This window comes from Megascapheus bottae, chromosome 1 (genome assembly GCF_031878675.1).
Source record: "Megascapheus bottae isolate mThoBot1 chromosome 1, mThoBot2.hap1, whole genome shotgun sequence".
NCBI classification, from domain to species: Eukaryota; Metazoa; Chordata; class Mammalia; order Rodentia; family Geomyidae; genus Megascapheus; species Megascapheus bottae.
In genome coordinates, this window is record NC_143509.1 from 54804619 (window position 1) to 54948056 (window position 143438).

Below are 143438 nucleotides of genomic sequence, written 5' to 3' on the forward strand. Positions count from 1 at the left end.
ATTGGTTCATGCTTCTCCCTCACCATTTAGGTATCTTTCATCATTTTTTGTTGTTTAGGGCCTAGGTGCTGTCCCTGAGCTCTTTTGCCCAAGCCTAGCAGTCTACCACTTTTGGACCACAGCTCCACTTCGGGTTTCCTTGTGGGTGATTGGAGATAAGAGTGTCTTGAACTTTCTTGACTGGGCTGGCTTTGAATTGCATTCCTCAGATCTCAGCCTCATAAGTAGCCAGGATTAAGGCATGAGTTACCAGGAACCGGCTTTTTGGTCACTTTTGCTGTATTATACTATACAGATGCCAATCTGCCATTGCTCACTGTGAAATCTATCTAGCACCCATGACTCTACTAGGCATCTCATTTCTCTGGCTGTAATTAGCTCACTGTAAGTAAGAAACAGGTATTTCACCCAAGCTAGGAATTGGGATTTGTGAATTAGACAGCTGTCACCCTGAACTGGCTGGAAACACACCATGGCGCCCTGAGGAGACTTCAACAACCATCAGTCTGTCAGATTAGGATGGGGAAGGTGAGGAGCAGCAGCAGGTTTGCAGGGAAATGTCCCCAGTAGTTTTAAAGCTTCCTGTTGTAGGCCCTGCAGACAGCTGTATTGTATTCCTGCCTTTAGATTCATGAGATAGCCTTCTATATATCCTTATTTTTTTAATCTTCATTTTCCATTTCAGCCAACTTTAATTGAATTCTATTATGTCAGCTAAACAAGTTCAGCCAATTTAAAAGCAAAGATCTTTGGGGAATGCAGGTTCCAGAATTAGTCTTGGAGAAAAGCCATTTAGTATGCTGCTGGGCAGTCTCAGCTCTTCTTGCTGAGCAGAAGCCTGGAAACTTGGATGACCAAGTCCTCCACCATTGGATGGTGCCCAGGAGGGAGCCTAAGGAAAACTATGCATCAACACAGACTTCTCTGAAGTTATCTTTCTTTTTTTTTTTTTTTTTTTGCCAGTCCTGGTCTTGAGCTCAGGGCCTGAGCACTGTCCTTGGACTTTCTCAAGGCTAGAGCTCTACCACTTGAGCCTCAGCACCACTTCCGGCTTTTTTCTATGTATGTGGTACCGAAGAATCGAACCCGGGTCTTCATGCATGCTAGGCAAGCACTTTAACCACTAAGCCAGACTCCCGGCCCTGAAGTTATCTTTTAAAAAAGATAGAGAGAGAGAGAGAGAGAGAGAGAGAGAGAGAGAGAGAGAGAGAGAGAGAGAGAGAGAGAGAGAAGAAGAAGAAGAAGAAGAAGAAGAAGAAGAAGAAGAAGGAGGAGGAGGAGGAGGAGGAGGAGGAGGAGGAGGAGGAGGAGGAGGAGGAGGAGGAGGAGGAGGAGGAAGAGGAAGAGGAAGAGGAAGAGGAAGAGGAGGAGGAGGAGGAGGCTGAGGACCGAGAATGTGGCTTAGTGGTAGAGTGTTTGCCTAGCACACAAAGCCCAGGGTTCAATTCTTCAGTACCACATAAACAGGAAAAGCTGGAAGTGGGCCTGTGCCTCAAGTAAGTGGTAGAGTGCTAGCCTTGAACAAAACCAGCCCAGGGACAGTGCCCAGGCCCTGAGTTCAAGCCCCAGGATGGGCAAAAAAAGAATTTGCTGCCAGATTCAGATTCTGCCTTCTGATGCTTAATCTTGTCATTGTCCTAGGGACTTAAATGTCCAACATACTTTTAATTGATAAGCATTGATCACATGCACTGCTCAACTTTACTTCCCCTTGGCATTTTTTTTAACTTAGTTGTATCTTTTACCTTGTGAAAAAACAATTTACTACTGGACTCCCTACCAGTTTCTGCTCTTGCTTCTTGTCTGTTTAATTTAGGGTCCAAATTATGACAAATCACTTGGAAAATACCTTGAAATCTCTTGACCATGTTTGGTTTGTCCTTGCTAGTACATGTAGCTATGCATATAAAATACATATACAATATACATGTACTTAAACGAGACCTGCACCATTTTCATGATAATGAGCAGCTATGTGACTCATGAAACCATCAGACAGCTCACAGGACATAGTCCCCAGACTTAATCAGAGGCTCCACTCAGCCAGCATGAGTTCTCCATTCATCCTTTAGCTCCTCTAAGTGCCTGTTCCAACACACCTTTGATCACTCAACTGTCCACATGCAAGTCTTCCAGGGGCAGTAATGGGCCAGGACAGGATGCCAGAGGCCCATGTGTGTGAGTACTCCAGGACCTGGTGGTGTGAGGTCTAGACACGTGCACACATGACTACTGGAGGCCATGGGCAGGGTAGCAGAATCTCTGTGGGAAGGGTCCTTTTTCTCTGTCTAGCCAGGTTCTTTTCTGCTCACTTTCCCCCCTATTGTTTCTTAGTCAAAATGCTGGAGATTGGTAGGGCTAGAAATGCAGAGAATCCAGATTCTGGTCCTGCTTCCCAGAACAAGCTGTCCTCCTAGCTCCCTTCTTGGCACAATCTTGTCTCTCATTGCCTATCCAGCCAAGTAGGGAGTAAGGGAGAGCTGTGTCTCTTGATGCCAGAACTGGAACACCAAGTACCCCCAAACCTCTTGTGTAGCAGATGGGCAGCTTATCTTTTAGATAGATATTCGTGGACTCCCCTGAGAACTGGATGACCGGAGGTAACCTTGTTTCTGTAGAAACTGTCATTAGGAGTTTAAATGACTGGCTTTGTCAATAAGCTTCACAATCCACAGGCTATGCCAACAGTGGAGAGTGCTTGGCAGGAGCTAAAAAGAACTGCTGTCACTTTGGCATACATTGCAGAAAAGAATACAGACCCAGTCTGGCACTGGTGGCTCACACCTGCAATCCTAGCTACTCATGAGGCCGAGATCTGAGGATCACCATTCAAAGCCAGCCCAGGCAGGAAAGGGCATAAGACTCATATCTCCAATTAACCACCAGAAAAGTGGAGCTCTGACTGAAAGTAGTAGACTGCCGGCCTTGAGCAAAAAAGCCCAGGGACAGCGTCCAGGACCTGAGTTCAAACACCATGACCGATAATCATCATCATTATAACTACTACTAATAATAATAAATACAAAGCCAGGGGAGAGAAGTCTTTTCTTTCAAAAAAATTTATTCTGTAAAATTCCCCTGCCCCCCAAGAAAGAAATAGTTACAGTATATTTGCCAAAATAATTTTATATAAAGAAATCAAATGCTTGTATAAAACCAAAGGGAAAGCTGGGCACGATGGTTCACACCTGTAATCCTAGCTACTCAGAAGATCTGATTGTGGTTTACAGCCAGCCTGGGCATTAAAAATAGTCTGTGAGACCCTTATCTCCAGTTAACCACCAGAAAACAAGAAATGGCTCAAGAGCTCAAGGGGTAGTGTGGTAGCCTTGAGCTAAAGAGTTCAGGGACAATACCCAGACCAAGGCGCAGGCCAGTAGCTCTGAGCTGAAGAGATCAGGCCCAGGGTTCAAGTCCCACGATCAACAGACAAAACAAAAACAAACCAAGAGGAATTAACCAATGATTCCAAATATTCCAAACCAAGTACATTAAATTATTAGTAAAATAAAAATGTAGACAGTATAATTCTTAACTACATATCAGTTGACATTTATCAAGTTCTAATTATATAGCAACAAGAAGAAGGAGGAGGAGGAGGAGGGGGAGGGAGAGGGAGATGGAAGGAGGAGAGGAAGAGGAGGAGGAGGAGGAGGGGGGAGGTGGGTAGTAGGAGTAAAAACAACAACGTTCAATATCTCAGTCCTCAAACCACAAAGCTGGGAGTTTGGGGATGTAACTCACTCCCAGAGAGTCCTAGCCTATCATGTGTAAGGCCCTGGGCTCTGTCCACTAGCACAAAATCAAAACCAAAACACAGCAACCTCAAAGCCCCAAATCAACCAACGAAAACAACAAAAAAAAAAATTCACCATGAGGGCACAAATGTAAAGTCTCCCAGTCCTACAGTAGAATTAGTCCAGCATGTCCGAAGACCTTAAGTCCAAAAGAAAAACGTTTTACAGGGCACGGGGTTAAGGTCTGCAGTCCCAGTGTGGCTAAGGAGGCCCATTAGCTGGAGTGCGAAGGGGTCCAACCCCACGAGCACTGCGAAGCCTCACCATACTTGGCAGCCTAGCTGTAGAAGTGGAGGGAAGGCTCCTGTGGGCTTCTCCATGATGGGGAGAAGGGGACATTTAGCAGTGTCAGCACAGTGGAAAAAAAACCAGCACAGCATGAAGGACCACTGGCCAAAGCCTTTTGTGCTGTTCAGAATGCTGTGGGCACAGCCCATCCTCTAGGGCTGAGACTGTAGCTCAGTCATGGAGGGGCTTGCTCGGTGCTCAGGAAGTCCTGGGTTCCATGCAAAATAGGGCCAATTCCGAGGCTTCTCAAGTCTGATGTGTCCTCTCCTCACGGTCAGCATCTCATGGACAATGTCTTGGGATACGGGTGGGTGTTGAGTCAGAGAGCAGGACTCCCCAAAGGGGTAGAGGGCTGAGAGAAGCTTGGGGTAGTGAGCGAATTACACCCTGTGAAGAGAGATCGCTGACGTGCAGCCGTGGAGGTCAGGGGACGGCTGTGGCCGTGGCTGAGAACCGGGCGGTGGTGGAGAGCTCTGGATGTGGTTCGAGTGAGACCTTCAGCTGCTGCTGCCACTCCAGCGGTAGTTGGCATTGGGCCTTGAGCTTGGGCAAGGCCCTCTGTGGCTGCTGCTGGGATTCCAGCACCGGGAGGCATTGGGCCTCCAACTGGGGAAAGGACTGCACTGGCTGCATTAGGGTTGGGCCTCTAGCTGCCACTCTGAGTGGCACCGGGCTTCTCAGTGCAGCCTTGACCCCAGCTCTGGTTGTGGTTCGGCCTCCTGCTCTGGATGGCACTGGGTTTTCACTTGTGGCAGGGACCGCGGCTGAGTGTGGAACCCCAGGAGAAGCTGTGAATGGGGCTCTGACTGAGCCCTTCTGAAAGTTGTACTCAAGCAAGGCCAATGCCCGACCCGGTCTGGAGCAGAGGGACTCCGTAATTTGTAAGAAAGTTCAAGTCCTGGATACAGAGGAATAGAAGTAAGCTGGGTGTGCCCACGATGCAGGATCCACGTCTGCCGAGGCTGGGATAGGGCAACCGGCTCAGGTTGGCTTTGGGGCTCGGGCTGTGGTTGGGCTCTGGGCTCTGGGCGGCATCGGGCGTCCAGGAGAGGTCGGGGTTGGGCCTCTAGTTGAGGCCGCAGGTCTGGTCGGCAATGGAGCTCCAGCTGTGGTTGGGCCTCTGGCTGCGGCTGGGTCTGGAGCAGGAGGGTCGTCTGAGGCTGCGGCAGTTGGGACGCCTTCCTGCGGTTGGGTTTGGAGCTCCCGAGCCTCCCAGGGCCACACGCTTCTGGAGATGAGCCTGACTTCTGGGAGCAGAGCCAAAGGCCTGGTTTCAGAGGAGTGATGGAAACCCCGGTGCTGCGGGTGTGAGGGACGGGCTCCAGCTGAGCTCGGCCCGGCCCTGGGGGATGAGGGAGCAGCGTGGTCCAATTCCACTTCCGATAACTGGCCTGTCTTCCTAGCCCGACGGTTCTTGAACCACATCTGCACTCTCAACCTGGTCAAGTTCAGCTTTTCCGCCAGTTGCACTATCTGACGGTACGTGGGGTACTTCGTGCTCCTAAAAGTAGCTTCCAGCACTTTCTTCTGGCCTTCACTGAGAGCTGAGCAGGGCTGCTCTGAGGGGCCTGGGATAGGGAGGGAGCCTGAGTCTGAAGACACTGGGGTATCTAGAGCATCTGAGGGACATATTAGGACGACTTGAGTACGTTGGGATCCTGAGGGAGCTAAAGGATCGACAATGCTCGGTGGGTCTCGGGCAGCTGAGAGATGGGGGGGTGGTAGGGAGGCCAGAGAAAATTGGTGTTCTGAGGGAGCTGGAAATGCAGACACCACAGAACCTGTGGTAACTGAAGGATGTGAGGGTGGTTGGAGGATCAGAGACAATTGGTGTTCTGGCGGAGCTGCAGATGCAGACATTGGGGTATCTGGGGCAACTGAGAGACGTCGAGGTGGTAGGAGGATCAGAGACAATTGGTGTTCTGGGGGAGCTGCAAATGCAGACATTGGGGTATCTGGGGCAACTGAGAGATGGCCGGGTGGTAGGGGGACCAGAGGAAATTGGTGTTCTGGGGGAGCTACAAATGCAGACATTGGGGTATCTGGGGCAACTGAGAGACGTCGGGGTGGTAGGGGGACCAGAGGAAATTGGTGTTCTGGGGGAGCTGCAAATGCAGACATTGGGGTATCTGGGGCAACTGAGAGACGTCGAGGTGGTTGGGGGACCAGAGGAAATTGGTGTTCTGGGGGAGCTGCAAATGCAGACATAGGGGTACCTGGGGTAACTGGTGGTAGGGGAAGCAGAGACAATTGGCGTCCTGAGGGAAGGAGAGAATTTGCAGGCACTGGAGGATCTATGGGCACTTGGGCACTTGGAATGTGTGAGGGCACTTGGGAGCCTGAAGTAAATTGAGAGTCCATGTGAACTGGGGGCCTTGCCTGGAGTGGGTCTTCCTGAAGTCCTGCAAGTCCTTGTATTCTTGTATCTTGTCCAGTGCCTTGTGTCCCCTGCTCAGCTCAGTGGCCTGCTGCTCTCCTTAGCTCCCCACGTCCCCTCAGCTGGACAACTTAGCCCCACTTCTCTTTAATTTGATTCCTCCTCAACTCAGCACTGCTCATGTGCAACAGATTCTGCCGGTTTTCCTCTTACTGAGTGGGGTAAAGTCTCAATTATATATGGGTTAGTTCTAAGATGAACCCAAGTGGGGAAAATGAAAGTGACGCTTGGTGAATATGTAGAATATGTGAATATGTGCACAGCTATGACCTCAGGCACTTGAGAAGCTAAGGCAGGAGAATTACTAGTTCAAGGCCAAGTGAGGATACATGGTGAGACCATGCCTAAATAAAATAAAACAGAGGAGTTAAGTGACAGACAATACTCCACAGTACCATGTGTCGCTCTGGGAACAAATACCAATGTAAAGCCACCAAAGAAAGACACATGTAAAAGTACTAAGGAGGAAGTTTCACATGGAACAGGAAGTAAAAAGAAAAGCCAACCCAGAAGACAGGTGGGAATCCTCTGTAAATTTAGCTTTAAACAACTTTCTAGGATGCCACTGGGAAGAGGGCTCAAATGAATTCTATCTACAAAGATTAAGTCCACCTTTCTTTCTTTACCTGAAATAGTGGGAGAAGATGATGAACATCATATGATACTTCACGTTCCTCTCTCTGACTCCAGCAGGTTTTAGGATTTCCTGTCCCTCCATTGTATGTGAGGAAGATACATTTTAAAGTATATTATTTTGTTGTACCTATACACAATGGAATTTTATTTATTATTATTATTATTGCCAGTTCTGGGCTTGAGCTCAGGGCCTGAGCACTGTCCTTGGGTTTTCTCAAGGCTAGAGCTCTACCACTTGAGCCATAACAACACTTTTGGCTTTTTTTTCTGTGTATGTGGTACCAAGGAATCAAACCCCAGTCTTTGTGCATGCTAGGCAAGCACTCTACCACTAGGCCAAACTCCCAGCCCCCACAATGGAATTTTAAACAGGCATTAGAAAGAATAAAATTATGCCATTTGTAGGGAAATGGATGGGATTATAATAAAAATCTGTTAATTGAGGTAAGCAATGCTCAGAGAGACAAAAGGCATGTTTTCTCTGATATGCAGAAATTAGATCTAAAATACACTGGGATATGATAAATTTTACAGGATTCTAGACAAACACAGTGAGACCAAAGAGAAACACAGAGGTGTAATTTGTATGTTTATGCCTACACTTGGGTTCTTTTTTTTTTTTTTTTGATTGTGAGACTTGAACTCTGGGCCTGGGCCCTGTCCCTGAGCTCTTCAGCTCATGGCTACCGCCCTACCCCTTGAGCCACCGCCCTACTTCCAGTTTTCTGGTGATTAATTAGAGATAAGAGCCTCATGGACTTTTTAGTGTCAGCCTTTGAACCGAGATCCTTAGATCTCAGCCTCCTGAGTAGGTAGGATTGCGGGCATGAGCCACCACACTCAGCTTTACACTTGCATTCTTGCTTGGCTTATTTCCATTCAAGTTTGGTGCTCTACCACTTGAGCCACACGTCCATTTCCAGCTCTTTCTTGTATTATTGGAGTTAAGAGTTTCAGATTTCTTTGCACAGGCTTGCTTTGAACCAGGATCATCAGATCTCAGTCTCCTGAGAAGCTAGAATTGCAGATGAGCCCCTGTCACCTGCTTATAATACAATTTTAAGAGCTAAGTTTACTGCCTATAAGGTAATAAGTGATATAATTTTAAGCTCCATGGAGGATTCAGAGGAAAGGCACAAAGGACAAAGAAACAATGGGTGCAAGAAATTTATTTTATCCAAATGCAAGCACAGCTCTTTTCTATCCTGTACCTAAATTGCATTTTTTTCACTTCCTCTACAAGCTTTGAGCTTAGCAGCCAGTACCTCCAGTGAAATGCTGCTGTTTTGGAGCCCTATAGCTGAATCATCCTGCTGGGCTGGGGAGGGAGGGCTAGGGGTATGTGAGGCTCCTAATTGAGACTTTGCATTCCTTTAGGAATATGAACATCTTCCTTCCTTCCCTCTTTCCTTCCTTCCTTCTTTCTTCCTTTCTTTCCTCTCCCTCCTTTCTTTCTTTCCTTGCCTCCCTCCCTATCTCCATGTCTCAGATTCCTAGAGAAAGCAGGCCTCTTGTGCGTTAGGGAAGAAAACCACATTTTCCTTTCCTTCTCTGCATTGAGTTAAAAGAGTACATAAAAAAGTGAAAATGAGGCTTAAAAAAGAAAAGTGAGAATGAGACTTAGTGATAGGGTGCTTGCCTAGCATGCCTGAAGCTACCTCAGTACCACATAAACAGAAAAAGTGGGAAATGGCACCATGGCTCAAGTAAAAACAACAACAAAAACAAAAAACTCAGAGACAGTGCCCAGGCCCTGAGTTCAAGCCCCAGGACTGGCAATAAAGTGACCAGCTTAGCCATGTGCTAGTTGCTCATGTCTATAATCCTTGCTACTCAGGAGTCTGAGATCCAAGGATAATTCCTTGAAGCCAGCCCTGACAAACAGTTTATCAGATTCTTCTCTCCAATAACTACCAAAAAACCTGGAAGTGGAGCTGTGTTTTTAGTGGTAGAGCTCTAGCCTTGAACAAAAGAAGTTCAGGCCCTAAATTCAAGCTCCAGGACCAGGAAAAAATAAAAATAAAGGCTGGGAGTTGGGCACAGCGGCTCACACCTGTAATCCTAGCCATTCAGGAGGCTGAGATATGAGGATCAACGTTCAAAGCCAGGCCGGGCACAAAAGGACCTGAGACTCTTATCTCCAATTAACCTCTAGAAAACAGGAAGTGGGGCTTGGCTCAAGGGTAGGACAGTAGCCTTAAGCTGAAGAGCTCAAGAACAATGTCCAGGCTCAGGGGTAGGTTGGTAGCCTTGAGCTGAAGAACTCAGGGACAGCTCCCAAGTCGAGTCCAAGCCCCATGACCCACAAAAAAAAAAAAGGCTGGAAGTATAGTCTGTAGAGTGCTTGCCTAGCATGCATGAAGCCCTGAATTCAATTCATTGGTACTACATACATAGAAAAAGTTAGAAGTTGTGGCTCAACTGGTAGAGCTCTATAGTTTTGAGAAAGCCCAAGGACAGTGCTCAGGCTCTGAGTTCAAGCCCCAGGACTGGCAAAAAAAAAAGCAGTTTAAAAAACAAAAATAAAAACAGTCAGCTGACCAGTTTTCAGTGCTAACTAGAGGCCAGAATTTAACATTTTCTATGTGTCTTTTTGTTTCATTCTGTTTGTGTTTTGCAAAGGAAAACTGAGGCTCATCAACAGTAGCCTGCTCAAATATCACACACACACTCTCACAATGTGACGCTGCCAGGATTTTGTTGCCAAAGTATATTCTTTCCCTGTCCCTACCCTCAGTGTTAGGGGTTGAACCTGGAGCCTCACATACATGAGGCAAATGCTCTACCACTGAGTTACTACTCCAGTTCTCCAAAATGTATATTTCCTAATCTACTATAGCATAGCCATTCACTCACCCAACACATGTGTCAAGCAATACCCAAGTTCCAAAGATAGAAGAGTGGAAGGAACTTGTTGCTGGTGGAGCTTCCATTTCAGTAATTCACAACAGGCACATTGTGTATTCAGAAAATGTCCAACAAAACATCTAATGTCAGATGATCGAGTGGTAAGCCTAGGAAGTTTGAGGGCCTGGGTCCAGTCTCTAGTACTGAAAAAAAAAGAAAAAAGAAAAGGTCTCAGAGGGGCTGGAAGCATAACCTAGTTGTAGAGTACTCACCTAGCATGCATGAAGCCCTGGGTTCAATTTCTTCCTACTACATACACAGAAAAAGCTGGAAGGGTCAATGTGGATCAGGTGGTAGAGCGTTAACTTTGAGCAAAAAGTGTCCAAGAACAGTGCTCAGGCCCTGAGTTCAAGCCCCAGGACTGGCAAAAAAAAAAAAGTCAGCTACTAGTAAAATCTAAAGCAGAGTTGAGGGATGGAGGGACTACTGCCCATACAGCGGCCAGGAAAGGCTTTATGGAGATGACCCTGAAGCTGATACCTGCATATTCTGACATCTACAATCTGGTGATTTCCAGTGATATCAATTAATATAGACATCTACAGATGCCAGTCCTGGGCTTGAGCTCAGGGCCTGAGCACTATCCTTGGGCTTTCTTAAGGCTAGAGCTCTACCTCTTGGGCCTCAGCACCATTTCTGGCTTTTTTCTATGTATATGGTACCAAGGAATCGAACCCAGGTCTTCGTGCATACTCGGCAAGCACTCTACCACTAGGCCACACTCCCGGCCCTTCAGAAATATGTTGAGTGGTATGTCTGCAGAGCTATCTAGCAGATGACCGCACACCCTCACCAAATACAACCATTCTTGTGTGTTCATGTATGTATGTGCCAGTACCATGGCTTAAACATGCTCTTATTTGGCTAGTTGTTTGCTTGCTCATGCCTGGTGTTCTACTAGTTGAGCAAAGCCTCCAGCCTGTCCTTTTGAGCCTGTATTTTTTTTTTATGTTTCCAGTAGCTACATCAGTTATGATTCCCATAGCCAGTCCCCAAATCTCCCCAACCACTAGAAGCAATGACAAAATAGTTTCAGCATCCTTAAAGCTTTTTTTTTTTTTTCTGGAAGTCCTGGGGTTTGAACTCAGGGCCTACGCACTGTCCTTGGACCCTTTCTTTTCTTTTTCTTTTCTTTTTTTTGCTCAAGGGTAGCAAAAAACAGCTGCCACTTGAGCCACAGGGCCACTTCTGGCTTTTTCTGTGTATGTGGTTTCCAGGAATTGAACCCAGGGATTCATGCTAAGGTGAGAATGCTACCCCTAAAAATTTTGAGTCCTTGTCCTTGAGTTGGCATGTTCCTTATCACACTTTTTATTACTGCTAAGACTGGGGTGGATCATTCTTTTCTTTTCCTTTTTTTTTTTGTGGGTCATGGGGCTTGAACTTGGCCTGAGTGCTGTCCCTGAGCCCTTCAGTTCAAGGCTACCATCCTACCCTTGAGCCAAGTCCCACTTTGCATTTTCTAGAGATTAATTGGAGATTAGAGGCTCAGGTACTTTTGTGCTGGGGATGGCTTTGAACCTTGATCTTCAGGTCTCAGCCTCCTGAGTAGCCAGGATTACAGGTGTGAGCCACCGCGCCCCCCATTTCTTTCTTTCTTTCTTTTTTTTTTTGTTCATCCTGGCACTTGAACTCTGGGCCTGAGCGTTGTCTCTGAACTCTTCCATTGAGCCACAGTGCCATTTCCTGTGTTTTGGTAATTAATTGTCGATAATAATCTCACTGACTTTTTAGTGCTGGTATTGAGCCTTGATCCTCAGATCTCAGCCTCCTGAGTTGTTAGGATTACAGGTGTGAGCCACCACGCCCGGCCTAGATAGGGTGGGTTATTTCTATGGTCCCACTAATTAGATCTTCACTTCAGTGTTGGACTGTGAAGACTAACTATAAATCCTAAATCACAATCATCTGTCGCAACAGCATTCATAAATACGAATGGCTAATGGTGTCTGGGAGTTTCAGAGGCGCATGGTCCGAGCTGGGATCCGTGACAGTGCTGGACCAGAAGTGGAGGGCTGCGCAAGAACTGTTGCAAATTCAATTCATCTGCAGTAAGTAGCCTCATCTGAGATACAGTGTGCATGCACTGCTCCTTCTAGCCCAAACCACTACCATTTCTCCCTTCGCTTGTATAACAGCTAAGTAGTCTCTCTCCTTCCCCGTTTCCTCATTAAAACGAATTCTCTATGTGCAGCTAGAATAGCCTAGTTTAATTGTTTAATGGATATTTATCGTGTCTAGCAGTAGCACCCTGCTTGCTACCCCTTGAGTATGTGAATCCTTGCTTTCCAAGAATGCGTGGAATGATTCCTCCAGTGGAAGGCCAGGACTTGGCTGCCAAGGCCGAGGTCAAAGTCCTCCGTCTTCCCTGCTCCACCGCTCTTCCTGTTTGCCGGCTCGGCGGGCTGGAGCCCAGGTCAGCGCGCGCCCCGCCCACTCCCAGAGACCCCGCCTCCTCCAGGGCCCGGTGCCCTCGCCAAAGATGGCGTCCGGCGCTTCGGCTCTGAGGGAAGTGAGCTCACGCTACTCCGGAAGGCGAGGCGGGGGAGCGAGAGCGAGCGAGTGACCCGCCGTGGGGCTGTGGGTGGGGCGGTGGCGGCGGCCCTAGCGTTTACGTTTGGAGCGGGAGCGAGCGGCGGCGCTGGGGGTTCGGCCGCTCCCGGGGACCCCGCGAGGACCAGGCCTGGAGGAGCTGCTGGAGGTGTCTCCGGACGCCGACGGCCGGAGGACAGGTGGCCCTGCGAGCCGGCGGCCCGCCCCCGCCGCCCCAGTCCGGCCCGGCCCGGCCCAGCCCGGCCCAGCCCGGCCCCGGGCTCCGCGCACCGGCTCAGGCCCCGGCCCTGCCCCGGGCTCCGCGCGCCGCCGGCCCCGGCCAGGCCTCGGGGCTGCGGCGGGAACCGCCGAGCGGGCTGGACGGGGCCTCCGCTGAGGGACCGTCGGGGAGCAGCGAGCCCCGGGGTCAGACCGCGGCCGCGTCCCTCGCCGCCTCCTCCTCGGCGCCGGCGGGGCCTCCTCCGGGTACGCCGCCCCGTCCTGCAGCTGGGTGATAGTTTTCTTTTCGCTCCCCTCGCTTTGGCCGAGAGGGCGGTCGCTCCGGGCTGCCCTCGCCCGCCGGAAAGTTTGGATGCCGGTGGGCATGCAGAGCCTCCCTTCGTGGACCGCTGGCGCGTCCCGCTGCCGCCGCGGACTCCACTAGAGGCATCGGTCGCCGTCGGAGTGCCGAGAAGGAGAAGAAAAGGGAGGGAACCCCCGGTCCCCTCTCCCGGGACGTCCCCGCCGAGGCCCTCTCCCCCGCGCCCCGCGGCGCGGCCACCTGGGAGTTAGGATGCAAGGGAGTGAGCCGGTGTCCAGCATGAAAGTGTCGGAGAGCGAAGGGAAGCTGGAGAGCCTGGCCGCGGCCGTCACTCCGAGCAAGCACGGCGGCGGCGGCGGCGGTGCGGGCGGAATCAGCAGCAGCAGCAGCAGCAGCCGCGGCGGCGGCGCTAAAGGCTGGCAGTACAGGTAAGGGTCCTGCTCGCCGGTGTGGTCTTGGGCTGCAGACTGCTGCCTGGTTATTTTGCAGAGGTTGGAAGGTCAAAGCTGTCCACCGGCTTCCACCGGCAGCTTGATCATGGTTCATCTGAACTTAGGACTTCACCTTTTTTCTTAGCAAGATTCGCTTCATAAATCCATTCAACAGGTACTCATGGAGCTGTATTGAGGAATTATAAAAATGGATCTTAAGAGCGGATTCTTGCTCTGGTTTTATTCTGTACCCACTTTTCTGTCTGACTTGCTTGCTTGCCTTTTTGCCATCTATCTAATCCAGACTGGGACTCGGAACTTTCTCTTTGGTTAGTCATCAGTCAACTGAGGACCGCCTCCAACCCCAAAGGTTGGGGTTCTTTTCTTTCTGTTTCCCCTCCCCCCCACACTTCTGCTTTTGCCTGTGTTGTAATTCGTTCACTACCCTGACTGTAAGGTGAGGAACTGTCTAACTCAGCTCTTTTTTTTTTTTTTTTTTTTTTGCCAGTCCTGGGCTTGAGCTCAGGGCCTGAGCACTGAGCACTGTTGGGCTTTTCTCAAGGCTAGCACTCTGCCACTTGAGCCACAGCACCACTTCCAGCCTTTTTCCATGTATGTGGTACTGAGGAATCGAACCTGGGTCTTTGTGCATGCTAGGCAAGCACTCTAGGCCAAACTTCCGGCCCCTAACTCAGCTCTTTCTTGAGCCTAGCAAATATAAGGTGCTCAAAACTTCATTTGCCCTGATGTTGCCATTGCCCAGAAAAGATGCTTACCCTCCCGGTGTTTGTGAGTTAGACTGATGGCCATAACAAACTAAAATGCATGGGCAAAGCAGGATAGACTACCTGCCTCTGCTACTCTAAACCTTATTCTGAACAGCTTTCAGTTTAAGTTGCTGGCCTCTGAAATACTGCCTGGACAAAGTCTACATTTCTTATTCTTTTTCTCCTTTTTTTCCCTCCTATTCTGGGGCTTGAACTCAGGGCCTGAGCACTGTCCTCGGGCTTTCTCAAAACTAGATCTCTACCACTTGAGCCAGAGCTTCTAACTTTTTCTGTGTATGTGGTACCAATGAATTGAACTCAGGGCTTCAAGCATGCTAGACTAGCACTCTACCACTAGGCCAAACTCCCAGCCCCAAGTCTACATTTTTAATTTTCATTAATGTGAATGAAAATTTAAAGGAACTACAGGAGTGCTAGAGTAATAAGCTTCATCTCTTCATTTTTTCCTCTTTTTGATTTTTGTTATGGGGGTAGATTTTGGTTCAAAAAAAATTTTTTTTTCTTTTTAATTTTGTGGATCATGGGGCTTAGACTCTGGGCCTGGGCACTGTCCCTGAGCTCTTCAACTCAAGGCTACCACCCTACCCCTGAGCCACAGTCCCACTTCCTGTTTTCTAGTGACTAATTGGAGATAAGAGTCTCACCTTCTTGGGGCCTGGAATGTAGCCTAGTGGCCGAGGTAGAGTGCATGAAGCCCTGGGTTTGATTCCTCTGTACCACATACTCAGAAAAAGCCAGAAGTGGAGCTGTGGCTCAAGTGGTAGAGTGCTAGCCTTCAGCAAAAAGTGTCCCAGGACAGTGCCCAGATACTGAGTTCAAGCCCCATGTCTGACCCCCCCCCCAAAAAAAAGAAAAAAAGAAAAAAAAAGGTCTCCGGTTCTTTAGTGATAAGGCTCTTGATCCACAGACCTCAGCCTCCTGAGTAGCTAGGATTACAGGCGTGAGCCACCATGCACGGCTTTTGGTTCATAATTTTAAGAATGAAATTAGGAATCCCAGGGTTATTGTAACCAAAGGGATGAATTATTTTGGTTAGCTTCCTGTGGTAAAATGAGTCCATCTTAGCCATTATGCCACTTATACTATGAATTGTGTTTGAAACTTGAATGATGATTTTATGAATATGTATCATAGATGGTATGCATACATATGAAATATGCATGGCTCTATTAACAGGACAAAATAAAGCAGAGAAGATAGCTAATTGGTGAATGACAGTATTCAGAAATGTATTTAGTTACTGTGAGTTAATGGAGACTCATGTTTTTTGCTGGTGGTGGTACTGTGTATTGAACTCATGATGTCACTGAGCCCAGTGAGAGGAAGTCCCTCTCTACACAAGACTCATCATAACATCAGTACATTTTGTAGGGTAGTTTGACATGGTTTAAGTAAGGTAAGTTCAGTCTCCTGATTTCTTTTTCTTTTTAGTGTGTGACAGTGCTGGGGTTTGAATTTAGGGCACTGTCCTTTTAGCTTTTTCACTCAAGGCTGGCACTTTACTTCCTGAGCAATAGCTCAGGTTTTGTTTTTGTTTTTGTGTTTTTTTTTTGCTGATTAATTGGTGAGAGTTTCACAGACTTTCCTATTCCTGTTGGCTTCAAACAGGATTCTCAGATCTCAGCCTCAGCTAGGATTACAAGGCATGAACCACCAGTGTCTGATAATTTGATATATGCGGGTTTGTTTGTTTGTTTGTTTTTTTGGTTAAGGGGCTTGAACTCTGGGCCTGGGCTCTGCCCCTGAGCTTTACAGCTCAAGGCTACTGCCCTACCCCTGGAGCCACAGCTCCACTTCCCCTTTTCTAGTGATTAATTGGAGATAAGAGTCTCATGTTCTTTTTTTTTTTTGGCCCCTTTCTCTTTCTGGCCCCGCTCGCTCCGGCCCTGCTCGCTCCGGCCCGGCTAGGCCCCCTTTCTAGCTCAGGCCCCGCTCGCTCCGGCCCCGCTCGCTCCGGCCCGGCTAGGCCCCCTTTCTAGCTCAGGCCCCGCTCGCTCCGGCCCTGCTCGCTCCGGCCCGGCTAGGCCCCCCTTTCTAGCTCAGGGCCCGCTCGCTCCGGCCCCGCTCGCTCCGGCCCTGCTCGCTCCGGCCCCGCTTGCTTCCGCCCGGCTCGCTCCAGCTTGCTCTTGGCCCCGCTCGCTCCGGCCCGGCCCTGCTCCTGGCCCCGCTCGCTCCGGCCCGGCCAGCTCTCGCTTGCTCCTGGCTCTGCTCGCTCTGGCCCCTTCTCGCTCCGGCCCCGCTCGCTCCGGCCTCGCTGGCTCTGGCTCGGCTCGCTCCCGCACGCTCCTGGCCCCGCTCGCTCCGGCCTGGCCAGCTCTCGCTTGCTCCTGGCTCTGCTCGCTCTGGCCCCGCTCGCTCCGGCCTCGCTGGCTCTGGCTCGGCTCGCTCCCGCACGCTCCGGTCCCGCTCGCTCCGGCCACCACTCGGTTGGGCTTTTGTTCACTTCAGCTCAGCTCGCTTCTTTCGCTCTCTGTCGCCGTCGCAGTCTCGTCTCTGCCACTTCCGGCTTGGTTGTGTATGTGGGATACCGAGGAATCGAACCCGGGTCTTTGTGCATGCTAGTCAAGCACTTTAACCGCTAGGCCAAACTCCCGGGCCCATGTTCTTTTTTTTTTAATGCTGGACTTAGGACCAGGCTTGAACTCGGGGCCTAGGTTCTGTCCCTGAGCCACTGTGCTCAAGGTTAGAGCGCTAGCACTTGAGCCACAGCACCATTTCCAGCCTTTTCTGTTTATGTGGTACTGGGGAATTGAACTGAGGGCTTCATGAATGCTAGACAAGTACTCTACCACCAAGCTACATTCCTAGCCCCAAGTCTTACATTCCACCAAGCCATGCTAATCTTCTGATATTCTTAATTATAAAATCCAGCCTGAGGATGATCTGCTGGCTCACGTCTGTAATCCTAGCTACTTAGAAGGCTGAGTTCTGAGGATAGAGGTTCAAAGTCAGCCAAGGCACTAAGGAAAAAGTCCTTGAGATTCTTATCTCCAATTAATTACCAGAAAACAGGAAGTGGCCTTGTGGCTCAAGGGATATGGTGGTAGCCTTGAGCTGAAGAGCTCAGAGCCAGCACCCAGGCCCATAATTCAAGCCTCACTACTGACTAAATAAATAAATGAATGAATAAATGAATTTCAGCCCAAATTAAAGTATAGAATAGAACAAATTTCTTAGCACTGAGCGTAGTTGTCATAAAGCCTGTGCACTTTACTTTTCTAATTTAATGCTATGATAAGGAATTAATCCTTTTATAATTTTCAAACCGTAATTGTCAGAATCATAAATGCAAGTTATCAGGTGAAATGTAACAGGACATGGCAACTAGCATTGTAAGACATTGAAAAATATGAAAAAATGAACAGGCAGACTCAGCTGCATTACTTCCTTATACAGAAATCAGAGTCCCATGACCTTATGTCTTTCAGGAACACCCACAGAGTTAAGGAGGGTAGGGGTATGATACAGTGGTGAACAATCTCAGAGATAGCAGCTAAAATTAAAAGAAAAGAAAAGAAAACAAAGCTATGTGTCTGGAAAATTCAGTCTTGAAGAATGTCCCAAGGATGACATGAATATGGTTTTACTGCATTTACTTTTGATGTGCATGTTGATTTTAATATGGTTTGCCCAGGACTAAAGCTTTTTTCTTTTTGCCTAGCTATGAAATTATTTTTATCCCTTTGTCTTTAGGCTATTAAGCTGTTTACCTCATTGTTCTGAATTGGCCCCTTCCCCAGTTTAGCTTTGATAATGTCAAAACAAAAGAAAACAAAACAACATACAATAGTTAGCAAACCCACGAAATCCCTTCCTCTTGAAAGCAGTCACACTTATTGCCTTGCACATACAGTTCCTGGCAGCTTGCTCTTTGGTTTTCTTCCAGCTTGCTTCTCTGTCAGCATATGCTGTTAGAATTCTTTCCTTGACTTTGCTTGCTTGCCTATAGTGCTATACATGGAACCCATGCCTCACAAATGCTAGGCAAAGCTGGCCGCCGAGGCTCACGTCTGTAATCCTAGCTGCTCAGGAGGCTGAGATCTGAGGATCAAGGTTCAAAGCCAGCCCCAGCACAAAAGGACCTGAGACTCCAGTTAACCTCTAGAATATGCAAAATGAGGCTTGGTTCAGGGTAGCGTGGTAGCCTGGAGCTGAAGAGCTCAGGGACAAGACCCCGGCCTAGGGGTAGGGTGGTAGCTTTGTGCTGAAGAACTCAGAGACATTGCCCACAAAAACAAAAACAAAAATGCTAGGCAAATATTGTATACAGTTTTTTTTTTGTTTTTTTTTTTGGTGGGTCATGAGGCTTGAACTCTGGGCCTGGTCACTGTCCCTGAGCTCTTCAGCTCCAGGCTACCACCCTACCCCTGGAACCACAGCCCCATTTCTCCTTTTCTAGTGATTAATTGTAGCTAAGAATTTCACAGTCTTTTGTGTTCAGGCTGGCTTTGAACTGCCATCCTCAGATCTCTGTCTCCTGAGTAGCTAGGATTACTGGCATAAGTCACCACACCCAGTTTACATAGTTATTTTTTAAACTTTTAATTTTTTATGGTCCTGGGTTTGAACTCAGGGCCCTCTCTCTGAACTTTATTTTTCAGCCCAAGACCGGTGTTCCACACTTGAATTATAGTTCTACTTTTTGGCTTTTTGGAAGTTAATTGGAAATAAGAGTCTCACATTGCTGGGCAGGATGGCTCACGCCTGTAATCCTAGCTACTCCGTAGGCTGAGATCTGAGGATTGAGATTCAAAGCCAACCTGGGCACTAAAGAACCAAAGAACCAAAGAACGGACTCTAAAAAACTAGAGACTTCTAGAAAAAGGGAAGTGGGGTTGGGGCTCAAGGGATAGGGCCGTAGCCTTGAGCTGAAGAGCCCTGGGACAACACCCAGACCCAGGGGTAGGGTAGTAGCCTTGAGTTTTAGAGCTCAGGGACAAGGCCCTGAGATCAATGCCCAGAGATCAAGCACCATGACTCACCGAAAAGAGAGAGAGAGACAGACAGACAGACAGACAGACAGACAGACAGAGACTCACAGACTTTCCTACTCAGGTGGGCTTTGAATTGCCATCCTCAAATGGTTGCCTCCTGAGTACTTAGGATTATAGGTGTGAGCCACCAGCACCCTTCTATTAGTTTTTCTTAGATAAAGTATACTATTTTTCAAGAATGTTTATGTAGCACACAGCCCCAGAAAATATAGTGACTCCCTGCTGAACATAGGTTAGGTGTATTTGCAACTTGGGAAATAATTCCTTTATCATAGGTAGGCTTACTGCTTGTTAGAAGATTTGGGCTCTGAGGCTGAACTTAAGGTGCCTCTTCTGTAACAGAGTCCACCACATGCACAGGTATCACACAGTTGTCTCCTTTGTGTGGCCCTGTGCAGGGATCTACAGCTACTATGCTGAGTTCTGAAAACTGAGGATTCTCACTTCTGACTCAGGAATCTCCTATGTTCTATCACTATCAAATTATGGCAGGCTTGCAAATAGGGTAAATCTCAGATAATTTCTGATATAAATAATAATATAATTATTATAGGTTATTGAATCCAGGGCTTTGACTTTAGTAAGCCCACACTGTATTGCTGAGCTATACCATAACTAATAACTACTTATTCTCTATACTTTTGTTTTCTTTTTTTTTTTTTTGCCAGTCCTAGGCTTGGGCTCAGGGCTTGAGCGCTGTCCTTGGACTTTCTCAAGGCTAGCACTCTACCACTTGAGCCTGAGCACCACTTCCTGCTTTTTGCTATGTATGTGGTACCAAGGAATCGAACCCCGGTCTTCATGCATGCTAGGCAAGCACTCTACCACTAGGCCAAACTCCCGGCCCCATGTTTTGATTTCTTTTGTGGTGCTGGAGATTGCAGTCAGGACTTCATGAATGCAAGGCAACCACTGTACCATTGAGCTGTAAACCCAACCCCATACAGTAATTGATTTTTAAAATAGAAGAAGTAGAACATCTGAACCTTTTGAATCCCATTGTTTTCATTAGAAAGTGTCAGGCTTGCAAGATAAGGGACTTAGAAAACTGATGTAGAAAATCTCTTGACTACAAATGAGTTGATTTTTCAGGAGTGGGAAAGAACCAATATTTGTAAAGCACTTACCATGTTGAAATATTCTCCAACATGTAGATGTTGAAATCTTCTCTCTGATTATTTCTTCATTACATATCTGCAGAATAGATGCTTTGATCTCAGTCTGCAATTGAAACCTTAGGGTTAGACTGTCATCTGCCCACGGTCACCAGGAATTCACGTCTTTCCTGTGTGGTAAGCTGAGGCCCTTTCCCTCACTGTCAGTAGCCTCCTGTTTTGTTATGTAAAGGTGTCTTCAGTTCCACCCTCATTCAGGCTGTGTGGTTAGGTAACTAGTCGCCTGTGAGAATTGGATGATAGATACACTCCTTCCCCTCACCCCCCTTTCCTTTTTGGCCTTCTCTTGCCAGATCTGCTTTTCCAACTCGGGAACTGTCTCCAATAATGCAATACCCTTGGGAGTCCATCTTGGGGTTTAAAGGAGTCCCTGATAAACCTGTTTGGGAGAGTTTTCTCAATTATCTTCAAACTCCAAGGATTACAACTTATTCTGTAATACATCTGGCTTTTGAGATTTCAGCACCAACTGAGATAGAAGTCATAAAACATAATACAGGTCACAAATTGTTACTGTTTTTTTTTTTTTTCTTTATTTTATTTTGCCTGTCCTGGAGTTTGAACTCTTGGCCTGGGTGCTGTCCTTTAGCTTCTTTTGCTCAAGGAGAGCATGCTATCACTTGAGCCACAGCAACACTTCAGGCTTTTTTGAGTTTATTGGAGATAACAGTCTCATGGAATTTCCTGTCTTGGCTTGCTTTGAACTGTGATCCTCAGATCTCAGCCTCCTGAGTACCTAGGATTTATCGGTGTGAGCCACCAGTACCCTGCTATTACAGTGTGATTAAATATACATAATATGATATTTACTACTTTACCTATTTTTGTGTGTGTGTGTCAGTATTATGACATAAATTCAGGGCCTTATACTTTTGTTTAACTTGCTTGCTTGGCTGGTGCTCTACACTTGAGCTATACCTAGAGGTGATTAATTAGAGATTTAGTCTTGCAGACTTCTGCCAGAGCTGGCTTCAAACCATGATCCTTCAGTTCTCAGCTGCCTGAGTAGCTAGGACTGCAGACATAAAGTATTGATACCTAGCTTCATTTTATCCATATGTAAATGTGCAGTCTAATGGCATTAAGTGTATTAATGGTACTGTACAATGGTTACTGCTGTTCATCTCAGAACTTTTCATCCCAAGTGAAACTTTTTATCCATTCAACAGTGTCTTCCTTTATTACCTCTCTCCCTCCCCTGACAACTAGTATTCTATCTCTATGAATTAGACTGTCCTCCATACTTCATATGCATGGATTCATATGACAATTTTTATTTTGTATCTGACTTATTTTACTTAGGACAGTGTTTTGTGTGTGTGTGTGTGTGTGTGTGTGTGTGTGTGTGTGTGTGTGTGTGTGTGTGTGGTTTTTTTGCCAGTCCTGGGCTTGAGCTCAGCGTATGAGCACTATCCTTGGATTTTGTCAAGGCTAGAACTCTACCACTTGATCCTCAGCACCACTTCCAGCTTTTTTCTATATATATGGTACCGAGGAATTGAGCCTGGGTTTTCATGCATGCTAGGCAAGCACTCTACCACTAAGCCAAACTCCCGGCCTACGTCATCTTTTTTTTTTTTTAAGAATTTATTAACATTGATTTTTACATCGTATTTCAAATGACATGTTTAACAAACAAGTATTCAAGAAGGGAATCTCGATCTACAATCCCAGATCAGTTTTTAAGGCTACCATCAATCAGTTTTCTAGTGCTCTTGCAAAATACTTGAGACAAAAGGTTTGAGAGAGAGGGAAGGAGTGACATTGTACAAAAATAAATATACTTGTTACCTGCTTTATGTAACTGTTACTTTTGTACATCACCTTTATAATAACAATAAAAGAATTCATTTTTTCTTTTTTTGCTGGTCATGGGACTTGAATTCGGGGCTTGGGCTCTGACTCTGAGCTCTACCACTTGAGCCATAGCACCACTTCCAGCTTTTTCTGTGTATGTGATACTGAGGCATTGAACCCAGGGCTTCATGCATGCTAGGCAAGCACTCTAATATTAAGCCATATTTCCAACCCAGAATTATTTTTTTTAAGAAAAAAGGTTTATTTTGATGCACAGTTTTAGAGATTCCATTCCAAGATGAAGGTGGGGGTAGTCATGGGTCTCTGATGAGGTGGTTATTTTGGTAAGAGTGGGCAACAGAGCAAAAAGAAAGAAAGAAAGAAAGAAAGAAAGAAAGAAAGAAAGAAAGAAACGAAAGGAAAAGAGGAAGAGACTAGAGTTCTGCAGTCCCTTTCAAGAGCATGCGTTTGGTGACCTAAGACCTTGCACCAACCTTGAGGATCAAGCCCTAGGTACAGGTCCACCTTGGAGGAACACTCAACATCCAAATTATAGAACCATGTTGTAGAATTACCAGCTGTGGCTAGGAGTTTGGCCTAGTAGTAGAGTGCTTGCCTAGCATACATGAAGACCCAGGACTGATTCCTCAGTACCACATTCATAGAAAAGCCAGAAGTGGTGTTGTGGCTCAAGTGGTAGGAGTCTAGCCTTGAGAAAACCCAAGGACAGTGTTCAGACCCTGAGCTCAAGGCCAGGACTGGCAAGAAAAAAAAAAATTATGTAGAAAGCATATGTCTTTAGAAGGATACAGAATATGCTACACAGACTTTTTTTTATTAAAGAATTTATTAGCATTGGTTTTTACATCATATTTTAAATGATGTATTTAACAAACAAGTATTCAAGAAGGGAATCTGTATATACCATCACTGGCACTTAAATTTTAGAACATAATTAAAATTAGGCTGACGGTTTGTATGTCATAGATACCTATTAATCTATGTAATGAAACATTATAGAGTCATAAATTTTTATGTCTATGGAGTGTTTATATTTCTAATACCATGTCCATAGCATTCAGTATGCAAATATTGAGTCCTTGCTCTTGTACTGTTTGGATTTAATAGTCACACATTAAGAATATCATGCGCCTTTTGTCTCTTTGGTCTTGACTTGTCTCAGTCAACATGATTCGTTCTAGATTCATCCACTTCCCTGTGAATGCCATTATTTTATCTCGACTGTTGGCTATGTAGAATTCTATTGTGTGTGTGTGTGTGTGTGTGTGTGTGTGTGTGTGTGTGTGTGTATACATACACACATCACACTTTTTGTATCCATTCATCTGCAGTAGGGCATCTGGATTGTTTCCATCGCCTGGCTATTGTGAATAGTGCAGAGATAAACATAGCTGAGCAGGTGTCCTTATCATATCCTGGGTTATGATGTTCAGGATAGATGCCCAGGAGTGTTATGGTGGGATTGTAGGGAAGATCTATTTTCAGTTCTTTGAGAAACCTCTACACGGCTTTCCAGAGTGGCTAAACTTGCTTACAGTCCCACCAGCAGTGCAGTAGGGTTCCTTTTTCTCCACAACCCCGCCAGCATCCACTACACAGACTTTTAGGGGTGTTTCCACCTTTAAGTGTTATAATGTTCCATACAGTTAATGTTCATATACTTTTTTGTGTTGGATATTGTTATTTTGATGTTTTTTGGTTTTGTGTTGGCTTGGCCTCAGGACTTAGTTTTTTAGTTCAAGTTTGGTGTTCTTTTCCTCTTGTTTTTTTAGTCAGTCCTGGGGCTTGATCTCTTGAGTCTGGATGCTGTCCCTGAGCTCTTCAGCTCATGGCTACCATCTTATCCCTGGGCCTGGGCATTATCCCTGAGCTCTTCAGCTCAAGGCTACCGCCCTATTCCTTGAGCCACAGCATCTCTTCCAGTTTTGTAGTAGATAATTGGAGATAAAGAGTCTCATGGACTTTTTAGTGCCCAGGCTGGCTTTGAATAGTAATCCTCAGATCTCAGCCTCCTGAGTAGCTAGGATTACAGACTGAACTACCATTTTGGGGAGGAGGGGTCTTAATTGGAAGAATCTCAAGACTTTCTCTTTCTAGGCTGGATTCGAACTCAATCCTTAGATCTCAGCCTCCTGAGTAGCTAGGATTACAGGTATAATTCACTCATGCCTGGCTTCCTCAGATTTTTTTTTTTTAATTACCATTCTCTTTGAGCTTTTTGAGTACTTGGAATTACAGGCATGTATCACCATACCTGGCTTAATTCTATTAATCAGTATAAATATCTCTGTACTTGGACTGTGTTCTACCTATTCAGTTAATTGGATAGTTTTTAAATGTCTAGGTTGGTTATAAAAACAGTATAGTACTTAAAGTGGAAATTGTGAAACATTAAAGGGAATAAGATAAAACCACTCATAAATCTTCCATCCAGAGATAAATATGGTTACTATCTTATGTACTTTTAGTTTTATATACTATGTAAAAATTTGCACTAGGGAGTTGTGTGTGTGTGTGTGTGTGTGTGTGTGTGTGTGTATGTGTATGTGTATGTGTATGTGTGTGTTTTACCAGTCCTGAGGCTTGAACTCAGGGCCTGAGCACTGTCCTTGAGCTTTCTCAAGGCTAGAGCTCTACTACTTTAGCCAGAGCACTCTTTCTGGCTTTTTCTGTTTATATGGTACCGAGAAATCAAACTGGAGTCTTTGTGAATACTAGACAAGCACTCTACCACTAAGCCAAACTCCCGGCCCTGCACTAGGGAGTCTTAATGATCTCATGTTGTTAAAAACTCATAAACATTTTAATTGATAAAGGTTGTTTCATTTAGTTTGTTTCTTCTCCTTTCTTCCCCCTCCCTTCACCGCAAGTAGTGCTGCAGTGTATGTAGTTGTTACCTTTGTCTATATTTCTCATTACTCACTTGGACTGGATATTTAGAATTGAAGTTATTGAGTCAAAGAGTTTTAATATTTTTTGTGTTTTATGGTATTTGAACTTGGACTGTGTTTGCTCAGCAGGAGCTCTACCATTCGAACCACACTTTAAGCTGGAAAAAATATATATATGCATATATACATACATACATATGTATTTACAGTAGAATGAGGATGTATATGTGTGTAGTCATTCCTATCTCTTGGAACTCAGGGCCTGGGCACTGTCCCTAAGCCTCTCTGTGCTCAAGGCTAACAGTCTACCACTTGAGTCAAAAGCACCAGTTCTGGCTTTTTCTGTTTATGTGGTACTGAGGAATCTAACCCAGGGCTTCATGTATGCTAGGCATTTTATTTATTAATTAATTTATTTTTGTGGGGCATGGGGCTTGAACTTGGCCTGGGTGTTGTCCCTGAGCTCTTCAACTCTAGGCTACCACCCTACCCTTGAGCTAAGCCCACTTCCTGTTTTCTAGAGGTTAGTTAGAGATAAGAGTCTCAGGTACTTTTATGCCAGGCTGGCTTTGAACCTCAGCCTCCCAAGTAGGTAGGATTACAGGCAGGAGCCACCAGTCCTGGCTATTCCTTTATTTTATTTTATTTTTATTTTTTATTGTAATTAATAAAAGGGTTACATGATATTTGCCAGATAGAAGGTGCATTAATTCACATACATTGATACCCTTTCCTGGCTATTCCTTTTTAAACAGAGGATCTCGTGTTTGACTTGCTTGTTCTTGGTTGGTACTCTGCCACTTGAGCTTTTCCTTCACTTTGGCTTTTTGCAGGTTATTTGTGGAGACGGAGCTGGTAGACTTGTCTTTTTTTTGCCAGTCCTGGGGCTTGAACTCAGAGCCTGAGGTCTGTCCTTGGGCTTTCTCAAGGTTAGCGCCCTACCACTTGAGCCACAGCACCACGTCTGGCCTTTTCTATGCATGTGGTACAAAGAAATTAAACCCAAATTAAACCTGGGTCTTCATGCATGCTAGGCAAGCACTCTGCCACTAAGGCCAAACTCCTGGCCCCTGGTGGACTTTTCTGTTAGGGTTCCTTCGAATTTTGATCCTTTGGACCTCATCTTTCTGAGTATTTCAGATTATTGGCATGAGTCACAGGCCAGGTCACTCTTTGATATGTTGGTTTTTGCTTAAGCAGATTCTCCCTCTATCATGCTATTTGTAATCCAGAAAGTGAATCAATGCTAAGCCTTTCCTAAAGGTCACATTTTGATGTGTGGCTTGGCTAGTACCTCATATTCAGTGACTACAGCTTGCATAAATTCCTATCTGTAAATTTAAATTTATTAGTGATGGTAGCTTTTTGCAGGCTTACATCCATGTGTTTCTAATGGCTAAAAAAGATAGCTTTTTGTTACCGAAATAATACTGCCAATCATGGTTATTGTCCTTTAATGGATGCAGTGGAAACAGGTAGACTATAAATTTTTTATCAAAATGAAACTACATCTCTGCCAAGTATTTTTGTCATTCACAATTTGGGTTGGTCTTGGGAGCATTTTCAGACATCAGTGGAAAATTATTCTAGGAAATTCTTATTTGTCAAATATAGTAGGGTTGTTTTGTTTTGTTTTGACCTCTCTGCCTATAGATAAATACCTTAAGGCATCTGTATGAGTCAGGGTTCTTTAGAGGACTAGAGCCCCTGGATCTTTCTGTCTCTATTTAAATTGCAGTTATGAGGAGTTGGGTCTTGTGATTTTGCAGGTTGAGAAATCTTACAGCTCTGTTATCTATAAGCTAGAAACAGCAAAGCTTGATGATACATTTCTGTCAGTTTGACCTAGGACCCAGGGGAGATTCGGGTTTAAATTCCAGTTGTAGGCCAGGAGTCCAGTGCTCCAGTGTCAGCCAGCAGGAAAGGGATGAATCTTTCCTTTCTTTGCTTTTGTCCACTGGTTCAAATGCTATTCCTATCCTGGACAATACATTCACAGAAATGGTGTTTGACACACAAAATTAGCCATCTTAGTTTCTAATTTTACCTGGGTTGTCAAGTCCACTGTTTTTCTTCTGAGTCTTTTTTTTTTTTTTCCAGTCCAGGAGCTTGACTCAGGGCCTGGGCACTGTCCTTGGACACTTTTTGCTAAAGACTAATACTCTGCTGCTTGAGCTACAGTTCCACTTCCAGGTTTTCCTGTGTATGTGGTACTGAGGAATCAAACCCTGCTCTTCAAGCATGCTAGGCCACCATTCTACCTCTAGGCTACTCTCCCAGCCCCTATTCTGAATCTTTTTTTTTTTTTTTGCTAGTCCTGGGCTTGAGTTCAGGGCCTGAGCACTGTCCTTGGACTTTCTCAAGGCTAGAGCTCTACCACTTGAGCCTCAGCACCACTTCTGGCTTTTTTTCTATGTTTATGGTATGGAGGAATCAAACCCAGGTCTTCCTGCATCCTAGGTAAGCACTCTACCCCTAGGCCAAACTCCCTGCTAAAACCTTTTTTTTTTTTTGCCAGTCCCGAGCTTGAACTCAGGGCCTGAGCACTGTCCTTGGGCTTTCTCAAGGCTAGAGCTCTACCACTTGAGCCACAGCATCACTTCTGGCTTTTTTTTTTCCTATGTATGTGGTTCCAAGGAATTGAACCTGGGTCTTTGTGCATGCTAGGCAAGTATTCTATCACTAGGCCAAACTCCCAGCCCCCTTCTTAATCTTAAGCCTTTTCTTCCCCCTCTGTTTCTGTCTGCCTTTCTCCTTTTTCCTTCCCGTTGGGTAATTGGATATCCTTATCCCTGCTCCTTCCAGCCTTTCTTCACTCACTGCTGCCTGACTCTCATTCACTTGACTCAGTTGTTAGCTCCTGGTTATAAAATCTAAAGTTCAGTATTGATCTTATTTATCTAAGTACAGCAAACGTTTCTGGCCAGAGAGGCCACAAGCTGAAACATTCTGGTATCTCTTCCTATATTGTCCTAAATTAATTTCTTTTATTTCTCTACCTCTGACCTTTTCTCTTTTTGCCCTTAAAACTTTTCCTTAGGATCTCTCTTAGACCATGTTCCAGCTCTGTACTCTTGGCCTTCTTGGCCCATCTTATTTCTACCATGTATGCTGGTAAAAAATGTATTTTTTTGTGAATCTGTGTTGATAACTGAAATCTGCACCTCCAGCCTAATTCATACAGCCTTAGAGCATATCTCTCTAAAATTCATGTTAGAACAAATGCAAAGCTTCCTTTCTGACTGTCTTTCAAGAGAGGCATAAGCTGCTGCCCTGCTCGTGCCCCTTCTCCTATCTTCCATTCTTACTCCAGTCTCTGAAGCACCAAGTCTGGTCTTCTGTGCCCCACATCACTACTGAGTCCTGTGTTTAATGAAACACCTTTTTGTATGACAACTAAAATATAATTCTGTTGTGCCTCTTTTATGGAAAATAGCAAGGGACCCTGGTTAACTGTCTTTTACATTTCTTCCTTCCTTTCTTTTTCTTGTGGGTCATGCAGCTTGAACTGAGACTGGGCACTGTCCCTGAGCTCTTCAGCTCAAGGCTACCACCCTACCCTTGAGCCAAGTCCCACTTCCTGTTTTTCTAGAGATTAATTGGAGATAAGAGTCTCACCTCCTTTTGTGTCCAGGCTGGCTTTGAAGCTTGATCATCAAATCCTAAGTAACTAGGATTACAGGCATGAGCCACCATGCTGCCTGCGATGCATTTCTTAGTAAAATTATAGATTTCTAATGGAGAGAAGCTACCTCACCCCTCCCTCCCCCACCTCTGGTATTTTTTAGTGGATTTTCAGAGTGCTTTGTATTAGTAGGTATAGTTAGGCTTAAGTGAAAGAATTTGAAGCTATTTAAAAAGGAGCTTAAATTTAAAAACTTACGTTTCTCTTAAGTCTCATAAAGTTAAGAAATAATGTGATTGCCAGTTGTGGGAGGCTGAAGTAGGAGGATCACTAGTTTGAGGCCAACCTGGGCTTCAGAGAGAGAGAGAGAGAGAGATTTGTCTCAAAAGGAATAAAAAGAAGTATTGTTATAATGAAGATTTGGTAGTTGAAACAGTTATTAAGATAAGTGGGAGTAAATTAGTGTCAGACTAAACAAAGTAACAATATAACTTGGCCTAGTTCAGTTAGTATTATATTTACTGTCAGGTTTCCAGGGAAGATCCCAAGTCAATATTAACAAGTTTTAAAGATCTGAAATAAACCCAAGGACTGGAGGAGTGTCTATCCCCCTGTCCCTAACTGTTCTCCCTCCCTAGCGAGCACCAGGCTCTTCAGTTTAAGCCCCAGTTCCAGCAAAAAATACCACCATTGTGGAACTATTGAAGAAAAAAACTTTTTCATAGTTAGTTTTTCAGTGTCTTAGTTTTTTTTGAATCCTCACTTCTAATTCATAGAAAACAAAATAGTATAATGTAATTAGAGAAGAAGTAGGGTTTTTGTTCTTGCCTTGTTGTGGTGTAGAGCCTTATACATGGCAGGCAAGCACTCTACCACCGAGCCACAACATGGTGTGATATGCAGTGTACAAAGAGATATGTGGTGTTTCTTGTCTTAACAAGCATACTTTAAAAAAAGTAATAAGTACATTAAAGATCTATAAAAATGCTGGGTACCAATGGCTCACAAATGTAATTCTAGCTACCCAGGAGGCTGTGATCTGATTGTGGTTCAAAGCCAGCCTGGGCACCAAAGTCTTTGAGACTGTTTGCTCCAATTAACTATGAAAGTGGCACTGTGTCTCAAAGTGGTAGAGCACTAGCCTTGAGCTGAAGAGCTCAGGGATAGTGCCCAGGCCCAGAGTTCAAGTCCTACAGCCTATCAAAAAAAAAAAAAATCTATGAAAATTGTCACATTCTAAATGGGAATCACTCATGAGGGTTTGGAGCTACTAATATGGCAAATTCATTACTGGTTGAATCTTTCTTAGCTGGTTCTGTTTTCAGATTTTAGAGTATTTATGTAAACTTCACTAATTAAGCATTCCTTTACTTGAAAATCCAAACTTTCTAAATGCTTAACCTATAAAAGACAGTTCATTCATGCAGCACTTTATGCTGACCACCAGATGGCACTGTCATTCCACACCATTTGGTTGCACAGATTGGTAGATAATTTTTTTTTTTTTTTTTGGTGGGACTTGAGCTCTGGGCCTGGGCATTGTCCTTGAGCTTTTCGGCTCAAGGCTACAGCCCTACTCCATGAGCCACAGCCCTACTTCTGGTTTTCTGATGGTTAATTGAAGAGTCTCACAGACTTTAGTGCCTGGGCTGGCTTTGAACCGCAATCCTCAGATCTCAGCCTCCTGAGTAGCTCAGATGACAGCCGTTAGCCACCATGTCCGATGATAATTCTTAAAATATGTGAAAGGATAAAGGAGGGACACATTCCAAAAAATAGGATGTTCTTTTTTCTTAGTTTTTAGCAACACTGTTAATTTGAAGTTGGCCTTGTACTTGCTAGACTGGCACAATACCATGGAGCCACTCCTCTAGCTGTTTTTTCACTGGTTATTTTTAGGATAGGGTCTTATTTCTGTGACTGCTTTTAATATTTTCCGTGTGTGTGTGTGATTCTCTGGGCTTGAACTCAGGGCCTGGGCACTGTCTCTGTGCTTTTTGCTCAAGGCTGGCTTTTTTTTTTTTTTTTTTTTTTGCCAGTCCTGGGGCCTGAGCACTGTCCTTGGACTTTCTTAAGGCTAGAGCTCTACCACTTTTTGAGCCACTGCACCATTTCTGGCTTTTTCTATATATGTGGTACCGATGAATCAAACCCAGGTCTCCATGCATGCTAGGCAAGCACTCTACCACTAGGCCAAACTCCCTACCCTCAGAGATGGCACTTTTATTACTTGAGCCACACCTCCACTTCCTGCTTTTCCTGCCTGGGCTGGCTTTGAGCCATAATCCTCAGATCTCAGCTTCCTGAATAGCTAGGATTATAGATGGAGCTACCATTTTTAGACTTTGATGAAAAACATATAACAACCTTATTTATGTAACTATGTATTTATGTAACTTTAACTGCTTGTTGCCTTTTTGATAAAAATACATTAAAAATATAGCACTGCATCTAGTTTTCCTTCCATAAAGGTGGAGTCTCACTGACTTTTCTGCCTGGGTTGCCTTGGCACTATGACTTCCCAATCTCAGCTTTCCATATAGCTTAGGATGACAGATACATGCTGCTGTATCCATTTGTCGATTGAGAAGGACCCAAACTTCTACCCTAGCTGGCCTTGAACCTTGATCCTCCTGTTTCAACCTTCTAGAGTGCCTGTCCTAGCAAGTGTAGGACCTGAGTTTAGTCCCCATTGTTTCCAAGAAAAAAATAAAAGTTTAAACTACTAGTATACAGTTAGGTCTGCCTCGTGTTCAGAATTATGTAGTAAGCTTCCTGGGATTTTTCCCCGTTTGAACTGACTGGGTCTTTCTGTTCTTTTTGAAACAGTGATCACATGGAAAATGTCTATGGCTACTTAATGAAGTACACCAACCTTGTCACAGGGTGGCAGTACAGGTAAGAGATTAATGTCATATCAGTCTCTTCCAAGAGATCAGGAAAACACAAGTGGTAAATTTATATCCTGGTATTTCCTTAGTACTGACATATGTAGGAACCTTTTAAAGAGGATTTACCACATTGTACAAAAGTATGATGACTTTCTTCCTAGAGGGTAGAGGAGATGAATTCTGTTCATATTGAAGCTCTAAATGCCTCATAAGTATTATTGGGATTAGAATCTCATGTTTTCCTGCCAAATATATATATTTTTTTGGGGGTGGGTGGGTGGGAGGTAGTCCTGGGCTTGAGCTCAGGGCCTGAGCACTGCCGTTGAACTTTCTCAAGGGTAGAGCTCTACTACTTGATCCTCAGCACCATTTCTGGCTTTTTCTATGTATGTGGTAACGAAGAATCGAACCCGGGTCTTTGTGCATGCTAGGCAAACACTCTTCCTCTAGGCTAAATTCCCTGCCTGCCATATATTTTTATGGTTTCAGAGATTGGGCAAGAAATTTTAGGGGAGAGAATAAGAGATTTTGAAACTTCTGAAACTTCCCTAGAAAATTGGAGAGGTTAAAAAGCCAGCCCAGCCAGATGCTGTGGCTCATGCCTGTAATCCTAACTACTCAGGAGGCTGAGATCTGAGGATCAAGGTTCAAAGCCAGCCCAAGCACAAAAGGACCTGAGATTCTTATCTCCAGTTAACCTCTAGAAAATGGAAAGTGGTACTTATCTCAAAGGTAGAGCTGTAGCCTTGAGCTAAAGAGCTCAGGGACAGTGCCCAGGCTGAGTTCAAGCCCCAGGACCCACCCTCCAAAATAAATAAAAAATAAAAAATCCAGCCCAAAGAAGCACATTAGTAAGTAGGGAAGCCAGCCTTCCCAGTATTTTATAGACTTGGTAACTGTGGGGCATAGGGTGTCCCCCCCAGCTCCTGGCAACTGATTTTTGACTACTCCTGGCATAATAATATGCAAGGGAATCACACAATATTTGTTCTTTTGTGATTTATTTAATCCACTTAGACTAATATCTTCAAGATTCATCTATATTGGGGCTGGGAGCATGGCCTAGTGGTAGAGTGCTCAGACCCTAAGTTCAAGCCCCAGAATTGGGGGTGGGGGAGAAGACTAGAAGCACTGAGGGGAAAAATAAAAAAATTGACCTAACATTCAAAGAGGTAGAACATGTAGAACATGTAGAATTAGGGGTTATACGAGAGAGGTTGAAGCCGGAGATGTGAAGTTCAAAAGGGGAAAATTTCTATTGCAGTGAGCAGTTCTCCAGGGTTCCTTTGTTTGGGCAGCACTAGCATCTGACTTGGCAGTGGTTCTTGTAAGGCAGGGTGATCTACCTCTTTGATTCTTGACCTCCTTATCCCTTTTACTTTAGTTATTTTTTCTCTTTCTTTTTTCCTCCCACCTCCCCCTTTCTGTCTCTTTTGTCCTGGGGCTTGAACTTAGGGCCTGGGCACTGTCCTTGAGCTTTTTCAACGCTAGTGCTCTGCCATTTCAGCCACAGCACCACTTTATCTGTGTTTGTAGCAACAAGGAATCAAATACAGGGCTTTGTGCATGCTAAGGCAAGCACTCTACCACTAGGCCACACTCCTGGCCTTTTTAATTTTTAGATAGGATCTCTTTACAATTTGTTTATATCATATTATTGTTGTTTAGGAAAGCTGGCAAATGGGACAGAATAGGAAAGTCCCCAACAGATGTAAGCATATGAGGTTTAGTATATGTTATAGATAGTATTTCAGGTTTTTGACAGCCTGAGAGACTGAGAAGGAGAGGCAGGCATTTGTATAATTGTACAAAGGGAATTACTAAAAGATCCATTAATCTTCTTTATGCTTGATGAGTTAGCCAGCAGACCCAAGCCAACACTTTAAGATGAGCTTGCTATGTAGGAGGCCAGTTTTAGCAATTTCAGGAAGTGTCAGGTGAAAGGCACCTATCCCTGTTTGTAACTGAGAAGAGTCCTTTACTAATTTGCCTCCTCATAGAAGTCTCAGCCTGTCAGTGTCACTACTACTGTTAGCCTACCTCAAAAGCAAAAAACAAAAAAATTAAAACTCCGTGTGTGTGTGTGTGTGTGTGTGTGTGTGTGTGTGTGTGTGTGTGTGTGTGTGTGTGTGCGGGTGTGTGCGTGCGCGCATGCATGCTGATACCAGGACTTGAACTCAGGGTCTCCTGTTCTCATTTGACTTTTCCCGCTCTTGGCTGATACTACAGCTGAAGCCACATCATATCTTCAGCTTGGCATTTTGCTAATTAATTGAAAGAGTCTTCTGCCCAGTTGACTTCAAACCCTGATTCTGCAGGTCTTAGCTTCCAAGCATGGTGGCCTGAACTACAGCACTGGGTTTGTCTTCTGGATGGAGGTCTTGAGGCACAGTATAGGTACACTGAGTCCTTAGCATGAAACAGCTAGACTGAATGATGAGAAAGGTACTAGGTTTCATAGCTTAGTCTCTTAAGTACCATCGAGGAAGCTTAACCAACGTGCAAGCAAGCCAGTTTCCCTGTAACCCATTTCTGTTTTGACTAAAGGTAATTTAGAGTAGCTTGAAGAAATCCAGAGTGGGCATACTCTATAAAGCATTGCTTGCACTACAACATAATGCTATACAAGAATACAAACCTGCCAGACTCATCCGAGTCTACCTCTTTCCATTTGGAACTCTTAGTAACTGAAGGTGAAAGATAAAATTGCACAACTTATATTGGAATTTTGTTTCTTAAGCTAGTTGATGTAGAACCAAATCAGGACATCAAATTCTTTTCTAAAGTTTATCAGTATTTCATCAAATTCTTTTCCTGAGTGTATCAGTATTTCATCATTCAGTTTCAAGTTCCTTATGTTTCTGCATCTCCAGTTGCAGCCTTTTCATTTTTAAACAGGATAAGTAATCTTCAGCTGTGACCTATTTAATGATATGTTCACAAAATCTTTCTACCTTAATATCATTCTCATTGTGTGTTTTTCACTGAATCTTAGATCATATTCATTTCTTACCTAACATTAGCTTGTCTCTGAGCTTGTATTTTGCCTTTTTTTTGTGTGTGAATTTTATTTTATTTTTTTGTCAGTCATGGGGCTTGAACTCAGATCCTGGGCATTGTCCCTGCGTTGTTTTGCTCAAGGTTAGTGCTATACTACTTTCAGCTACCGTGCCAGTTCCTTCAGTGAATTTTAAATAAAAATTCTTATTACCATTTGTGTTTCGTAGTTTAAGTACATGAGTTCCAGAGAGAAAACTCCCAAATCCCCTCCTCCTTTTGCTTTTGTGTTAGTTGACATTCCTCTTCCCTGCTAAGTGCTTTTCCCTAGGCTTGGGTACGTAGCTCTGGAACAAGACGTATCTACACTGCACAAAGTTCTGGGTTTAATTCCCAGCAGCACAAAAATTAATTAAAATGAGTGGCTCATGCCTATAATCCTATCTACTCAGAAGTCTGAGGTCTGAGAATTACAGTTTGAAGCCAGCTTGGGCAAAAAAGTGTGACACTCTTACCTGCAATTAACCACCAAAAAGTTGGAGTAGAGCTGTGTCTCAAAAAGATCACTAGCCTTGAACACACAAGCTTATGGATAGAACTGAACCCCAAGAGTGCAAACTTGTTCAAGCACTATAGAAAACAATATGGCAGTTCCTCAGAAGACTAAACATAGAGTTCCCCTATGACCCAGCAATTCCACTACTTGGCATTTACCCAACCATCCAGAAACGAGGGCATTCTATGCTACTGTCAGAAAGAAGGACATCGCCCCATTTGTAAGGAAATGGAAAGACTTAGAAAAAATCATATTAAGTGAAGTAAGCCAGACTCAAAGGAACATAGGCCCAATAGTCTCCCTCATTTGTCATAATCAGTAGAAACCTTGGGCTCTACTAGCAGAGATTTACAATAGAACAAAATCTAGAGACATTAGGCCAAATAGTATGACACTAAATGTAAGGACCTCCAGAACAAGGAAACAAAAGCCATATAATGAGTGACTGTTGTCCTTAATGTACTGTTTTCTCTCATCTCTTTTGCCATCCCTTGATTGTCTCATATTGCTACAATATTACACCTTGTTATCTGATAAAAAAAAAAAAGAGAACTGAACCCCCGAGTTCACGCCCCAGACGGACAGACACATACACACTCACATACATGCCCCTCAACTTTTCAGTAATTTAAGCATACATTAGATGGTACAATGGGGGCTCATTGTGACAGTTACACCTACGGACATAATGTATACACAACCACCTTGTCCCCTGTTCCTTTCCCTTTATCCCACTCCATCTTCTTAAAACAATGTCAGCAGATTGCACTGTTGTAATTTCATACATAAGACTAAACTAAGTTGATCATACTCTTCCTCATTTACCTCTTTTTTTTTTTTTTTTTTTTTTGCCAGTCCTGGGCTTGAGCTCAGGGCCTGAGCACTGTCCTTGGACTTTCTCAAGGCTAGAGCTCTACCACTTGAGCCTTATCATGACTTCTGGCTTTTTTCTATGTATGTGGTACTGAGGAAGCAAATCCGGGTCTTCATGCATGCTAGGCAAGCACTCTACCACTAGGCCAAACTCCCAGCCCTCATTCACCTCTTTTTTAGCCCTTCCCCCAATTCAGTAGTGCCAATCCCCATCAAAGCCTATTTTACTTTACTGTCATTAATTTTTTTTCAGTATATCTTAATTGCACAAAGGATTTTCACTACGGTATTTCAAATTTACACGTATGTTGCTCAGAATCGTATTGTATGTCGCTCAGAATAACAATGCAGGCATTGATTTTCAGCTGTCTGTCGTTTCATATATAGTTGTGTCTCAAAATTATTTACCCTCAGGGCCTGAGCACTGTCGTTGGGCTTTCTCAAGGCTAGAGCTCTACCACTTGAGCCATAGCATCACTTGAGGCATTTTCAGTGTATGTGGTACGGAGAAATGGAACCCGGGTCTTTGTGCTTGCTAGGCAAGCACTGTTACTACTAGGCCAAACTCCCGGCTCTCCATCCTTTTTCCTTTTCTCCTTCCCCTCATCCTCCATAGTTTCATAATGAGAATCATGTTTTATGTATAAAAGAACATATTTATATGGAAAGATATCCATGCATAGGTATGTCTTGTAGGTCTAGCTTCCATTCCATCTATTTTCCTTCAAATAACTTTTTAGTTTTCTTTATGTCTGTGTAATATTCCATGATGTATATATTTGTGTATATATCAATTTCAATTTCTGTATCGCATCTTTATCCATTTATCTGTTGTTGGGCACTTTGACTAATTTTTACCATTTGGCTGTTTTGCACAGCACTGTAATAAAGACAAGTGTACAAGCATATTCTTTTTTTTTTTTTTTTTGGTGGGTCATGGGTTGAACTCTGGGTTTGAGCACTGTCCCTGAGCTTTTCAGCTCAAGGTTACCATCCTGTCCCTGGTCCTGGACTCTGTCCTGGAGCTCTTTGGCTTAAGGCTATAGCCCTACCCTGAGCCTAGCCCCACTTCCTGTTTTCTGGAGGTTAATTGGAGATAAGAGTCCTTGATCCTTGAGCCTCAGATTTCAGCCTCCTGAGTAGCTAGGATTACAAATGTGAGCCACTGTGCCTGGCAGCATTTGTTATATTCTTGATGAAGCCCATTCTAATTTAGTAATTTTTATTGCTAAGATATTTAATTTTCCAAGTATTATGTTTTTGAATTTTACTTTGTTTTGTCGGTTGAACTCTGGGTCTGGGTCTGGGTGCTGTCCTTGAACTCTTCAGTGCTGTACCATTTGGAGCTACAGTGCCCCTTACAGTTTTCTCGTGGTTAATTGGAGGTAAGAATCTCATGGACTTTTCTGCCCAGGCTATCTTGAACTGTAATTCTCACATCTCAGCGTCCTTAGTAACTAGGATAACTGGCATGAGCTATGGACAGCTGGCTTGAATTTTACTTTTAGTAAGTGCTCCTAATTTGTTAGTGATTGATGTTTGCTTTGCTTTCCTTTGGCTGGGGAAAACGTTTAGAAAATTACAGCTTTCTTTCCATTATAGGTTTTTTGTTTTGAATAATGAGGCTGGGCTATTGGAGTACTTTGTGAATGAACAGTCTAGAAATCAGAAACCCAGAGGCACCTTGCAGCTTGCAGGCGCTGTGATATCACCCAGTGATGAAGACTCACACACCTTCACTGTGAATGCCGCTAGTGGGGAGCAGTATAAACTCAGAGGTATGACAGGGAAATGGTAATCCATATTGTGATTTTCTTCTTTCTTTTAGAAGTTGGGCCTGCTTTATTTGGGTTTTGGGAAAATAAACTCCTATGCTTGGGGATGTAGACACAAAATTATAAATCTCAAAACTGCTCTGAGAATTTATGGAGTCGATTTTAATAAATAACCTTTTTTGAATAGGACTAGGAACAATTTAGTTTAAGACTGCATCTCGGGGGAGGGAAATGGGGACCAAGACATGAGAAAGGGTATCAATGTATATGAAGTAATGCACCTTCTATCTGGCAAATGTAATGGAACCCTTCTATTAATTACAGTAAAAAAATATATGAAAAAAAAGGAAGAAAAAAAAAAAAGACTGCATCTTCCCCCTTCCATCCCCCCACTCTTGCCTTTGCTTTGCTTGCTTGCTCTTATGATGCTCTACCACTTGAGACATAACGTCCAGTCCTTGTGTTTTCCTGTTATTTTGGAGATGGAATTATTTGCAGAGTCTGGTATTTTGATGTGTGTTTGTGCTCAACCCTAAAATACAGACTTTTTCTTTTTGCCAGTCCTGGTGCTTGAACTCAGGGCATGGACACTGTCCCAGAGCTTCCATTGCTGAAGGCTAGTGCTCTAACTCTCAAGTCATAACAGCACTTCTGGCTCTTTCTGTTGATGTGATACTAAGGAATAGAATCCAGGGCTTCGTGCATGCTAGGCAAGCACTCTATCACTAAGTCATATTCCCAGTCCAAATATAGACTTCTTTAATACTTTTGGTATCTTCCATACAAATTACTTTTGTATCTTTACTTTATTTCTTTTGTATGTACACTATAGTTTTGAATGACTAATATATAACTTTCATTTAAATAAATTGTATTTGTGTAGAAATTTGTACTTTTTACTTAATAAATGCATATAAAGTATAATGTTTATCTCAGTGGGCCCTGCTGTCAGGTTCTCAAAGTGTGAATGATACATCATGCTCTTAATAAAAATAAAGGGACTGGGCACCAGTGGCTTACACCTGTAATCCTAACTACTCGGAAGCTAAGGTCTGAGGATCATAGTTTTAAGCCAGCTTGGGCATGACAGTCTATGAAACACTTATCCAGCTAATCTCAGTAAAAGCCAGAAGTGGAGCTATAGCTTAAGTGGTAGAGCCCTAGCCTTGACCACAAATGCTCAGGAACAGTACCCAGGCCCAGAGCTTAATTTCTAATAACAGCAATAAATACATAAATAAATAATACAGTTGTTTCTTTATGCAAGAACATATTGTTAGGAGAAAATGTGAGACGTGTGACCCTTAACTTCACCTGGCTACATGTAATACATCTTTTTAAACGTCCCTTCACACAGCACATTTGCCGTAGGAAGTGAGACCATTCTTTTCAGTCATCTGTTCCTCATTCTGTGGTCAGTTAATTTTATTCCTGAAATAGAGATAAATGTAAATAAGTCATGTTCTTTTTATCAGCCACAGATGCTAAAGAGCGACAACATTGGGTTAGCAGACTTCAGATATGTACACAACATCATACTGAAGCTATCGGAAAGGTATGTGGGTTCAAATGGGGAGAGAATGTTGTTTTTTATATTTTTAAGTGAGAAAATATTTACATAGCAGAAAATACATCTTTTTCAAATTTAGTATTCCATGGTTTTAGTGTATTAGCACAGTTATGCAGCCGTCTCAACCATATAATTCTAGAACATTTCATTATTTATAAAAGCTTGTACCCAAATGCAATCATTAATCTTTATTCTCTCCTGTCCAAGCTTTGACAAATAACCAATCTATGTTGCTAATCTACTGTCTTCATAGATTTTTCTATATCAATGGAATTATCCTAGAATATGATTTATGTGTCTGGGTTTTTTCACATGTTTTCAAGGGTCATTCACATTGTTGTCCATAACATTACTTTTTTTGCGTGTGGGGGGGCGATTTTTGTTGTTTTTTTTGAATTCAGGGCCTGGGCACTGTCCTTGAGCTTTCTCCCACTTGAGCCTCAGCGCCACTTCCAGCTTTTCTGTATATGTGGTTCCAAGGACTCAGATCCAGGACTTTGTGCATACTGGGTAAGCATTCTACCACTGAGCTACACTCCAGGTCCTACTTTTTTTTTCTTTTTTTTTTTTTTTGCCTGTCTTGGGGCTTGAACTCAGGGACCTCAGTGCTGTCCTTGGGCTTTCTCAAGGCTAGTGCTCTACCACTTGAGCCACGGCAACACTTCCAGCTTTTTCTATGTATGTGGTACCCAAGAATTGAACCTTGCATACTAGGCAAGCACTGTACCACTAGGCCAAGCTCCCATTTCCTCCAGGTCCTATTTTTTACGATTTAAGATGTACTATGTAGCCTAGTCTGGCCTCACATTTGTAGTTTTCCTGTAGCCTCCTGAAAGCTGGTATTGGACATGTATACTACCATAATCTGCGTGCGTGCGTGCGTGTGTGTTGTGTGTGTGTCTGTCTGTCTGTGTGCGCGCGTGCGCGTGTGCGTGTGCTTGCATGCACAAGTGTATGTGCACGTGTCAGTCCTGGAGCTTGAAGTAATAGCCTGAGCTCTGTCTCTAAGTACTTTTTTTTCCCTCAAGGCTAGCACTCTGCTACTTGAGCCACAGCTCCATTTCCAGCTTTTTGGTAGTTAATAGGAGGTAAGAGCCTCATGAACTTTCCAACCCAGATTGGCTTCAAATTGAGATCCTTAAATCTCACCCTCCTGAGTAGCTAGGCTTATAGGTAGGAGCTACTAGCAAGAGCTCCATTTCATAGATATTTTGAAGAAGGCTAATATGAACCTTCCTGTTCAGTATTTTGGGTGAACCTGTGTGTTTAGTTTTGTTTTTTGTTTTTTTTGCCAGTCCTGGACTTGAGCTCAGGGCTTGAGCACTGTCCTTGGACTTTGTCAAGGCTAGACCTCTACCACTTGAGCCTCAACACCACTTCTGGCTTTTTGCTATGTATATGGGGTACCGAGGAATCGAACCTGGGTCTTCATGAATGCTAGGCAAGCACTCTACCACTAGGCCAAACTCCCAGCCCCTGTTTTTAGTTTTTGAGACTGTATTTATGAGACTGTATTATGAGACTATATTATGCTGGATCATATGATAATTCTATTCAACAGCTTAAAGAAATGCTAAAAATGACTACATTATTGTACTTTATTTACTTATTTATTTATTTGGTTGGTTGTAGGGAGATAAAAATCTTAAGCTAGCTGGGCACTGGTGACTCATGCTTGTAATCCTAGCTACTCAGAGGCAGAAATCTGAGGATCACAGTTTAAAGTTAGCCTGTGCAGAGAAATCCCTATAAGACTTTTATCTCCAATAAACTACTCTAAAAAGCCAGAAGTGGTGCTGTGGCTCAAATGGTAGAGCGCTAGTCTTGAGCACAAAGAAGCTCAGGGATAACGTTCAGGCAGAAGATTTTTTTAAAAGTCTTAAAGACTTTAATGTTTGGGCTAGCTTCAAACTGTGGCCCTCAGATCACATCCTTCTGAGTAGCTAGGATTCAGAGATGAGCCATTATTGGTCAGCACTATTGTACATTTCTACCAAAAGTTTATTAGCATTCTAATTTCTTCACATCTTGCTAATATTTACTGATATCATTCATATATAAATATACTTTATAAATAATATGAATGTAGCTGAGTGCTGTGGCTCATGCCTGTAAACCTAGCTACTCAGGAGGCTGAGATCTGATGATCCAGGTTCAAAGCCAGCCTGGGCACAGAAGGACCTGAGACTTACCTCCAATTAACCTCTATAAATGGGAAGTGGGGCTTGGATCAAGGTTAGGGTGATAACCTTGAGCTGAAGAGCTCAGGGACAATGCCCAGACCCAGAGATAGTGTGGTAGCCTTGAACTGAAGAGCTCAAGGACAGCGGCCAGGCCAAGTTCAAGCCCCAGGACCTACCAAAAAAAATATGAATGCATTTGTATGTACACACACATCCATTAAAATACTCTTACTATGGGTTTGGTCTCATTTCCTTAATGACTAATCATAACATATTTTCATGTGCTCTTGGTCAAAGTGTACATATACTCTTTTTTGAGTGTGTATATGTACTTTAAAGTGAGAAAAAGTCTTAGCACTTGCAAAGTTGGAGATTTACAAAAAAAATGATAACACATGGGTATTTACATAGATTCCATATGTAAGTTATACTTTTTTTTGTTTCATTTTTTTTTGCCATGTTTTGCTCCACCTAGTCATTTTTAAAAGTTACACTATAGGCTGGGAGTTTGGCCTAGTGTAGAGTGCTTGCCAAGCATGCATGAAGACCTGGGTTTGATTCCTTGGTACCACATACATAGAAAAAAAACCAGAAGTGGTTCTGAGGCTCAAGTGGTAGATCTCTAGCCTTGAGAAAGTCCAAGGACAGTGCAAAAAAAAAAAAAAAAAAGTTACACTATAGATGTGATTGTACGCAACTGTAATAGCACTTGATAGACCAAGGCACGGGTTCAGGGTCAACCTGAGCTACATAGTTGGGTTTGTAGGGGAGTTTTTAGGAAAGTGGACAAAGAATATTTCTGTATTTCATTGGTAGATAAATCATATTGTATATTGCTAAATTCGGTTATTATGTTTAAAAATCTGAAATTAGAGGGGTTGGGAGTGTGGCCTAGTGGTAGAGTGCTTTTGTAACATGCACAAAGCCCTAAGTTTGATTCCTCAGTACCACATATGTAGAAAAAGCCAGAAGTGGCACTATGGCTCAAGTGACAGACCTCTAACCTTGAGCAAAGTTCTCCAGGACTGAGTTTAAGCCTAGGACTGGCAAAAAAAAAAAAATCTGAAGTTAGAAATATTGGGGCTGGGAGTTTGGCCTAGTGGTAGAGTATTTTCCTAGCATGTGGGAAGACATGGGTTTGATTCCTTGGTACCACATACATAGAAAAAGCCGGAAATGGTACTGTGGCTCAGGCCCAAGTACTAGAGCACTGGTCTTGAGAAAGCCCAAGGATAGCATTTAGGCCCTGAGTTCAATCCCCATGACTGGCAAGAAAAAAAAAAAAGAAATAGGGGGCCAGGAGTTTGGCCAAGTGGTAGAGTGCTTGCCTAGCATGCACGGAGGACCTGGGTTCGATTCCTCGGTACCACATACATAGAAAAAGCCAGAAGTGGTGCTGAGGCTCAAGTGGTAGAGTTCTAGGCTTGAGAAAGTCCAAGGACAAGGCTCAGGCCCTGAGCCCAAGCCCAGGACTGGCAAAAAAAAAAAAAAAAAAAAAAAAAAAGAAAGTATTTAGTTATTCTGGTATACTTGGTAAAATGTAAACATTTCCTTTGAGAAAGCTGGAACTTAATTTCTAAATAAAATTTTAGTTTATTATGGGGTAGGTGAAAAATTTAAGCTTCAAATCTTCAGGAATAGTGCATTTTGAGATTATTTCTCAAAATTGTACATATTTAAACCTCAACTATGTGGTAGTTTTGAGAAAAAGTTAATATTTTAAAAACAGAATGGAATGATTTTCTTTGTCTGACAGAATAATCCTCCTCTGAAGTCCCGGAGTTTCTCACTTGCATCGAGTGGTAATTCACCTATATCCCAGAGAAGACCAAGTCAAAATGCTATTTCTCTTTTTAATGTTGGACATTCCAAACTACAGTCAGTGAGTAAAAGAGCTCACATACCTCCAGACCATCTTGTGGAAGTCAGAGAAGTAAGTATGAAGTCAAGTTAAAATGCAAAAAATAATATCTTTCCCAGTTTTGTCACAAAAACGTTTTAAATGTATTTGTTTTCCCTGTTCTTCTTTATCTAGTCTGTTGGTGAGACTTTTTTTTTTTCTGGTTCCAGTGCTTGAGCTCTGGGCCTAGGCGCTGCTCCTGAGTTCTGTTTGCTCAAGGCTAGTGCTTTACAATGTGAGCCAAAGCTTTTCTGTGACTTTTTCTGAGATTAATTAGAGATAATTACTACTACTGATTTTTTCTGTGATTCATTAGAGATAAGAGTCTCCTGGACTTTCTTGCCTGGATTGGCTTTCTCAGATCTTAGCCTACTGAATAGCCTACAGATAGGAGCCACTGGTGTCTAGCTGTTGGAGAGGCTTTGTTTTCTTTTTTCTTTTTTTTTTTTTAATTTTTGCCAGTCCTGGTACTTGAACTCAGGGTCTGGGCACTGTCGTTGGGCCTTTTCAATGCTAGTGCTCTACCACAAGAGCCATAGCACTACTTCCAGCTTTTTCTGTGTATGTGGCACTGAGGAGTCAAACTTAGGGCTTCATGAATGCAAGTACTCTACCACTAGATCATGCTTCTGGCTCCATTTTTTTCCCCCATATATTTTTTTTTATTGTAATTAATAGAAGGGTTACATTATATTCACCAGATAAAAGGTGTATTACTTCACAAATATTGATACCCTTTCTCCTGTCTTGGTCCCCATTTCCCTTCCCCCACCCCCATCCATTTTTTTTTTTTTCTTTTATGGTTTGTGAGGCTTGAAATCAGGGCCTTGATGCTGTCCTTGAGCTTTTTCACTCAAGGCTAGCACTCCACAGCTTTGAAGCGCAGCACCAGTTCAGTTTTCTGTGCTTCATTGGAGATAAGAGTCTTAAGGATTTTCCTTCTCCAGGCTGGCTTTGAATTGCTGTCCTTAGTTCTCAGCCTCCTGAATAGTAGGATTACAGGCATGAGTTTCCAGCACCTGGTTGATAAATATTGTTTCGTATGATCAGATGTACATAGCTATTGAGCCTTTATGTTTCTTTCCTAAGAATATCCTCCTTTGCTCTATGTGTGAATGCCTACATTCCTGTATAGTTAGTTCATCATGTCCCAGTGTATTTTAGATCTAGCTTCCACATATGAAAGAAAACTAGGCCATTTTGTGTCTTTGATCTTGGCTTATCTCACTTAACATGATTTGGTCTTGGTCTATGCATTTTCTTGCAAGTAATATATTATTCTTCCTAATGACTGTGTAAAATTTCATTGTGTATAGATACTCTTTCTTTTGGATCCATTTATCTATTGGAAGGCACCTGGGCTGTTTCCTAGCTTGGCTATTGTGAATAGTGCAGCAGTGAACATGGAAATGCAAGTATCTTTACTTTGCATTTGGGTAGGTAGATGTCCAGGCAAATGCAATGGCTAGGAGCCTACAGATTTGCTGTCCAGAGTAGTTGTACTAGTTTTGTTTTGTTTTGTTTTGTTTTGCTAGTCCTGGCTTGAACTCAGGGCCTGAGCAGTGACACTGTCCTTGGCTTTCTCAAGGCTAGACCTCTACCACGTAAGCCACAGAACCCCTACAGCTTTTTTCTATGTATGTGGTACCAAGGAATCGAACCTGGGTCTTCGTGCTTGTTAGGCAAGCACTCTACCACTAGGCCAAACTCCCGGCCCAAGAGTAGTTGTACTAGCTTATATTCCTGTTAATGAGTTATCTTTCTTAATTCATTTTGCTGTTTATTTGTGTCCACATGGAATTCCTTGATTTTTTTTTCTTATTAAAAAAAAATCACTTGAAGCCAGGTGTGGTGGCTCACACCTGTAATCCTAGCTACTCAGGAGGCTGAGATCTGAGGATCCCGGTTCAAAGCCAGCCCAGGCACTAAAGTCCATAAGACTCTTATCTCCAATTAGCCACTAGAAAACCAGAAGTGGCACTGTGGCTGAAGGGGTATGGCAGTACCCCTGAGCTAAAGATCTTAGGGACAGCTCCCAGGGCCAGACTTCAAGCCCATGACTGACACCCCCCCCTTGAAAAAAAAAATTCACAAGTTCTTTTGCATTTTATCTACTGTGTTACCTTCAGAATCAGTTATAGAGGGTTCCTAACACGTCTACTAACTCCTGCTTTCCATATTTCTCCTGTGTCTGTTGAGATTGCATCTCTTGGGATGAGTATCTCCTCTACTTTCATGAAGGCTTTTTTGTGAGCTGCCTTCTCTTGACAGTATGCTCTGGGATATTGATTTGTTGTATAGTAATATAGTGTGCGCGCAACTAAGAGTATTATTTCTCTCTGTTACTGGAGTAAATACATAGGAGTGTGATTTCAGGCACCCCTACTTACACTTCCTTGTACCAGATCATTGGCTTGGGGCGTTTAACCTGTCCTGCTTTTTTTTCTTTTCTTTTAAAATACTTATTTTTGTATAAGTAGTTGTACTGAGGGGTTTCAAATTCCAGAAGTCATGTTATAAATGCATCTTGGTCAGTGTGTCACTCCTTCCTTCAGTCTCCCCTACTTTTTTTTTTTTGGCCAGTCCTGGGGCTTGAACTCAGGGCCTGAGCATTGTCCTCGGGCATTCCTTAAGGCTAATACTCTACCATTTGAGCCATGGCACCACTTTTGACTTTTTCTGTGTATATGGTATAAGAAGTCAAACCCAGGTCTTTATGCGTGTTAGGCAAGCACTCTACCACTAGGCCATGCTCCTGGTTCCCTACTTTTTGAGTCAACATATGCTTCAGAGTTCAAATGGAACTAGCTGGATCATGGCCAGAATAAAGCACAGTTTCTTTCAGTTGAACTGGAACTGTATCTCACTGGCCAAACACTTACATATAAGCTTGTATTACTAAGTATAGTCCCTGCCATTACAGAGAAAGAAGAAAATGACAACATAAAAATAAGCTATTGCCGGTGGCTCACACTTGTAATCCTAGCTACTCGGGAGGATGAGATCTGAGGATCAAGCTTCAAAGCCAGACAGGGGATGAAAATTCCACGAGAGTCTTATCTCCAATTACCCACCAGAAAACCAGCACTGTGGCTCAGGTAGTAGAGTGCTTGCCTTGAGCTGAAGAGCTCAGGGTCAATGTCCAGGCCCAGAGTTCAAGCCCCATGACTGACCGCCTCCCCTCCCCCAAAAAAGCCATTGTACCAAAAAGAGTAAAAAGTAATATGGAAAGCCAGGGCGGTGGCTCACACCTGTGATCCTAGTTACTCAGGAGGCTGAGATATGAGAATCAAGGTTCAAAGCTAGCCCAGGCACAAAAGGACCTGACACTCTTACCTCTAATTAATACCTAGAAAAGGGGAAATGGGGCTTGGCTCAAGGGTAGGTTGGTAGCCTGGAGCTGAAGAGATCTGAGCTCAAGCGCAAGCACTGTCCTTCGACTTTCTCAAGGCTAGAGCTCTACCACTTGAGCCTCAGCACCACTTCTAGCTTTTTTGCTATGTATGTGGTACCAAGGAATCAAACCCAGGCCTTCGTGCATGGTATAAGGCAAGCACTCTACTGCCAGGCCAAACTGCCAGCCCCTTATATTAATTTTTAAAATTTTTTTTGGATGTTGGATGTAGCAGTTCCTTTCTTTTTATTGCTACATAATAAATGCTGCATGAATATACAACATTTTTGTCTTTTTATAATGTTGGGCTTTGAGTATATGTGTATTGGTTAACATAGTTGAGAATAATTTTTGAATTGTGAGTTATATTTAGCTCTAATATATTTTCTAAACTATATTCCAGAGTGATTGTACCTATTTATATTATTAGAAATTAGTCCCACAATTTTTATTTATTTGTTTATTATGGTACAATACAGTGTTCAAACTTGGGCTTTCTGTGTGTGAGATAAGTTTTGTACCACCAATCCCTACCAGTCCCGAATTTGTATTCTAAATACACATACACATGCATGTATAAATGTGTTTATGTAAACATCTTTATACCTACATTTCCCTCTCTCCCTTTCTGTACTGTGGTTCAAACTCAGGGTTCCATGCTGGTGGTGGTTATTATTATTATTTTGCCAGTCTTGGGGCTTGAACTCAGTACCTGAGCACCTCTGTGGGCTTTCTCAAGGCCAGCGCCTACCACTTGAGCCAGAGCACCACTTCTCGCTTTTTCTGTGTGTGGTACTGAGGAATTGAACCCAGTGCTTTGTGCATGCTACCACTAGGGCACACTCTCCCGGCCCTCTGCTGGTTATTTTTTATATAGTGTCTTATTTTTCTGCCTGGCCAGCTTGGACCCTGATCTTCCTAGTTGTTTGTTGCCATAGCTGGGATAACAGAAGTACTCACCTCTGTTATCTGTGCCCAGCAGTGGGTTGGGATGGGATCTTGTGTATTCCTTTTTACGCTGGCTTCAAGCTGGCCACCTCCTGATTTTAGCCTCCCAATGAGTTAGGATTACAAGCATGAGCTGACCTGCTCATACTTTTCAAAAAAAATTTTTTTCCAGCTGGGCGTGTGGCTCATGTCTATAATCCTAGCTACTCAGGAAGCTGAGAGCTGAGGGTCAAGGTTCAAAGCCAGCCCAGGCACAAATGGACCTGAGACTCTTATCTCCAATAACCTCTAGAAAAGGGAAATGGGGCTTGGTTCTAGACTAGGGTGGTAGCCCTGAGCTAAAGAGCTCAGTGACAATGCCCAGGCCCAGGGGTAAGGTGGTAGCCTTGAGCTGAAGAGCTCAAGGACAATGCTCAGGCCAAGTTCAAGCTCCATGACCCCCCTCCCCCCCAAAAAAAGTCAGCCTTTCTGTACGCCAACAATACAGTCAGAAGGAGAAATCAAGAAAATGATCCCATTTTCAATAGCCCCCAAAAGAATAAAATATTTAGGAATTAACCTAACCAAGTATATAGAGAAATTACTTAATGAAAACTACAAAAGCCTAAAGAAAGAAATCAAAGAGGATACTAGGAAATGGAAAGACCTCCCATGCTCATGGATAGGGAGAATCAACATTGTGAAAATGGCCATACTGCCAAAATTGATAAACAGTTTCAATGCAATCCCCATCAAAATCCCAAGGACATTCTTTAATTCTTTACTGAAATAGAGGATGTAATCCAAAAGTTTATATGGAACAACAAAAAACCTAGAGTAGCCAAAGCAATTCTAGGCAAAAAGAGCAATGCAGGTGATATTACAATACTAGACTTCAAACTCTACTATAAAACCATAATAACAAAAACAACATGGTATTAACATAAAAATAGACCAGATGATCAGTGGAACAGAATAGAAGATCCAGAAATGAAACCACATACTTACAGTCAACTTATATTCGACAAAAGTGGAATAAACACAGCCTCTTTAATTATCGGTGCTGGAAAAACTGGGCAGCCACATGTAGAAAACTAAAAATTGATCCCAGCCTGTTGCCATACACAAATACTAACTCAAAATGGATCAAAGACCTCAATATCAGACCTGACACTCTGAAACTTCTATACAACAGAGTAGGAGAGACATTGGAACTCATAGGCACAGGCAAAATCTTCTTGAACAGAGTTCTAGGATTATAACAGATTGGAGAATGACTCGACAAATGGAACTACCTAAAAATAAAAGGTGCTGCACAGCCAAAGACATAGCTACTAAAATAGAAAAAATATTTACCAACAACACATCAGACAAAAGCTTAATATCCAGTATCTACAGGGAACTTAAGAAACTAATCCCCCCCACCCCAAACCCAGCAAACCAATCACTAAATGGACAAGGGAACTAAAGAGAGACTTATCAGAGGAAGAGGTTAAAAAATGGTAAAGAAACATGAGAAAATGCTCATCATCCATGGTCATAAAGGAAACGGAAATAAAAACAACCCTAAGATACCATCTTACCCCAATCAGAATGGCCAGTATTCTGAATTCAGACAAAATGGTAATAAAATGAAAAGAAAAAAAAAAAGGAAAGGAAAAGTAGATAAGAGTTCCTAACTAGAGCTGACTTTTGACCTGAAGGGCTTAGATCCATCTGGTCAAGCTAATAAGACGAGAAGCTAGATTAGGAAAGAAGACATCATGTTCTCAGTGTTGGTTCACATTAAGTCTGACAAAAGGATGAGGAGAAATTGCTTGAGAGCTGTAATTGGAAATTCTTCTGGGGAGTGAATTATTGCTATTAAAGATATCCTGGAACATTCTTTTTGATAACTTGTACACATTTTTGTTTAGTGAAAATTAGCAAGCTTTTTTGAGCTTTTTTGTTTCCAAAGGAAAAAAATATTACACTTTTTTGTTCAGTTGATAGGCATCATTAAATACTTAGTGAAAATAGTCTAAAAAAAGTTAAAATAAAATTACAAGCCAAATAAGTCTTTCTTACAATGGCTCTTAAAGTGACTGTGGTGATTATAGCAACTGAATATATATAAATATTATACAGGAATTGTGTGAGATCCATTGAATTCTTTTCCTTAGATGATGTCTCATGCTGAAGGACAACAGAGAGACTTAATTAGGCGGATTGAATGCCTTCCTGCTTCTGGCCTTCTAAGTTCCCTGGACCAGGATCTCTTAATGCTCAAAGCAACTTCAATGGCAACTATGAATTGCTTAAATGACTGCTTTCATATTCTCCAGCTGCAGCATGCATCACATCAGAAGGGCTCCTTGCCTTCAGGTAAGTTTTAGAGGAAAGGTAGGACTTAACATTGAGTGTGAAAACCTGAAACAGATTGCATGTGTTAAAATTAAGCTGAGGGTTTGTATGTCTTAGATACATATTAATAATGTAATAAAACATTGTGTCTATAGAGTACATAGTCCATCATAGATTTTTATGACTTTGTAGTTATGTTTATATCTCTATGACCATGTCCATAACCTTGGGTACCCCAAATTTTGAGTCATCGCTGTTTTACTGTTTGGGTCTAATATCCACATATTAAGGATACCATGTGCCTTTTGTTCCTTTTGTCTTGACTTCTCTCACTCAACATGATTCGCTCTAAAACCCACTTTCCAGCAAATGCCATTTTTCATTGTACACACACACACACACACACACACACACACACACACACACACACACACACACATATATATCACATTTTTTGTTTCCATTCATCTGCAGTAGGGCACCTGGATTGTTTCCATGACTTGGCAGTTGTGAATAGTGCAGCGATAAACATGGCTGAGCAGGTGTCCTTATCATATCCTGGGTTATGATGCTCAGGATGGATGTCCAGGAGTGGTATGGCGGGATTGTAGGGAAGGTCTATTTTCAAGGTTTTTTTGTTGTTATTGTTTTGTTTTGTTTTTGCCAGTCCTGGGCTTGAGCTCAGGGCCTGAGCACTGTCCTTGGACTTTCTCAAGGCCAGAGCTCAATCACTTGAGCCTCAGCACTACTTCTGGCTTTTTTTTTTTTTCTATGTATGTGGTACTGAGGAATCAGACCTGGGTCTTCGTGCATGCTAAGCAAACACTTAACACTAGGCCAAACTCCCGGCCCTATTTTCAGTTCTTTAAGAAATCTCCAAACTGGGCCAGGAGTTTGGCCTAGTGGTTAAAGTGCTTGCCTAGCATGCACGAAGACCCGGGTTCGATTCCTTGGTACCACATACATAGAAAAAAGCCGGAAGTGGTGCTGAGGCTCAAGTGGTAGAGTGCTAGCCTTGAGAATGTCCAAGGACAGTGCTCAGGCCCTGAGCTCAAGCCCAGGACTGGCAAAAAAAAGAAAAAAGAAAAAAAAAAAAAAAGAAATCTCCAAACTGCCTTCCAGAATGGCTGAACTAGTTGACATTCCCAACAACAGTGCAGCAGGGTTCCTCTTTCTCCATAGTCCCGCCAGCATTTGTCATTGTCTGAGTTCAGAATATTGGCTATTCTAATTAGGCTAAGGTGGTATCTTAGGGTTGTTTTTATTTGCATTTCCTTTATATCCATGGATGATGAACATTTTCTCATATGTTTTTCTGCCATTTTAACCTCTTCTTTTGATAAGTCTCTCTGTAATTCTTTGGCCATTTAGTGATTGGTTTGTTGGGTTTGGGGAATTAGTTTCTTGAGTTCCCTTAGATACTGGATATTAAGCATTTGTCTTGATATATTATTGGTAAATATCTTTTCCCATGTAGTTGGGTGTCTTTCTACTTTAGTAGCTGTGCTTTTATCTGTGCAGAACCTTTTATTTTTAGGTAGTCCCATTTGTCAAGTCTCTCCAATCTCCAACAAATTATTTTTAATTGCACTTATAAATGTAAGGACATAAACTGGCAAGTGAATTGTGCATAAACCCTTCAAGAACTCATAGTCCGATTAGTAAAGAAGGGCCGAGAGTTTAGCCTAGTGGTAGAGTGCTTGCCTAGCATGCACGAAGACCTGGGTTCAATTCCTTGGTACCACATACATAGAAAAAGCCAGAAATAGTGCTGAGGCTCAAGTGGTAGAGCTCTAGCCTTGAGAAAGTCCAAGGACAGTGCTCAGGCCCTGAGCTCAAGCCCTGGACCGGCAAAAAAAACAAACAAACAAAAAAAAACAATTAGTAAAGAAATTTGCAATTACTACTATAAAGATTAGGTAAAGTGGGGGCTGTGATAGTGGCTTAGTGGTAGGGTCCTTGCCTTGTATGCATGAAGCCCTGGGTTTGGTTCCTCAGTACCACATACCACATACACAGAAGAAAAAGAAAAAGTCAGAGTTAGGTGCAGTGACTCACTCATGTAATCCTAGCTACTCAGGAGGCCAAGATCTGAGGATCAAGGTTCAAAGCCAGCCCAGGCATAAAAAATCCTGAGACTCTTATCTCCAGTTAACCTCTAGAAAATGTGAAGTGGTTCTTGTCTCAAGGGTATGGCTGTAGCCTGGAGCTGAAGAGCTCAGGGACAGTGCCCAGGCCAAGTTTTAGCCCCATGACCCACCAAAAAAAAAAAGAAAGAAAAAGAAAAAGCCAGAAGTGGTGCTGTGGCTCAAGTGGTAGAGTGCTAGCCTTAAGAAAACCCAAGGACAGGCAGGGTTCAGTGGCTGAACCAGCCCTGCCACAAAAGGACCTGAGACTCATGTGAGCTGAAGACCTCAAGGACAGTGCCCAGGACGATTTTAAACCCCATGACCCCCCCCAAAAAAAAAGCCCAAGGACAGTACCCAGGGCCTGAATTCAAGCCCCAGGACTGGGGAGGGAAGGAAGGAGGGAGGGAGGGAGGGAAAGAGAAAGGAAGGCAGGCAGGCAGGCAGGCAGGCAGGCAGGCTGGCTGGAAGACTAGTACTAACTATAGGAGCAGAGCAGTATTGGATGGATGGATGATGGTTTTGCAGATTTTTCTGATGGGAAAAAGCCTGGTGGAAAACTATGTAGAAACTGAAGAAAAGAGAAAAAAGTTGGCAAGAAGTTGTTTGAAAGAGTTATAAGAGCCTACATTTGATTTGTGAACATGATTTGTACCTTGTAGGAAATGTTAAGTAGTTCCGTAAATTTTCTTTTGTTATAAAGTGTTACACGGGGGCCAGGAGTTTGGTCTAGTGATAGAGTGCTTTGCCTAGCATGTACGAAGACCCAGATTTGATTTCTCGGTACCACATACATAGAAAAAAATGGAAAGTGCTGCTGTAGCTCAAATGGTAGAGCTCTAGCCTTGAGGAAAGCCCAAGGACAGTGTTCAGGCTCTGAGTTCAAGCCCCAGAACTTGAAAAAATAAAATAAATAAAAACATAAAGTGATAAACTTGTTCTAGAAACCACCAAAACTACTATATAGTTGAAAGAAGCAAAAAACATCCATTGCCTATTAAGGAGAAATTACCACTATTAATATATTAGTGTTCTCCCTCTCCCTAAATTTTCCTTTGTATTTATCTTATTTTTAGAAAATAACATGTAAATTGGGGCTGAGAGTTTGGCCTAGTGGTAGAGTGCTTGCCTAGCATGCGCGAGGACCTGGGTTCAATTCCTTGGTACCGCATACATAAAAAAAGCTAGAAGTGATGCTGTAGCTCAAGTGGTAGAATGTTAGCCTTGAGAAAGCCCAAAGACAATGCTCAGACCCTGAGTTCAAGCCCCAGAACTGGCAAGGAAGAAAAAAGGAAATACATGTAAATGTATTTTTTCCAGTTCTCAAGTTTGAACTCAGGACTTTATACTTAGTAGGCAGGTGCTCTACTACTGAATCATACCTCCTTTTTTTCTTCCACTTTTTTAGTGAACACAGTTCATTATACAAGGGGCTTTCATTTTTTATTTGTCCATATATGCATAAAAGGTACCTTGATCAGACATCTCTTTCATCATTCTCTCATCCCCCCCCCCCCTCTGATCATTTTGCCACAGATTCTTGCATTATTTTTTTTTGCCTGGCCTGGCTGGCCTATGATCCTTTGGTAATATAATATCAAGAATATTTCCAGGTTATATACTTTTTAACAATACGCTTTTCATATAATTTCTATTGTCTGTGTTAAATTCCCTAGAGGACATCTACTTTGTCTTACTTAACTTTTTTATTAAATGTTAGATGTTAAGAAATTTGGGGAGTGTGGCCTAGTGGTAGAGTGCTTGCCTAGCTAGGTTTAATTCCTTGGTACCACATACACAGAAGATGCTGGAAGTAGTGCTGTAGCTCAAGTGGTAGAGCACTATCGTTGAGCAATAAGTGTCCAAAGACAGTGCCCAGGACCTAAGTTCAAGTCCCTGGATTAGCAGAAAGAAAGAAAGAAAGAAAGAAAGAAAGAAAGGGAGGGAGGGAGTGAGGGAAGGACAGAAGGAATACATTTGGGTTAATTCAAGTTAATAGTAATTTTGTGAAGGAAGTAAAGCAATTTATTTATCTGTGCTACTGTTTTGTCGGTTGTGGGATTTGAACTCTGGGCCTGTGTGCTGTCCCTGAGCTCTTCTGCTAAAGGCCACCACCCTACCCCTTGAGCCACAGTGCCCCTTCCAGTTTTCTGGTGGTTAATTGGAGACAAGAGTCTCACAGACTTTTTTAATGCTGGAGCTGGCTTTGAACCATGATACTCAGATCTCAGCTTCCTGAGTAGCTAGGATAACAGGCATGAGCCACCATGGCCAGTGGGGTCTTCATTTTTGTCATGTCTGATCTGGATTGTGGTCCTCCTATTTGTGCTTCCTTTTGTTGCTGGAATAACAGATGCTTTTTTACCACTCCCAATCCACTGATGGTGATGGAGTCTCATGGACTTTTTTTTTGCTGTGATGGCGTCAGACCTCTTTCCCCTGACCTCCATCTGCTAAGTAGCTAAGATTTACAGGCTTGACCATCATGCTTAGCCTACGTCTTTTTTTTTTTTTATGGCCAGTCCTGGGGCTTGAACCTAGGGCCTGAGCACTGTCTTTGAGCTTTCTCAAGGCTAGAGCTCTACAACTAAAGCCACAGCACCACTTCTGGCTTTTTCTATGTACTTGGTACCCAGGAATCAAATCAGGATCTTTGCGCATGCTAGACAAGCATTCCACCACTAGGGCCAAACTCCTGGCCCTTCCTAAGCTCTTTTGCTTAAGGCTAGCACTCTACCACTTTCACCACAGTACCACTTACCGGCATTTTCTTTTTATGTGGTACTGAGGAATTGAACCCAGGGCTTCCTGTGTGCTAGGCAAGCACTCCCAGCCCACATTCCCAGCCCTACCAATGTCATTTTTTAAATATGTAGAAATTTCATTTGTGTGGCTTAAATTAATAATATCTTATTTCTCTTCATAATAAAGGAAGTATGTTGAATACAAATTTACTTTTTTTAAGAATTTATTAATGTTGATTTTTACATCATATTTTAAATGACAAGTTTAACAAACAAGTGTTCAAGGAGGGAATCTCTATTTACAGTCACTGGGACTTAGTATTTAGAACTTAATCTAAATTAGGCTAATAGAAACATTAATTTAAGAAATAAAACATTATGTCTATAGAGTCATAGGTTTTCATGTCTATATAGTTATGTTTATATTTCCATTACCATGTCCATAGCTTTGGGTATACAGTTATTGAGTCCTCGCTCTTGTACAAATTTACTTTTAAGTAGTTGAAAGTTCTTCCAACATCACTATTTTTTGGATCATAGGCTTATGATATCTTGGAGAATTAATTACTATCTTTTCCAGGTTAAGCTTGTAGAGATACTTTTTTTTTTTTTTTTTTGCCTATCCTGGGCTTGAACTCAGGACCTGGGCACTGTCCTTGGACACTTTTTGCTCAGGTCTCTTGCTCTACCACTTCAGCCACAGTGCCACTTCTGGCTTTTGCTGTGTATGTGGTTCCAGGGAATTGAACTCAGGGCTTCATGCATGCTAGGCGAGCACTCTACCACAAGGCCACGCCCCCAGCCCCATGTGGAGATACTTTTTGTGTGTATGCTGTCCCTGGGCTTTTGTGTTCAAGGCTAGCACATTCTACCACTTGAGCCAAAGCACCACTTCCAGATAGAGGAGTGTCATGGACTCTCTTGCCCAGGCTGGCTTTGATCCGTGATCCTCAGATCTTAGCCTCCTGAGTAGCTATGGTTACAGGTGTGAGCCACTGGTACCCCACTGGGCCTCAGAATCTTCATCCTCAGTGCCTGGGCCTCCACTATAATACCTAACAAAAATTAGTCTTTTAATTAGTATTACATGCATTTTATTTTTGAAGAAATCTGAATACAGATATTTAAAAAACACATTTTAGGGTAGAAGCAGTGTGTTTCATTTCTTTGGAATTTATAAACAGCCAGGGCATTTCTATTCTCTCATCTTCCTAAGTGCCAAGTATAGCACGGTATGAAGAGTAAGGCCAGGTGGTTTGGTACCCTGGTTGGCACTTCGTAATTGAGTCTTCATTTGAAATCTAGAGTTTTATTGTAGACTGAGTAAATTCCTTTTATAAATTTCTACTTGTCAGAGCCCAGCATTCCTTATACTAGTACTGAATACCTAGCTTCTCTGAAACCTAGATCAGCCTCTGAAATCAAATGGAACATTTTCCATTATTGATTAGGCATAGATACACTTTGTTAAACTAGTTGAGGTAACAGGAGACTTTGAGTCATTAACTGAGAAGATGACAGGTCTCTAAATGTGACCACTGTCTTTCACTAGGTCAGCTATTATTTATTCAGTAGAAACGTTTTTCAGTTTATAAAATTGTGCTGTTTTTATGTTTGAAATAAGGAAAGACATTTAGAGCAATTTTTATTAAATAATTTATTAACACTGATTTTTACAGCATATTTCAAATGACATGTTCAACAAACAAGTGTTCAAGAAGGGAATCTGTATATGATCACTGGCATTTAGTTTTTAGAACATAATCAAAATTAGGCTAAGGGTTTATATATCATAGATACATATTAATTTATGAAATAAAACATTATATCTATAGAGTCATAGGTTTTTATGTCTATGTAGTTATGTTTATATTTCCAATACCACGTCCATAGTATGGAAATATTAAGTCCTCATTTAGAGCAATTTTTAAATTAGATCCTAGAAGTTACTTTGACTGTTGATAGAATTATAATCCCAATTTGGCACAAATTACAGCCTCATAGCCTGAGACACCTCTTGTAGTTGTGACCTTTAAAGCCTAATGCATACCTTTTGGTTGTTAAAAGGCATAGTTTATTCAGAGAGCACAGCAAATCAAATGAGTGAAAACACATTTCATGATTCAAACATACCCAAGAAGTGAGTTCAGGCCTATTCAGAGTTGATTTCTCTTAAATAGTGTCTCATTTCAAGTTGCCAGTTGCTCTGCTATAAAATACCCAATCACAGATCTTATGCTAATGAGATTCAGTGGCTGTCTTTCAGGTACATGTTGAGTTGCTTTTAGTGTTTTAGGCTCAAAACAAAATTGTTTAATAAAATCTGCATCTGCTGAACTTTCCAGATTATGAGCAAGTTTCAGCGCAAGTTTTCTCTTACTTCATCAGGAACGACAATCGAATGGTTAGAACCAAAGATACCTTTATCAAACCATTATAAAAATGGAGCCGAGCAGCCCTTCACAACTGAGCAGAGTAAGCCCGTGGCAGTCCCAGAAGAGCAGTCTGTTTCAGAATCTGGACTATTAGCAAGGGTAAGGTAATAAGAAAATGTTTTTGAAGTAAGTGAAAAATGCTAATTTTTTCATTGTAAGGATGTTGTGTGACACTAGAGCAACAGTTGTAGATTATAAGCATTTTTGGTCTACTTTCAACTTGATTGCTTTGAAGCGGTATCTTGTGTTAAACTCAAAATTTATTTCCTAGGTTGAATCATGTACCCTTTTTAGCTTTGGTTTAATTGTTCTGAATCTATTTTAATATGTGAAATGTGTAATTTTTTCTGGAAAATAATTTCTCTATTGGGTAGTAGGGCTGTGCCTCCAGGCGTAGGACAGTAGCCTTGAGCTGAAAAGCTAAGGGACAGTGCCCAGGCCCAGAGGTCTAGCCCCATGACTCACCCCCCAAAAAAGGAAATAACTTCTCTATTAAGATTATAGAAGTATATGCTTTTTTTTTTTGTCAATTTTAAGGCTAGAACTCTAGGCTTGGGCGCTGTTTTTAAGGTTTTTTTTTTTTGCTTAAGGCTAGTGCTCTACATTTTGAGCCATAGTACCACTTCCAGTTGGGGTTTTTTTGTTTGTTTGTTTTTGTTTTTGTGGGTCATGGGACTTGAACTCAGCCTGGGCACTGTCTCTGAGCTCTTCAGCTCAGGGCTACCACCCTACCCTTGAGCCAACCACAACTTCCTGTTTTCTAGAGGTTAATTGGAGATAAGAATCCCAGGTCCTTCTGTTCCTGGGCTGGCTTTGAACTTTGATCCTTAGATCTCAGTCTCCTGAGTAGTTAGTGCCTGGCTTGCAAATATTTATACCTAACCTCCCACTTTTTTTTTTTTTCCTTCTTTTTGGTGTCACTATGTAATCCGAGCTCACCTTGAACTCAGGATCTTTCTACTTTACCTCAAGTGCTAAAAGTATTTTATTCTGTTCATAGATCTACCGCTATTATAAATCATGTTTTTTTTTTTTTTTTTGGTTTTGTTTTTGCCTTTTTATGTTCATGTCTACCATTTTTATAGCCTCAGTAATTACATAGATAATTTTATTTTAAAACCCTTGGTACTCTGAGAAACATGTTTTGGCCTGTGTAATTCAAATTTAAAATTTTGAGGCAGGCTGTTAAGTTGATATCCTATTATTACTTTGTTTATTCTTTATTATTATAAATAGAATTGCATTATCTTATTTGCTGCTTTTTTCCTCCCTTTTCTTTGGATTGTTTCTTTAGTTTGTATCCCAACTAGAAATACTAAGTCAAAAGAAATACACAGTTTGTAATTATTTATGTGTTAGTAAATTACATCTTAAAAGATAAGACACAGGAGCTGGGAGCATAGTCTAGTGGTAGAGTACTTGCCTAGCATGCACCAAGCATGGGTTTGACTCCTCAGTACCATATACACAGAAAAACCCTGAAGTAGTACTGTGGCTCAAGTGGCAGAGCACTGGCCTTGAGCAAAAAGTGTCTAAGGACAGTGCTCAGGCCCTGAGTTCAAGCCCCATGACTGGCCACATGAAAACAAAAGAACGAAAGAAAAGAAAAATTATGGCACAGCAGCCAGGCACGCCAACCTCGCTACTCAGAAGACTGAGATCCGAGGATGTGATACAAAGCCAGCCGGGCACTAAAGTCCATGAGACTCTTACCTCCAATTAACTACCAGAAAAAAAGATGTGACCCATGGATTTTCAAAGCTGGCAGGTGGGTAATGGGGATAAGAGGCAGGAAGGTAGGGAAGGGCAGAGGAAAAGAAGTAATGTGTGACATAAATGAGATCCTTTTTTGTCTGTATATTTTTTTTTTTACTAGATTATAGAATCTAGCAATTAACAAGTTAAGAGAAGTCCAGCACTGAGAACTGAAGGAAAAAAAGTAATCTTTTACTACAGAGACTTAACAATCAGCTTGGAGTAATATACACCTGGAAATACTGAAATGTCATGATCATACAAAGCAATGTTTTTCCTTAGCTGATGTAGTTGAGACTCTTAGGAAATGAGCATTCAGAGAAAGAAGGGAGATACTGAGGACAGTGGATGAGAAATGCTTTAGAGACAAAGTGGAGCTAGAATTGGGCATCCACAGGAGATTTGCGAAGTAGACAAATGACAAAGGCAAGAATACTGTAACAACATACGTAAGAATACTACAACACATGATTATCGCCTAATCGTTTGAACTCTGGATGTGCCATTTCCTAACATATAGCCCACTTAATTCACTCTTAGTTTCAGTTTCCTCATTTGGAAAACAGTGACAACACATGAGATTATGATGAGGCATAGCATTTAGCTTACGAGAATAAAGATCCTAAGGTTGTTGAACAGTATTCATGTTGCACTTTATGTGGAATAATAATCCTTAAACATCGCTCCATGGACTACAAGTGTAAACTGCTTTCCCAAAAACCATAGTCCAATGAGACAAATTATTATTAGGATCATAAATGTAAAGAAGGACAGCAAATGTTTGTAGTATGACTTGGGATTAAAATGTGATCAAAGATTATTCAGCAAGAATAAAGTAGGCAAGCCAGGCATGGTGGCTCATGCCTGTAATCCTAGCTACTCATGAGGCTGAGATCTGAGAATCAAGGTTCAAAGCCAGCCCAGGACAAAAGGACTTGAGACTCTTAATTAACCTCTAGAAAATGAAATGGGGCTTGCTCAAGGGTAGGGCTGTAGCCTTGAGCTGAAGAACTTTGGGACAACGCCCAGGCCCAGTGGTAGGGCCATAGCCTTGAGCTAAAGAGCTCAGGGACAGCTTCAGGATCTGAGTTCAAGCCCCATCTCTCTCTCCCTCTCTCCCTCCCTCCCTCTCTCTCTCTCTCCTCTCTCTCTCTCTCTCTCTCTCTCTCTCTCTCTCTCTCTCTCGCACACACGCACACACGCACACACACACACACTAATAATAATCATCATCATCATCATAAATAAATAAAGTAGGCAGGGAACATTTCAAATGGAAAAAAAATCATGGGACTCTGTGAATGTAAGGTTGTTTTGAAGATGACTTCAAGTTTTGTTTTAGTTGGGGTGGAGGGTAGGGGCATGGTGGGAACTTAGGATTTCCAGACTTGCTAGGCAGGCACTTAATTACTAGCCACATCTTGGTCTCTTTTCAGTTTATTTTTTAGGCAGAGTCCTTTTGCTTGGGACCAGCCTCAGAACATAGCCCTTTTCCCTATAGCTTTATGTCTTCCTGATCGCAGGCATTCATCACCAAACCTTGTTCCATGGTTGAAATAGGGTCTCATTATCTTTTTGCCTGGACTGGCCCCAGACAGGCATCCTTCTGACCTCAATCTCCCAAGTAGCTGGATTTAGAGGAGTGAGCCACTGCACTCAGCTGAACTCAATTTTTTGAGCCTAAATGACAAGATAGAATTGTGTCACCATTTACAAAGCTGGGAGAATTAGGAAGAAAGAGCCTTTTGTGAGGAAAGACATGGTATAATTATCACTATGTTGAATTTACAGGAGGAAAAATGTGACCATGGGGCCGGGAGTTTGGCCTAGTGGTTAAAGTGCTTGCCTAGCATGCATGAAGACCCGGGTTCGATTCCTCGGTACCACATACATAGAAAAAAGCCAGAAGTGGTGCTGAGGCTCAAGGGGTAGAGCTCTAGCCTTGAGAAAGTCCAAGGACAGTGCTCAGGCCCTGAGCTCAAGCCCAGGACTGGCAAAAAAAAAAAAAAAAAAAAATGTGACCATGAGGTTTCTGAAAAGCAATTAAGATAGTTGAACCAAAATTTTAGTCAGAGATCAGATCTAGAGATAAAATTTATAAGTAAAGACAATAGACTCATATTAGAGATGAACCATAGAGGTCTTGCAAAGTAAGTACACTAGTACTTTATCTTGTATAAACACAAAACATGTAAATATATAGTTGGGTATTGTTTTTTTTTTATTTAAACTTCAAAAGCCATTAGACCTTACTTAAGCTCACAAGAATAACCTTTATTATCCATAAGGTTTACAGATACCTTCTCTGGAATGCAAGTTTAATGCAGACTAGAGACCTGTAGTATAATATCTTGCTGTCAGGTGAGGAAGAAAGTAAACCCCAGTGAGACTAGAAATGAAGCCCATAGCTCCTTCCTGCCCCAGGCTGAAATCAGCACAAAATGGGGTTAGGATGAGTTTTCCCTTTGCCATTCAATATTCATGATAGAATTAACTAAAAACTGAATAGGACATGCCATTGTATTTGCTAACCAGTTTATTTAATCACACCAAAAATTTGAATTTAGTGGGGCCAGGAGCATAGCCTACTGGTAAAGTGCTTGCCTAGCATACACAAAGCCCTGGGTTTAATTCCTTGGCACCACATACTGAGAAAAAGCTGAAAATAGTGCTGTGGCTCAAGTGGCAGAGTACTAGCCTTGAGCAGAAAGTGTCCAAGGACAGTGCCTACGCCCTGAGTTCAAGCCCTAGGACTGGCAGAAAAAGAAAGAATTTAAATTTAGTTAACATCATTGGGGCCGGGAGTTTGGCCTAGAGGTTAAAGTGCTTGCCTAGCATGCATGAAGACCCGGGTTCTATTCCTTGGCACCACATACATAGAAAAAAGCCGGAAGTGGTGCTGAGGCTCAAGTGGTAGAGCTCTAGCCTTGAGAAAGTCCAAGGACAGTGCCCAGGCCCTGAGCTCAAGCCCAGGACTGGCAAAAAAAAAAAAAAAATATTTAGTTAACATCATTTTTATTTTGTTCTTTTCAGTGTGAGGACATTCTCTAGATTGAACTCAGGAAGGCCCTCTACCGCTTGAGCCATACCTCTACCCCCTTGTGCATTATTATTATTTTTTTTTTTTTCTCAATCATGAGGCTTGAACTCTGGGCCTGGGCATTGTTCCAGCTGAGCTCTTCAGCTCAGGACTACCACCCTACTCCTTGAGCCACAGCATCACTTCCAATTTTCTAGTGTTTAATTGGAAATAAGAGTCTCATGAACTTTAGTGCCTGGACTAGCTTTGAAACGCAATCCTCAGATCTCAGCCTTCTGAGTAGCTAGGATTACAGGCATGAGCCACCATGTCCGGCTCTTTTGGATTATTTTAAAGTATTTTCTTGCTTTGTTGTTGGGCTGGCTTGGGCTATGATCCTCCTCCTTGTGCGTCTTTGTGTTGCTGAGGATGACAGGCATGTACCATTGCACCCAGCCATCACACTTTGCCTGTAGCTAGCAAACAGGCATGCACCACTATGCCCAGCCATTGAGAGGAATGTTGCAAACTTTTACATTGGGGCTGTCCTCTGAATCCACTAACGTCTGCCTTACAAAGAGCTAGAATTACAGGCTTGTCTCATTGTACCTAGCTCTTTTTATCCTGTTTGTTTGTACCAATCCTGGGGCTTGAACTCAGGATCTGGGCCACAGTCCCTGAACATTTTTGCTCAAGGCTAGCACTGTACTGCTTAAGCCACAGCTCCACTTCTGATTCTTTTTGGTGCTTCATTGGAAAGAAGTCTCAATGACTTTTCTGACTTGGCTGGATTTGAACCCCAATCTCAACCTCTTGAGTAGGCATGAGCCACTGGTGCCTGGTTTATCTTTTTGTCTTATCATGGTTTTTGTTGTTGTTAATGTTGTTGTTTTCAGTGATGGGGTTTGTAATCAGGGTCTCCAGTTACGGCACCTTGCTTCCAATACTTTTTCCCCTATTCTGAACAGTACTTTGCTTAGTCCTTTTTTTTTTTTTTTTTTGGTCAGTTGTGAGGCTTGTCCTTGAGCTCTTGATCACAAGGCTAGTACTGTACCACTTGAGACACAGCACCACTTCCTGTTTTCTGATGGCTGGTTGCAGCTAAGAGTCACCAACTTTAGGGAATGGGCTGGTTTTGAATTTTGACTCTCAGATCTCAGCGTTCTGAGTAGCTAAGATTTATAGGCGTTGGCCACTGTACCAGACTTGCCTTTTCTTTTTTTTTTTTTTTGCCTATCCTGGGCTTGACCTCAGGGCCTGAGCACTGTCCTTGGATTTTTCTCAAGGCTAGAGCTCTACCACCTGAGCCTCAGCACCACTTCCAGCTTTTGTCTATGTGTGTGATACCAAGGAATCAGACCTGGGTCTTTATGCATGCAAGGCAAGCACCCTACCACTAGGCCAAACTCCTGGCCCTTGCATATCCTTTTTAATTAATCATAACAATGAAATTATATTTAAGTATAGGACAGCAGGGTTACAATTCCATAAATCAGGTAATGACTACAGTTCTTCCTAGACAATGTTACCCTTCCTTCACTTTTCTACAGTTTTCCGCACTCATCCCTTCCCTCAAGTTACATTGTTTGTTTGTTTGTTTGCCAGTTCCAGGGCTTGAAATTAGGGCCTGGGACTTGAACATTGTCCTTGGGCTTTCTCAAGGCTAGAGCTCTACCACTTGAACCATAGGACCATTTCTGGCTTTTTCTTCTTGCTTTTTTTTGGTTTTTTGCCAGTCCTTGGCTTTAGCTCAGGGCCTGAGCACTGTCCTTGGACTTTCTCAAGGCTAGAGCTCTACCACTTGAGCCTCAGCACTACTTCTGGCTTTTTCTATGTATGTGGTACTGAGGAATCAAACCGGGGTCTTCATGCATGCTGGGCAAGCACTGTACCAGTAGGCCGAACTCTGAGCTGTGAGTTTTTGTTTTTGTTTTTTTAAATTAAGATTTTTTTTTTATAGGTTTACTTGATAGAAAGTAGAAAAAAAAGGAAAAGTTAATAGCAAAAATGTAGGGCCTGGAATGTGGCTTCATAGTAGAATGCTTGCCTAGCATGCATAAAGCCCTAGGTTCGATTCCTCACTACCATAAAAACAGAAAGAGTTGGAAGTGGCACTGTGACTCAAATGGTGGATTGCTAGCCTTGAGCAAATAAAGCTCAGGGACACTGCCCAGTCCCTGAGTACAAGCCCCAGGACTGGCAAAAAGAAAAAGAAAAAATGTGGTCAAAAATCTCTCTTTTATCCTTTAACTGTCCTTGTATGAATTATACAATGTAATAAAGGATAATATGTATCTGTTGTGTATGTGAACTCATCAGTGTCAATTATAGATTGATGGTATCCCCAGACAAGTGATCAAGTCTGAGAGTCAAATGAGATGGTTTTGCTCTTTTTGGAATTTTCTGTTTATATAAAACACACTTTATATGCAATGCATATGATAAACCCACAAAATGTTCACTAGCATTAGTAATAGACCCTTTGAAAGCTATTTTATACCATGGCCAAATGATCAAAATTATATTTTCAGAAAGATTTTCACCCTTCTAATTTGTTTAGGTCCAATGTATGTATCTTCAACGTTGAGTCATTTACTCTTTTTTTGTGTGTGTGTGGGGGTTATAGGGCTTGAATTCAGCCTGGGCGCTGTCCCTGAGCTCTTCAGCTCAAAGCTACCACTCTACCCTTGAGCCAAGCCCCACTTCCCATTTTCTAGAGATTAAGTGGAGATAAGAGCCGCAGGTCCTATTGTGCCCAGGCTGGCTTTAAACCTTGATCCTCAAATCTCAGCTTTCTGAGTAGCTAGGATTACAAGTGTGAGCCACCGCGCCCAGTGAATCATTCATTCTTGACATTAATTAGTACTTGTAACTCTAGACTTATACTTTGATTTCCTCCTAGGAACCAGAAGAAATCAACCCAGACGATGAGATTGAGGACACCTGTGATAATAAGGAGGCTGACCTGGGTGCTGTGGAAGAGCAACGCAGTGTTATTCTTCATCTTCTGTCACAACTCAAGCTGGGCATGGATTTAACCAGAGTTAGTGAAAGAACAAACTGACCATAGAAAATGTTAGAGCAGGACAGTACCTGAATGGTTTGGTTGGGGTTTTGGTTGTTTTTTGTCGGTCATGGGGCTTGAATTCTAGGCCTGGGAGCTTTCTCTGAGCTCTTCAGCTCAAGGCGAGTGCTGTCCCACTTTGAGTCACAGCACCCCTTCCAGTTTTCTAGTGGTTAATTGGAGATAAGAGTCTCATGGACTTCGTACCCAGGCTGGCTTTGAACCTTGATTCTCAGATCTCAGCCTCCTGAGTAGCTAGGATACAGGCATGAGCCACCAATGCCTGGTTGGGTTTCTTTCTTTCTTTTTTTTAATAGCTCATCATAGATTTTTATGTCTATGTAGTTATGTTTATTTCTCCAGGTTTCTTTTGTTTTTTTCTTTTTTTTTTAACCATACTACTGCCCCTGAAATTGTTAATGGTCAGGACTTTTTGTCGTTTGTGGTTTGCCTTCCCATCCTCATCAGCTCCTAGCTGCTGAGGCAGCAAGATCTTGAGTTTGTAGCCAGCCTGTGCTATGTGAAGAGTTCAGTGCCAGTATAGGACACACAGCTCACTTGGATCAAACAATCAAAAGTCTTAATTTTTATTACTGAATATATTTTTTATTATTTTTTTTATTTATTTATTTTTTTTGCCAGTCCTGTTGACTGAATTCAGGGGCCTGAGCACTGTCCTTGGGCTTTCCTCAAGGCTAGTGCTCTACCAGTTGAGCCACAGCACCACTTCTTGCTTTTCTGTGTGTGTGGTATTAAGGAATTGTACCCGGGTCTTTGTGCATGCCAGGCAAGCACTCTACCACTAGGCCAAACTCCAAGCCTTTTTATTTTTGTTTTGCACAATAAAAGTGATCCATTGATACACTACAATGGAAAAGCTAAAGAAAAGTTTTTATGCTCAAGATTAGTGCCCTATCACTTTGAGTTATAGCTCAATTTCTGCCTTTTTGGTAGTTAATTGAAATAGAATCTCATGGACTTTCCTATCTGGTTTAGCTTTGAATCATGATCCTCAGATCTCAGCCTCTTGAGTAGGATTACAGTCATGTGTCACTGTGCCCAGCATATCCCATTGCTTTTAGGCCCATGACAAAGCACAGCATGGAAGGAGCATGGTGGAAGAAAGTTGTTCACTTTACTTCATGAAAGCTAGAAATCAAAGAGGACACAGGCAGTAGAGGTCAGGGCAATAAAGTCATGGCCCTAGAAACCTACTTTCACTTCCACAGTTAAACTATCTCTCAGTACTCTGTTCAGATTTTTAACCTATTATTGGTTAATTAATTAACTCGAAGCACTTATGATCTAATCATCTCTGTAGACATATTCTGAGCAGTGAGTGGTCTCCCAAACCAATGATGTTAAAGTCAAAGCTAACATTGTATAGCCTTTTCTGGAAATCCATAATTTATGTTTAATTATAGTCATTTTGGCAGGCTTTCATTTTCTTTTTTTCTTTTCTTTTTTTTTTTTTTTTTTTTTTTTGGTGGGTCATGAGGCTTGAACTGTACGTGGGCGCTGTCCCTCAACTATTCAGCTCAAGGCTACTGCCCTACCCTTGAGCCAAGCCCCACTTCCCGTTTTCTAGAATTTAATTGGAAATAAGAGTCTCAGGTCCTATTGTGCTTGGGCTAGCTTTGAACCTTGATTCTCAGATCTCAGCCTCCTGAGTAGCTAGCATTTCAGGCGTGAGCCACTGCACCCTGCTTTCTAATTTTCTTTTAAGCATTTTTTTTTGTATGTGTTGTAAGTTAGAAGCCAGGTTGGGATACATAGTGACATTCTGTCTCTAAAAAATATATATACGTACATACATATGATTAATTTTCTTTTTGCTTTAGGTGGTGCTTCCTACATTTATCCTAGAGAAACGATCCTTGCTGGAAATGTATGCAGATTTTATGTCTCATCCAGACCTATTTATAGCCATCACTAATGGAGCCACAGCAGAAGACAGAATGATTCGCTTTGTTGAGTACTATCTTACCTCATTTCATGAAGGCCGAAAGGGCGCCATTGCTAAAAAACCCTACAATCCTATCATCGGAGAAACATTTCACTGTTCTTGGAAGATGCCAAAAAATGAGGTAGCATCCAGTATTGTTAGTGGCTCTTCTTCAACCCAGGCAGTCACAACTCATTCTCCTCTGTCAGAAGAACCTTTGGACCAGGTGGGATCAGACTATTACACAGTCAGATTTGTTGCTGAGCAGGTTTCCCATCATCCTCCAGTCTCAGGATTTTATGCAGAATGTGCAGAAAGGAAGATGTGTGTAAATGCCCATGTCTGGACTAAAAGCAAATTCTTAGGCATGTCAATAGGTGTGACAATGGTCGGAGAAGGTAAGTAAATACGTTGTTCTTCAGTTTTTAACATTAAACTGCAGTCAAATTTTTGGAAGCAATGTATATATTCATTTTGAAATATTTGGAATAATTGAAGATTTAAAATATTATGTGTGCTGCTTTCTTTGTTGCAATTTCTACTGTGTTCTACACAGTTGGAGATCAGGGAGATTGTAACTATGGACTAATTTACCTTTTAATATATTTATTCTGACTTCAAATATATATTTTATTGTTAAAAATTGAAGAAGAAAAAAAAAAAAAAAGCTGGGCACGGTTGCTCACTCCTATAACCCTAGCTACTCAGCGGGCTGAGATCTAAAGATGGCGGTTCAAAGCCAGCCCAGACACGAAAGACCGTTAATTCCACTAAACCACTAGAAATCTGGAAGTGGGGGTATGGCTCTAGGGGTGGGGCAATAGCATTGAGCTGAAGAGCTCAGGGACAACGCCCAGGCCCAGGGGTAGGATGGTAGCCTTGAGCTGAAGAGCTCAGGGTCAGCACCCAGGCCCAGAGTTCAAGCCCAATGACCCACAAAAAAAAAAAGATAAATTTAAAAATCATCTCTGATCCCTTAATCTATAGATGGGTACTTTGAGTTAGAATTTTATTGAGGTGGGTGAGGAATTAAACTCAGGGCCTGAGCACTGTCCTTGAGTACTTTTGCTCAAGGGTAGCACTCTGCCACTTGAGCCACAGTATCACCTCTGGCTTTTTCTGTGCATGTGATACCCAAGTATCAAACCCAGAGCTTTGTATATGCTAGGCAAACACTCTACCGCCAGGCCACAATTATATTTTTTACTTGGTAGATTTATTCATACTGTTAGTTTCAGAAAGTTAGTATCTTTTTTTTCTTTAATAAATATATTCATTTTTCTATGTTATTTGTAAAGCAAGTGGCTGGGAGCATGGACTAGCTAGCGGTAGAGCCCTTCCCTAGCATGCACGAAGCATTAGGTTAGATTCCTCATTACCACATGCACAGAAAAAGCCAGAAGTGGTGCTGTGGCTCAAGTGGTAGAGCGCTAGACTTGAGGGGGTGGGGGGAACGCCCAAGGAACAGTGCTCGGGCCCTGAGTTCAAGCCCCAGAACTGGCAAAAGAAAAAAAGAAACGATCATTACAACTGAAATGCTAGCTTTGTAGGAAGCCAAGACCTTGAAAACCTGGGTTCAAAGCCAGCCTTGCTCAGAAAAGTCCACATGAGGGCTGGGAATGTGGCTTAGTGGATATAGTCCTTATCTAGTACTCTGAGGCTTTGGGTTTGATTCCTTGGTACCACATAAACAAAAATAAATGAAAAAAACAATAATTTAAAAAAGAAAAAGAGCCGGGCACAGTGGCTCACGCCTGTAATCCTAGCTACAGAGTAGGCTGAGATCTGAGGATCTAGGTTCAGAGTGTGCCAGGCACTAAAAAGTCCGTGAGATTCTTATCTCTTAGTAATCACTAGGAAATTGCAAGTGACACTGTGGCTCAAGGGGTAGGATGGTGGCCTTGAGCTGAAGAGCTCAGGGACAACACCCAGGCCCAGAGTTCAAGTCCCACAACCTACCAAACAAAACAAAACAAGTAGTGTGGTAACCTCTAGTTTAGTGAGTGTGAGACCTTGTAGTTCAATCCATGGTACCAAAAAGAAAGCATAAACCCAATTTATAAAGACATGGGTTTTTTTCAAAAGTATTAAAAATAGTGTTTTTTCCAACTTTAAATTATTAATAATTCAGATATACCCAAGTGTGTTATCTGTCTTCCATTATATAAATAGATTATAACTAGAAACATGTTTCTTATGAAATGGCTTAATAGTTCTTTTGTTTATTATTTATTTATTTATTTGGTGGTATTTAGGATAGAACTGAGGTCCTTCGAAATGCTGTAGGCAAGCTGGGCAGCAGTGACTCATGCTTGTAGTCCTAGCTACTCAGGAGACTGAGATCTGAGTATCACAGTTCAAAGCCAGCCCAGGCATGAAAGTCTGTGAAAAACCAAAAGTGGCATTGTGGCTCAAGTGGTTAGAGTACTAGCCAAAAGAATACTTGACAGAACTTTGTGTACACTGCTTTTAAGATCTCTGTCTTGATTGATTTTCCTAAAATTTAAATGTAGTAAACTATTTACCCTAACTCTTTCCCTTGCTTGGAATATTAAAAACAGCAAACTTGTAGTTAGCATTTCATGGAAAGGCATCATAGCGTAAGCCTAGAAGTACATATCCAGTGCAGTGCTCGGTCTGATGATGACACAGCCTAGAAGGTTGGTACTGTGGCTTTTGTATGCTTTGTGTCCCTTCATTTCATTTTCCTATTGTTTATTCACAAAATTATTCCCGTTGTAAGCCATTTTAGTATAGCATCATTTAACATGGAAAAACTTGTTAGTGTATTATTTGTTTAAAGAAACAGCACTTAGTCAGGCATGGTGGCTCACGCCTGTAATCCTAGCTATTCTGGAGGCTGAGATCTGAGGATTTAACACCCCTGATAACTAAATATTTCAGAATTTGGCTTACAAAACTTATGACTAGTTTTCATGATAAAAGGACTTTTTTCTAGCAATGTCTGAGATTAAGGTCCTATGCCTTTTGTAACACTAGCTATCTAGTTATTCCCAGAGATTACTAGTACTAATGACCAAATCTTAACATGATCCAGTACAGCTAGTCTTCAACATTGTGTTATGGCTTTATTTTTAGAAGCATTAAATGTAGGAGTGGAGAACTTTTTTCCCCCCTGCCAAGAGCCATTTGGGTATTTATAATATCATTCACAGGCCATATGAAATGATCAGTATAACCAGATTGGCCTCAGACAGCCAAAACGAAGCATATATGTTTATCCTGCCAGGTACCAAACGATTTTAGGGGCTTTGTATAGCCTGCAGACTAGACATTCCCCCCCCCCTGAGAGGGAACTCAGACTGTTTCCACTGTAGCATTCACTGATCCCATGAACCCAAAGGGCAGTAAGGCCACAGCAACCCTGACTCACCAGGAAATGTCTACTGTAGTTGCAAATATAGCCAGTATCATCCATAGTGAAACAAAATAATGTTCACTACTAGACAGGGAAGCGACTGTCCATTTCTTTATAATGATGTTGACCTCATGCTTTTACACTCAGGTGTCCTCAGTCTGTTGGAGCATGGAGAAGAGTATACTTTCTCCCTACCTTGTGCATATGCGCGGTCAATTTTGACTGTTCCTTGGGTAGAACTAGGTGGTAAAGTCAGTGTCAACTGTGCAAAGACTGGGTATTCAGCAAGTATCACTTTCCATACGAAGCCATTTTATGGTGGCAAACTGCACCGGTAAGACCATTTTAATCATAAGTGACACTTCAGTATCCTTTTTTTAAAGTTCTATTTTTTTATATAATAGCTCATTAGTCTTTATCTACCTTGTTTTAAATGCATGGAAAGGAATTTTTATTCATATTATTTTTTGTTTACTATGCTTTGTGTGAAACAGTTTGAAGTCTGAGTTATGCTTTTGTTTTTGTTTTTTTCCCCAGTCCTGGGGCTTAAACTCAGGGCCTGGGCACTGTCCTTGAGCTTTCTCAAGGCTTGAGTTCTACCACTTGAGCCATGGTACCACTTCTGGCCTTTTCTGTATATGTGGTACTAAGGAATTGAACCCAGAGCTTCGTGCATGCTAGGCAAGCACTCTGCTCCTAGGCCACACTCCCAACCCTTGAAGTCTGAATTTTATGATAATGATTATAATTTTTTGTTGTTGTTGTTGTTAGTTGTGGGGCTTGAACTTGGGGCCTGGGAGCTGTCCCTGAGCCTCTTTATTCTCAAGACTAGTGTTCTACCACTTGAGTCACAATGCCACTTCTGGTTTTTGAGTGGTTAATTGTAGATAAAGAGTCTCAAGGGGACTTTTTTCCCTGTGCTGGCTTCGAACTGTGATCCTCAGAGCTCAAGTTTCTAAATAGCTAGGATTAGAGGCGTGAGCCACTAGTGACAGGTTGGTTATAGTCTTTATACAGAGGTGCTGTTTTTATTTGTCAGGTTTTTTTTGTTGTTGTTGTTTGTTTTCTTTTTGCCAGTCCTGGAGCTTGAACTCAGGGCTTTATCAAGGGAGTGCTTCACCACTTGAGCCACAGCATCATTTCCAGCTTTTTCTGTGTACGTGGTACCAAGGAATCGAACCAGGTCTTCATGCATACTGGGCAAGGACTCTTACCACTAGGTCAAACTCCTGGCCCATATTTTTTCAGTTTTATCCAGAGATTTTAAAAATACTTAATGTAGGCCGGGAGTTTGGCCTAGTGGTAGAGCGCTTGCTTAGCATGCATGACGACTCAGGTTCGATTCCTCAGTATCACGTACATAGAAAAAAGCCGGAAGTGGTGCTGAGGCTCAAGCGGTAGAGCTCCAGCCTTGAGAAAGTCCAAGGACAGTACAGTGCTCAGGCCCCGAGCTCAAGCCCAGCACTAGCAAAAAAACAAACAAACAAACAAAAAAAAAAAAAAAACCAACCTTAATGTAGCGTGGCATGGTAGCTCACGCCTGTAATCCTAGCTACTCAAGAGGCTGAGATCTGAGGATCAAGGTTCAAAGCCAGCCCTGGCACAAAAGGACCTGAGACTCATATCCAATTAACCTCTAGAAAAAGGGAAGTGGGGCTTGGCTCAAGGGTAGGGCGGTGATCTAGAGCGGAAGAGCTCAGGGACAGGGCCCAGGCCCAGAGTTCAAGCCCCATGCCCCCCCCCCACACACACACATAAAAAAATTAATGTGTTCTTTTGTCTCTCTGTCTTTCTTCTTTCTTTTCTTTTCTTTTTTTTTTTTTTCAGCCTTGAGCCGAAGAGCTCAGGGACAGTGCCTGGGCCCAGAGTTATCGGTGGTATGGTGGTAGTCTTGAGCTGAAGACTTCAGGGACAGTGCCCAGGCCCAGAGACTAAGCCCTATGACTGATAAAAAAACAAAAAAAAATTTAAAAAACAAAAACAAAAACAGATTGTAGTCCTTTCACACTTTTAGATTATAATCAAAAAGAAGATGTTGACTATTATACTTTTTTTGCAATAAATTCTAATTTAGTACCTAATATTCTCTCTAAAAAGTACAGTTGGGCCGGGAGTTTGGCCTAGTGGTAGAGTGCTTGACTAGCATGCACAAAGACCCAGGTTTGGTTCCTTGGTACCACATAGAAAAAACCGGAAGTGGTGCTGAGGCTCAAGTGGTTAGAGCTCTAGCCTTGAGAAAGTCCAAGGTCAGGAATCAGGCCCTGAGCTCAACTCAGGACTGGCAAAAAAAAAAAAAAAAAAAAAAAAAAACAAGTAAAGTTGATACTTAAAAATGGGCCAGGAGTTTGGCCTAGTGGTAGAGTGCTTGCCTAGCATGCACGAAGACCTGGGTTCAGAAATGGTGCTGTGGCTGAAGTGGTAGAGCTCTAGCCTTGAGAAAGTCCAAGGACAGTGCTCAGGCCCTGAGCTCAAGCCCAGGGCTGACAAAAAAAAAATTATTCAGGATACCGTCATGGGATTTTACAATGAATGATGGGTTTGCCACCGATGATTGAAGTAAGCGCTAGTATTCATTTTGTCTGGATTTGCAGAATGTGTTCTTAGTTTTAGAATTATAAATCAGGTATTAATAACGAGCTTCTATTTATTGTCTGCCCATGTCTAGGGTGACAGCAGAGGTAAAGCACAATAGTACCAACACCGTGGTGTGCAGGGTACAAGGGGAATGGAATAGTGTTCTAGAATTCATTTACAGCAATGGAGAGACAAAATATGTGGACCTGACTAAACTGACAGTGACAAAGAAGCGAGTAAGACCACTGGAGAAACAGGATCCATTTGAATCCAGGTATGCCATCTTTGCATATATCTAGCACAGCCAGAACCTGAGCCTTTTCACTATCTTATGGCATTCAACAAGTTAACTCACCCATTTGCACAGCTTTATCATTAATAACTTGATGGGGTTGATCTGATCTAATTCATTTCCTTGAGGCAGAAGAGTTGTTTTGTTGGCTGACTGGAGTTTTCTTGTTGTTGTTGTTGTTGTTGTTGTTGTTTTGTTTGTTTGGGTTTTTTTTGGTTTAAGCCTAGATGCTGTCCTTGAGCTTTTTTGCTCAAGGCTTACAGATTGTCCTACCAGGTTGGCTTTGAACTGTGATCCTTAAATCTCAGCCTCCTGAGTAGCTAAGATTATAGGCATGAGCCACTAGTATCTGCTTAAATATTTTTAGTAACTCTCCCAAATTGTGCAGACATTACTACATATCAGTTTTAGAATTTAGTTGGCATTTCTTTGCCTCTGTTTTCTAGGTAGTGGCAGTTTTCCTCGGTACCACATATGTAGCAAAAAGCCGGAAGTGGTGCTATGGCTCAAGTGGTAGAGCCCTAGCCCTGAGAAAAATCCAGGGACCGTGCTCAGGCCCTAAGCCCAAGCTCAGGACTGGCAAAAAAAAAAAAAAATGTTCATCAGTTTATTTGCTAATTCTTGTTTCCTGATAATGAAATTTTTTTATACCATGGAAAAGTTCAAATTAAATTTTATTTAAAAAGAAGTAGAAGCCTGCTCCAGTGGCCCAAGACTATAATCGCAGTCACTCAGGAGGCTGAGATCTGAGGATCGCTCTTTAAAGCCAGAGGAAGAAAGTCCTGAGACTGTTCAGTTAATCACAAAAAGCTGGCTATGTTGGTATGGCTCAAGTGCTAGCACACTGGCCGTAGGCACAAAACTCAAGGATCGCTTAGGCGTAGAATTCAAGCCCTAGTACTGGGGGTAGAGGGACAGTAAAAAGAAACAGCAGCATTTTGGGCATTTAGGACTTTGTGTCAATGCTCTTATAGTTCATAGGCATAAAATTATAGATCTGACTTAGAATATATAATTTTCAGCTGGGCTCTGTGGCTCATGCCTATGGTCCCAACTACTCATGAAGCTGAGATCTAAGATTCACAGTTCAAACCCAGTCCAGGCACAAAAGTCCATAAGGCTCTTATCTCCAGTTAACTACCAGAAATGCTGAAGTGGCGCTGTGGGCTCAAAGTGCTAGAGCAGTAGCCTTGAGCTGAAGAGCTCAGGAACAGTACCCAGGCCCAAAGTTCAAGTCCTACAACCAACAAAATGTAAAAAAAGCGGGGGGTGGGGAGGTGGGGGCAGTGGCTCATACCTATAATCCTAGCTTCTCACAAGGCTGAGATCTGAGGATCAAGGTTCAAAGTCAGCCCAGGCACAAAAGGACCAGAGATTCTTATCTCCAGTTAACCTCTAGAAAATGGGAAGTGGGACATGGCTCAAGGGTAGTTTGGTAGCCATGAGCCAAGAGCTCAGGGACAACACTAGGGCTGAATTCAAGCCCAATGACCCACCAAAAAAAAAAAAAAAAAAAAGGCCAGGCACTGACGCCTGTAATCCTAACTACTCATGAAGCTGAGATCTGAGGAGCTTAATTCAGAGCCAGCCCAGGCACTAAAGTTTGTGCGACTCTTAACTCCAGTTAACCACCAGAAAACCAGAAGTGGCACTGCAGTTCATAGTGGTAGAGCACTAACCTTGCTTGAGCTGAAGAGCTCAGGAACAGCGCCCAGGCCCAGAGCTCAAGCCCCATGATCAAGGGGAAAAGATAATAAGAAGAAAAAGAAAATAGAATAGACAGAAGTTAGTCTAGTGGTAGAGTACTTGCCTAGCACGTGCAAAGACCCACATTCAATTCCTCAGTACCACATACATAGAAAAAAAGAGGAAGTGGTACTTTGGTTCAAGTGGTAGAGCTCTAACCTTGTGAAAGCTCAGGCCCTGAGATAAACCCTGGGACTGGCAAAAAAAGAAAAATAAAAGAAAATATAACTTTCAGAAATGACTATTTTTTGTTGCTTGAACTCGGACTTGCTTGGCTGGTCCTCTACTGCTTAACCATTCCTTTACCTCTGCTTCTCACTTGTTATTTTTGGGATAAAGTGTAACTTCTTACCTAAGCATGCTTCTGGATTGCAGTCCACCTAGGCTTCCTGTACTTGCAGGGATCACAGGCATGCGCCAACACATCTAGGTTTCTGCCTAGAAATGGAGTTTTGCAGCTGTTTGCCCAAGGTGGAGTGAACCAAGATGTTTCTATTCTCAGTCTTTCAAATAGGATTTCAGGTGTGGGACACAGGCACCCTGCAGAAAGTACTATTTTTTTTTTTTTTTTTTTTTGCCAGTCCTGGGCTTGAGCTCAGGGCCTGAGCACTATCCCTGGACTTTCTCAAGGCTAGAGCTCTACCGCTTGCGCCTCAGCACCATTTCTGGCTTTTATCTATGTATGTGGTACCAAGAAATCGAACCCGGGTCTTCATGCATGCTAGGCAAGCACTTTAACCACTAGGCCAAACTCCCGGCCCCAGAAAGTACTATTTTGAGAATATAAATTCTGTACAGTTGGGGCCACGAGAGTAGCCTGGTGGTAGAATGCTCACCTAGCATGCATGAAGCCCTGGGTTTGATTCCTCAGTACTACATACACAGAAAAAGCCAGAAGTGGTACTGTGGCTCCAGTGGCAGGGCACTTGAGCAAAAGTGTCTGAGGACAGTGCTCAGGCCCTGAGTTCAAGCCCCAGAACTGGCCAAATAAAAAAATCTATACAGTTATCTTTTTTAAAAAAAATGTTTGTAAAATATGCAGTTTCTGGATTTCAGACGATTATGGAAAAATGTGACAGATTCGCTGAGGGAATCTGAAATTGATAAGGCCACTGAGCATAAACGTACTCTGGAAGAGCGCCAGAGGACTGAAGAGAGGCATCGTATTGAAACAGGAACACCCTGGAAAACCAAGTATTTTACTAAAGAGGTAAGTCTCACATATATTCAGGGTAAAACTCATTATTTGCTTAGTGAGAAGTTCAGCTTACCTAGGCATGGTTGAATTGCTATCACTTTTTTAAAAGTAGTCCAGCTTGGGCCAGGAATTTGGCCTACTGGTAGGGTGCTTGCCTATCATGCAGGAAGACCTAGGTTCAATTCCTTGTACCACATACAAAGAAAGAAGCCAGAAGTGGTGCTGAGGCTCAAGTGGTAGAGCTCTAGCCTTGGGAAAGTCCAAGGACAGTGCTCAGGCCCTGAGCTTAAGCCCAGGACTGGGAAAAAAAAAAAGTAGTCCAGCTTATGAATGAAAGGACCTCCAGTTTATAGAAACAAAAGCCATATAATAAATGACTGTTGTCCTTAATGTACTGTTATCTCTCATCTCTTTTGCTGTCCCTTGGTTATCTCATCATGCACGCTTCCCCAAATTCCTGGCCCACACGGGGATTTTTTTTAAATGTTTGTTCATTGGTTGATTGGTTCGTCATGGGCTTGAACTTAGGGCCTGGGTCCTGTCTCTGTGCTCTTTGTACTCAAGGCTAGCACTCTACCACTTTGAACAGCCCCACTCCCGACAGATGGTTTTAAACGGACCACAAATGAAAATGTCCTAATTTTCTCTCCACCCCCCCCCTTCCTTTCTTTTTTGGTTCGTCATAGGGCTTGAACTCTGGGCCTGAGCCCTGATGGTTAATTGGAGATAAGAGTCTCATGGATTTTTGTGCCTGACCTGGCTTTGAACTGTGATCCTCAGATCTCAGCTTCTTGAGTAGCTAGAATTATAGGTGTGAGTCATTAGCTCCCTGCTGTCCCAATTTTCAGTCACAGTAACTGTAAATGTACTGCCTTCTGTACCACACTTGAAACTCCTTGTTCACTTTCATTCTCAAGAGAAACAGGAGAAAGTTAACTGCTAATACCAAAGATAGTGAAGTAGAAAAATCTGGGGCCATTTAAAAGTTCCTTGGCAAGGCACAGTGCCTCATGCCTGTAATCCTAGCTACTCAGGAGACTGAGATCTGAGGATCAAGGTTCAAAGCCAGCCCAGGCACAAAAGGACCTGAAACTCTTATCTCCAGTTAACCTCTAGAAAATGGGAAGTGGGGCTTGGCTCAGGGTAGGGCGGTAGCCTTGAGCTGAAGAGCTCAGGGACAAGGCCCAGGCCCAGAGTTCAAGCCCTGTGACCCACAAACAAAGAAATATTTTCTTCATGGGGCTGGGAGTGTGGCCTACTGGTAGAGTGCTTGCCTAGCATGCATGAAGTCCTGGGTTTCATTCCTTGGTACCACATTACAGAAAAAACTGGAAGTTGTGCTGTGGCTCAAGTGGTAGAGGGCTAACCTTGAGTTGAAGAGCTCATAGACAGCTGCCCAGACCTAGAATTCAAGCCCCACAACTGACAAAAAAAAGTAATAATAATTATCAGTTCAAATAGTTAAATATAAGTTCATTAGAGTTAGGTCTAAATTAACAACAAGACAGTCTTGGAGTTAACATAAGAACAAATCATATGCCGATCAAGATACCCAAAAGCACTAAGTGTAGGACTTTTTTTTTTTTTTTTTTTGCCAGTCCTGGGCCTTGAACTGGGGCCTGAGCACTGTCCATGGGCTTTCTCAAGGCTGGAGCTCTACCACTAGTGCCACAGCACCATTTCCATCTTTTTTCTATATATATGGTACCGAGGAATCGAACCTGGGTCTTTGTGCATGCTAGGTAAGCACTCTTACCATTAGATCAAACTCCCGGCCCAAGTGTAAAGATTTTTAAAAGGTTTTGCTGGGCTGGAAGCATGTCCTAGCGGTAGAATGTTTACCTGGCATGCATAAAGTCCTGGGTTTGATTTCTACATACTACATGTACAGAAAAGGCTAAAAGTGGTGCTGTGGCTCAAGTGGTAGAATACTTAGCCTTGAGAAAGCCCGAGGATCGTGCCTAGGCCCTGATTTCAAGCCCCAGAACTGGCCAAATTAAAAAAAAAAAAAAAATAAAAATGGTTGTTCATTACTTTGTGGTAGATTCAGAGTAAGGTGAATGATGAACCAAAGTCAAAAAGAAAAATTATTTACCTATTATAACTATGTCTGAGAAAACTCACTGAATTTGAATTAACACATCATTATTGGGAAGGAATCTAGAACTAATCCAGTAGTGACTTTGGCTTAAAAATCTGTAACTTGCAGCAATAACTCCACTACTTTCATTTTTTCAATCTTTTACTTGCTAGTTTCATGATTGACAAATGAAATTTTTCATCTCTGTACTTCTATATGCAAAAATAACCATAGTAACTACTATTCAGATTTATATTGTGGTAATGTCAAGCTTATCTTGTCTTATCTGTGTGTGTATGTGTGCGCGCGTGCACATGCATATGCGTACATACATGCATGCATACCATCTTGGGGATTGGACTTAGGGCCTTAGCCCAGAGTTTTTTTTGCTCAATGCTGGCACGCCACCACTTGAGCCATATCTCTATTTCTGGCTTTTTGGTGGTAAGTTGAAGATAAAAGTCTCATGGGCTTTCCACCTAGGTTGGCTTTGAACTGCAGTCGTCAGATTTCAGACTCCTGAAAAGGTAGGATTATAGGTGTGAGTCACAAATAATTTAAAGCTCATTAAGGAAGCAGGTGCCAACCGGAACTGATTTCTGAGAGGAAAGTTTCGTCTTTTTTGTTACTAAAAAATATTACCCCTCCAAAAAAAAAATCTAAACTTGAGAACTTATATTCATTTTTTATTGCGTAAAAAAAGAAATTACAAGTGGAATAAATGTATGTTTTGGTTTGTGGGAAGTTCTGCCTTTTCTCAATGTCATTACATTATCACTGTTGAATATTAATATAAAACTTTTTTTTTTTTTGGTTGGTCATGGGGCTTGAACTTTAGGCCTGAGCACTGTCCCTGAGCTCTTCAGTTCAAGACTAGTGCTCCACTACTTTGAGACACAGTACCACTTCCAGTTTTCTGAGCGTTAATTGGTGATAGGAGACTCAAAACAGACTTTTGTGCCAGGCAGGCTTTAAATTACGATCCTCAGATCTCAGCCTCCTGAGTAGCTAGAATTACAGGTGTGACCCACCAGTGCCTGCCCAAAAAACAAACCTTTTGAAAAGTAAAGGACTTGCTGGACATGGTGGCTCATGCTTGTAATCCTAGCTACTCAGGAGGCTAAGATGTAATCCTAGCTACTCAGGAGGCAAAGCCAGCTGGGGTACTAAAGTCCTATTAGACTCTTATCTTCAGTTAACCACCAGAAAACCAGAAGTGGTGCTGTGGCTCAAGGATAGTGTACTAGCCTTGAGCTGAAGAGCTCAAGGGCAATGCCCACAGCCAGAGTTCAAGTCCCACAACTGACAAAAAAAGAAGTAAAGGACTTGCTAAATGTTGGCTCATGCCTAACTACTCAGGAGGTTGAGATCTGAAGATTGGGCCCTGTGCGAATCATATCTCCAATTAACCAGTCAAAAAACCAGAAATGAAGCTATGACTCAATGCTAGCATTGAGAGGTTATCGACAGTGCCCAAGATCTGAGTTCAAGCCCCACAACCAAAAAAAGTGAAGGGATTGAGCCAGACACTGGTGGCTCATGCCTCTCGTCCTGCTTACTCAGGAGGCTGAGATGGAAGGACCGCAGTTGGAAACCTTATGAGATTCTTAGTTGCTCATAAACTACTCAGAAAAAGCTAGAAGTGGCACTGTGGCTCAAGTGGTAGAGTACTAGCCTTGAGCAAAAAGAAGTTCGAGGACAGAGTCCAAGCCCAGGATTCAAGCCCCAGGACTGACAGCAAAAAAAAAAAAAAAAAAGCAGTTGCAGGGGAAGACTTAGGCAGTCACATCACTTAGTATGTGGTTTTATTATAATGGGTACTGTTACACACTGGAAGCACTTCAGGGAACCAGTAGAGTTGATGGGATGGCATCCTCTATGTAAAAGAGGTTTGCGCTACTGCTGTCATGAGTCATAGATACTTTGCTATGAAGAGTCCGTGCTGGGCATACAGTACATGTTTTATAAAAGCTGTTATGAACAGCAAGAGCTGTTGTGCTTTGGCTATTGCTCACAGGTAGATTACAGACTGCTTAGGAGCTGAGGGTAGTTAGATAAGAGTTCAGCTACACTGTAAGCTTTGTTTGAAAAAGTCTTAAGCACAGTCTCTATTTTTTTTTATGTACTTACAGAAACTTCTTTATATATGAAAATAGAAGAAATATATTTTAGTGAAGATGGATGTTGCTTCTAATTTTTTGAATGTTGCTTCTAATTTTGAAAATGTTGGAGGAATGGTTCTTTAATACATTTTTCAATTTGTTTCAGGGAGATGGCTGGCTTTATCACAAGCCCCTTTGGAAAGTCAATCCCATGATACAATCAGCAGAGTGACAGATGGTCTGTAAGACTTGACCAAATGAGGTCCTTCTCTGTTTACCCCAAACCCTCCCAGACTGGAAACCTTGCACTGAGTGACCTGTTTCCTGATTGTGCAGACTGACACTAGCTAAGCACGAATGTATCCACTAGGGCACCGTAACACTGCAGCAAGACCAAAGTGTTATTAACACAATACAACTGGCCTTCTGGCAACCTGTTCGTGTGATGTGAGCAATACCATCTTAAAATCTTACCTAAATTATTAGGTGGTTAATCAATCTTTTATCCAGTTCCTGGTCCTCAGGCTGTTTGAATCCCCTGTTTTGCACAGGGGCAGCAGATACACACAAGGTGAGAACTCAGTGACTTTGATTTCTTTGTAGTGAAAAGTGAAGTCTCTCTCAGAGTTTGTGTTTTTCTTTTTGTTCATAACTGAAGTACACTACTCTTATAAACCAAGCAAGAGGAGGAAGAACATGATCCAGAAGTGGATTCAGCCATTGTGCCTGAAAAAAAAAAATCAGTGTTTAAAAAATACATCACCAGGTTGTAGTAACAAGGCATTTTGTTTCTTCAAAGACTCTGTGCCTGTGTCTGAGGAACTCACCCAGCATCCACCTCTGTTGGAACTCTATTTTAAAAAGTATATTTATAAATCAATTAGAATTATAACCATGGAGAATTTTTTCTTCTGACCATTTTAATATACTTGAAAACAACATTGACTTGAAACGTTTCAGAACATTTTTCAATACCTAGTTTTATTAAATATTACACATAAGAGACAATTTTTTAAGATGTGTTCATGTCAATATGATGAGGTCTTGGCCTTTCTCAAGAACAAAGGCATTAAGGAAAATAGCAAATGATTTAAAATAGAAATGCTGTTTTTTTTTCCTTATCTTTTTTTTTCATTTGTAGGTTAATAGTCAGTATTATGTGTTATCCATCTGGATAAATTTGCTGTGTCTTACCTCTGTTCATTCAAAAATTAAACAAGTGGCTATTCATATTTGTCATTAATTGAGTTATATATGTGACTGAGCATATTTGTGGTAGTTTTTTTTTTTCAAGGAAATTTAAATTCAGAAGAAAGAGTATGGAAATAGATCAGAAAGTTGCATTCAGGTACAATTTTTTTAATCAGTATTTTATTGAGGTTGAAGAGTTGTTGACAGTTAAAAGAATAGTATGAATTAAGATTTCATCATTCATTCTAGTATTTATTGAGCACCTCTTTACGGTGTTCAACACCTGTTACTGCAAGCTACCTTAATTTCCCAAGCGTGGTGCCTTACTCTGTTTCTTCTGATGTGGTCTTCCAATCAGTGTACATAACTTGGACCTGTTAATAATCATCAGCCTGGATAGAAGGTTGTGTCTCTCGCACCATCATAAGAACTGTAAGCTTTCTGCTCTGAATTGTGTTTTGTTAGAGGGGCTAGTAGAACAAAAACAGCAAAACAAGTTTTCAACAAATTGTAAACTATAAGAAAAAGAATTGGTTTGTGTACAACCATTTTAATGATTTGCTATTCATTTTTGCTGTGAAATGCACTGAAAAATCTCAAAATGAGCTTTAGTTCATGTGTTGGAAAAATTGAAAATTAATAAAAGTAGAGAACATTGATGCCTTTGTCTGTGTTATGAATGAAGAGACATACATGCAAGGTTCTCAAAAACAAATGTAGCCAAGACTGAAATTAACAAAAGATATTTCCTAGCAAGTACAAGGCTGAGTTCAAACTCCAGTACTGGTGGGGGAAGGCTAGGTACAGTGATTCAAGTCTTTCACTCCCAGCTAGCTGCTCTGGAGGTAGAAATTAAAAGTACAGTCAAGGCAAAATAAAACGAAACAAACGAAAAAACCTTAATAACCCATCTGAAAAACGAAAGCAGAATGGGGAGGGGGTACAGCTCAAGTGGTAAAGTGCTTGCCTAGCACTTCAAGACCTTGAGTTCAAGCTATACACATACACACAAGTAAATGGTTTTTTTTTGGCCCCGCTCGCTCCGGCCCCGCTCGCTCCGGCCACCACTCCGCTTGCTTGCTTTCGCTCTCTGTCGCTTGTTGCAGTCTCGTCTCTGCCACTTCCGGCTTGGTTGTGTATGTGGGATACCGAGGAATCGAACCCGGGTCTTTGTGCATGCTAGGCAAGCACTTTATCCGCTAGGCCAAACTCCCGGGCCCAAGTAAATGGTTTTGTTTGGGTTTTTTTTGCCAGTCCTGGGCTTGAGCTCAGGGCCTGAGCACTGTCCTTGGATTTTCTTAAGGCTAGAGCTCTACCACTTGAGCCTCAGCACCACTTCTGGCTTTTTTTCTATGTATATGGTACCAAGGAATCGAACCCGGGTCTTCCTGCATGCTAGGCAAGCACTTTAACCACTAGGCCAAACTCCCTGCCCAGTAAATGGTTTTTCTACCATTTACTTGAGTATTTGAAGTTGTTGGGGTTTTTTTTGTTTTGGGGTTTTTTTTGTTTAACCCTCAATCCTGGAGTTTGAACTCAGGTCTCTGAGCTGCCTTTGTGAAGATTAGCACAGCGCCACTTCCAGCCTTTTCTGTTTATATAGTACTGAGGACTTGAACCCAGGGTTTCATGCACGCTAGAGCATCTGCCACTAAGCCACATTTGCAGCCCCATTTATTTATTATAATTATTATGACACCATCGGCATCTTTTGTGAAGTATTTGTATTTAAGCCTATAGTCATATCCTAAATTAATGCTCTGTTTTTTGAGGCAGGATCCCAGTGGATAGCTAAGGCCCATCTTGAACTGACAATCCTCCCGCCTCAGCCTCTAAATATTTAGTTTAAACGTCTGGGCTACCATACCCAGCTTTGCTTGTAGTTTTTCAGGGCATAGTGGTTTGAACTCAGGTACTATACCATTGAAGACATAACTCAACCCTTTAATTGCATTTTAAGCAATTTTAAAACTTCTTATGACAATTTTAGATTTTAAATTTCAATATGGCATATATGTATTTAATCCAATGACCTCTCATGACCACCATTACATCCAATAGCTGGTTGTCCTCAAAAATAGAAAAGTAAAAAAAAAAAAAAGAAAAAGAAAAAATGTGAATAAAATAATACTTTCACTAGTGTCTGTACTTGATAAACTAAGTTCTGTTTATTAATTAGTTCATTAATTATGTGATGTTGAAATTCTGTTAAATCTCTTATTGTCAGATGAGAGCTAACTTCTCTTCTGCGTCCTTCCCCAGAAAGAGGCAATCTGATGATGACTACATCATCTGCACTTGGAAGGAACCTTTCATACCCCTGTACTGCTTGAATCCTGAGTGCTCATTCACCAGGGATAGGAGGAAATGGAAGGGAACATTATTCTACCAGATGGAGACAAAGAAGACAGGTCTCAGAAACATGAAAACCAAAATTCTAATAAAATATTCATTCTAGCAGCATAGAATTCAAGCTTCATCAAAGTCAGCTGCAAAATAAATCCTAAGCATTACAAAACATTTCCACTTTTTTTTTTTTTTTTTTTGGATGGGTCATGGGGCCTGGGTGCTGTCCCTGAGCTCTTCAGCTCAAGGCTACCAACATAACCTTGAGCCAAGCCCCACTTCCTATTTTCTAGAGGTTAACTGGAGATAAGAGTCTCAGGTCCTTTTGTGTCTCAGCTGACTTTGAACCTTGATCCTCAGATCTCAGCCTCCTGAGTAGCTAGAATTATAGGTGTGAGCTACCATGCCCAGCTTCCCATGTTTTTATTTGATATTTGAAAACTCCTGTGAAGTTAGGACAGGAGGCGTGGATCAAGTGGTTCAAAGCTTTCCTACCAAGTATGAAGCCCTGAATTCAAATCCCAGTATCACCGGAAAAAAAAGAGAGACTGGGGTGGGAGGTGGCTGGCAGGAGTTTGCCCTAATGGACGAGTTTTGTCTAGCATGCATGAAGACCCAGGTTTGATTCCTTGGTACCATATACATAGAAAAGGCCACAAGTGGTGCCGTGGCTCAAGTAGTAGAGATCTAAGGCCCAAGGACAATGCTCAGGCTCTGAGTTCAAGCCCCAAGATTGGCAAGAAGAAGTAGAAAAAGAGATTACTGGAGAAAGAAAAGATGGTAGAATAGAAATGCCACCTACTGCGCTGGATGTGTTGACTCAGGGCAACTCATACCTGTAATCCTAGCTACACTGGAGGCTGAGATCTGAGGATTTCAGTTCAAAACCAGTGAGACTCTTTTTTGTTTTTTTTTTTTTTAAAGAAAGATTTATTTTATTTTATTTTATTTTTTGCCAGTCCTGGGCTTGAGCTCAGGGAATGAGCCCTGTCCTTGGACTTTCTCAAGCCTAGAGCTCTACCACTTGAGCCTCAGTACCACTTCCGGCTTTTTTCTATGTATGTGGTACCGAGGAATCGAACCCGGGTCTTCGTGCATGCTAGGCAAGCACTCTACCACTAGGCCAAACTCCCAGCCCACCAGTGAGACTCTTATCTCCAGGTAACTACTAGAAAACCCAGAAGAGGCACTGTGGCTCCAGTAGAGCGGTAGCCTTGAGCTGAAGAGCCCAGGGATGACACCCGGGCCCAGAGTTCAAGCTCCACAACCAACCCTCCCCTCCCCCCGTACTCTCCCCAAAAAAGAAGAAGAAATGCCACATACCAGCATATCTATGACCCTGAAATAAAACCTTAAGTACATGTCTAAAAGAAACAGCAGGTAAAGCCGGGCTCTGGTGGCTTATACTTGTACTCCTAGCTACTTAGGAGACTGAGGTCTGAGGATCACAGTTCAAAGCCAACCTGGGTACTAGTCTCCAATTAACCACCATTAAACTGAAAGTGGCACTGTGGCTCAAGGGGTAGGGCAGTAGCTTTGAGCTGAAGAACTCCTGAGATGGTGCCAAGGCCCAGAGTTTAAGTCCTATGACTGGGAAAAAGAGGGAGGGGAAAAAAAAGGAGGTAGACTGGTACTGGTGGTTCACATGCACATCTATACTACTAGCTACTCAGGAGACTGAGATCTGAGGATTACAGTTCAAAGCCAGCCTAGGCAGGAAAGTCTGAAAGACTCCTCTCCAGTTAACCACCAAAAAGCTGGAAGTGGAGCTGTAGCTCAAATGGTGGAAGGATAGCTTTGGACAAAAAGTTCAGGGAAGCCAGCCACTGGTGTCTGATGCCTGTAATCCTATCTACTTAAGAGGCTGAGATCTGAGGATCATGGCTCCAAACCACGCAGGCAGCAAAGTCTGTGAGACCCTTATCTCCAGTTAACCACCAAAAAAGCCAGAAGTTGAGCTATTGGCTCAAGTGGTAGAACACTAATTCTGAGCAAAAAGGTTCAGCAACAGCACCCAGGCTTTAAGTTCAAGTACCAGGATTGGCTCCAAAGAGATGTACCAATAGCTGCTTGTGACTGATACCTAAAATCCTCCTACTCTGGAGTCTGAGTTCTCAGAATTGCCGTTGAAAACCAACTAGAGCAGATAAAAACTGAAACTTGTCAGTTGCGGGACTAGCAGAAGGCAGCAAAACTGCCTCAGGTAGCACACTAAAGAGAGTGAGCAGAGTTCTTAACTCATCCCACTAGGTGATAAAGCACCTAAAGGAAGACAGCAACCTGGCTGCATATGGTCTAAAGCTAACCTGATTGAATCCAGGGTCTCCTACCTAGGACAAACCAGGCATACCACACACAGCCAAAGAGACCAAACCAACTGCTTCCTTCCTAAGTGAAACAAAACCGGCAGACACAGTCCTCAACAACCAGTACAGCTTTGGTTTCATTTTGGTTAGTTTTACTGGTTTTCTTAATTGTTGAGCTATTCCCCAATTCAGGGATGAGAAACTTCACATCAACAATACCATTACCAAGTCCTTCCAGAACATTAAAAATAATTCAGCTGAAAGACTCTGCTTTTCTGCTAACTCCTGAGAGAATATTAGCAATCAGATTTACAAGATTAGGGCTTTATTGCACATCCCCATAGAGGTTTGAGGCGCTTCCTCCATGAGCCTGCTGGAATTATAGAAGCTGAGCCCCTGAGAGTCCTATGTTTTGGCTGGGATTTTATTTTTGGGAAGGGGTTTCTTTTTCTTATCTCCCCACGCTGGTCCTGTTATGCCTCCTCCCTTAGCCAGTGGCAGCCAAGTTCAGGTGCCATATTATTACAAAGCAGAGTCCCACTGTATCTAGCTCCATATTTGAGGAGATTCTGCTTTCCAATCTGTAAGGAGGCTCTTGAAGACTTCCATTTTCTGAGCATGTGCAGGTTGTTCAGAACCAACTTCTCAGGTATAGTGGTTCAACAAAAATGGGACAACAAAAAAGATCTCATTTAGAGAATTAAGGACAAATTTGAAAAATCACAATAGATGAAAATTTAAGCTGGTCACTATAATCTTAGCAACTCAGGAGGCTGATACTGAAGATGAAGGTTCAAAGCCAGCCCAGGCTGCAAAGTTCATGAAATTTTTTTTGTTGTTGATCATGGGGCTTGAACTTTGGGCCAGGGTGCTGTCCCTGAGCTCTTTAGCTCAAGGCTACCACCCTACCCTTGAACCACAGTACCACTGCCCATTTTCTAGAGATTAACTGGAGATAAGAATCTCAGGCCCTGGGGCCGGGAGTTTGGCCTAGTGGTAAAGTGCTTGCCTAGCATGCATGAACACCTAGGTTTGATTCCTCGGTACCACATACATAGAAAAAAAAAAAAAAAAGCCAGAAATGGTGCTGAGGCTCAAGTGGTACAGCGCTAGCCTTGAGGGGGGGGAAAAACCCAAGGCCAGTGCTCAGGCCCTGAGTCCAAGCCCAGGACTGGCAATTTAAGGAAGGAAGGAAGGAAGGAAGGAAGGAAGGAAGGAAGAAAGAAAAAGAAAGCAAGCAAGCGAATCTCAGGTCCTTTTATGCCTTGGCTGGCTTTGAACCTTGATCCTCAGATCTCAGCATCCTGAGTAGCTAGGATTACAGACAAGAACTACCATGCCTGGCCATGAGATGGTTATCTCCAGTTAATCATCAGAAAACTGGAAGTGGTACTGTGGCTCAAGTGGTATAGCATTAGCCTTGATCTAAAGAGCTCTGGGGCAGTTCCAAAACCCAGAGTTCAAGCCCCATGACCAACGCCCCCCCCCAAAAAAAAAAGTGAAGCCTTTAGTTGAAGTTCCAGTATTTACCCCCATCACCACCACCAAATAAATGTTTGGCTTATGTAGACATGAAAAAAATAAAAAACAATTTTTCTTTTGGTGGCTCATCGGCTTGAACTCTCGGTGTGGGTGCTATCCCTGAATTGTTCAGCTCAAGGCTAGCACCCTACCCCTGGAGCCACAGCCCCACTTCCCATTTTATAGTGATTAATTGGAAATAAAGAGTCTTATGGTCTTTTGTGCTCAGGCTAGCTTTGAACTGTGGTCTTCAGATCTCAGCCTCCAGAGTAGCTAGGATTACAGATGTGAGCCACCACATACGGCAAAAGACAAAATTTTTTAAACAGCCAGACCCCAATGGCTCACCTGTAATCCTAGCTACACAGGAGGCTGAGATCAGAGGATTGTGGCTCAAAGCCTGAGAAGGAAAGTCCTTGAGACTCTTATCTCCTAGTCAACCAAAAAACTAGAAGTAGAAGTGTGGCTCAAGCTTTGAGCATAAAAGCTAAGTAACAGTGCTCAGGCCCAGAGTTCAGGACCAAATACTGCCAGTGCACACATACACACATCAAGAAATGAAAAAGGGCAGCTGAGTGCAGTTGCTTATGCCTGTAATCCTCACTACTCAGGATGCTGAGATTTGAAGATTGCGATTCAAAACCAGCTCGGCACTACAAAGCCAAGAGACTCTTATCTCTAATTAATCACTAGAAAAATGGCAAGTAGGGCTGTGGCTCAAGGATAGGGCAGTAGCCTTGAGCTGAAGACTTCAGGGATAGGCCCAGTTCAAGCCCCATGACACCTTTCTTCCACCCACCCCCAAAAAAGGCAAAGAGTTAAACCTGTCACTGCCCCAATCATGCTGTACTGAGGCTTCCCCGCCTTACAGGAAGTCTGGGATTTTAGCTCTCACTTTCTCTCAATGAGGCAGGCACTTCTAGATAGCAAGGTCTTTCCCACTTTCCTGCCAGGCTATCGCAGTTCTCAATCTGCCCAGTCTTCTCAGTCATCTCAAGCAGGAGGTTCCTCCTCTCCCTTGCCCTGCACCACTGTTAAAGCAGGCTCTACATCACACTGCACTTGTGGCTTCCTCTCCACCCTGAGTATCCGTGCCCACTTCTGGGCCTGTGTGGTGTTAAGGCAGTAGCCAGTAACAGCTGTTGTGGCTGAGCTCACCAGCAGGTGTCAGTGCTGACTTCTGGCAAGACTTTATTTCTTACGTGGGAGGGCACCTCACTGGAGACTGCTTGCCAGCCTCTGTGAGCTCAGCAGGCTGGGTGGCCCTCGGGAGAGGCTGAGTCAGGCTCTGCCCCCCCAGCTCTCAATCCTTTGGCACTTAAACTCTGTCCCAGTGGCTCTGCTACTAACAAGCTGTTAATGGGGACAGGCTTAACTCTCTAGATCAGCTAAACTTGAGGGGGTTGGACTAGAATGTGTCTGAGATAATTTATCTTACCTTGGGTTGTGAGAAAAATAGCTTTCCCAGGCCCCTCAGTTGATGATTCCTAGAATTAATCAGCTGACTCAGACTTCTGATGACTTACTTAACTTTTCTTACCTGAGGAGAGAACAATAAATGGTTCAGAGTAGCTACCTCTGAGATGGTGAAACTAAGGTGGAAACCTCAGTAAACCCTTTAGCTTTACTTGCTTTTAGTCAGCTTCAAAAATGCACCAGTTTTAGACGTCATGTAGCAAAGCAACGTATCACTAGACTCCTACTAGCCACGCTATTGATAATACCTCTGGTGAGTGGGTCAGGATAGTAAAGGCTGCTTAAATTGTTTTTCAGAATTTATAGGCAGTTGTGTAACCACCAACCCTTTACTGGGGCTCGCTCAAGGATCCAGTGAGTGGTTTTGTTGATGTCAGAGGGTCAGAACTCCACCCTCAGATCATGCTAATGACAGTGTTTTCTGTGATGACCATGGAATTAGATACACGTACGCAGATCACTGGTTAATTTTCCTTACCCACAATCACCTTCCCCATGCATTTGGAACACCCTGTTTCTTTATCCTATCAGTAACTCTTAGACTTGTTTTCCTGTCTCCTTGCTTGCCTCCTTAATGAAAACTTTTTCTTTTATAAAATTTGTTGACGTACTGCAATTACAAGTGTGGGTGGGGTGGGGTGGGGGGACTAGTCTGGTTTGGTAACAAATAGCTGACCAATTAAGACCACAGATGGGGCATAGTGGCCCTCACTGCTTGTCTGTCCTGAATGAAGGTTGCCTGCTTTGTTTTAAAGAATTGATGCTCAAATAAGGACCAAAATGGGAATCTGTTGAGAAAATGAAGAAAGAAAGGAAACAGGCTAGACTCGGTCTTAACAAACTAAGGACTGTTTCTTTCTTTTCTTTTCTTTTTTTCTTTTTTTTTTGTCAGTTGTGGGGCTTGAACTCAGGACCCTGGGCGCTGTCCCTGAGCTCTTCAATTCAAGGCTAGCACCCTACCCCTGGGCCTAGGCATTGCCCCCAAGCTTTTCTGCTCAAGGCTTCCACCCTACCCCTTGAGCCACAGTGCCACTTCCAGTTTTCAAGTGATTAATTGGGGATAAGAGTCTCATGGACTTTAGTGCTCAGGCTGGCTTTGAACCACGGTCCTCAGATCTCAGCCTACTGAGAAGCTAGGATTACAGATGTGAACCACCATGCCCAGCTAGACTGTTTCTTGAAGGACGGTGAGGGGCAGGAACCTTCCCACGGAAGCAGAGGCTGTACACAGGGGTACATTTGGGGGCAGGCTTATATAAGTTAACAAGGAAGCAGAAAAATAAAAATAGGCTGTCACTTAGGAGCTAAGGGCACTGTCTTAGGCCAGGACCAAAATGGACTGCCCCGCCTGGGGTGAGGGAGCTTGCAGCCGTCAAGGTTGAGTGACTTGCCTGCAGACAAGCAGGTAAGCCTGGTGTTGTGCTTGACCTAGGGGAATAAGGCGGGAATCAAAGTCCACAGTGAAAGGTCAGTAAAGCAGGATGGAGGGGCACTAAGGAGATGTACTGGCCCCCACTGTGTCATGTCTGTTATCCTTTCCTACAGTTCTGGAGAGGATACGAGTCTGAGAGATGTACAAGGATATGGAAAGGTTTTCCTTTGATCCTGACCTAAAGCAGCCAGGAAGACAGGAAGCTGACAATCTTGCCCAGCTTGAACAACTAAAATATTAATATTGGTTATTATTTGTTTTATTTATTTTTGTTTTAATCAGTTGTGGGGCTTGAAATTTGGGCCTGGACACTATTGCTTAAGGCTAGTGAGTGCCCTACCATTTTGAACCAGAGATAGTGTCTCACAGGTTTTCCTACCCAGGGTGGCTTGAGCCATCAACACCTGATTTTTTTTTTTTTTTTTGCCAGTCCTGGGCGTGGGCTCGGGGCCTGAGCACTGTCCCTGGATTTTCTCAAGGCTAGGGCTCTACCACTTGAGCCACAGCACCACTTCTGGCTTTTTGCTATGTATGTGGTACCTAGGAATCAAATCCGGATCTTCATGCATACTAGGCAAGTACTCTACCACTAGGCCAAACTCCTGGCCCCACTTCTAGCTTTTTGCTGGTGCATTGCAGGTAAGAGTCTCAATCTCCTATCTGGCTGACTTGAAACTGTGAGCCTCAGATTTCAGCCTCCTGAGTAGTAAGTATTACAGGTGTGAGCCCCTGGTTCCTGGCTTAGTCTATATTTTTGATGCTTTGCCATCTTAGCACCTTGTTCATCCTTGTTGGCTTTGTTGTCCAGTGTAGAACTGGTCAATTCTGATCAGTCCAGAAGAACAAATGAAAATCTCCCTTTCATAAGAAAAGCAAATAATCAAGAGTCCACACTCCCAAAGACATGCTTTACTTATACTAATTCAGATCTCAGTTCCTCTTATCAGATCACTGTGGGGCCAAGTTCCAGATCACAAGGATAGCCCCTGTACATATCCCCTACTGAAATGACCAAATCAGCCAATCCTGAATTCATCCTGCCTCATCCATTCTTCACATGAAAGCTAACATAAAGGCTTTTCCCCATGTTTTCGTTGTGATCTTTGCCTCCTGAATGACCCTCTCTCCTCCCAAAAAAGTTGTAAGATACTGCCTCACACCCAGGCTGTATCAAACACTGTATCAAACAATGTGTTAGTTTATAGGCATCCCCAAGAGTAAGGCATCTTATCTGGTGGGTACAAATATCAATTTTCTAGAAACTCATTGTTTTGAAATAGCACAACATCAATTCAGGCACTTTCAGAACTAAAATAAAAATTCACTCAGAAATATTCTAATGTGAGCCAGAAGGTTAGCCTAGTGGTAGAGTGCTTGCCTAGCATGCACTAAGACTTGGATTCAATTCTTTGGTACCACATACATAGAAAAGGTCACAAGTGGTGCTGTGGCCAAATGATAGAGCTCTAGCCTTTAGAAACTCCAAGGACAGTGCTCAGGCTCTGAGTTCAAGCCCTGGGGTGAGAGAGAGACAGAGACAGAGACAGGGACAGAGAGAGAGACAGAGAGACAGAGAGAGAGACAGATAGGGAGAGACAGAGAGAGAGAGACAGAGAGAGAGAGACAGAGAGAAATTAAGAATCCTAATGTTCAAGCCAGGTGTAGGTGGCTCACACCTGTAATCCTAGCTACTCAAGAGGTTTGAGATCTGAGGATCACAATTTAAAACCAGTGTTAGCAGGAAAGACTGTGAGACTCCAAATAATCACAGAAAAAGCCAGAAGTAGAGCTGTGGCTCAAGTGGTAGAATGCTAGCCTTGAGTTAAAAAAGCTCAGGAACAGTGCCCAAGCCCTGTGTGCAAGCCCCAGAATGAGCTCCAAAAGAAGGAAGAAGAGGAGGAGGAGGAAGAGGAAATCCTAATGTTTGGGCTGGAGGTAACAAGTAACAGCACTTACCTGGTTGGTTAGGCACACAAAAAAGTTAGGCAGTGAACCAACTTAAATCACAACTGTAAGGTTCATAGAAAAAAGACCACTGCATGGTTAAGACAAAAGAGTAAATTGGGGGCAAGGGAGAGGAGTTTGGCTTAGTGGTAGAGTGCTTGCCTAGCATGCACGAAGATCTAAGTTCAATTCCCTGGTACCACATACATAGAAGAAGCCAAAAGTGGTGCTATGGCTCAAGTGGTAGAGCTCTAGCCTTGAGAAAGCCCAAAGACAGTGCTAGGCCCTGAGTTCAAAGCCAGGACTAGCAAAAAAAAAAAAAAAGAGTGAGGAGGGCAGACCTAGCAAAATAGAAGATTATAGTATTAAGTGAATTATAGTATTTTTTTTTACAAAAGACTTCTACATAGCCATTAAGAAGAGCCTATAAAAATACATTTACTCACAACTTGATTGCTTAACTAAGATAAGGTCAATGAGAGATTTCACCATGGCATACCACAACCAGGGCCGAAAACCACAGAAGGTTAGAATATAGCTCATCAAACTCCTCTTTGGATGTTTACAAAATAGATGCTGGTTTGGGTGTGGTATGAGCAAGTAAATATGCAGATAGAAAGCAGCATTGTTGTTTTTTAATAAGGTCATGAACTCACATCAGATGGTGCTGAAGTTTACAGCATGCTAAAAGGTTATATGGACATTGCCCTCGAATTTTCTCAAGGCTAGCATTCTACCACTTGAGCCATAACACCACTTCCAGCTTTTTCACTGTATGTGGTACCAAGGAATCAAACCCTGGGCTTTGTAGGTGCTAGGCAAGCACTGACCACTAGGCCATGTTCCCAGCCCTCTCAAGGCCTCTTGTCCAAGGTAACCCCTTCCATCATCCTCTCCCACTTCCCCCCCATCTCTCTCATCTATCTATCTATCTATCTATCTATCTATCTATCTATCTACATATATATATATATACATATTTACTCAATGTTAAAGTGTTTGCTTAGCCATGTATAAGGCTCTGGGTTTAATGCACTATGCTGCAAATGAAGCCGAGGTGTATGGGGAGTCTGGGGATGTAGATCAGTGGTAGACAGCTTGTATTCCACTCTCTGGGTCTAGACTCCAGCCCCAAAGGAAGTTAGTAAGTTAGGAAGGGAGGGAAACAAAGCTGTTGGGAGCCGAGTGCAGGGTCAGGCTGGCCCATGAATCTGCATCACTGAGTAAGATAACCACACAAAGAAATGAGCTGTCATGTATGACGCCTTGCCTATGAACTTTGAGCTATATCATCGGTATTGTGAATCACTTTCTGCTGAGACTTGATTATCATTATGTACGAATGTGTTATTGCTTTATCACTCTCTGCTGAGACTGGATTATCAATGTAACACCTGACAGGTTCTTGTTCTGTAAAGACTATATAGGACCGGAATGGGAAATAAATGGGAGCTACAGTCTTAAGCTTAGTCTTGGACTGTAGCTCTCCGGACCCCATCTTTACTTGTCTTTTCTTTTTCTTTTCTCATCCTCACCCCCTAATCAGGTATCCCGCCTTGCTGCTGGCTTGCTCCTGCACAAAGCTATAAACAAAATTTCCTTGCTATATTAAATGGATAAAAAAAACTATAAAAGAGCATCATAGGGTGATGTATATTTGCATAGTATTTCAAGAAATATATATTAAGTAACTTTTTGTAGTTAATCAATTGTCAACTTGATTGAATTAAAAAATGCCTAAGAGATCATTAGATTATGAAGACTCTGACCTAATCAATGTTTCTCTCTCTAACACCACATTCTTTGTCTCTGTCTCTCTGTCTCTCTCTCTCTCTCTCTCTCTCATGCTCTTTGCTCTCGATCTCTGGAAGTATCTGTGTGTGTGTGTGTGTGTGTGTGTGTGTGTGTGTGTGTGTGTGTGTGTCCTGGGGCTTGAACTCGGGGTCTGGGCATCTATTTCTGAGCTTTTATGCTAGCTAGCTTTTATACCAGGCTAGCACTCTACCACTTGAGCAACAGTTCCACTTCCAGCTTTTTTGATGGTTAATTGGAGATAAGACTCTCATGAACTTTCCTGTCAGAGCTGGCTTCCTCCACAGATCTCAGCCTCCCGGGTAGCTAGGACTATCATGTGAACCATTAGGGTGGGGTATTTTTTTTTTAACTCTATTTCTAAACATGGAAGAAACTGACAAGACCACCAGCCACTGAACATTTGTAAAGTCCTGAGCTTCCTCCTGGCTCCCGTCACAGGTGAGATGCTGTGATACCAGCCCACACAACAATGAATCTAATGGCTTTAGGATCTAGCTTTTTGAGTATCTCAAAACAAAAAGGACATGAGGATAATGTATACAAAACTGCTCCCAGAAAGATAGCCTTCCTATGTAAAATAAATTGTCTTCTAATTTTTTGTTGTTGCCAGTTTTGGGCCTTGAACTCAGGGCCTAAGTCTGTGGGTTTTCTCAAGGCTAGAGCTCTACCACTTGAGCCACAGCACCATTTCCAGCTTTTACTGTGTATGTGGTACCGAGGAGTCAAACCTCAGTCTTTGTGCATGTTAGGCAAACACTCTTCCACTAGGCCAAACTCCCAGTCTAAATTGTCTTCTAATTTTTAAAAAAGTATTATGATAATTTGCTTGGTATGAATAATCCCTAATAAATGGATAAAATGTTTTTAAACAGTGATATGCTGTGTTGGGGGAGGGGAAAAGATAGGATCTTTGTATTAAAGGAGTCCAAGGTCTGGTTGGGTAGAACCTATAAGTAAATAACTATAAAATAATAAATCAAAAGGTCAGACTTAAGGCACTTTATCTTTTTTTGTTTTTTGAAGGGGAGGGTAGTACTGAGGTTATATTCAGAGCAGGGGCACAAAAGGACCTGAGACTCTTATCTCTAATTAACCTAGCAAATGGGAAGTGGGGCTTGGCTTAAGGGTAGGTTGCTAGCTTTAAGCTGAAGAGTTCTGGGACAAGGTCCAGGCCCAGGGATAGGGCCACAGCCCTGAGCTGAAGGGCTCAGGGACAGCACCCAGGCCTAGTTCAAGCCCCATAAGCCACACACACACACACACACACACACACACAAAATGGTATCTACTGTACAATAGTTTAATAATAAAGATAAAATTATATTTTAAAAATACTAAGTGCAACATAACAATGGCTCAAGTAGTAGACCACCTAGAATCATAAGGCTTGAGTTCAATCACTAATATATATATATATATACATATATATATACATTTGTGTGTGCATGTATATATATGTGTGTGTGTGTGTTTGTGTCTAGGGACCAGTTTTTAGCTGAGTAACTCCATCTTAGCCTGAGGAACTCCATCTTATTTGAACAGCCATTCTGTTATGTATGTAAAAGTATAAACTGACCTTGCCTGAAAACAAAACAAAACAAAACTTGTTATTTGAGCTGAAACCGACTTGACCATGAAGAGACTAAACATTACTTATAAAACAGTTCCAAAAACCAGTCAGTTTTCAATAACAAGGCCCAGTAACAAGGTCAGGTCGGGCCAGGTGGAGACATCCAATCAATAGAAGCACATATGTAACTATATTTTGATGTAACTATATTTTGTAACCAATCAGCCTTTAGCAGCCATATAAGTGTGGTAAACTTGTAGTTTGCAGTTTTGCCTGTGAGGCTGGGAGGGGTTGCTCTCTCCATAGAGAGGGGGCCCTGACTGTATAATTCTTGATGTTTGGTGCAAAATAAAGCTTTGCTTAACTTTCACTTTCTGTCAGTCTCGTTCCTTTGATCATGGACCCTAGCTAGCTAGCTAGCTATCTATCTGGGTCTGGGCACGGTCTCTGAGCCTCTCTTTGCTCAAGACTAGCACTCTACCACTTGAGCCAAGGTGCCACTTCAGGTGTTTTCTGTTTATGTGGTACTGAGAAATCAAACCCAGGGCTTCATTCATACCAGTAAGCCCGCTAGCACCATCAAAAAAAAAAAAAGTACTTTCTTAGCAGGGCGCAGTGACTCATGCCTGTAATCCTAGCTACTCAGAAGGCTGAGATCTAAGGATCAAGGTTCAAAGCCAGCCTGGGCACAAAAGGACCTGAGACTCTTGTCTCCAATTAACTGCTAGAAAATGGGAAGTGGTGCTTGAGCCGAAGAGCTTAAGGACAGTGCCCAGGCCATGTTAAAGCCCCATACCCCACCTGGCAACAACAACAAAAAGCACTTTCTTAAATGATACAATCTGCTACAGCCAGTGACCATGTCTCAATAAGTTGCCATGGCAAATGCTTGTTAAGAAAGTACATTCAGAAAATTAAGTAGGAAACTTTTAGAACTTGAACAGATTTCCAGTGCTTCAGTGTTTGAGGCATAAGCTCTAGATCAAGACTCAAATCCTACTTGTGCCAGAACGTGAAGGTTCCCTCTGCATCCCACATATTACCTTTGACGAATTCCACCCGCAGAAGGTTAATAGGTTGATAACTTCCTGGTGGCGGTGGTGGTGGTGGTGTATGTGCGAGCCGAGCACATACATACTATTCTGGGACTGGAACTCAGGACCTGGCTGCTGTCCCTGAGTTTTTATTGCTCAAGACTAGTGTTTTGCCATGGGAACCATAGTTTCTTTGTTTCTTTTTTTTTCTTTTTAAGCATTTTTTTTATTGTAATTAGTAAAAGGGTTACATGATATTTGCCAGATAGAAGGTACATTAACTCACATACATTGATACCCTTTCACATGTCATAGTTTCTTTCTTTTCTTTTTCTTTTTCTTTTTTTTTTGGCAGTCCTGGGCTTGAACTCAGGGCCTGGGCACTACCCTTGGGCTTTCTCAATGCTCTATCACTTGAACTACAGCACTACTTCTGGCTTTTTCTATGTATGTGGTTTCTGAGGACTTGAATCCTGGGTCTTCGTGCCTACTAAGCAAGCACTCTACCCCTAGGCCTGGTTCCCGGCCCTTGTTTTTTGTTTTTTGGTGGTTAATTGGAAATAAGAGTCTCATGGACATTCCTGCATGGGTAGCTTTGAACTGTGATCCTCCTATCTCAGCTTCACCTGGTTTTGAAAGAAATGTGAGCCTGTAACCTCTCTTACTATTCATAGGATCTAATGGTTCCAAGATAAATGTGGATGGCAGAAAGCCAAAGGGAACATGGCCAGGCTACAGCCTCCAATTCCTTTTGCCTTTAGCCGATTTTTTTTTTTTGCCAGTTGTGGAGCTTGAACTCAGGGCCTGAGCACTGTCCTTGGACTCTTTCCAAGGCTAGAGCTCCACCCTTGAGCCACAGCACCACTTCCAGCTTTTTTCTATGTATGTGGTACTGAGGAATTGAACCCGGGTCTCTGTGCATGCTAGGCAAGCACTTTAACCACTAGGCCAAACTCCCAGCCTTAGGCGATTTTCTTTAGGTGATCACCAACCAACCTGAACAGTTGCCGTACTTATTCCAGGTATTCGCTTCTCCAAACCTCTCCCCCAAATTTCTGGTTTTCCAGCCTAAACCTTCCCCCTCAGCCCTCCTAGAGGCCCGCCCCCTCATTCCTCCCTCAGCACCCCCAGCTCCACATCTAGCTCTGGCAGCCAGAGCCCGGGAGCCACAAGATCTCCACAGCTGGAGGTGGACGGAGGGGCGTGGCTCCCGCTGGTGGAGAGGCGGGACCCAGCTGACTAGAGGGCGTGGCTTATGCGGGCCGGGGGGGGGGGTCATGGCGCATGCGCCCTGGGTTTACAGCGCCGAGCTGCGGCTATGGAACAGGCAACTCTGGACCCGGAGAGGCAGCTGCTGCCTGCGCCCCTGGAGCCACTGGGTCACCCCGACACCAGGCCAGAGGCTGCCGTCCGTGAGGAGGCCGAGGGGGCCCAGGAAGACGGCCCTGGGTTGGGCACGGTGAGGTTCGGGGTGGCCGAGGCTGCGTCGGGGCCTACCGGGCCGGGCGGGCCGGGGCTGGGGCCGAGGGGCTCGGCCTGGGGGCCGCGGGAGATGAGGCGGAGGCCGCTGGTGCAGAGTGGGAGCTCTGCGAGCCGCGGGCATGCGGTCCGAGTGGGGCGTCTCGTCCGGCGCGGGGGACCCCGGGAAACCCCGGGGAGGCGCTTCCTGCCGGCCTGGCGGGCGGGCGGGCGAGGCGGGTCGGAGCGCGGCGGGTCAGGCCCGCCGGAGGGGCGCGGGCGTGCCCCGGGTCCGCCGCGGCGTCGGGGCCGGGGGAGGGAGGGCCGAGGGCTGCGCGCGCGGCTGGACCCGGTCCTCCGTGGGGAAGCGGGGCAGTGCGGGCGTGAGGACTCGGCGCGGACCGAGGCGCTCGGCTTGGACTTCTTGATTTGTGTAGTGTCTTTCCCGTGGCTGATTTGTTTCCCCTCCACGCCGCCTTGGTAGCCAGTGGTCTTCACGTGCCTGAGGACACGGAGGAAAACGACGCGCGTAACCAGCGTTTTCCTTCCGAAGTGCCCTCGCGCCGGGAGGCAGGCGCTCTGTCGACCAGGTGGATTAGAAGCGTGTCAGCATGTCAGAAGCATTTCACAGGTGTCCCTTCGGGTGCTGCTGCTCGTTTTTATTTCTGAACCGGTGTTAGCGCTAATATAAAACGCCTCATCTTTTTGATAGATGGATGAAGAAAAGTTAAAGTTCTCTGATTGTCACTGGGAAGACAGTAAGTTTAGAGACCAGCTATCTGGGGACTTCAACATAGGAGGTGAAGGTTTTACATACTTAGCAAAATATCAAGGTATTTAAATGAAGATTGTGTGTCTGTGCATTAATTTAGGGGCATGAATTGAGGGCCTTACACTCTTCTGGCTTTTCCTTCTGAAGGTTGAACTCTACCACTTGAGCCACAACTCCACACAAGACTTTTGGTGGTGAATTGTAGACAAGAGTCTCGGACTTTTCTGCCCAGGTTGTCTTTGAATCATAATCCTCCCATCTCAGCCTCCAGAATAGCTAGGTTTACAGGCAAGAGCATTGATGTAAAGCTTGTAGCATCTTTTTCATAGCCTTATTTGCCATTTGTATCTCTGTTTTGGTGATGTATCTATTAAGGCAGTTTGCCACTCCTGTCCTCCTTACAGTGTTGGGGATATGGTTCAGTGGTAAATGTGTATGCACTTAGCATGTGTGAGGCTTGAGTTCAATCCCCAGGAACATTAAAAATGAAACAAGCTGGGCCCCAATGGTTCACATTTGTGATTACAGCTACTTAGGCAACAGGAATTGGGAGGATCACGTTTGAGGCCAGCCTGAACAGTGAAATCTGTGACATTCTTACCTCCAATTAATCACATTAAAAAAAAAAAAGTGGAGGCTTGGCTCAAGTGGTAGAGCACTAACAACAACAAGAATGCTGAAGTTGAGGTGCCCTTCTCAACTGGGAGCTGGGAACAGAACAGTGATGCAGCCTGTCATTCTAGCTACACTGAGAAACAACACAGAGGGTTAAGTGTTCCAAGTGTACCCAGACAGGAAGTGAGAGACCCTATCGAAAAAAATATCCAAAGTACAGAAAAGGACTGATGTTGAGGCTCGGTGGCCTAGCAAGTACAAAGCTCTGAGCACAAACCCATTACTGTTATAAAAGCAGAACAAAGCCTGCAAGTATAAGCAGGCGTAACTCATTATAATCTGAATCAAAACATCACATTGTATGCCATAAATATGCATAGATATTGCGTGTAAAAATAAATTTAGAACTGGTTATGATGTCAGACACCTGTAATCATAGCACTATGGAGGCTGAGAAGGATGGATTGTGAGTCCAAGACCAGCTAGGGCTACATAGATTGGTCATGTCTCAGAACAACAACAACAACAAAAGACAACAGGTACTAAGTTTGGTTCTGTGGCTCACGCCTGTAATCCTACCTACTCAGGAGTCTGAGATCTGAGGATCGTAGTTCAAAGCCAGCCTGGACAATGAAGTCCATGAGATTCTTATCTCCAGTTAACCACCAGAAAACTGGAAGTGGTGCTGTGGCTCAAGGGGTAAGGTGGTAGCCTTGAGCTGAAGAGCTTAAATTATACAGGACTCTAGGCACTCGCAGAGTGAGATCAAAGGAGGATGCTCTTAGGAAAGGAGCACAGAGGCCTGCGATGCCTATGTGTTCTGGACACATAAAATAGTATGTATTGAAAGGAACTCCAGGGAATGGAAATAAAAGCTTTTCCCCTTTTTTGCTGTTTTTGTTTTCTTTTTTTTTTTTTTTTTGCCAGTCCTGGGCTTAAGCTCAGGGTCTGAGCACTGTCCTTGGACTTTTCTCAAGGCTAGAGCTCTACCACTTGAGCCTTAGCACCACTTCCGGCTCTTTCTAAGTATGTGGTACCAAGGAATCGAATCTAGGTCTTCATGCATGCTAGGCAAGCACTCTACCACTAGGCCAAACTCCAGGCCCTGTTTTTGTTTTCTTGTTTGTTTAATCTATCTTTGGAAGGGTAAGGAGGGACATAGAAATGGCGGACAAAAGATGAACAAATGCAGTAATGATACTCACTAGACATTGTACACTTATGGTGAGGATGGGAGGGAGAGCAAAGGAAAGGGTGATATTATCCAAAAAGAAATGTACTCTTTACCTAATGTATGTAACTGTAACCCCTCTACATATCATATTTATAATAACAATAAACAACAAACAACATCAGGGGAGCCAGACACTGGTGGCTATACGTGTAATCCTTGCTACTCAGGAGGCTGGTAATTGAAGATGAAGTTTGAAGCCACACCAGACAGGAAGGTCTGTGAGACTCTCATCTCCAATTACAATCACAAAAAGCCAGAAGAGGAGCTGTGGATCAAGTGGTTCAGGAGGACTAGCCTTAAGCAAAAGAAGTTCAGGGACAGTGCCCAGACCCTGATTCCAAGCCTGAGGACTGGAAAACAAAACAAAACAAAAAATAGTGGGGAAAAAGGTCTGAAGGAAAAGAACAAACCCCAGGACCACCAAGAAAAAAAATTAAAATATGAAGCCAGGTGCTGGTGGCTCACCCCTATAATCTTAGCTACTCAGAAGGCTGAGATCTGAGGATCCCAGTTTGAAGCCAGCTGGGGCAGGAAAGTCTGTGAGACTTATCTCCATTAAATTACTAAAAAAAAAGCCAGAAAGTGGAGATGTGGCTCAAGTAGTAGAGTGCTAGTCTGGAACAAAAGAAGCTCAGAGATAGTTCTTAGGCCCTGACTTCAAGCCCCAGGACTGGCACCAAAAATTGCAAAAAAAAAATGATGGAAATATATGTATTTTAGTAAAAAAAAATCCCACAATATATATTTTATTTAAGATATTGAAAAACCTGGAAATGTCACAAATATAATAAAGGTTGTACTTAGATATTATCACTTGGTGTTTTTGGAAAATATTTGTAACTGTGTTATGAGAGGCCATTCGTTAGCCACCAAAAGTATGGGGTTTCTTAACTCCCTAATTTAATGATTCATAGAGACACAAACCATTTGAACAGATATTTAAGAACCACATGGAGTTTAACCACACATTCAGTCTACTCTCTTCCCTCCTCATCCCTAAAAATAAACTCCTTTCTTTGAGGGCCATCCAGACCACCCATCTATCTCCTCTTCCACCCAGTCTGTCTGCAGTTGAGAATTTCTGCAGTGGCTCTAGCCTAGCAATAAGGTCTAGGCAGAAAGGTAAGTTAGACTTATGTCTGTGTGCTATGCCTAGGTCTCAAAACGAGGAATTAAGGTAGTAGCAGCAGCTGCTGCAGTAGTAGTAGTAGTAGTAATAGTAGTAGTAGTGTGACTGGGAATTGAGCCCAAGAAGACCTGGCATTGAATCCATTTTGTTTTGATATGTATACATATACTTACATGTATGTAGAGAGGGAATGGATTAAATAGTACTGTAAACTGTCCCAATACTTTTTTAAAAATTTTATTGTTGGGGTAACATGTACAGGGGTTACATCAGGTAGTGGGTGCATTACTTCTTGAACATTGATACTCCTCATGTTTTTCTCCCACTTTTCCTCCCCAAAATCTCTCCCAATATCTCTGGTACTTCTTTTTAAAATGTAATTATGAGAAGGGAAAAAGAGAAGTATTTTTTCCTCCTACCAAAATATCAGAGTGTTGGGGATTTAGCTCAATAGAAGGGCATTTGCCTAGGAAGTGTAAGGCCTTAAGTTTATTTTTAATTTATTTCAGCTTTACTTTTTTTTTTTTTGGTCATGGGGCTTGAACTCCTTTTGTTTTATTTAATCATTTGGAAAATGGAAGAAAAAGGTATGCATTCCCTCCCTCCCCCCGCTCCCCCCGCTCCCCCACGTCCCTGTCCTCATGCGGCTGGAACTGTCAAGACTACTGCCCTACCTCCTCTGGGCCTGGGTGTTGTCTCTGGCTTTGAACCTTGATCCTCAGATCTCAGCCTCCTGAGTAGCTAGATTACAGGTGTGAGTCCGGCTTGCATTCTCTTGAAAGTAGTGATTAGTACTAGTAGAAGGAAGGGGCTATGGCGAGGGAATGAGGCAAAGAATACTTGTTTTTAAACTGAAGGATTCCATTGAGTTTTCAGTTAAGAGAATCTGAAAGAGGGATATTGTTTTCCATGGAAAAAGCATTGCCTGAGAAATTTAGAAGTAGTTTTTTGTTTTTGTTGTTTTAATTCTGGGGAACTGGGCCTGGGCATTACCTCTGAATTTTTTTTTTCTCAAGGCTAGCACTCCACGAATTGAGCTATTTTCTGTTACTTCTGGCTTTTTTTAGTGCTTAATTGGAGAATATAACAGGTTTTCCTGCCCAGACCAGCTTCAAACCATAATCCTCAGATCTTAGCCTCCTGAGTAGCTAGGATTACAAGTGTGAGCCGCTCATGCCTGGTGCAGAAGTGACTTTAAAGGAAGAGTCCTTGAGTAACATAAAGCACAGTCCTTTAGCAGGACTGTGTTCTTGAGCACAAATAATACCTCCTCTCATTGGCAGCAGAGAACTGGAAGAAGCAGACCAGAATTAAGATTTGTGGTATTCTGTGGGTGAGGATTGTGTAAAAAAGGAAGATAAATATTTATAAGCATAGTACTACAGTTTGGATCTTGAATGTCTTCCCAAAGATCATGGGTTAGAGGCTTGCTGCCCTGCCTATGACACAGTTGAAGTGGAGCCTGGTTGATGGGAGTTGTCGAAAATAGTATTTGGTGCCACCCCGCCCCCCCTTCCTCTGTTTCCTGGCCACCGTAGGACATGAGAAGTTTCATGCGCCCTCCCAGTCATGTGATGTCTTACCCAAGGCATAGAAGTAGCAGAGCCAGCTGATCATGATCTTACAAACCTCTAGAACTGAGCCAAAGTAAGCCTTTCTCAGCCCCTTTGTTTCTATTTTGGTTTTGAGACAGAGTCTTACTGATTTTGTCCTAACTGGCCTCAGACCTTAATTTTCCTACCTCTCCATCCTGGTTACTTTTCCTACCTCTCCATCCTGGTTACTTTTCCTACCTCTGCCTCCTGGTTAGCTGGGCCCACAGTTATATGCCACCATGGTCCTTTTGGTTTTGAGACAGAATCCTTCTAGCTTTTGTCTTAGCTGACCTTAGACCAGTAACCTCCTGCTTCTATCCCATGTGCCACCGTGCCTGGCTTTATCACATTGTTTTACACTTACAAATCTGAGGCTTATAGATAATGTGCCAGGAAACAGTCCTACCTTCATATGGTGTTTATTCTCTTGAGGGAGGTGAGAACGGTGCTGTCCGTGCGCAGTAGGAACAGTATTTTTCTTTTGTGCTTCAGGGGATGCATCTTGAGTGATTAAGCCCTGGTAGACTTGCTCATGACTTCTTTCCTGAGTGGATGAGCATATACTGCGCCAGGCCACCGTAAAGCTCATTAAACACATAAGCTCATGTTCCCTCTGACCTCCTGAGTTAGGTATAGTCTTAGCTTAGACTCTATCAAGCAATAGACATTCGTTGTTCAATTCAGAAGTCCAGGATCAGGGCACTTGCAGGTTTAATGCCTATACTTCCCAGCCTGCTATAACTTGTCTTTACTGTCCTCACATGGTGGGGGGCAAAAGGATTTGAGTGTTGTTCATAAAACTACTGATCTACACTTGGGGAGGTCTCTACCTCATGATCAAATCACTTCCCAAAGGCTGCTGATTCTTTTTCTTTCTTTTTTTTTTTTTTTTTTTTTGTCAGTTGGGCTTGAACTTAGAGCCTGGGTGCTGTCCCTGTTTATTGCTCAATGCTAGCACTCTACCACTGTACCATAGCTCTACTTCTGATTTTTTGGTGATTAATTCATGATAAGACCTTCACAGACTGTCCTCCTTGGGCTGACTTTGAATTAAGTTGCTCAGATCTTAGCCTCCTGAGTAGCTAGGTTAGTGCCCCTGGCAAAAAGCCCCCTTTGTATTTATTGATTGACTGCCAGTCCTACTGCTCTGCCACTTGAACCACAGTGCCACTTGCAGCCTTTTCTGAGTAGTTTGTTAGAGAAGAGTCAAGGACTTTTCCTGTCTGGGCTAGCTTTGAACTACCATTATCAGATCTCAGCTTTGAACTACCATCTGAGTAACAGGATTATAGGTGTGAGCTGCTGGCACCTGGCTTCTAAGCCATATCAGGCTTTTGGTGGTTAATTGGTGATATAAAGAGTCTCACCGACTTTGCTGCCAAGTTTCTCAGATCTCAGCCTTTTCAGACGGATTACAGGTGAGAGACCACTGACCCAGTTCTCTCTCTCTCTCTTTTTGCTTGAACTCAGGACCTGAGCACTTTCCTTCGGTTTTCTTAAGGCTAGAGCTCTACCACTAGAGCCACAGTACCACTTTTGGCTTTTCCTATGTATGTAGTACTGGGGAATCAAACCTGGGTCTTCGTGCATGCTAGGCAAGCACTCTACCACTAGGCTAAACTCGCAAACCCTTCCCTTAGCTTTCTTTTCTCTCTCTCCTTGTCCTTCTCCCTCCCTCTCCCTCTCTCCCTCTCCCCCTCTCTCTTCCCTCTCTTTTTCCTTTCTTTTTTCCTTCCTTCCTTCCCTTTCCCTTTCTTTCTTCCTTCCTTCCTTCCTTCCTTTCTTCCTTTCTTCCTTTCTTCTTTTTTTTTTTTTTTTTTTTTTTTGTGGGTGCTGGGGCTTGAACTCTGTCTGAAGGCTGTCTGAGACCTCTTCATGGTAGAGCTACCACTGTATCCTTGAGCCCATTTCCCGTTTTCTAGAGATTAATTGGAGGTAAGAGTCTCAGGTCCTTTTGTGCACTGCAGCCTGCTCCGGGGCTGCTGCTGGATGGGAGAGTACTCTGTGCATCAAGTTAAAGATCTTCCTGCAGCTCCACTGTTCCCAGATATTGGTGTCAGAGTCTGCCATGCATTTGTTTTCTAACTGGGGGTGGGGTGGGCAGGAGAATGGATTCCTGGTGCCTCCCATCACTATCTTTATAGAATCCTATGTGTAGTATGTCCAAATCAAACCCAGGGCCTCACCTGTGCTAGGAAAGCACTCCCTAGCTCAAGATTTTTTCCCCCCTGGATGCATTTCTATGTAGATTTATTTGTGGTTACTTCCAAGAAATGTCTAAACTTTTTTTTTTGGGGGGGGGTGGTCATAGGGCTTGAATTCTGGGCCTGGGTATTGTCCCTGAGCTTTTCAGCTCAAGGCTACTTACTACTCTACCTCTTGAGCTACAGCAGCACTGCCACTTCAGTTTCTAGTGGTTAATTGGAGATAAGAGTTTCCTGGATTTTAGTACCCAGGCTGGCTTTGAACCATGATCCTCAGACCTTAGCCTCCTGAGTAGTTAGGATTACAAGGGAGAGCCACTGTACCTGGCTGAAATGTCTGAATTTTAATAATTAAATGTATGGTACCTGTTAAAATACCTTTGAAAAAATGAATATACTGTAGTGTGTGGATAGAGATTGCCATTTGCTGTCATTTAGCTACCCTAACAGTCAAATATACAAAATTATCTTGAAATCTGTACCAATATTGAGTTTTATTAAAATAGTTGTAGTTTTTTTCAAGTAGTATATGTTAATTGTACAAAATAGTGCATTTCATTATAAAAATTTTTACATGCCTATAATGAATAATATTTACCCCTCTCCCTATTATCTATACAGTAATTCCATCTTAAAGGGTTTTTCAATTTCATTTATTTTTGTCTAGATGACAGAAAATAATTTTTGGTTGAAGAAGATAGAAATCAGTGTTTCAGAAGCAGAAAAACGAACTGGAAGAAATGCCATGAACATGCAAGAAACCTATACTGCTTACCTCATTGAGACAAGGTAGGCAAGGGGAAGCAGGCTTATATTTAGGTGGGTACTGTACCACGTGAAGCAAGACACCTGGCCCTTTTGGTTTTAATTATTTTTCCAATACAGTCTTGTTCTGGACAAACCTGAACTACAATTCTCCTAGTCCACACCAGAATGGCTGGGATGACAGGGGATACCTCCACATCCAGCGTGTTGTTGTTGTTGTTTGTATTTTGGTAGGCCATGGAACTTGAACTCTGGGCCTGGGCTTTGTCCTTGAGTTCTTTAGCTCAAGGATAGCCCTTTAGACTTGAACCACAGTGCTACTTCCTAGGGGTCAATTGGAGATAAGAGTGTCACAGGCTTTTGTGTCCAGGCTGGCTTTGAACTGTGATCCTCAGATCTCAGCCTCCTGAGTAGCTAGTATTACACGAGTGAGCCACTGGTGCTGGATATGTCCAGCTTTTTTTTTTTTTTTTTTTTAAATTTTTTATTTATTTAGCCAGTTCTGGGCTTGAGCTCAAGGCTCAAGCACTGTCCTTGGACTTTCGCAAGTCCAAGGCTCTACCACTTGAGCCTCAGCTTCACTTCCGGCTTTTTTTTTTTATTGTAATTAGTAAAAGGGTTACATGATATTTGCCAGATAGAAGGTGCATTAATTCACATACATTGATACCCTTTCACGTGTCTTGGTACCCATTACCCTCCCCCCACTCCTCCCCCACCCGTCTTAGTTTTCCCCCCTTCCCTATCAAATTTCAAATAACCAAACCGGCTTTTTTTTTCCCCCATGTATGTGGTACTGAGGAATCGAACCCGGGTCTTCGTGCATGTTAGCAAGCACTCTACCGCTAGGCCAAACTCCTGGCACCATGTCCAGTTTTTTGTATTGGTTAAGATAGGGTCTAGAGGAAAACCAGGAGCCTTTTGATCTCCTGTATCTGGAGTGGCTAGGATTACAGATTTGAGTCACTGTGCCTGGCAAGAAAGCATTGGTCTGGTGGCTATTTACTGTAGTGTCATGACTTAGTAGAGTGAGACTGAGTAAGGCTAAAGTCACTGGCTTACCACCTCTAAGAGAGGCATACTAGGAAATGTATGTTTTAGAATAGGTAGAAATACTTTTATGGCTTGGGAGGCAGTATGATGTCATCACTTACTTATTTATTTATTTATTTTTTGTGGGTTAAAAGGCTTGAACTTGGTCTCTGGGTGCTGTCATTGAGATCTTCAGCTCAAGGCTACCACCGTACCCTTGAGCCAAACCCCACTTCCCGTTTTCTAGAGGTTAATTGGAGATAAGAGTCTCAGGTTCTTTTGTGCCCAGGCTGGCTTTGAACCTTGATTCTTAGATCTCAGCCTCCTGAGTAGCTAGGATTACAAGCATTAGCCACCACATTCTGCTTCATTACTTAATTCTAATTCATAAAGATAGGACTTATGCTCACATCTACTTACATATAAGAGTTAAATTACATATCGTGTAAAACCAATACATGCTATTACATATTTCCTGATAGATGATATAAATAAGATATTTTTATTAATAAGATATTTTGGAGTGCCAAGAAGTTTTTTTGTGTATGTCCAAATGAGACATGTGGGCCTTAAATCACAGCCTTATGCTTTTCCTTGGCTTTTTCACTGAAGGCTGGTGTTTTACCACTTAAGCCACACTTCTACTGATGGCATCTTGTTGGTTTATTGGAGGTAAAAGTCTGGACTTATATCTAGGCTGGCTATGAATCATGATCCTCAGATCTCAGCTTCTGAGTAGTTACGATTATAGGCAAGAGCCACCAACTGGAGGAATTTTTCTGGTAGATGTTCCGATACGGGTGGGGGAGGGAAATGGGGACAAAAACAGAAGGGATATCAATGTGGGAAAAGCAGTGCACCCACTACCTGATGAATGTAACTGTAACTCTTCTATACATTACCCCAATAATAAAATTTTAAAAGCATAAAAAAGAAAGATGCTCAGATAGACCAGTAACCAGTGGTTCACATCTGCAATCTTAGCCACTTGGGAAGTTGAGACTGAGAACTTAGGCATCTTTCTGTGTAGCTAGGATGTAGCGTGAATCACCGGCACTCAGCTTGTATTTTATTTCTTTTTTTTTTTTTTTTTTTTTTTGCCAGTCTTGGGCTTGGGCTCATGGCCTGAGCACTGTCCTTGGACTTTCTCAAGGATAGAGCTCTACCACTTGAGCCTCAGCACCACTTCCAGCTTTTTTCTATGTATGTGGTGCCGAGGAATCGAACCCGGGTATTTGTGCATGCTAGGAAAGCACTCTACCACTAGGCCAAACTCCCGGCCCCATTGTATTTTATTTCTAATGAGAGATGTAAGTGGTCTTTGATTCCTTTTCAGGTCAGTTGACCATGCTGAAGGACAGAGTGTCCTAACAGACTCACTGTGGAGGCGGTATAGTGAGTTCGAGTTGTTGAGAAATTACCTTTTGGTTTACTATCCACATATTGTTGTGCCACCTCTACCAGAAAAACGGGTAAGAATTGAAATGGGAGCAATGTAGAAGTTCTTACTACTGAGATTCTTCTTTTTTTTTTTTATTGCTGTTTTTTATTTTATTGCTATTTTTTATTTTATTTTATAGAGGGGTACAGTAGCATTCATCAGGTATTAGGTATGTCAGTTCTTGAACATTAATACTCCTTCCATGTTTTTCTCTTACTTTCCCTCCCCTACTTCCTCCCACTCATCTTGTTTGTCCCTTACCTTCCCTTTTTTCAAATAAACAAATAAATGTATATACAATATACCAGGTACCAAAGTCAGATACAGTAACAATATGAGAAAAACCACAAGGGGAAGATAACAATGGAATTCTATGCTGTTGTCAGAAAGAACAACATCGCCCGTTTGTAAGGAAATGGAAAGAGAAAACAAATCATATTAAGTGAAGTAAGCCAGACTCCTCATTTGTCATAATCAGTAGAAACCTTGGGCTCTCCTAGCAGAGATTTACAATAGAACAAAATCTAGAGACATTAGGCCAAATAGTACGACACTAAATGTAAGGACCTCCAGGATAAGGAAAAAAAAGCCATATAATGAGTGACTGTTGTCCTTAATGTACAATGTTATCGCTCATCTCTTTTGCCATCCCTTGGTTATCTCATATTGTTACAATTTTTCATCTTGTTATCTGATATATATATATGACATATATATATATATATATTTATTTATTTATTTTTTGCCAGTCCTGGGCTTGGGCTCAGGGCCTGAGCACCGTCCCTGGATTTTTTCAAGGCTAGGGCTCTACCACTTGAGCCACAGCACCACTTCTGGCTTTTTGGTATGTATGTGGTACCGAGGAATCGAACCCAGGTCTTCGTGCATGCTAGGCAAGCACTCTACCACTAGGCCAAACTCCCAGACCATGTCTGATATATTTTATATGTGCTTACTTGGTTATTTGAAATTGGATAGGGAAGGGGGGAAATCAAGATAAGCGGGGGGAGGGAAATGGGGACCATGTCATGAGAAAGGATATCAATGTTTGTGATGTTATGCACCTTCTGTCTGGTGAATGTAATTTAACCCTTCTATTAATCACAATAAAAATTATTTAATAAAGAAATATCTTCATATTACATTAAGAACAACAATCACAAAGTTAAACCTCTTGTTTCCATATCCTATAATTAATTTCACTTAGCCTCATTGCTATTTTTGTGATTGATCTTTTGAGTTCATTGAGATTTCATCCACTTCACTTTTGATTGCTTTGTGGTAGAATTGTTGGCCTTTTGTAGGAGTCATATTTTCTTTTTTCCTTTTTTTTTTTGGTGGGTCATGGGGCTTGAACTCTGCCTGGGTGCTGTCCCTGAGCTCTTCAGCTCAAGGCTACCACCCTGCTCTTGAGCCAAGCCCCACTTCCCCTTTTCTAGTGATGAATCAGAGATAAGAATCTCAGGTGCTTTTGTGCCCGGTCTGGCTTTGAATCTTGATCCTCAGATCTCAGCCTCCTAGTGGCTGGGATTACAGGCGTGAGCCATCTTGCCCTGCTAGGGGTCATATTTTCTTGTGTATTCAGTATACTAATATTGGTGCATTGGGACTTAAACATCTGAGTGTGAGTTTTTGGTCAGAGGAGGTGGGTGACTGACAGATGTTGGGTTTAGTCCAGTTTCACTCAGGGAGAGTAAGCTGTCTCCATAGTGTAGCGTATGCTGAGCTTTATACTGTGCCCTTCAGGTCTGGGTAGAATTGCTGGCATTCTCACAGTTCTACTGCCAGTACTCTCCAGTCCTGTTGGTCTCACTGCCTGCAGCTCACTTTCTCTTCATTCTCTGAGACTATTCTTAATGATCATTTTGTTTATGTAGGCAGAATTTGTTTGGCATAAACTCTCTGCTGACAACATGGATCCAGATTTTGTTGAGAGGCGGCGGATTGGCTTAGAAAACTTCCTCTTGAGAGTTGCTTCACATCCCATCCTTTGTAGAGACAAAATCTTCTATTTGTTTTTAACACAGGTAATTTTCTTTTGTGTTTTTTTAAAAATACTCAATTGGCTTTAGATTTTTTTTTTTTTTTTTGATCTTAAAAATAGAATGGTTGACTGGGATGTACTTAGTGGAAAAGTGCTTGCCTAGCAAGTGCAATGTCCTGGGTTTGATCTCCAGTACCAAAAAAGAAAGGACAAATACACATAGAATGCTTACCTTTTTTTGGTGTTAGTACTAAGGCTTGAACTCAGGGCCTTACATTCTTGCTTTGATTTTTTTAATCAAAACTGTCACTGTATCACTTGAGCCACAGCTCTACTTGTAGCTTTTTGCTATGTTTTCTTTTGGGGAGTGGGGGTTCATGGGGCTTGAACTGGACCTGGCACAGTCCCTGAGCTCTTCAGCTCAAAGCTACCACCCTACCCTGGAGCCAAGCCCCACCTCCCATTTTCTAGAGGTTAATTGGAAATAAGAGTCTCAGGTCCTTTTGTACCAGGACTGGCTTTGAGCCTTGATCCTCAGATCTCAGCCTCCTGAGTAGCTAGGATTACACAGGCAGCACTGTCTTGGAGCATTGTAGCACAAGGCTACCACCCTACCCCTTGAGCCACAGCCCCATTTCCTGTTTTCTAGTGATTAATTGGAGATAAGAGTCCCAGTTCTGTTCTTTAGTGCCCAGGCTGACTTTGAACCACGATCCTCAGATCACAGCTTCCTAAGTAGCTAGGATTACAGGTATAAGCCACTATGCCCAGCTCAGTCTTCAATTTTGAAGCTCCTATTTCTGAAATATTAGGCCCATGACTCTTGTGGAATCCACATTATATGTTTAAATTTAAAGTGAAATTTCCACTGTCTTCAACCTCCTTCGCAATAAGAACAGAATAATAGGTATTCAGTGTGTTTGGTTTTACAGTAATGATTTCTAAAACTAACTTTAATTTTTAGGAAGGTAACTGGAAGGAGACTGTGAATGAAACTGGGTTTCAGCTGAAGGTAAGACTGTAAAGTATGCCCCTTTATGGTTCTTAGCATGATACCATGCACTTCATGGGCACCTTTGATTGTTTTTTGAATGAATAAATATTGGAGTTCAGCTTTATGTCTACTATCATCTGTAAAGCTCTGTAAGAAACATTGCAATCCACTTTTGATTTGTGTGATTTTAGTTACTTGTTGGAGTATAAAGGGCACATTTGTTAATTCTACTTATGGAAATATTTTGAATCAGTAATTTAAACGTAGACTAGTCCCACAGTATGTGAATACTTTCTTTTATTCCTTCTGTCCTCCATCTTATTACCCCTATGCCTTACACAGTTATTACCTCTATCAGAAAAGAAGACACTCTGATGACCCATGTTGGATTTTCCAGCATTAGTAGACCAATGGTCTACTATTTCTTGGTAATGAAAAGTTGAATTACTCAACCTTACAACCTGTATATAATATGAGACAAAAAATGATTTACATAATACAGTAGATTCAGACATAAGAAACAAAATGTATTCAGTCATTTAAAAAATGTTCCCTATAGCTTATACATTAGCTTTGGGGTATTTGAATGTAGTACCAAAAAGAAAGAAAGAAAAAAACTGGGAAGAGAAAATTACTTTCCAGTAAGGAAACACAATTCATTCTTTAGTTCTATCCTTGAGTTATTCTGATTTGTTAAATATTTAACAAAGGACAGGTACACTTGAAAATAAGTTTTTTTATTGTAACTTATCATTTATGGCACTTAGAGAGAATGTTAAAATTTTATTTAGTTTAGGGCTGGATTTAAAATAAAACTTTTAGAAATGATTTATATTTTAATAGGGGTTGCTGTGAAATTAAGATATTTTAGAAGGTAATAGGGTAAAGAAAGTTAAAATATACATTTTGGTGAATTTTCTTTAATACACAATTTAAAAATTAGTCGGGGCTGGGAGTTTAGCTTAGTGGTACAGTGCTTGCCTATCTTGCACAAAGACCTGAGTTTGATTTCTCAGTACCACATACATAGAAAAAGCCAGAAGTAGTACTGTGGCTCAAGTGGTAGAGCTCTAGTCTTGAGAAAGCCCAAGGACAGTGCTCAGGCCTTGAGATCAAGCCCTGGGACTGCTAGGGGGAAAAAAAAAAAAGTAATCATTGATACTGGGCGCAGTGTCGAGGGTCTGTAACCCTAACTACTCAGAAGGCTGAGCCCGGAAGATCACTTGAGTCCAGCAGTTCTGGGCTACCATGTGCTATGCTGATTGAGTGTGCACACTAAGGTGGCATGAATACAGTGACCCTCTGGGAGAGGAGGAAGACCAGTACTGAGGAACCAGCTCAGCTTAGAAATGGAGCAGGTCAAAAAATTGTTAGCCAGCTACACTGGCTCACACCTGTAATCCTAGCTCCTCAGGAGGCTGAGATCTGAGGATCAAGGTTCAAAGCCAGCCTGGGCACAAAAGGACCTGAGAACCTGAGACTCTACCTCCAGGTAACCTTTAGAAAATGGGAAGTGGGGCTTGGCTCAATGGTAGGGCAGTAGCCTTGAGCTGAAGAGTTCAGGGACAGCTCCCAGGCCTAGTTCAAGCCCCTTGACCAACAAAAAAAAAGCGGGGGGGGGAGTGGGGTGGGGTGGCCGGGAGTTTAACTTCGTGGTAGAGTACTTGTCTAGCATGCATGAAGACCCCGGTTCGATTCCTCGGTACCACATACATAGAAAAAAAAAAAGCTGGAAGTGGTGCTGAGACTCAAGTGGTAAAGATCTAGGCTTGAGAAAGTTCAAGAACAGTGCTCAGGCCCTGACCTCAAGCCCAGGACTGGCAAAAAAAAAAAAAAGGTTGACTCAGTCATTAGTCACTTTATCTCAGATTTGTCATTGAATGTAGTTTTTGTGTGTTGGGAGGGAGGTCATGGGGCTGGCTTTGTACCAGGATCCTCAGATCTCAGCCTCCTGAGTAGCTCAGATTACAGGTGTGAGCCACCTGCCTGGCCTTGAATATAGTTTTGGGCCATCACTTCAGTTATCTTGTAAAAAAAAAACAACCTGAATTTCCCATTGTAATAGACTATACAATTGACAGTGCTTACAATCTCATGGATAGGTACTTTTCTGGGGCCATTCCTAGGGCTTGAACTCAGGGCCTGGGCACTGTCTCTAAGCTTTTTTTGCTCAAAGGTAGCATTCTATCACTTAAGTCATAGTGCCACTTCCGACTTTTTGAAAAATTGAACGTAGGGCTGTGTGCATGCTAGATACATACTCTACCATTAAGCCACATTCCTGGCCCAAATAGGTACTTTTTTTTTTTTTTTGTCGGGATGCTTGAACTGTGGGCCTGATTACTGTTTCTGAGCTCTTCAGCTCAAGGTTACCACCCTACCCTTGGGCCTGGGCATTGTCCCTGAGCTCTTTAGCGCAAGGCTACCACCCCACCCCTTGAGCTATAGTGCCACTTCCAGTTTTCTGGTCATTAATTGGAGATAAGAGTCTCATGGCCTTGCTTTGAACTGCAATCCTCAGATCTCAGCTTCCTGGGTAGCTAAGATTACAGGCATGAGCCACTGTGGGGCATGAATTGATATTTTTTAAGTGCTTAGGTACATCACTTTGTATTTGGGTAGCTGACCACTATAAATTTGGGTGTTTTTGTTTGTTTGTTTGTTTGTTTGTTTATTTATTGCCATTCCTGGGCTTGAGCTCAGGGCCTGAGCACTGTCCTTGGACTTTCTCAAGGCTAGAGCTCTACTACTTGAGCCTCAGCACCACTTCAAGCTTTTTTTTTGGTTCTAAATGTGAGGAATTGAACCTGGGTCTTCGTGCATGCTAGGCAAGCAGTCTACCACTAGGCCCAACTCCCTGCCGTGTTTGTTTTTGGTTTTTTGCCAGTGGTGGGCCTTGAACTCATGGCCTGAGCACTGTCCTTGGGCTTTCTCAAAGCTAGAGCTGCACCAATTGAGCCACAATACCAGTTCTGGCCTTTTCTATATATATGGTATTGAGAAATCAAACCTGGGTCTTCGTGCATGCTAGGCAAGCACTTTGCCACTAGGACTAACTCTGGTTCTCTGTATTTTTTTTTTATAACAAAAGTATTTAAAAAGTAATATTTATTATTTTTTTTTTTTTGCCAGTCGTGGGCCTTGAAGTCAGGGCCTGTCTGCTGTCCTTGGGCTTTCTCAAGGCTAAAGCTCTATCCCTTGAGCCACAGCACCATTTCTGGTTTTTTTCTACGTATGTGGTCCCAAAGAATCCATCCAGGGTCTTCGTGCATGGTAGGCAAGCACTCTAACACTAGGCTAAACTCTCAGCCCCATTAAAAAATTTTTTTAATGTACTATTTTTCATTATTTAATATAGTACATATGGAAATCAGAAATAAAATACATGGACAAAATTCAGAATCCAATTTGTCTTGCTTTATTCTTCATTTTGTTATAGTGTTTGTTGTTTCCAGTTTTTTCTACAGTCAAGGAAGTGGGCCCGTTTTGGACAACACCCACATATATTGTATGTATGTATGTTTACATATAGGGTTCTCTATTTACATATAATTATACATATATATTGTTACATTTTACTTATCAAGAGGTCATGGTTTTGGCAATTACAATTAATCTGATTATAGTGAAAAAATGAAATTTAAGCCAAATTGACTTCTGAGATGTTCAATTGAAGGTAATTATTGAGCGCTTAGTAATGCTTTAGTTCTCCAAGGTAGGCCCAGTCTTAATTTTTTAATAGTTATTTATACTATATTATGGTTACTTAGATAATGTATTTTGGTGGACATTTAAGAAGATAAGGACCAGCAGGGTTCTTGTGGCTTACACCTGTAATCCTAGTCACTTAGTAGGCTGAGATCTGAAGATCATGGTTCTAATCCAGCCTGGGCAGGAGTGTTTGTGAGACTTTTATCTCTAGTTAACCACCAAAAAGCCAGAAGTGGAGGTGTGGCTCAAGTGGTAGAGCACCAGCCTTGAATGAAAAAGCTCAGGGACACAGTCCAAGCCCTGAGTTCAAGCCCCAAACCTGTTGCCAAGAAAAAAAAAAAGTACCACTGTGGAGAGGCACAGTGTGGTATTAGTGACTGTGAGAACAGGTCCTAGAAGAATGTGAGGGCCGGACACAACGTCAGCTGTGCATGGCCCCCAGGGTCTTACTGCAGGGTAGATGGAGTCAATATTAATTGTTTATGTTAGTGATCTACAAATTACAAGAAGTAAAACTGCTGGGTCCTGGTAACTCACACATATAATGTTAGCTACTCAGGAGGCTGAGGTCCAGAGGATCACAGTTTGAGGACATTTTGGACAGAAATGTCCTCAGGATGCCATCTTGAATTCATCAGCTGATGGGCTGGAGGTGTGACTCAATTTGTGGAGTGCTAAATTGGAGGTAGCCCAGGCCCTGTGTTTAAACCTTGTAGCAGTAGGAAAAATACTGTGAAATTATACTTGCTGAATTTTCTTAATTCACTGTACATCTCAGATATCATGATTTGTTCCAAATATCAAACATTGATTTACCCTAAAACTGGACAGTTACTGCTCTGAAGAGGTAGAATCTCTTCTTAGGAAGATAACTTTTTAATGTTGTTGCTTTTGGCACAAGGATTTGAACCTAATTCCTATACATGCAAGGCATATGATACACATCTGTGATACACATACACCCCAGCCAGCAATTTTAAGATTGTCCAAAATGATAAAGACAAAAAAAAAAAACCCACAAAACTCACTTTTTTTGTGAGTGGGCATTTGAATATCATTACCATCATACATATTTACTATAAGCTTATTGTAACTATACTGTTTTATGTATTCCTTTAGTACCTTTATTTTAAAAATCATTACTACTGGCATTTCTTCCATTTTTGAATACTTAGGTAAATATTTGTTTAGTGGAACTAGAGCAGATTTATCCCTAGAGTACAAAGTAACGTTTTTGAACTCAACTCAGTTGACATGCTCAAACCTCAAATGAATGCAGGCTGACTCAGAAGGATCTAGAGCTCTATCTCTCCTTGAACTGCATTTGCCACACCCAAAGGTCTGATCCTGTAGGAGTTCTGCTGTCACACTCTCTATTGCATAAGAACGCCAAGAAAAACGATGTGAGGGTCCTAAATGCTGAGTGCCTGAAGAATGCCAAGTTCTCTCCTACTGTGGATATAGTCAGAAATGAGTTCAAAATAAAGTTAATCCCATGTTCTTACAGAGTTTATAATTCAGAAATTACTGGCTTGAGCGTATAATTTCAGCATACTTAAAAATACTAACAATTGGGCCCAGAGTTTGGCCTAGTGGTAGAGTGCTTGCCTAGCATGCATGAAGACCCGGGTTCAATTCCTCGGTACCACATACATAGAAAAAAAGCCAGAAATGGTGCTGAGGCTCAAGTGGTAGAGCTCTAGCCTTAAGAAAGTCCAAGGACAGTGCTCAGGCTCTGAGCTCAAGCGCAGGACTGGCAAAAATAAAAATAAAAATGAGACTAGGAGGGCCAGGAGTTTGTCTTAGTGGTAGCGTGCTTGCTTAGTATACATGAAGACCCAGTTTTGATTCCTCAGTACCACATACATAGAAAAGCCAAAAGTGGTGCTGTGGCTCAAGAGGTAGCATTCTAGGCTCGAGAAAACCCAAGGACATAAAGCATTAAACAGGACTGCTGTGGGTCCTGAGGTAACATTTCAGTTTAGATAGGAATGATAATAAGCCTACTGTGGGAGTCGACCTGCGGTGCCAAGAAAGAACAAAGAGAAGGAGGAGAGCCAGTAGCAATTTACTAGGCAAAATTTGGGGGAAGAGAAATAAAGCAGATTCAAGTATTGTCAGGCAGTCTTGTCCAGAGGCTTTTCTATCGCTCTGATGTGGTAACTGCTAGGCAAGAAACAGAAGAACATGTGATATTTCAGATAATGCTGGGTTTTTGTTTTTTTTTTTTTTTGTTTGTTTGTTTGTTTTGCCAGTCTTGGGCTTGCGCTCAGGGCCTGAGCACTGTCCTTGGACTTTCTCAAGGCCAGAGCTCTACCACTTGAGCCTCAGCACCACTTCTGGCTTTTTTCTATGTATGTGGTACCGAGGAATCGAACCGGGGTCTTCGTGCATGCTAGGCAAGCACTCTACCACTAGGCCAAACTCCCAGCCCCTAGATAATGCTGTTTTAAAGTAATAAAATGATGTAGTATGGAACAGTGACAGGTTAGAGGGTATATTTAGATGTTTAATAGTGAGAGGTTGTTGATAACCTATCAGGCTTGGAAGCCCCAGGTACTTTTTCAGACATCCAGCTTTGAGGGAAATTTCTAGTTTGATGGCATTTTAAAGCAGTTTTCCTTTTCTTTGAAATCTTGTAAAATAAGGAGCAGATTGAGTTGAGTGTGGTGATAGACCTAACTTGATATAATGTGTTTGGTAAGCAAAGGTTAGGGTACTTACCTTATGTATTTATGTGGCTTCTAAACTGGTGTTAAGAATCAAAAAACAACTGGTAGTATTAGAAAGTAGGTTTGAAAAAATATAGAAATGAGTTTTATTTTTGTGGGTCATGGGGCTTGAACTTGGCCTGGACTCTTCACTCAAGGCTACCACCCTACCCTTGAGCCAAGCCCCATTTCATATTTTCTAGAGGTTAATTGGAGATAAGAGTCACAGGTCCGTTTGTGTCTGGGCTGGCTTTGAACCTTGATCCTCATATCTCAGCCTCCTGAATAGTTAGGATTACAGGCGTGAGCCACTACACCCGTCTAAGCATTTTTTTTAATTTAATTTTATTTTATTTTAGTTTGCCAGTCCTGGGCTTAAGCTCAGGGCCTGAGCACTGTCCTTGGATTTTTCTCAAATCAAGAGCTCTACCACTTGAGTCTCAGCACCACTTCTGGCTTTTTCTAAGTATGTGGTACCAAGGAATCGAACCCGGGTCTTTGTGCATGCTAGGCAAGCGCTCTACCACTAGGCCAAACTCCCAGCCCAGCATTTTCTTTTTTAATGTACTTTCATCTTACTTAGAGAATCACATTTTCATGTGAATGAAGTCACTAACATTTGTGAGATTGTTGGCCATTGTGTGCCCTGAATTAATAGGTACTTTTATTTGGAAATTAGTTCACAAGCTCAGTTGTCCATAAGATATAAGAAGTAAAACATGTAAAATACTGATTTTAAAAATAAGATTGTTTGACCTAGTGGTAGAGTACTTTCCTAGCATGAATGAAGTCCTGGGTTTGATTCCTTGGTACCACGTACATAGAAAAAGCTGGAAGTGGTGCTATGGTTAAAAGTGGTAGAGCCCTTGCCATGAGAAAGCCTAAGGACAGTGCTCAGGCCCTAAGTTCAAGCCAAAGGACTGGCAAAAGAAAAAAAATAAGAGAAGCACCTAAAATCAGTGATAGAATATATGGAATACTAGGAGACTGGGTTTTTGGAGGAGTGTACTGATTTCATTTGATTTTATTTTTTTTAGTGGGAAGTGCTAGTTTATATTGTTTGCTTTGTATGTTTTGCTATTTGTAATTTTAAGTTATATTTGTAATTGTAAGCATATTTGTAGTTGTAAGTTGAAACTTAGAATAGTATGAAAGTTTGAAGTGGATCCTTTTTTTTTTTTGCAGGACTGGGGTTTGAACTCAGGGCATAAATCTTAGCTGTACCTTGAACCCACTGATGGAAATTTCTGAAACCAAATGTTTTGAAATTGACTCTTAGTTAAGCTAACTTTATAATGTACACTAATTCCTTTACTTTGGTTGGAAAAATTATTTGATTGGCTTTTTCTTTTTAAATAAGCTTTGAGTATAAGATTTATACAATCGAGTAATTATTTAATACAGACACTATTATATAGAAATAAGTCAAAATGTTAAAGGGATATGCTATTTCAACATTTTTTGCAAGCTAGAAATAATTTGATATCATTAGCCAGGCCCGGTAGCTCGCGCCTGTAATCCTAGCTACTCAGGAGGCTGAGATCTAAGGATCAAGGTTCAAAGCCAGCCCAGACACAAAAGAACCTGAAACTCTTATCTCCAGTTAACCTCTAGAAAAGGGAAGTGGGGCTTGTCTCAAGGGTAGGGCAGTAGCCTTGAGCTGAAGAGCTCAGGGACAGTGCCCAGGCCACGTTCAAGCCCCATGACCCATAAAACAAAAACAAAAAAAAGAAGAAAGAAATAATTTGATGTCATCTATGCTTGTTTGTGCAATACAATATTATTTTAGTGCAGGTACTTCCATATTAGTGGTATAAATCAGCTGTAATTTATAACATTTATGTAGTGTTCTCAAAACTAAGCCATTCTTTTTAGGTGTATTTGATGTGTTTATAACAGTTGATATGAAGAAACTGTACTTGAGTTTTAACTCTAAAGAGAACGTGAACTGTTTTGAATTTTATACCCTGAAATGTAAATGTATTAAGTAAAAAAAAATTATTTTTTCCAGGCAGACTCCAGGTTAAAAGCGCTTAATGCAACATTCAGAGTGAAAAACCCAGACAAGTAAGGTTTTGTTTTCATAACGGTTACAATGTTTTGAATGGTGCCTATCAGTCTATTTAATTTTTCATTTCTGAATGTATGCACTTGATTTGCTAAATATTTTATGTAGAAATTCACATTTAGTAAATCCTTTGAGTCTAAAACTGAATTTGGCATCTTAATTGGGTTTACGATTGTAAGTATTTGGAATTTTGGAATTTAAACCACCTTTTCCTAGTAGGGTTCATTAAGTGTTGAAGGTATCAGAAAAATGGGGAAAGTGATTTTAATTTTATAGTTTTTTTTCTATAATTTTGCTTGTCAAATATGTGCAGAACTTAAGAAAATTACATATTCTATATAATAACTATCTCCTTTGTATACTTGTATAATAATTTCATAGGACTTGCATAATAATGTGATTATAGGACATGTACCTGACTTCCCTATTGTCAGTTTGGTGTTTGTGGGAATATATCTTAATGGATGCCAGTATATTCAGAAATGACTCATTAGATAAACCTTAGATATTGGAGTTTTAGAGTTTACTTCTCTAAATTAGTTTGTGAGGTTAGGCTTTTTATTTATTTATTTTTGTCAGTTGTGAGGCTTGAGTTCTGGAAATGGGCACTATCCCTGAGCTCTTCAGCTCAAGGCTACTGCCCTTCTGGTTTTCTAGTGGTTAATTGAAGAGTCTCAGGTATGTATTGCCTGGGCTGGCTTTGAACCTTGATCCTCAGATCTGAGCCTCCTGAGTAGCTACAGTTACAGGTATAAGCCACTACACCCGATTAGGCTCTTTATTATACACTTCTTTAACTGGACAGTTTAGTTAGTGGAATTTTGTTTTGTTTTGGTTACCAAAGCTTAAACCCAGGACTTCTGAGCTGTGAGTGTGGCCTATTGGTAGAGTGCTCACCTAGCATGCACGAAGCCCTGGGTTAGATTCCCTGAAAGCACATACACAGAAAAAAAAAAAGCCAGAAGTGGTCCTGTGGCTCAAGTGGCAGAGTACTAGCCTTGAGTAAAAAGTGTCCAAGGATAGTGCCTAGGCCCTGAGTTCAAGCCCCAGGACTGGCAAAAACAAAAACCCAGGACTTCTGTGTTTTTTGTTTTTTCCACTCACAGATGTCATTCTACCACTCATACCACACCTCGAGTTCTGGCTTTTTACTGTTAATTGGAAATAAAACTTTCTCAGATTTGTTTGCCAGTACTGGCTTCAGACTGAGATTCTTAGATCTCAGCTTTTGAATAGCTAGCTAGAATTATAGTTGATTCACATGCACCAAGCCAAGTAAAGGAGGTTTTCTCTTAGAAATGTGCTTAGACAGGCCAGATACTAGTGGTTCACACTTGCAGTCCTTAGCTACTAGGGTGTGAGGATTGAAGTTCTAGACAAGTTCAGACAGAAAAGTTCAAGAGCCCTCTTCTCAATGAAGAGCTGGAGGAGATGACAAGTGCCTGTAGGAAGCCTCACATAGGCAGATCTCACCAAGGTGAGATGCTAGTTCAAAAATAATAAGCCAGTCAGGAGCTTGGCCCAGTGGTAGAATACTAGCCTAGCATGGACAAAACCCTGGGTTCAATTCCTTGGTTCCACATACACATAAAAAGATGGACATGGTGCTATGGCTCAAGTGGTAGAGGTGCTGGCCTTGAAAAAGCCCAAGGACAGTGCAGCACTGGCCCTGGGGCTGGGAGTTTGGCCTAGTGGTAGAGTGCTTGCCTAGCATGCCCAAAGACCCTGGTTCAATTTCCTCAGTACCATATACAAAAAGCCAGAAGTGGTGCTGAGGCTCAAGTGGTAGAGCTCTAGCCTTGAGAAAGTCCAAGGACAGTGCTCAGGCCCTAAGCTCCAGCCCAGAACTGGCAAAAAAAAAAAAAAAAAAAAAAAAAAAAAAAAAGCACTGGCCCAGCATTCAAGCCCTAGTAACACCCTTAGTTACATCTCCCTCCCACCCCCAAGAAATGTGCTTAAACATATGGGACATTTCTGTTTTCAGGGACCAAGTTTACCAAGTAGCTTTATTTATTTATTTATTGCTTGTTTGTTTGTTTGTTTGTTTGCTAGTCCTGAGGATTGAATGCAGGGCCTGTCCTTGGGCTTTTTCAAGGCTAGAGCTTTACCACTTGAGCCATAGCACCATTTCCAGCTTTTTTCCCCCCTATGTATGTGATACCGAGGAATTGAACCCAGGTTTTCATGCATGCCAGGCAAGCACTCTACCTCTAGGCCAAACTCCTGGCCCCCCCTAGTAGTTTTTCGTATCAAAAAAGCTAATGATGATCTGTCATGCCTGACTTTATGAACTGTAACATATTGACTTGTGTTTCAGATCCCCTGCCTACAGCCTCTCACATACTAGGCAAGTGCTCTAACACTGAACTCCTTTTTTTTTTTTTTGGTCAGTCCTGGGGCTTAAAACTCAGGGCATAAGCACTTTATTTAAGTTTCTTTTTGCTCAAGGCTAGCACTCTACCACTTGAGCCACAGCTCCACTTCCGGCTTTTTCTGTGTATATTGTACCAAGGAATCCATGTTTTTGGTCTCCTCCTTGATTTCTTTTTTTTTTTTTTTGCCAGTCCTGGGGTTTGAACCACAGCACCACTTTCAGCTTTTTCTATGTATATGTTACCGAGGAATTGAACCCCAGTCTTCATGTAAGCTAGGCAAGCACACTACCACTAGGCCAAACTCTGGGACCAAATAATTACTTTTTTTTTTTTTTTTGCCAGTCGTGGGCTTGGGCTCAGGGCCTGAGCACTGTCCTTGGACTTTCTCAAGGATAGCACTCTATCACTTGAGCCTCAGCACCACGTCCGGCTTTTTTCTATGTATGTGGTACCGAGGAATCGAACCCGGGTCTCTGTGCATGCTAGGCAAGCACTCCACCACTAAGCTAAACTCCCGGCCCCAAATAATTACTTTTTAAAGTTTTGGTAATTTGAAGTTGTGATAGTAAACATTGTTCTGTTTCATTACATTTTGTAATAGGCTTTAGTTAGAGAATTTTTATGTTCACAGCAGAAGTAAGCAGGAAGTAGAGTTCTGTACCCTCTTATCTCCTCTCTCTCACAGCTTCCCTTTCTATCCATATCCCAGACTTGAGTGCTGTATCTGTTGCATTCAATAAACTGTACATTGAAACAGAACGTTATTACTTAGTGCTCATCATGTTACAGTATACTCTTGTTTTGTTTTGTTTTTAAAACCAGTCCTGGGGCTTGAGCTAGAGCCTGGGCACTGTCCCTGAGCTTCTTTTGCTTAAGGCTAGCATTTTACCATTTGAGCCACAGTGCTACTTCCAGTTTAATTGGAGATGAGTCTCACAGATTGCCAGGCTGGCTTTGAACCAGTGAAGTTCTCCCAGGGTGCAAGGCATCTCAGCTTCTCCTTGGGGATGTGTCTCGTCTCCACTTCAAACCCTCGCTGCTTCTCTGTGACTTAAATTTCTGTGCGGCCCCACAGGTCTGAAGGGGCCTCAGCAGCAGTCTTGGTAGCTGCCAACATCTTGTCTTTGGCACTCTGTGCCTTCTCCTGTAAAGTGCAACAGCAGCCACTGCAGCTCCTCCTTCTACTTCCCCTGAGACAACTAGTTGACACATTTGTCTTTCTCCCAATATAGTTCATTCAGGACTGACATCTGTTTTTTGGGGGGGTGAGGTGGGGGTCATGGCTCTTGAACCCTGGGCCTGGGCGTTGTCCCTGAGCTCTTGAGGTCAGGGCTACGGCCATACCCTGGAGCCACAGCCCCACTTCCCATTTTCTAGTAATTAATTGGAGATAAGAGTCTCTCAGCTTTGTATTTCCTGGGCTGGCTTTGAACCTCGATCTTCAGATCTCAGCCTCCTGAGTAGCTAGGATTACAGGCATGACCCACCCTGCCCAGCCTGCAGCTAGTTTTTTAAGTCTTGTTTGCATGTACATCCCAGTGCAGGGACAGTGAAGGTATGGAGGCCATATTCTCAGGTTTTCCAAAATCACCTCTATTCTCCCAATCACTACCCAACTATGTTTACTTCTTACTATATGTCCAAAATTACCTGATTATCTCACTGACCATTCAGCAGCTGTAGCTCCCTTAATTGCTGGTAGTGGTATAAGCCAACAGAGAGAATACCAATGCTACCAGGCAGCATGGAATGTGGGCATGGCCTCAGTTATTGTATCCCATTGGCCACAGAGAAATATGGAAAATAGGGGGTGTGGCCAGATTACTACAGGTAATTTATTAATCCACCTAATCGGAGGAGCAGCCTTGGCAATCTATTCTATCTCCCCACTTGGTTCTAAAATTGGCCAGAAATTTGTGATCTAGACAAAAAAGGTGGAGTCATGATAGCTACTCTTGTAACCCCTGCCCCATCCAACCTTGTCCAGTTTGGTTGGGAGAAGGGTAGGACCTGCTCTAGCTGAATAGAAGCATAGTTTCGTTTTGTCAGTTATGGGGCTTGAACTCAAGGCCTTGGTGCTGTCCCTGAGCTTTGGCTGAAGGCTAATACTCTACCATTGAGCATTTTTGTGGTTTAGTGGAGATAAGAACCTTACAGACTTTTTTTTTGCCCCAGTTGGCTTCAAACTATGATCCTCAGATCTCAGCCTCCTATGATTACAAGCAGTGCCCAGCTAGGTTTGTAGTTTTACAAGTTACCATTCCTGGCTTCCATCATACAACTGTAGTCACCAGAGTTTCCGCCAGACCACTTTCTGAAAGGTGCCAAGTGTCTGCCCATGTCTTCAGGTCTTCACCCCATGCAGAATTAGCTCTGATGCTCAAACTGTATTTGCTGACATTTATATTCTGATGAGAGAGCCACTGAAATTCTTAATGGCCCTGATATAATCTGTTCTTCTAGACGCTCTGGAATTGGAGGGTGCAGGGTCATCTTGGATCCGGGCTCCTCTCCATGAATACTGGCCATGATACATGCAGCACACCAAGACCATGCATGGCAGTTATTCCTAGACTAAGGAATTTGAGACGATGAAAATCCATCTTCTTTATACATTTCAGTGAAATTTCACTGCAGCAAATGTTCTACACACTTTGATGATCTTAGATGATTCAGAGAGATAATCACGAGAGGCTGATCTTATTTTTTAAATTATTATTATTATTATTATTTTTTTTTTTTGCTAGTCCTGAGCCTTAAACTCAGGACCTGGGCACTTGGGCCTTGTTCTTCTTTTTTTTTTTTTTTCTCTCTCTCTCTCTCTCTCTCTCTCAAAATTAGCACTCTACCACTTGAGCCATAGTACCACTTCTGGCTTTTTTTTTTCTTCTATGTATGTGTACCACTAGACCATGCTCCCAGCCCCGATCTTATTTTTTGTTGCAAATACACTAAACCATTAAAACAAAATATAGACCAACTATATTTAAGAAATAACATTTATATTGTTACATTGAAATCTACTCTTTTAGAAATAAGCAAGGTTAACTTCTCTTCTCCTGTGCTTTCTTGTCCAGTGGAGGTTTTATTTACTGTGGCTTTGAATTACATTGAAATCTACTCTTTTAGAAATAAGCAAGGTTAACTTCTCTTCTCCTGTGCTTTCTTGTCCAGTGGAGGTTTTATTTACTGTGGCTTTGAATTACCATTTGATCAAAAGAAATAAAAGTATGACTTTCATTAAATCACATATAGAATCATTGTTTTCTTTGAAAAGAAAGCCAGGCCTCATAGTCAGATACTTCAAATTATAATTTGGGACTGTGCTCTGATAGTGTGGTTCAAGTTTGTAATCCTAGCTACTCAGGAGGCTGAGATCTGATCATTCATGATTCAAAACCAACCTGGGCAGAAAAGTTTGTGAAACTATTTTTTCCAATTAATTACCAGAAAACCAGAACTGTAGCTTCATCTCAAAATAAGAGCTCAGGGGGCTGGGAGTTTGGCCTAATAGTAGAGTGCTTGCCTACCATGCACAAAGACCCAGGTTCAATTCCTCGGTACCGCATTCATAGCAAAAAGCCGGAAGTGGTATGAGGCTCAAGTGATAGAGTGCTAGCCTTGAGAAAATCCAAGGACAGTGCTGAGGCCCTGAGCCCAAGCCCAGGACTGGCCCCCCCAAAAAAGAGCTCAGGCACCACACCAGTGCTCTGAGTTAAAGCCTCAGGACCAACAAAACTAAATAAAATAGGGTCGGGCGTTTGGCCTAGTGGTAGAGTGCTTGCCTAGCATGCAGGAAAACCCAGGTTCAATTCCTTGGTACCACATACATAAAAAAGCCGGAAGTGGTGCTGAGGTTCAAGTGGTAGAGCTCTAGCCTTGAGAAAGTCCAAGGACAGTGCTCAGGCCCTGAGTTCACGCCCAGGACTGGAAAATTAATTAATTAATTGAATAACATAATCATTTGCTGGGAGCGATGGCTCACATCTATAATCAATCCTAGCTACTCAGGAGGCTGAGATCTGAGGATAAAGATTCAAAGCCATCCCGGGCACTAATGTCCCTGTGCCTCTTATCTCCAGTTAACCACTGGAAAACGGGAAATGGCACTGTGGCTCAAGGGGTAGGGTGGTAGACTTGAGCTGAAGAGCTCAAGGACAACGCCCAGGCCCAGAGTTGAAGTCCCATGGCCAACCCAAAACAAAACAAAACAAAAACAACTTAATCATTTGCTTTGGTTATTCCTTATTTCCAAACTTTCAGATTATATCACTTTTTTATGCTGATTTTGAGAGCAACAAGTATGGATACAGAATATGTATAAAATTCTCTTCAAGGAATTTAAGGTACCCTATTAAAATGGGCCACAGTTGGGCATAGAGGTCTGAAGAAGAGGGTTGGCTCTGATCGTTTTTTGCTTCCAACTCAGACTTTCAAGTTTATTGAGCTCCTTTTCTTTCAGCGTTTGATTTCAGGTAATAGTTGATTGTACCAGTTTTAGATGTATAAGAGATTTTGTGCGATTTAAAGTATTTATAGTTTAACAGGATAGAGAAAACAAAAGCCATAAGAAACTTTGAAAGCAATATGAAACATGAAACATAATACTTGGACCTTAAACTGTGTTTTTGCCTTTAAGCTGAGATGATAGAGAAACTTAAGGAAAAAGCCTTGATGGAGGTTCTTTTCAGGGAAAGTCTTGAATAATGAATATGACCTGATTAGGAGAGCCCCTATCTGTATTTAAAGGGAAAGATGACCACTAACAAAAAGCAAAAATAGAATATGGAGGACTGAGGATGTGGCTCCAGTGGTACAGTTCCAGTCTAAGTCTGAGCTCTGAATTGAAACCTCAGTGCTGCCAAAAAAAAAAAAAAGGCAATGGAACAAAAAAAGGAAGTGTGATCCTTTAAATGAGGAGTGTGGCCTAGTGGTAGAGTGCTTGCATGGTATGCATAGAGCCCTGGATTTGATTCCTCAGAACCACATACACAGAAAAAATTGGAAGTGACACTATGGCTTGAGCAAAAGAAGCTTAGGGGCAGTGCCCAGACCTTGAGTTCAAGCCCTAGGACTGCCCAAAAAACAGCAACAACACTAAACCAAAAAACAAAGAATGAAATGAGTTGGGCAATTTTAAGAAGGTAGAATTGACAGACTGGATGATTTGTAGAAGGTATGGAATGAAGAAGAGAAGGAACTACAGGTAGCACTCAAGTTTTATTCTTTATAGTATATAGAGCATAGGAGAAAGAGATTTGGAAATGGAAGAGAAAGGATGAGTTTTAGATATGTAAACAAGTACAAATCTCCACTAGTAAGTTGGATTTACAGATCTGGAGTTAGGAGCAAGATGGCTGAAAACCCAGAACTTAAACCTAGAGAAAACCAACACTGGAAGGATGTTTTCCAAAATGGAACCCTAGGGTTACCAGTAATTGAATCCTGTGGCAAGCAGAAACTGAATGCCAAATTAGTCTTCTGTGTGTGGTTATTCACTCTTCTCTAAGTCAGAAACCTTAATAGTAATTTTTTTTTTTTGGTCAGTCCTGGGCCTTGAGCTCAGGGCCTGAGCACTGTCCTTGGACTTTCTCAAGGCTAGAACTCTACCACTTAAGCCACAGCACCACTTCTGGCTTTTTTCTATGCATGTTAGGCAAGCACTCTACCACTAGGCCAAACCCGTAGCCCCTTAATAGTAATTTTAACACACACATTTTGGGAATTCTTTGCATGCTCAAGTTGAAATAAGAAAAATGAAGGGAATGAATATTATAAGAGAAACTTTAGGAGGGATCAAAGAGTTAAAGGAAAACCATAGAAAGTAACATTGATGTTACAGTGATACAATACGTTATTAGATTTTGGCAACATGAAAATAGTGGTAACTTTGTCAGGAATATTTCTTCACTTTAATGCAGAAGGTAAAGACAGATTCCAAGGTCAAGAATTGAATGGGAAGGAAAGTGTTTCTTTTTAGGCAGGTAACTATTAGTAGAAGGTGAAAAGTGTGAAATTGTGATTGTGAAAGTGGGTGTTGAGAGGTATTGGGTGTGTGGTCAGGAGGGGAATAGGCGGAGAGAATATTTTAATCTAAGTGATAAGGGCAGTTAGGAAATTGGAGTATGAGGTATAGCTAGAATTAAAATCTAGAGCAGGATGGGAAATGATTCCTAGAGAAAAGAAAAAATATGTAGATATGAGAAGTTTTTAAATTGGATGGCAGGAGGTGGAGACGGGAGGCATTCCATTCCCATGTCTTCTGGTTTGTCTGTAAAGGTTGTCTGTTTAGAGAGTGACAGAGCTTCAGGTCTTTATTATAAAGACTAGAGACACTGAAATGGAAAATTGAAATCAGACCATGATTTATGGCTGCACCATAGTTTTTTTAGTACCATAAACTTCTTTCCTTTGTTTTTTAATAAAGTAATTCTTCATACCAATTAATTTTATCTCTGTCTCAGTCCCGTTTTCATTATGCAGTCTGGCATCTTTTTTTTTTTACTTTGAAAATGTCAAAATGTTTTTTAGTTTTTTGCTGATTATGTTGATTTTTAAATGTTGATGCTCATTGTTCTCAGAACTGTTAGACTGCTTGTAGTCATAAAAAATGTTTTCTTTGTTTCCTGTTTCAGGAGATTTACTGAACTAAAACACTACAGTGATGAGCTCCAGTCTGTCATCTCACATCTTCTTCGAGTGAGAGCTGTAAGTGGTCACAAAGCTTTTTGACACATTTGCAAAGGGAGTGCTTGTCATATACTCACTGTGTTTCTAAGTAATGAGTGGAATTCATGACAACTGCTTTTATAATCACTTTATATTCACTATTCATACTGCCCCCCCCTTTTTTTTTTCCGCCAGTCCTGGGCTTGAGCTTAGGGCCTGAGCACTGTCCTTAAGTTTTCTCAAGGCTAGAGCCCTACCACTTGAGCCTCAGCACCACTTCTGACTTTTTGGCATGTGGTATCAAGGAATCGAAGCTGGGTCTTTGTGCATGCTAGGCAAGCACTCTACCACTAAGCCAAATTCCCGGCCCTTCATACTGCCTTTTAAAAGAAATATGAAGTTTTATTTTTATTATTATTATTATAAACTAGTTGATGAATCTTAGCTTATTTTTTGTTTTTTTTTTCTGGTCTGTAATAGTGTAGTTTTGACATCTTATCAAAAGGCATACCATTTCAGTGTTAGAATGTGAATGAGTATAGGATTTTAGACTACTATCCTCACAAGTTTTGTTTTGCTTTTAAGATCTGTGGAACTATGGAATAATTTATGAATGTGTCTGTACTTTTTTCCCCCCATAGGATTTGTTTTGCTTTTTTTCTGAGACAATGTCTGAGCATGTTGCCCAAGCTGGCCTCAATTCATAATCCTCCTGCCATAGTCTTCCAAGTGTTAGGATTAGTGGTGTGCCTCACTACGCCTGGCTCCATGTCTGTGTTCTTAAAGTTCCACTAAGTTAACTTGAGATGAAAGTCTTCTTTGACAAAAGGAACTAGAAATAGAGGAATAATCTTTGTACTTAACTATATACCTTGACTGTAAAGGCATGGAAATACTTTCGGTAAACTAATGTTCCTGGAAAATGTGTCCTCCATTTTGATCTTTTGAAAGAAGCTAGAAAGAACTTTGAACTTGCTGATGCTAAAGGTTTTGATAGTTGCTGTGTTATCAAGTCTAAGATTACGTCTTATAAAGATAGCAGTCTTATTGAAACAAAATAGATTGTTTTGGATTTGCTTTAATAAAAACAAAAAAAAGAGTCCACTGGTAACAAGCAGAAAGTAAGGCAGTTTTAGAGCTACATCCTTAAGCTCTTTGTTTTCTGTACTTTTTGTATATTTGAAGATTTCCGTAACACAGAAAAATAGGGAAGAGTACTTTCCTAACATGTTTGAAGTTTTGAGTTTAGTACTTAGCAACACACACACACACACACACACACACATACACACGCACACACATGCACACACACACACACACACACACACACACACCAGTATTTGGGTTTAGTACTTAGCAACACACACACGCGCACACACACACACACACCAGTATTTGGGTTTAGTACTTAGCAACACACACACACACACACACACCAGTATAGAGAAATAGACTAAGGGAAGAAAACTTTCCTGATGATCTGTATTCGCCAGTCTCTATGCTCTGTATTAGTCCATTTGCTGCTGCTTTAACGAAATACTTTTAGCTTTGTAAAGAAAAGAGGTTTATTTAGCTCTTTAGTTTGGGAGGTTCAGGCTTTGGTGAGAATAGGCTTATCATACTATGATAGACAGCACATGTGAAAGGGCAAGATCACATGGCAAGACAGGAAAGCAGTCTTGTTGTTTTTATGAGAACGCATTCTTTCGTTGTCTCATGAGAACTATATTATCACCATTACTAATTGAAATACTTGCCACAAAGCCCCACATCCTAAAGGTTCTCCATCACCCTATCGAGGACTTGTCTCCCAACATACAAACCCTTAGGTGACAAAGAACATGCACACGAAAGGCAGGAAGATCATGAGGTCAAGGCCAGCCTTGGCTCCATAGTGTAACCCTGTCTCAAAAAAGAAACTTTCATATTTGAGATTCACAAAAAATTTTTTCTTGAACTTTTTATTTCCTTTGAGACATGATCTATGTAGTTCAGGCTTGTGACACCTTTGCTTCATCCTCCTGAGAACTGGGATTATGTACCATCATGCCAGACTTGAACATTTATTTGTGGTTTTACATTGTGTGCTTACATTGCTTCTAGTTCATGTTCTTAACTGGTTGGTTAATGAGTTCTCTCCCAGGCGTAAGATTGTAAAATGACAAAAGTACAGTTTTTAAGAAGGTGACTGAATCAGTAAAAGTGTAAAGTCTGGAAAAATTAGTAGCCTAAAGTCATATTTTCCATCTTGTACTCTTTGGAGTATCAACTAGTTCTGTATGACATTTCTTACAGCAAGTCACTGTTCTTTCAAACAGTCATTATTTATTTATTTATTTTGGCCAGCCTAGTCTTGAGTTCAGGGCCTGAGCACTGTCCTTGGGCTTTCTCAAGGCTAGAGCTCTACCACTTGAGCCATAGCACCACTTCCAGCTTTTTCTACGTACCTGGTACCAAGGAATCAAGTCCAGGTCTTACTGCATGTGAGGTAAGCACTATACCACTAGGCCAAACTCCCAGCCCTAGAGTACACTTTTTTTTGAGCAGTGTCATTCCCTCCCTTATTTTCTCCCAGCATTTTCCCTCCTGACCTCCTTTCCCCTTATATGAGATGTTAAAAACCCTGCTAGAATTTTTAAGTAGCCTGCTGGGCTACTTTCTGTAATCCTAGCTACTCAGGAGGCTGAGATCTGAGGAGCATGGTTCAAAGCCACCCGGTGCACAAAAGTCTGTGAGACTTTTATCCAGTTAACCACCAGAAATCTGGAAGTGATGCTGTGGCTCTGGGAGTAGGTAAGGTGGTAGCCTTGAGCTGAAGACCTTAGGAACAGTGCCCAGGCTCAAAGTTCAAGCCCCTTAACGGATGAAAGAAAGAAAGAAGGAAGGAAGGAAGGAGGGAAGGAAGGGAAAGAAAAAGAAAATCCAAAAAGTGTTCCAGGAAAAGAACTTGTTAAACTCTAGTATCTACTGTATCCCAAATGTATTTCTTGATGGAACCACTTCCAAAAAGGAAATGAAAAAAATAATAGTATAAAGCAATAAGAACCTAATTAGCTAATAACACGGTAGAGAAATTTGCATAGCAATCTGAGGACAATGCTGAAGAGTTTGGGGTGGGATAAGGCTAGGAGCTTTGTCCCAAGAGCAAACTCTTCATGCATATCAGGTAGTAAATGTTTCCAGCTTAGCTTGCTGTATGGTCCTTGTTGCGTCTCTGCAGTGTAAGTGGCTATAGTCTAATGGTGACATGAATGAACAAAAAGTAACTGTACAAAACAAGCAGCCGAAGTGAGGGCTGCTGACCTAGTGCCGTGTGCACATGTGTTCCCTCAAAGCAGGCAGATAGGTGGACAATGTTCTCCACCCCAGACCTATACAAGTATTCACAACAGTATTCTTTTACCAAGAGCTGAAGTCTTGAGAGGTAAGGATTTATTATATAATTAATACACAATTACTAAATTTACTCATGTTTGTGTGAAAGAATCAAGAAAGTAAGCCATGAAGTGATGGTTTATGTTTGTAATCCTAGCTACTCAGGAGGCTGAGATCGGAGGATTGCAGTTTAAAGCCAGTCTAGGCAGGAAGTCTGTGAGACTTTATTTTATTTTTTTGCCAGTCCTGGGCCTTGAACTCAGGGCCTGAGTACTGACCTTGGGCTTTATCGAGGGTAGAGCTCTACCACTGGAGCCACAGCACCATTTCGAGCTTTTTTTCTATATATGTGGTACTGAGGAATCAAACCTGGGTCTTTGTGCATGCTAGGCAAGCATTCTTACCACTAGGCCAAACTCCTGGCCCGAGACTTTTTTTTTAGTGGGTCTTGGGGACTTGAACTTACCTGGATGCTCTCCCTGAGCTCTTCAGCTCAAGGCTATCGACCTACCCTTGAGCAAAGCTCTATTTCCCATTTTTCTAGAGGTTAATTGAAGAGTCTCAAGTCTTTTTTGCAGCTAGGATTACAGGCAAGAGCCACCTAGCCCAGGCTTTGAGACTCTTATTTACAATTAACTACCAAAAGGCAGAGCTGAAGTTGAATTCAAGGTGTAGAGCACTAGCCTTGAGGGGGAAAACAAGCTCAAGAACAGCACCCAGGCCCTGAAGTCAAGCTCCAGGATTGGCACAAAAAAAAAAAGAAAAGAAAAAGGAAAAAAATATTCAGGGAAGTGATTTATCCTCTGATCTTTAGAAACTGTACAGCAGAAAAGTTTTTAGGCATTTATGTGGTATTGACATTTGTTCTTGTAGTTCATATCCATAGTATTTGGGGATATAATATTTTAATTCCTGCCAGCACACAGTAGCTCATGCCTGTAATCCTAGCTGCTCAGGAGGCTGAGATCTGAGGATCAAGGTTCAAAGCCAACCCGGACAAAAAAGGACCCGGACACAAAAGGACCCGAGACTCCTATCTCCTCCAATTAACCTCTAGAACATGGGAAGTGGTGCTTGGCTCAAGAGTAGGGCGGTAGCATTGAGCTGAAGAGCTTAGGGACAGTGCCCAGGCCAAGTTCAAGCCCCATGACTCACCAAAAAATAAAAAAATCCGTAGGTGACAATTTTTTTTTGAAAATATATGTGAATGGGTGGAATGAATAGTTAGCCCTTTTTCTTAATGATGTAAATGAAATTCTGTTCAAAAAATATCTACTTTGTTTCTTGGTTAGAAGGATTTACCTTTTGGTTTTGGTTTTGTTGTTGTTTTTGTTGTTTTAGGGCTGGAATTTAGAGCCTGGGTGCATTCCCTGAGCTCTTTTGCTCAAGGCTAGCTCTCTACCATTTTGAGCCACAGCTCTGCTTCCAGTTTTCAGGGCTTAATTGGAGATAAGAGTCTCCTGGATTTTCCTGCCTAGGCTAGATCCTCAGATCTCAGCCTTTTTAAGTAGCTTAGGATCACAGTTATGAGCCACCAGAGCCAGGTGGAAGGCTTTATTTTTTGACAAAATATTATGGAACTATATTGAAACTGTTCAGCCTTTATGTATAAAACTATAAGAGTTTGGCCTAGTAGTAGAGTGTTTGCCTAACATGCACAAAGCCCATGGTTCGATTCTGGATAGTCTACCTTGTTGTAGGAAATTTGAAGGTATTAATAGAAACTATGCATGAAAGGAAGTAAAGAAATGTAATATAGCTCTGTTTATGTTTATGGTTGTGGGGTTTTTTTTGGTTTTTTTTTGCCAATCCTGGGGCTTGAATTCAGGGCCTACGCACTGTTCCTGAGTCTCTTTTTGCTCAAGACTAATACTCTACAACTTGATCTGCAGCACCACTTCTGGCTTTTTTCTGTTTATGTGGTACTGAGAAATTGAACCCAGGCTTCACGAATGCTAGGCAAGCAATCCCACACTCCCAGCCCTTTTTTTTTTTTTTTGCCAGTCCTGGGCTTGAGCTCAGGGCCTGAGCACTGTCCTTGGACTTTCTCAAGTCTAGAGCTCTACCACTTGAGCCTCAGCACCACTTCCGGCTTTTTTCTATGTATGTGGTACCAAGGAATCGAACCCGGGTCTTCATGCATGCTAGGCAGGCACTTTAACCACTAGGCCAAACTCCCAGCCCTTTTTTTTTGGTGCTGGGGAGGGTGGGTACTGAGGCTGGAACTGAGGGCCTAAGCACCATCCCTAAGCTGTTTTGTTCTGGTTAGTGCTTTATCATTTGTGCCACAGTTCCAATTGAGCTTTTGGGTTAATTGGAGATAAGAGTGTCATAGACTTTCCTGCAGAGACTGGCTTCTAATTGTGATTCTTATGACTCAGCGATCTGAGTAGGTGAAATTACAAGCATGAACCATGAGCAGTGGCCTGTTTTTAAGGATTTTTTTTCTTAATAAATAGTATTTTTAATGTATATTTCAAGTTTATTACACTAAGCAAGAGTTTTGGGTTTTGTTTGTTTGTATGTTTTTTGTGTTGTTGATATTTTCATTGTTTTCTCCAGTCATGGGGCTTGAGCTCTGGGCTTGGGTTTTGTCTCTGTTCTTCAGCTCAAGGCTACCATCCTACCCCTGGGCCTGGGCCTTGTCCCTGAGCTCTTCAGCTCAAGGCTGTTGCCCTACCCCTTGAACTACTGCACCACTTCCAGTTTTCTGGCAGTTAATTGGAGATAAGAGTCTCACAATCTTTAGGGCTGGCTTTGAACCACAATCCTCAAAACTCAGCCTCCCGAGTAACTAGGATTACAGGCATGAGCCAACGAGCCCAGTGAGTTTTAGGGTTTTGCTGTGTTTTTCTTATGATGATTTTGTTTAACTGAACTTCAACCTAATGTAATTTTTGCTATTTATTTCAGAGAGTAGCAGATCGACTCTATGGTGTATACAAAGTACATGGGAATTATGGGCGAGTTTTTAGGTAAGTATTAGATAAACATTTGGCTCTTATTTTACCTCAAAATTCATGAAATATCTGAAAATTTATGTCTAGAAAGCAGAATATTAAAAAAGAGCCCAGTGCTGGTGGCACACGCCTATAATTCTAGCTACTCAGGAGGCTGAGATCTGAGGATTGCATTTCAAAGCCAGCCCAGGCACAAAACTCCTTACCTCCAAGTAGCCACCAGAAAACTGGAAGTGGCACGCTCAAGTAGTAGACTGCTAGACTTGAGCCGAAGAGCTCAGGGACAGAGCCTAGGCCCAGACTTCAGCCCCCACCAACAACCAAAAAAAAAAAGTCTCTGATTTATCTACCCAGACTAGCTTTAAACTGCGATCCTCAAATCTCAGCCTCCTGGGTAGCTAAGATTACAGGTATGCTACCTGTGTCTGAAACAAAGGAAAAGGTTTTAAGTGCCAAAAGCTATGCATTTGCAGCTAATGAGAGTTGTCAGAAGCTGCTAGAGTCTCTTCATTAAACATTGAAAAATACCTATCTAAAAGAACATTTCTCCCAGATTCATTGTTACAGTTTCTTCTAACCATTTCCAGGAAAATACACAAGCAAATTTCTTCAAAAAAGCCATGTACAAAAGGCATATAACCAGGCCTGGCCGGATGGCTCACGCCTATAATCCTAGCTACTCAGGAGGCTGCGATCTGAGGATCTTAGTTCAAAGCCAGGCCCGGCACTAAAGTCCGTGAAACTCTTATGTCTAATTAGCCACCAGAAAACTAGAAGTGGTGCTATGTCTCAAGGGATAGGGTGATAGCCCTGAGCTGAAGAGCTCAGGGACAGTACCCAGGCCCAGAGTGACAGCCCTATGACCAAAAAAAAAAAAAAAAGGCATATAACCAGAGACCAAATTAAAGTAGAAATGTCTATGGGATGTGACTTACATGGCAGAACACCTGCCTAGCAAGTGTAAAAGCTCTTGAGTTAAAAGCTCAGTTCCACCAAAAACAAAACAAAGCAAAAAAAAAAACAGTGTCAGGTGTGTCAGCCTTTTAGATTAGGATTGCTTCATCTGTTTTGGGCTTGCAGATCCCCTTCCCCTAGTTTACGATAGTAATGTATAATTCCTATGTGTGCTTTCTCAAAGAGCTATTTTAGCAAAATGACAATCAAGTGCGTTATTCTCCTAATAGGTTTTCTCCAACATGTTAATGGTTACTAGGGTTTTACTGCATACTTGATGGTTCTATACAATCATCTTTTTTATGAATTGTAATCATGTGTATTCATGAGAGCTATTATAGATTATGATTAAGTAGATGCAGAGAAGTAGTGGTATCTGGATTAGCCAAAAGCTTCATAATTGCTTTAAATGAACATCACAAGAAAGTTTACTTACCTTGGACTTAACGACAAGTAGCCACTTTATTTTATTTTTTTATTTTATTTTATTTTTTTGCCAGTCCTGGGCTTGAGCTCAGGGCCTGAGCACTGTCCTTGGACTTTTCTCAAGGCTAGAGCTTTATCACTTGAGCCTCAGCACCATTTCTGGCTTTTTTCTATGTATATGGTACTGAGGAATCGAACCCGGGTCTTCATGCATGCTAGGCAAGCACTCTACCACTAGGCCGAATTCCCAGCCCGACAAGTAGCCACTTTAGAAACTTACATTTTGCTTTTAGTTTTAAATTTAGGAAAAAATAGCAAATTTGACTCAAAATCTAAATATAGCTATTAAGCAACATTTAAAGGCTGGCTCTACTTAATAATTTTCTTACTGCTAGTCTCTGATGCTTTGGTGTTGTCCTTCTCTTCCTAGTGAATGGAGTGCCATAGAGAAAGAAATGGGTGATGGATTGCAGAGTGCCGGTCACCATATGGACGTGTGAGTCCCTAGATGCTTCATGAAGGCCTGAGGGGAAGCTCAGTGGGGGCTGTAGAGGCACACATCTGTTCTTCTGCTTTATCACTATTTACCTATGTGTTTTTTGCTTTTTGTGTACAGATCTGACCAAAGTTGGTCTCAGGAAAGCAGTTCAGTATACATACATAGAAAAGTTATTGGTATAAAATCTAGTAGAACTAACAACTGAATTTAGTAAGTTCTAGATATCAGTTTAAAATAAAATAATGAGCTATTTTTACATACAACAATATTTGGAAAATACAGGTTTTAAGACAATACTGTTTACAATGACATCAAAACCTGATACTTACGCCAACAACTGTGGCTCATGCATCTAATCCCAGGTACTTAAGAAGCTGAGATTTGAAGATCCCTGTTCAAAGTCAGCCCAGGCAGGAAAAATCCATGAGACTTTTTTTTTTGTGAGTCTTGGGGCATGAACACTGGGTCTGGGTGCTGCCCCGAACTCTTCAGCTCAAGGTTATAACACTACCTCTGGACAGCGCCACTTCTGGTTTTCTAGTGGTTAATTGGAGAAAGAGTGCCCAGGCTGGCTCTGAACAGTGATCCTCAGATCTCAGCCTCCTGAGTAGCTAGGATTACAAGTATGAGCTACTGGTAGATATATATATGACATTTATATATGGCTGGGAGTTTGGCCTAGCATGCACAAAGACCTGGGTTCGATTCCTCGGTACCACATACATAGAAAAAAGCCGGAAATGGTGATGAGGCTCAAGTGGTAGAGCTCTAGCCTTGAGAAAGTCCAAGGACAGTGCTCAGGCCCTGAGCTCAAGCCCAGGACTGGCCAAAAAAAAAAAAAAAAAATATATATATATATATTAATTTTTTCCAGATGTTGGTGGTTCATGTCTGTAATGAGATCTGAGGAGTATGGTTCAAAGCCAGCCTAAGCAGGACTCAACTCCAGGTTAATAAAGTAATAAAGCAAGTCAATAAAAATCATTGAGGACCTGAGCACTGTCCTTGGACACTTTTTGTTCAAGGCTAGCACTCTGCCTCTGCCGGGGCTTACCGGCAGCAAATTGGGGTTCCTGAAATAGGGGGCAGGGACTGGAAAAAATAGAAGAGAGACAAACACATCGGTCCGGGAGGTCTGCAGCCCAGGTAAAAACTGCAGCTTCGTTTATTCTCAACTCCAGGCTTATATCCCTTCTTGAAACCAGGGAACTTCCAGGTGTTACATTCATATGGTAAATCTCAGGTCATTTAAACAGAATAAGGCCAGAAAACAATAAGACAATAAAGCAATTGTCTGATGCAAATTAAGGTACAGTTTGATTCTACTCTGGCTCCCAACATACCTCTTGAGCTACAGAGCCACTTCTGGCTTTTTCTGTGTATGTGATATTGAGGAATCGAACCCAGGGCTTCCTGCATGCTAGGCAGGCAAGCATTCTGCCACTAGGCCACACTCTTGGCTCTTGGTCCATATAAATAAATGAATATATATGTGTGTGTGTGTGTGTATATATATATATATATATATATATATATATATATATATATATATATATTTCTAAATGTAGATTCTAACGTTCCATACTAAGCACTTCTTTAAAATGTTAATTTTTCTTCATCACAGCAAAAATTTTATGCAGTATTTTTAAAATAGGTATGCATCTTCTATTGATGATATTTTAGAAGATGAAGAACATTATGCAGACCAATTAAAAGAATATCTTTTCTATGCAGAAGCGCTGAGGTGAGTATTTACTAAAGTTCCAAGTGTGATGTCAGCTGATTCCTAATCTGTAAACTATAGGCAGTAAGGTACTTTTACACTGAGTTAATTCTTTCAAATCCTAAATGGGCTCTTTATAGCAGAGTGCCAGGCATACAAATGTAAGACAAGGTCTGCTTTTGAAACCTAATGTTATAAAAACTACCAGAGCAGGTTTCAGGTTGTTCTGTGTATCCTTCTTTCTCTACTTTATCCAGTGTGAAGTTACAGATATGGCAATCAAGATACAGATATGGCAATCTCTGTCACAAGATTGCATATTAACATTTTTATTATGTATTTTTCTCATATGTACGTGTTTTGTCTGCTCAGTTGTTTTAAACTTACTGTTAACATCAAGGACATTCAGTGTATCTACTGTATATCCAAACAATTTTGTGCTAGATAACTCTAATTCAATAAGAAAAGGTTTCTTTCTGTATATTTCCTCTTCCATTTAGAGAAATAGGTTCTTTTCCTAGTATTGGTGTCTTTAAGAGACATTTTTTTTTTTTTTGGAGGGTCATGGGGGATGAACTGACTGGGAGCTGCTGTCCCTGAGTTCTTCAGCTCAAGGCTACCACCCTGCCCTTGAGCCAAGCCCCACTTCCCATTTCCTAGAGGTTAATTGGAGAAAGAGTCTCTGGTCCTTTTGTGCCTGGGCTGGCTTTGAACCTTGATCCTCAGATCTCAGCTTCCTGAGTAGCTAGGATTGCAAGTGTGAGCCACTGTGCCTGGCAAAAATCACTTTTAAAAACAGTCTAAGAATTCTCTTAAGAAAATTTAAGAGTGACGTTTCTCTAGTTCTACCTTGTGAACACTACTGCACTATATCAGCCTTTTTTCTTGTGGCACTTTGAGAACGGTAAGTTTCACCAAGATATAATCAAGTCACCTTGTAAAAGAACATTGTGGGCACAGGGAATTCTGTGCAAATCCTAAAAATAACACAAATGATAAATGTATATTGGCATGAAGTGATGTCCAGGGTAGACAGCTACGATGTAGAACCAATGGCTAGCTGGTTGTGTGTATTTGTAAGTGCCTAGCAGAATTCTGGCAGGATCTGGTAACATGGTTTAGGTCTGCAGAGTTGGACTAGAGAAAAGAAGGGGTTCTTAAAACCTCATTTTGTACATTAGAATAATTTTTATGCCATATATAGATACTATTAGAAAAAGCAGTAAACACAAGTGCAGTAATAGCTCACACTGGAATCCCAGCTCCTTGCAGGATGGAGATGAGAAGGGGAGGGTCCCATTGAGAGATACTCAAGGCCAGCCTGGGTAAAAAGGTAGAAGGACCCAATTTCACCAAAAAACTTTGGTTTAGTTGTACATACAGACATCAGACAGAGGTTTGTTTTTTGTTTTTTGTTTTTTAAAGTTAACTGGAGATACTCTTTCAAAGAATACTCAATTACCATGTGAGATAACATCCTAAATTCTTAAATTTTTAAAGTTTAGCCAGGCGAGGTGGCGTATGCCTGTAATCCTAGCTACTTAAGAGGCTGAGATCTGAGGATCAAGGTTCAAAGCCAGCCCGGGCACTAAAGGACCTGAGACTCTGATCTCCAAGTAACCCCTAGAAAATGGGAAATGGGGCTTGGTTTGAGGATGGTAGCCTCGAGCTGAAGAACTAAGGGACAAACACCCAAGCCCAGGGGTAGGACGGTAGCCTTGAGTTGAAGAGCTCAGTGACAGCAGCCCAAGCTGAGTTCAAGCCCCATGACCCACAATAAATAAATGAATAAATAAACAAAATTATGTGGTCATGGTATGTTTATTGAAAAATTGATGCAAAAATAAATCTCTATATATACTTTTGCTAGATTTAATTCTTTTTCCTATTTGGCTACAATATTTCCAACTTGAAAGTTATGAACACATAGTTCTGGCCTTAGTGAGATGTGTGACTGCCTCCTCTGAAAGCCCCTTGTGCACAGAGAGGCTGGGAAGGCATAATGCCAACATTTGTGTCCAGGGCTGTGTGCAGGAAGCATGAGCTTATGCAGTATGACTTGGAGATGGCGGCACAGGACCTGGCATCAAAGAAGCAGCAGTGTGAGGAGCTGGCCACCGGGGTGAGTAGTCTTCTGTGGGACTCTGCTCAGTCCAGGCAGGCAGCCTGCCTGTGCCTCTCACAGGAGAAGTTGTGGCTGACTTTACAATTCTGTGGGTCTTTTTGAAATTGTATCCCCTTTCTCTTTGTTTGCATGTACTGGGGGTTTAAACTCAGGGCTTCGTAGACATTTGTGAGGCTAGCATTCCACAGTTGAGCACACTTGACGCTCTGCCTGGTGTCATTTGGCTCAGTATCTTAAAGAAGTTTTAGTTTCTTTTGAAGAGATTTTCTCAGCTAGAATCCCTCTTACAAAGTCTAAAGCTGGCAGTGCAGTTTAGACTTTTCTTGCTTACAGTGAGAACTTGGGAAGAAAATGTCCTGTCCTGCTAGACTTCAGTCATAATCAGCTGTATACTCCTGCTCCTTCTTTGGAGCACAGTAACCGACACAATGAGAGATGCATTGTGCACGTAGTGGATCTGTCGCATATTTGTTAATTAATAAGCATCATTCACATCCATGCTGTCTCATTAACTAAGGTGCTGCCATGTGTCAGTACACAGTGCCGCAGCTCCATCTGTGAGAAGTTATAGACATATGTGGGGAAAGACCTGTGAGCATGGTCGTGCATCAAGTCAGACCTCCACTTCTTTCTGAACCTCAGAAGAAACCCGAGGACATTACCCAGGCCAGGCAGAGTGGTGTGTGCCTGCCAGCACAGTTGTGCTGCAAGCTGTAGGTTGGGGGATTGTGGAGGACCCCAGGCAACAACTTGAGACTTTACCTAACCAATAGAGAGCATCACAGGGCTGGGGGTATAGTTTAACTGTTAGAGCCTTTAACTAGCAAGTACAGGGCCCTGAGTTCAAACCCCAGTGTGGCAAAAAAAATAATAAAAAATAAAATAAAAAGTGACATTTGGATTTTCTTTTCTTGACTGTTTTGCATCCTTCCATTGGTAAAAATCGTATTAGGAGTGTCCTGGTGGTGCTTCTGTCTCAGCAAAGGACGTGGCTGTGTTTTAGTTTTCCTGTAGGGATTGTTGTACAGCCAGTCTCTAGAGCTCTTTTCACCCTCAGAATGGAAACTTCCCATCCTGCATCCCTATTCTCTGGAAACAACCATTCTACTTACTTCCTTTTGTTTGTTTTGTTCTGATACTGGGGCTTGAACTCAGAGGCCTGCAGTTTTGCTCGGCTTTCTTACTCTTGCTATAACTCTACCCACCAAGCCCCAGCTCCAGTCTGGCATTTTACTGGTAACTGGAGGTAAACTTTT

At 42.3% G+C, this 143438-nt stretch overlaps 3 protein-coding genes across 4 annotated transcripts in view; all 3 read left to right on the forward strand.

Annotated features, from left to right (window-relative positions):
• The first annotated feature begins 4777 nt into the window (after window positions 1-4777).
• On the forward strand, window positions 4778-12789 carry LOC150069214 (uncharacterized). The gene is made up of 3 exons (XM_090344860.1): window positions 4778-5070; window positions 11986-12116; window positions 12359-12789. Exons 2-3 carry the CDS (start codon window positions 12001-12003, stop codon window positions 12570-12572), a joined length of 330 nt encoding a protein of 109 aa, XP_090200986.1. The 5' UTR covers window positions 4778-5070; window positions 11986-12000; the 3' UTR covers window positions 12573-12789.
• Osbpl11 (oxysterol binding protein like 11) lies at window positions 5456-82578 on the forward strand. 2 transcript variants are annotated; one of them, XM_090344848.1, is made up of 13 exons: window positions 5456-5564; window positions 31690-31758; window positions 37780-37955; window positions 39428-39507; window positions 43462-43638; window positions 50089-50290; window positions 57528-57673; window positions 65251-65391; window positions 67254-67755; window positions 70884-71070; window positions 73402-73584; window positions 76405-76558; window positions 80895-82578. In XM_090344848.1, exons 2-13 carry the CDS (start codon window positions 31697-31699, stop codon window positions 80958-80960), a joined length of 2076 nt encoding a protein of 691 aa, XP_090200974.1. In that variant the 5' UTR covers window positions 5456-5564; window positions 31690-31696; the 3' UTR covers window positions 80961-82578. The 2 variants fall into 2 exon arrangements, with proteins under 2 accessions (XP_090200974.1, XP_090200967.1); XM_090344841.1 differs by lacking the exon at window positions 5456-5564 and adding an exon at window positions 12922-13566.
• A 16080-nt stretch (window positions 82579-98658) lies between these two features.
• The window catches only part of Snx4 (sorting nexin 4), a 52160-nt gene continuing 7380 nt past the window's right edge, over window positions 98659-143438 (forward strand). Inside the window, exons 1-11 of the mRNA XM_090344875.1 lie at window positions 98659-98822; window positions 107038-107159; window positions 109504-109639; window positions 111486-111635; window positions 112557-112604; window positions 121020-121075; window positions 130087-130159; window positions 136409-136470; window positions 138266-138331; window positions 139989-140078; window positions 142080-142179. Coding sequence (XP_090201001.1) covers window positions 98682-98822; window positions 107038-107159; window positions 109504-109639; window positions 111486-111635; window positions 112557-112604; window positions 121020-121075; window positions 130087-130159; window positions 136409-136470; window positions 138266-138331; window positions 139989-140078; window positions 142080-142179 — 1044 coding nt within the window. The 5' untranslated portion in view covers window positions 98659-98681. The remainder of the gene's footprint in view (window positions 98823-107037; window positions 107160-109503; window positions 109640-111485; window positions 111636-112556; window positions 112605-121019; window positions 121076-130086; window positions 130160-136408; window positions 136471-138265; window positions 138332-139988; window positions 140079-142079; window positions 142180-143438) is intronic.

Bases quoted from the DNA above. Each gene is read 5' to 3' on its own strand.
- Osbpl11 (XM_090344841.1), top strand. From the start codon at position 13,391: ATGCAAGGGAGTGAGCCGGTGTCCAGCATGAAAGTGTCGGAGAGCGAA. The intron at 43,639-50,088 runs GTAAGTATGAAG...TCTTTTCCTTAG, and splicing joins ATCTTGTGGAAGTCAGAGAA to ATGATGTCTCATGCTGAAGG. The intron at 50,291-57,527 runs GTAAGTTTTAGA...TTACTTCATCAG, and splicing joins GAAGGGCTCCTTGCCTTCAG to GAACGACAATCGAATGGTTA.
- LOC150069214 (XM_090344860.1), top strand. From the start codon at position 12,001: ATGGCTAATGGTGTCTGGGAGTTTCAGAGGCGCATGGTCCGAGCTGGG. The intron at 12,117-12,358 runs GTAAGTAGCCTC...TTGCTTTCCAAG, and splicing joins GCAAATTCAATTCATCTGCA to AATGCGTGGAATGATTCCTC.